This window comes from Dryas octopetala, chromosome 2 (genome assembly GCF_963921425.1).
Source record: "Dryas octopetala chromosome 2, drDryOcto1.1, whole genome shotgun sequence".
NCBI lineage: Eukaryota > Viridiplantae > Streptophyta > Magnoliopsida > Rosales > Rosaceae > Dryas > Dryas octopetala.
The window spans coordinates 13,218,922-13,356,350 of NC_141367.1; the positions used below are offsets into that span (position 1 = coordinate 13,218,922).

Here is a 137,429-nt window from a genome sequence, read left to right on the forward strand (position 1 = left end):
GATGCTTTGGATATTATCTACACATTTTCTTCAACATGACAGAAAGGATGACAACATATTTTGATTGATTCTGACTCTCTGCTAGCTCTTTCACATTTCCAAAATCCTAATGTCGTTCTTTGGTCTCTCAGATCAAAATGGAGGCATTTCTTGCACTTGGTTGGACAATGGATTTTTGTGATAGCCATACATATATCTATAAAGAAGGAAACTCTGCTGATGCACGAAGTCATGCACGAAGTCCAGTCCTTCTTCTTTGTCGCATAGCGAAAAAAACATAGATCGATAATGATTTTAATTAATGAGAAGTGCTCTCATATGAGTAATTATGTTAAGACCATATCCTACACGCTACCACATCTGACATTCACATTCACACACCCACACCTTAACCTAATAAAAAAATGAGCTTCATTTCACTCCCAAAATCAAAATTGCGCCTCCACCTCTCGGTCTCTCCTCTCTATCGATCGTCTCTCTCTTCTCCATTGTCTCTCCTCTGTATGGCCACTCTCGGTCGCACGTCTCTCCTCTCCATCGATCGTTTCTCTCTTCTTCTTTTGTTTAATGAAATCTTATTAAAGTAGTTATATTTTTGTTTAAAAAATATATTAGGCTTGTTTTGGGTGAAACGGATCTGGTTAATTATACCTGATAATTTTTTGGTCGTGTTCAGATTAAGGTTTTTACCACTTGAACATTATCGAGTCGTTACACGATTTGACCTGAACTCGTAAAACACGACCTGATTGTCGGGTTTACCCACCAACACCAGATCTGAGACTTGTATGCAAAAAATTATTTATTAAATCAATATTTCAGCAACATTAATTTATAGACAAATTTCACGCAAATATCTCAAGTATACACCTCATTTCAACTAAGTACCCTAACAAAAAAAAAGTTGCTCAGGTAACCCAATTACCGTTTTTTGACACTCGCATACTTCCGTCAACTATTCCATCAAGGATGCCGTTAATTGCCTACGTGGTACACTGACTTGGCTTTTAAAAAATGTCACGTAGACAAAAAAAATAAATAAATAAATAAACTTTAAAAAATAGAATTATTATAAAAAATTTAATAACCCAATAATTAAATTTAAAGAAACAAAAAAAAAAAATAAAACAACACAGAAGATCTGCAACTCTCTCCTTGTTCTTCTTGTTTGGTCTGCAATTCACCCAGAAGATCAACGCCCTTCTCCAAAATCAACGCCTCCAAGATCTGCAACTCTCTCCTTGTTCTTCTTGTTCGAAGACCTTAAACAATTAATTTGAAAACTAAAATGAAAGAAACACAGCACACAAACCCATCAATCCCATCAATGATATTATCTCAAGTTCTCAACTTTCTTCTTGTTCGAAGATACAAAGCGGGAAAAAATTGATCGGAAATGATTGAAAAAACAAAAAAAAATTGAAACCCAGCCAACCAAGCCCATCCCCTTACGCCCCCCAGCCAAGCCCGTAAACCCCAGCAGCCCCTCCCCCTCCTCCGTGGCGGAGAAAGGCGCTGCAGCGGCAGCGGTGACTGCTCCACTCTTCATTGTTGTTGGAGATGAAGATCAAGAACTGGTTGAGCGCCGTCAAAACTCTCTTCTGCGGCGAGAGGTTGCTCTGCGACCACGTCTTCACCTCCGATTCGATAAGAGAATCCTGCTTCAGCGAGATTTCGAAAGAGACCGCCGTTACTCTGTTTGGATTCCCGGAATTGGTGGCCAATTGCAAGAAACTATCTCCCGAGAAAATGTTCTGCGTTTTGGATTTGTACCAGGCCGTTTCGGATTTTTGGCCCAAGATCGAGACCATTTTCTTGTTCGAATCAACCTCGGCCGTCCGTACGATGCTCAAGGATTTCGAGTCGGCAATCTAGAAGGTGGCGAGATCTACGAGCCAGTCATTGAACCTGGCGACGAAGGGCTGTTGGGGTTTGAGGGTTTGGCTGGGGGCGTAACTGGGTAAGGGGGATGAACTTGGTTGGCTGGTTTCTAATTTTTTTTTTGTTTTTTTTGTTTTTAATTATTTCATATCAAACAGGAAAAGAAAGAATTAGAAAAAGAAGAAGAAGAAAAAAGAGGTAATCGATCTACACAATGTGGGGGCTGTTTTTTTTCTTTATTTTTTGTTTTGTTTTATATTTAAATATTGAGTATTTTAATTATTTTGTTTTTTATAATTATTTATTTTATTTTTAAAAATTTATTTTATTTTTTATTATTTTTTTGTCTATGTGACTATTTTAAAGTCACATCAGTCTACCACGTAAGTAGTTAACGACCTTCATGACGGAATAGTTGACAGAGGTATACGAGTGTCATAAAACGGTAGTTGAGGTATCTCTGAGCAACTTTTTTTTGCTGAGATACTTAGTTAAAATGAGGTGTATACTTGAGATATCTACATGTAATTTGTCCTTAATTTATTTAAATATCATTCCAAATTAAATGATCAATATTTCAAATTTATAAAATTTCATATCTTTGAATCTATTTATCCAAATCATTAATTAATGATTTGGATAAATATATTCAAAAATGTTCACTAGCTAGCTAGTATCCTTTTGAATAAATAATTAACTTGTATAACGTGTTTTAAAATTGAAATAGTTTCGCTTTTATTAATAGATACATTGCCATGCACATTAGTCTACGTACGTACATGACAATATCTAGAAATGTACATATATATATATATATATATATACACACACACGTAGTCCCTTCCAACATACCTGCCCACTGATGTAGTTCAAGCATGTACACCTTCTAGTATGTAGATCAAGCAAAGTTATGGATTAATTTTTTTTTTCTAAGTATGCTTAAATATATATATATATTCTTGTTACCTTATAGTTTATAATAGGTATTAATATGATTAGAAGATACATAAATAAATTTAACAATATTAAAAGTTCATCGTGGATCGTTGTCATGTAAGTATATGTTAGGATATGCTGCCAACCTTGTGATTATTGAACTTTACCAAGGCTAATGCACTTTTATATAATTAATTATAAATTAATTTATTTTATCATGTCTTGGGAATTAATATTTTCCCAAAAGATTTTGGGACAGAATCATAGACATCGCCACAAGGATGTCAAAATGTATTCTTGTTGCCTTATAATATTTATAATAAAATGAATGGAAGTGAAACTTATCAATAAGTTTGGTAGTGTTAATTAAAAGTTGATCATAATCATTTATTTATTACATGGTGAAATTAATTATTAGTAAAAGTGAAATCTATAAGCAGAACAATGAAAGATGAGTTTCATTAGATAAAACAACAAAGAAATGGGTTGACTATATCCAACCATTGCATTCCTAACTAAGAGAGTGAAACCATCAAAATTAAATTTAGAAACATTAAATGTGTTTGATTTTATTTAACGGTGTTAACTAGAATCAAATGAGTATTTACCGGCCAATTATCAAGTTTAGCTTGTGCATTTCTTCGTTGATGTATATATTTGGTTTAGGTTTCATTTCTCACTTCATAGATGCATGCTGATATCAGTTTTATCTTTATTAACTTATAACAATCATATTCATATTTCATGGAAGGCCATGTTGCAGAGCCACCTTATGTTTTAACAAATTCGTTACTTACAATATATCTAACAATTTATTTTTTTCTACGGGTAAAATTTTTGTAGATGTTGTCTATAGCTAAACTCTAAAAACAACAATAATCCCTAAACCCTTGCCATGAGGGAAGGTGCAGATGAGAATTGTTAGTACGTACGTAGTCGTTTACTTCATTAACAATGACTATGTACAGGATATGAATATGATTGTATGCAGTGGCGTAGCTAGAAATTAATCATAATGGTGGCATGATAACAATAAAAAAGTTTCTCATTCCCACTATAATCCAATAGAAAATTTTTCAGCTGTTGTATTTACTTATCTTAGTTTCTTGAAGATAATTGTTGTGAGAGCCAACTACAATTAATAAAAAGAAATTTGCAATTCTGTGTCATCTTCATTTATTTAGAAAGCATAAAATAAGAATTCAAATAATCATAATGGGGGCATGATAACAATAAAAAATTTTCTCATTCCCACTATAATCCAATAGAAAATTTTTCAGCTGTTGTATTTACTTATCTTAGTTTTTTAAAGATAATTGTTGTAAGAGCCAACTACAGTTAATAAAAAGATATTTGCAATTTTGTGCCATCTTCATTTATTTAAAAAACATAAAATAAATATTCAAATAAGAAACTAATTAAACTAATCCAAAAAAACAAACACAACAAGCCAATAGCCAAAAGCACACACAGAAATTAAAGTAACACACTATTTAATTATATTCAAATAAGAAACCCATCTTCTAATGTTCATAAAAAATAAGATCTAATTTTTTTTCTCTAAAAGAATAATGGGGTCAGACCCAAAATTGTAGGAGTGAAACAACCTGACTATTGGGGTCACATGACCCCAATGCCCCCATTGTGGCTCCATTACTGATTGTATGTTAAGATATATAAACATTAGGTATTTTAACTGGAAAACATAGTTTTAGGTATACCTTTTATAATTTAGTATAATTGTAGGTTGTTTTATATTTTTTTCTTTAATATATGTTTAAGTTTGTTTGTGCATAGTTGAGTTTACCTCTTTGGTTCCATGTAGTCTTTCATTTTCTTTGAATAGAATTTTATTCATAAAAAGTAGGCTTTCTATGGTCAAATTTATCACTGACATTAAAGTTTCAAACTATTTTGATGAACCCATAACCACCACGTTTGTAAGTAGTGGTACTATTAGCTACCATTATAATATACTAGCTCGGCCCTTGACATGCTCTCCGCATGTGTTAATTAGCTAATTTCTTACCATAAAATTAAAACACTTTTGTTTAATGTTAACTCACCATAACATTTTATTGTTTTAACTTAAATTATTTATTTAATATCTCTAACTTATGTATTTGTAATGGGAGACGATTTTCGCACTTCATTTTTATTCTCATGCACTCCTTCTTATTTTTTAATATTTTTTATATTTCATTATTTTTTATATTTCCAAATTTACCCTTTAAAATTTGACTAAAAAAACATTCAAATTTTATCTCATTTAAATTTAAACAGTCCGTAATTTATAATGTAAACTATTAAAAACACCCTATTTTGATATACATTAATCCAAAACCTCCAATCTTTATTAAACTATTTCAAAACCCCCTGTTAACACTTAATATCTCTGTAAACCCCCTAGTCAACTTCTAATAAGAAAAGTTTGACTTTAATTTTTTTAAATATACCAGGTTTACCCCTGTTTTGTTTTCCTACATCAACAACATTAATTACCGTACCGTTTTTTTAGTTACCCATGTTCTTGCGCTTGCGATGTTCATCGTGAGCTTGAATCTTCATCATGAGCTTGAATCTTCATCATCGTGAGCTTGAATCTTCATCGTGAGTTTCTTCATCTTCATATGCGATTCTCTTCGTGAGGAATTGAATATTCGTGAGCTTGAGATCGGATTCTGCGGGGTGTTTTCTGTGATCGGGGGAGGTCTTCATCGGATTTTGGAGTAATTGAATCTGCGCGAGCTTGTTATCGGATTGTTCGGGGTGTTGTGATCGGATTGTTCTGATTGTGATCGGGAGGTTTTCATCGGAGCTTAGTAGACCAAATTTGATTACTGTGAGTTCTTGAAAATTGAGTTTCAATTGACTAAGTGATTTTAATTTTGTGTGTTGATTATGTTGAATTTAGGATAAATTTCAATTGATTTACAATTTCTGTGTGTGATTTAGTTACAATTTGTTTGAGTGATTTAGTAACAATTTCTGGGAGTAATTTAGTTACAGCTTTAGTGGTTGAATTTAGGTTTGTTGATTTATTTAGATGTAATATCAACTTAGTCAATTGATATCAAAACCTTAAAGAGAATAATTCAGTTTCACTGTAGGAATTATGCTGAAATTCAGTTTCAGTGTACCAATTATGTTGAAATTCAGTTTCAGTGTAGCAATTTTGTGGAAATTCTGTTTCACTGTAAGAATTATGTTGAAATTCAGTTTCAGTGTAGCAATTCTGTGGAAATTCAGTTTCAGTTACACTTGTGTTTTTTCTTTGTTTGTTTTATTTTAAGTCAGAAATTGAAACTGATATTGCCTAAACTTATTAAGAAATTGAATTGCAATACTGATTATGTTGTTCTGTTTTAACAGTTTCAATTGATTTTATTTTGTTAGTCAGTGTTTACTTACTTTTTTGTTTTATGTTTTCTTATCATGTAGCTTAATGGATGTTGGTGTGATTTCAAGAGTTACTTGTGACAGTAAGTCAGTTCTTTTGTCATTGTTTTCCGGTGTTACCTATGAATGGATTTATAGTGAAGTAATAAAGAGATTCAATCATTTGAAGGCAGGGCAATTTAGGTTATCTTACTCTTTACCGGATCTTGAAAGTTGCAAATTGGAATGTGATATGGATGTTCACTTGATGTTAGCTTCTTTGCCTTTGTTTAAACTTTCATATGTTGATATACTTGTGAATCACGATGGTGTTCTTGTTGAGTATGTTGCTTGTAGTGCTCCTAGTACATCATCTAAAGATACAAGTGCTAGTGAAGTCTCTTATACAAGAAAGAAAGGTGCAAGTTGTTCTTCTTCTGAAGACTTTGAGAGTTTGATTGATCCGAATCAGTATTTAGGTGATTTTGGAACTGCTGAAACTAAAAGTTATCTATCGAAAGAGTGGGAAGGTTATATTGATCATATTGGACAAAAATTTGAGGGCGGTGTAGCTGAATTTCGTTTGAAATTGGTGAAATATGCTGTTCAGATGGGATTCAAATTTGTATATGCGAAGAATGACAAAGATCGGATTATAGCTGAATGTTTTGAGAAGAATTCACACGGTTGTAAATGGCGTGTGTATGCAGTGTTATGTAGAGCAAATAGATTTTGCTATATTCGTACTATGAATAATCAGCATACATGCCGTGGAGTTGTTCGTGAGACTAAAGGTAAGATGATGAGTTCACGAATTGTATCATCAATTGTGAAAGATGAGCTTCGTTTGAAGCCATCTTTGAGACCTATTGACATTGTGCAGGAACTGAAACTGAACTATGGTTTGGATATCAGTTATCAAAATGCATGGAAAGGTAAAGAGATGGCAAAGCTTCTTGTTCATGGTGATGAGGAGGCCTCTTTTCAAAAGTTAGCTTGGTACGTTGAAGCTGTGAAGATTTCAAATCCAGGCACACATTGTGTTTTACAGTTGGATGAGTCAAGTGGTCGGTTTCAGAGATTTTTCATTTCATATTCTGCATGTATTCAAGGATATAGATGGTGTCTTCCCATGGTTCATGTTGATGGAACTTTTTTGAAAGGGAAGTATTTGGGTCATTTGCTTGCTGCAAATGGAAGGGATGGTGATAAAGGTACGTCTTTTTTTTTTAGTTGCAGTTGTTTATTGATTTCGTTGCTTCCTTCCTCGATTTTTAAGGGTAAATCCCTATTTTTGATCCAATCTCCTCCTAGGGTATAGAATGGGCTTGGTGGAGGCATTATGTTAGGGTTTAGCTACGGGATTTTGGGCGGAGCCCAAAATCTCGTAGCTAAACCCTAACATAAATGCCGACAAACCAGGTATTTGTAATATTGAAACTTTTAATTGACTTAATTATATATGGCTCTAAAGAGATTAATTCAGTTCAGTGTAGGAATTTTTTGGTAGATCAGTTTCAGTGTACCAATTCTGTGGAAATTCAGTTTCAGTCTAATATGGCAGTGAAAGTTAAAAAATAAAAAGATTGAGTTTATTTGACTTGGTTACAGTTACAGTTCAGTAAATTATCATATTTTATTCTTTTGCTTTATTAGTTACACTTCGGCTTTTTCTTTGTTTGTTTTATTTATTTTTCTGTAGGTATATTTCCTCTTGCTTATGTTATTGTGGATTCTGAGTCTGAGACAATTGGACTTGGTTTTTTGAAAATTTGTATCAAGTTTTGGCACCCCAAGGTCGTACAGTTACATTCATTTCAGATCGTAATCCTGGCTTGTTAGAAGGTGTTAACCGTATTTTTCCTTCCTCACCTCATGCATATTGTTATTTTCATTTGGTAGGAAATTTGAAAAATAAGTTTCCTGTGAAAGTAGTTGGTAAATATTTGAGAGAACGTGTTCTGAATTTATTCATGAAATGTGCATATGCGCCAACGGTTGAGATTTTTTACAAACATTTGGCTGATTTGGAAAAAGAAGGGCATGACAATGCTAAGAAATTCTTAGAGAGCATTCCGTTTGAACTTTGGGCGTGTGCTTTTTTTAAAGGTAATCGGTATGGGGTTATGGCAAATGGCTTATCTGAGTCTTTTAATTTTTGGATCCTCAAGTTTCGTTCATTGCCCATATTTGAAATGGTTGATGGTATTAGAGTTCAAATAATGGAAACTATGGACAAAAGAAGGACTGAGGCTAGTAGTTGGCATAATGTTCTTTGTCCTAAAATGGATGAGATGTTGAGGAAGTATATGGAAGTGGGTAGGCATTGGAAGATTGCCCGATCATATGATTCTGTTTATGAGGTGTTCGGTCCACATTCTGTTTTAGTTGATTTGAACTCCAACTTTTGTACTTGTCGTAGATGGAAAATTGAAGGGTTCCCTTGTGCTCATGCTCTTGTTAAATTCAAAGAGAGGGTAAAAATGTCTATGATTAAATTGAAGACGAATTTAAATCTGGTTACTATAGGAATTCCTATGCAGCTGCAATTCTTCCCATTCCTGATATTGAGATATCTGCTTATGATGCTTCTGATTTTGTTATTCCTCCTTTTACAAAGAGGCCTCCTGGAAGACCAAGATCAACGAGGTATAAGTCTATTGGAGCCAGTTCAAGATCTATTAAATGTAATAGATGTGGTAAAGTTGATGGCCACAATAAGAAAACATGTACTGCTCCTTTGAGGAATTGATTTCTTTGTTTTTGTAGTTTAGTTTCAGTTTATGAAATTGAATTTAAGGATTTCTTGGAATTATTACATTGAATTAGATTGATGATTCTCGAAATTTTGATTATGTAGTCCTGTATTCTTGGATTTTAGAATTTTCAAATGGAATCTTTTTGGTTTTCTTGTTTTTAGTATTATTTTCGAAGGTGAAACTGTTTTGATATAGTTTCAGTTGAATATTTTGTATTATTAGGGATTTTGGTTTATGATTGTAGTTGAATGTTATTATCTGACTTATGATACAATTATTATATTTCAGTTGATAGCTTATTAACAATGAGACTGTTCATTCTCTTGAAACTGAAAAGACGTAACATCTTTCTCTGAACATGGCAACTGAAACTGTTGTTTAAGTGAAACTGTATTGTAAGTGAAACTGTTTTGCAAGTGAAATTGTTTTTCAAGAGAAACTGTTTTGTAAAAGTTGACAAGTGCGTTGGTGTTATTGCGAGTTTTTTTGGTCCTACAAGCAAAGTTGACAACATTTAAATACAGTTTCAGTTACTTTTAGTGTCCAATTTTAGTTATTGTTCAACAGTTACACTAACTTAATGACCAAGAAGTTTTTTTTTTTTTTAAGTGAAATTGTTTAGACATTACAAAAATTACAGAAATAAAAGAACTATTTATATACAAGTAATAAATTTAAGAAATTAGATCAATGTTTGAATTTAGCCAAAAATTACAGAAATAAACCAACTACTTATATACAAGTTATAAATATAAAAGTCTCGACATTTTATCAATGTTTGAATTTCGCCATGATATGATCAAACTTGTTGTTGGCTTCTGGTCTCTTAACTTTTTTGCCCAATATGTTCAACCAGCTAAGTGGATGATCCATGAACTTCTTCAGGACTTGTATTTTGAATTTCTGCACATCTGTCTTTGTGAAAGGGTTCTTAAATGGAGCTCCCCTTTGAATTTGCTCTGTGTAGTACATGACTAGGAATCCACAATCATTTCTGCAATAGACAAGTTACAATTACAGTCAAACTTACAGTTACAGTCATTCCTTTATTCTGAAATATATATTTGCACTTTTTAAAATATGTAATAATACTTACGTTCCCGATTTTTGCTGGGGACAGTTGTTGTCATCTTCAATTGGCATTTCAATGTTGTGTTCCAACAGCCAAGTCAATGTTACTTTCTCATCCTCATTCAGTTGCACTTGATATAAGTCATCTAGTTTCTGTTGATTTGCCTGGTTTAGGGAAATTGGACCTATTTGTTTCACTAGATTCTGCCTCCTTGTCCCTTTAGCTAAATCTTGTGCAGCATTCTTTTTGGATTCTGTGAGGAATTGATCCACGTAATCTTTCTGCATGTTTAAGACAACATATGTCAGTGTAACTGAATGAATCATATGTTAGTGTAATTTAATGTTAATATACATTTTGTTTGTTTCTTACCAAATACTTTGCATTTTCAAAGCATACATCACTTCCGTTCACATTACTTGATCTGAGGGAATTGAAATGCGTCCACTTTCTATTCTTCAAGTCAAGCATAAGTAGTGTGAAGTGGCTCTTTTTTGTAGATAGCATAGGAAACAGGAATTTGTCATATTTTGGCAAGCGTTGCAACAATTCTTTCAAAAAGAATCCAACGATGCCATTGTCGTTTTTCTCTTCCAAAAATCTCTGATGTTCTCAAGAAAAATAGATTTGAATTTGATAAAGCATACATATAAACATTTAGAATTAATAGTAGAAATAAATAATGCAGTTTCAGTTCTTACCCAGGCATAAGTACTGAAAATGAATGTACCACTTTCTTGTAGCTCTTCTTGCAATAAGTGATTATATGAGTCGACAACCTATGTTTTGTGATGAATTTCAATGTTAGAAATTAGTATTTTAAGGTATAAGAAGTATAGAAGAATGAAATTGAGCATGTGTTACTTTCATGCTTTTATCTTACAGTATTTGCCACATCATGCTCTTTGATCAACTGGTCCACATCCTCGCGTGATACTGTCCATCCAGGTTTACCACACCAAAAGAATTCACTGTTTGATAAAGAAAACAATTTCAGTTACAGTATAAATTCAATTGCAGTGTGAAGATTCAGTTTCAGTCTAGTATTGCAGTGAAACTTCATAGGTAAAAAGATGGAGTTTATTTGACTTACTCAAATTCAGCTTCTTTCCAGTAATATATGATTTGTGCTTTCAATTCAGGTTCCATCATCTTGTACACTGCACATCTGCCCCATGGGATTTTTCTCCTCTTTTGATCTACTACTGCTGAATCAACAGTTGCAGTGGTTTCAACAGTTTCAGTGGTTTGAGTGTTGTCGAGTTCCTCAACATCATCAGGACCCACTTGTGAAATTGGTATTGCAACTTCGGCAGTTTTGATGGTGGTCCTTGTCTTTTTCTTTCCACAGTCATAATCGAATTCAGGGTACTCCAACTTCTTCCTCTTTCTTTGTTTCATCCGTAATATTGCTGACAGGTTTTGGATGAAATGCTTATTTGATATCTTTAATGCCTGGCAGGGAGTTTCAGGAGTATTCTTTTCCTTCAAGAACTCTACCTCTTTGATGAGTTCGTTCTTGATGTGGATTATTTCACTTTGGATGTCTTCTAGGTTCTTGATCTGAAGCTCTAGGCTGCAGTTCTCAGTCGCTATTGCCAAAAGGTCATTACTCATTCCCTTCACTTGTTCATTCAATCCATTTACATGTTCATTTAGAGATGCATTTGTAGCATGCAACATTTGCATCTGAAATTCAACTTCAGAATTTTGTTGTTTTTCAATTTGCAACATGTGCTTCAGTTCTTCATTTTCTCTATTTTTTTCCTGTAACTGTTCACGAAGTTTGTCAGCTTCCTCTTTCAGCATGTTGAATTGATGTTTTAGATCATTCCTTTCTCGTGTAAGCTCCTCATTCTCAGTCATTTCTTCTGCCAGCATTTCTTGAGTCGATATTCTTTGATATTCGACTCTATGTGGAACTTTAATTTGCCTATAATTTTCTTCCCTTTCTCTCAGATAATGATCTTCCAATGAGCCAACAATGTCTCGAAAAACATCATTGCCGCCTGTCTGGTCTCCACCTTCGACATCTTCATTTTCAGTTGCAGCATCAGATTCAGTTTCAGTTGCACTGCTGTCAGACTCATTCCCTTCTTCTTCATTTTCATCTTCTTCTTCTACAGGTTCATCCTCATCTTTCTTTTCCTCTTGTTTTTTGTTGTCATTTTTCCCCTTTGCAGTGTCATCCACTTGTTCTTCATCTTCTTCCTCATCCTCACTTCCTTCCTCATCATTGCTTTTTCCCTCATCCTCCTCGTCAGATTCAGTTTCAGTGTGTCCACCCTGCTGTTCTTCCTCATCGTCACTTCCTTCCTCACCATCGCTTTTTCCCTCATCTTTCTCTGCAGCCTCATCCAGTACTTTGTGTTTCTTTTTTGGACCCTCTTGGTTTGTATTTCTTCGCTTGATCCTCAAGTTCTTTCTTGCCATCTGCATAGTTGCAATATAAGGTATTGCAATAATAGTTACAATACAATAATTTCAGATTCAGTATAGATAATGTTTTTTTCACTTACCATTTGTACTAATGACATGTCTTCTTCAAAATCATCATCATCATCATCCTCATTACTACTGTCAACATCTTCTTCTGCAAACTGCACATTTACATTAGTGTTAGTATCATTGAGAAAACAGTTTCAGTATATTAATAATACAATTACAGCTTAATTAGAATAGAAATTTTTACCTTTATATCTGCAAGTTTTGTCTTTCTCAAAGCTGCAATCAATTTCAACAAGTCCCACTTTACAATTGTTGGACTCATGTTTTCTCTTCCTTCTATTGGTTTTATAACTCTAGTTTTCTCACAAAACCAATACTGTGAAGATACAATAAATAAAGATATAGTTACAATCATATCAACATATTGTAAAATAATGTTAATAAAAAACAGAAAAATGTAATTACGTACCAAAATCATTATAACACATCCACTGACAGAACTGCCCTGTGGACTATTCCTCAAATTATTTCTCAAGAAATCTCTTATGGCTCTTGCCCATGCAAACAATTTCATTTTCTTGATGTTTTCTATCGGGGAGACTAAATTCCATGCAAGTGTGTACCCCGAATTTGCAAAGAAGATGATAGTTAACATCAAGATAACAATCAGCCTCACCACATCATCCGTTCTGTCTGCTTGAAGGGCTTTTGTAAGTGCATTTTCAGCTTCTTTTTTGGTCACTCTTATGTCTTCACTGAAATATCTCTTTACAAAACTTGAATCACATCTTGTGCAGCCATAGTTGTCGATTTGTACTTCCTTTCCATGACTTGGCAACCCAAACATCTGTGCAACATATTCAACTTCAATTGCTTCAAATCTTCCCCCAATTTTGAATTTGTGTGTTCTTGTGTCATACAAGCTGAGGATTTGGTGGATCTGCTGGTCTGATTTCCTGTGCTCTTTCTTTGTTATTAATCCTCTGTTGCAGGCATCAAAAAAAGTCCAAAAAGGAGTCTGTTTTAACTTGTCCAGATGCTTCTGCTGTAGACTAGGCTTGATGCTTTGGAGGATATTCAAAAAGCTCACCAGGTTAGATCGATATTGTATACCTGGATTCCTTTTAGCGTCCTTCGCTGGTGATTTTTTCTGACTCTATAAATGTTTAAACAGTTACACTTATTAGGATATGCTATGAATTGAAACATGTCAAGGTATACTCAAACATAAGAAACATGTCCAGGTACATTTCCTAGTCCCATATTCAGTTACATTGCATTTATAGTAAAGTAAAGTAAACATGTGCAAATGGATAATTATGGTGAAACTGTTTATGTGTAAATGGATAATTATAGTGAATTTATAGCAAGTGAATTTATATCAAGAACAATTATGTGCTTGAAATTAGCTCAGTCAAATGATGAAACCATATTACATTATGCAACTTAGTGAAACTGTTTTCTCCTACACTAAGTGAAACTGTTTCCTCCTACACTAAGTGAAACTGTTTCCTCCTACACTAAGTGAAACTGTTTTCTCCTACACTAAGTGAAACTGTTTTCTCCTACACTAAGTGAAACTGTTTCCTCCTAGACTAAGTGAAACTGTTTCCTCCTAGACTTGGTTATAGTTACATAAATTTGTGCAACTTGCATAAACTAGGTGAAACTACATCAGTCAAATCACGAAACCATATTACATTATGCAACTTAGTGAAACTGTTTCCTCCTAAACCAAGTGAAACTATTTCCTCCTACACTAAGTGAAACTGTTCTTATTTAGAAATTGAGTTGCAATTGTTTTTTGTCATTTTACCTTATGTTTCGGTGCTTTGTTTTGTTTTGTTTTGTTGCTTGCTTCCCCTTTGCCATTTTTTAAACCCTGCAATTTTGAAAGTAGTCACAGTTATTAGAATATACTAGTGACCTTGCTGAAAATAGTCACAGTTTTAGAACCCTACAAATTTGCATAAGAAACACAAATTCAATTCAAATATAGTTACATTAGTACACTTACCCAGAATATCCACAAATTTTTATGTCCCAGAATACCGAGAAGAAAATTATGTACACTTACCTTTTCTGCAAAAATTCTTTATGTTTGTTGTCAATTTTGGTTTCTTCAGCTAATATATGTGTTGGTTTGTAGGAGAAAGAGTAGATTTCAGAATGAGAAATCGTGAGGGGTGAGTGGCGGAAGTTGAAGAGTGAGTGGGTTCTGAAACTGTTTTCGGAGGGGGGAGTGGGTTCTGAAACTGCTTTCGTGATGGAATCAGAAATCGTGGGGGGGGGGAGTTGGGGGAAGTTCAGAGGGAGTGGATTCTGAAACTGATTTCGCAATGGAATGAGAAATCGTGGTGGGGAGAAGTGGGGAAGGTTGAAGGGGGATGGGTTCTGAAACTGTTTTCGTGGGGGGCAGTGGGTCTGAAACTCTTTCAGTGATGGAATGAGAAATCTTGGAGGGGGGAGTGGGAAAGTTGAAGGGGGATGGGTTCTGAAACTGTTTTCGTGGGGGGGGGGGGGGGGAGTCGGTTCCAAAATTTTTTCTAATGGAAGGAGAAATCTTGGAGGAGGGAGTATGGAAAATTGAAATGGGTTCTGAAACTGTTCGTGGGAAAGAGGGTCTGAAACTGTTTTCGTGAGAGATCGTGGGATATTTTCGTGAGGTGGGTTGGGCTGCTGGGGGGGGTTGGGCTTCCAGCTGTCCTGTGGACTTGCTTGGGTGCGGTTTGTTTGTGGGCTTGGTTGCAGTTTCTATGGGATTGGTTGCGGGTTGTGGGCTGTGGGCTTGGTTAATGGCATAGACGTAAATTCTAGTAATTATGAAGCCTAAACTATTGGTAGGCTGTGTTGAGGGTGCGGCTGGTTTGTTGGGTAATGGCTGGGTGCGGCAACAAATTTTTTGCTATAATTGGGTGGTATAAATTACGGACTGTATAATTTACTTACATCAAATGCTTATATATATATATATCTTTTTTTAATATTGTTTTTCATTTACATGAATTGCTCATAAATAATTTACTTGTAATAGAAATTATAATTTTAGATGCACAATAATGATGATTTAAGTATTTGACAATAAAAAAATGATGATTTAAATAATATGATAAAAAACTGCAATTTTAATTGAATGTTGTTGGGTATTAATTAATGTTTTGTGATAGTGGCAAATATTGTAAATATATAACAATATAATGTATAAAAATAGAGGGCTGCTATTTACACACTTTTTTTTTTTCTTTTTGCACACCCTCATCACTTAATTAGTGAAAAGACCCTAAAAGCCCCATTATGAAAGACCCTAAAGCCCTCTCCAACCCAGCCACACCACTCTCCTCTCCTCTCTCTTCTCTCTCCCCGACACCCTGCTAGAGGTATGTGCTTGGCTTTTACACCCTACCAAAGGTATGTGCAGATGCAGCTAATGACAGCAACATGCCGGCTTGATGTCTCTAAAAAAACCCTTTACCATCTTTGTCATAGATGCTTGAGCTCTCTTGTGCTATGCTTATCCAAAATGGGTGATGAGTTTGTGAAATTATGGGCGGATTGTTGATATTATGGTAGACAAAAAAATGGGTGATGAGTTGTAAAAGTGCAGTAATTCATTAATTAATCAAGAAAATCACAAAATCAGTTTTCTATCAAATTCTCTCATTTCTCTCTCTTTTTCTCTGGTTCTATACTTTCTTAGTAACTTTTTCTGAAACCAAACAGCTGCAACCTCTGCTCGGCGGCGATCGCCGGTGAACCAGGTGGTGAGACCACCACCGGTCACCTCATCTTTCTCTCTCCTCTCTCCCTGTCAGCTCCTCTTTCTCTCTCCTCCCTCACGTTCTTTTCTTAATTTTCCTCTTTGACATTAGATACCATTTATAACTTGTATCGCTTCCATTAGTCACCGTCGAGCTTCCAACCCGGAGAGGTGCCTAGCTGCCGACGTCGCCGAGCACAACATATCCAACCTCACCCATCTTCTCCGATCAGCTAGTTCGGCGGGTACTTGTCGAAAGGGTCCTGGATGTTCGGTGGGTACCTGTCAAACGAGATTCACATTTTCTGCGGATGCTAGCCGAACGAGTGTGATATTTTCAGTGGACCAGTGCCGAATGGGTGCTGTGTGCGGTGGTGCGGGGTGGCTCGGTTGATAAGCCAGAGAGAGAAGGAAAGAGAGATAGAGAGATAGAGATAAAGAAAGAGAGAGAGAGAGAGAGGTGGGATTGGGGGTGGAGCTCGGGTGCTGCGCATGGTGGTGCAGGGTGGCGCTCGGGTGTTGCGCATGGTGTGGGTGGGTTGGTGTGAGTAGAAGGGGAGAGGAGAGGAGAGGAGAGGAGGGTCGGGTGTCGCTGATTGGCTGGGTTGAAAAGCTAGAAAGAAAAAGGGAGGGTCGGGTGTGGGTGTGGCTGGTTTTGGGTGGGGTGGGTATGTTTTAGAAGAATGATATTTTGGTAATGAAAGGGGTGTGCAAAAAGAAATTCCAAATTTTAAAAGAGGGTAGAGGTGTGTTGGCAGAAAAATGGAGAAAAGAGTGTGCAAAAAGAAAAAAAAAAAAAAAAAAAAGGTGTGCAAACAGCAACACTCTAAAAATATCTTATGTGGCATCTGCAATTTAATAATGGGTCTAATCTATTAATCTATAGTCAATGGGTTAAGTCTTATAAAACATAAATTATAAGGGTCTTTATCTAAATAACCCATTATAATCTTAAAACAATATTACTCAGGAGAAATTATTCTCTATAACCGATATATTGACACGTGATATAACTAGTCTATGTGTTATAATATTAGTGGATATTATTAATACTATACCCTACTAATATATATAAACACATCGTCCAATAATACCCTTACACGTTGGATTGGTTATACCACATGGCGGTATATCGGTTATAGCCTATAATTTTTCCTTACTTAGGCCCTTAAATCTTAAAGCCCCTACATTAAAACCAAGCATGAGATTTGTTATTCAAAGAATAAAAACAGTTGCACCAATATTAATTAGTTGGTTTAAAAACCTTTTTGATCTAATCATATATAACAAATCTATTAAACTTTAAAGCTCAAAATCTTAAAAGAAAGTTCAGGAGCATCTTTATTCAACAACAAATTAACTTTAAGAAATTCAATCATGTTTAAAAATCTAAAAAATAAAAATAAAAATATTTCCATTTAATTAATATGTACATTGTCATGCACATAGCCCCGTCCTACATACACGGCCATGCACACATCTTGCGTACACGGCCATGCACACGTCTTGCGTACACGACCATACACAGTCTTGCTCATGCATCACGTACATATTTATATCACTCTTTATATATAGTCACTTTTCGTTTTCCCATATTAATTATATTCTTCTTTCCTTTTCTTTTATACAAAGGCACTAGGCCAAGAAACATCTAGATTAGCTTGATTGTTAGAAACTAATTAGCCTGCAGATAGAAAGTTGATTAGGTTGGGTGAGAAAAAAATTGTATGCTGGTTGAGGACCCCATGAACCTCTTTAACTCTCTGTTTGCTGCTCTCACAATAGAATAACCATAAAGCTTCTTTTGGAAGCCTTGTATTCTTGAGTGAAACAAGCTCAAGGCTGCCCATGTTAGTTTTTTATTTTCAAATTTTTTTCACAATTTTTTATATTTATAATTAATTTCCTAATTTCTAACTTGTATATAACATTTTGAAGGACAAGACGGTGGCCTAGAGAACGAGGTATTTGGGGGACTTGGCCAACCAACTCTCTCTTGACACTCCATTGGAGTCGATCCCAGTACCAAATCTCAATGTCAGACTTCGTATTTTGACGGAGTCACTGGATGTTAGGCTTGGTAGGGAGATACGCAACATGTGATATGGTCGAGTTCGTGACATCAGTGCCTCTTTGTCTTCTTCTCAGCCATCTTCAACTGTCGCTGACCTGTCTGCTCAAGTGCAGCTATTTAAGGAGGATCTACATGCCGAGAGAGCGGCTCATAAGGCAGAGAGTGCGACACACAAGGCACAGATGACTCAGATGCAGCAAATGTTCGGCAGCTGGCCCATTACATACCTGGGTTTGTGGTGTTACCAAACATTCAACAGCCGCCGCCAGACAAGGACGTCGATGACGCTACCAACTTAGGATAGATTGACAGCTAGGGTCATTACTTATCGTTTGTACAGACATTTAGATATAATTATGAAATTTTAATATTAAATTTTTTCTACGTTGTGTTCATATATATTTATTAATAAATTTTGTATTATATAGTTTTTGAATAAAAAGCGTTTAAAAAATAAAATAAAAAACCTTAGGCAACGAATATGATTCTTTTCCCAAGGTAGATTTAGAGTTTCGTCGCCTAAAGTTCCTTTAGGAACGAACCTAATTCGCCTCCCAATGTAGATTTAGGCGACAAAATTATGGTTTCATTGCCTAAAGCCTTGAGCGATGAGCTTTAGGCGATGAAATAATTTTGTGGCCCAAAACCTTAAGCAATGAAATCTAATTTTGGGCAACTAAATCCTTTTTCCTTGTAATGGTAGTTGTTGTACTTTTAATTTTTTTTTTCATCGTTTTTTTATAAAAGAAGCTTTATTAGTCAATAAACTTAGGGTTTCAATATCATCCACTTATTGCTAAGCTTTACGTGATACACTATTATTATAGTTGCAAACAATCTATGCTCACCACTACAACGATGACGACTAGTTAGAAACGTGGTTTTTTTAGGAGAAAGCCCAAAGTCTTTTTTTTTTGGCCAAGGAAAGCCGAAAGTCTTAACATTATTGAGTAGACAAATATCTAGAGGGGAAGCAGTAACAAGACCGTTATCACTGTTGTTGTCCACAACAATATTCCGACTAGTCTTGTGCCTTAATTTATACATTTCTATTATAAATGTATACAATTTTGTTGAATTTTAAATTCCCTATTTCATATTCACCAAAAAAATTCTCTATTTAATATTAATATTCATACTAAGCACCTACCACTTACCAGAATTGGTCCAATAATAAAAAAGAAAAAAACCAAGACTGGTAACAGGGTAACGCACTTTACAAAAAGATTCTCTAGAAAACCTAATCCCACCCTTCTAGAACCCTCTCTCTACAGATATAAAAATGAACTTATTAGGGCTTAGGTTACACAGAAAAGATGTTCAACCTTTGTGAGGCGGCTGAAGATGAAGATGGTGATAGTAACCTGATGGTTCTAGTGAAACTAATCATAGGAGCAATGATTTACCAGAATAGGTATATACATATATCGATCAGTAACCTTCTACAATTTCTCTCATGTCTTGTATGAGTTTATATGTTTTTGTAATTTATCTAATAATGATCTAATTTTACTCTTCTGGATTCTTCTTGGTGGGCGTGCATCTCTTCTCAATAGCCTTGAACAATCTGTTCCTTCTCTTTCGGTTCCTCTCTCTCTCTCTCTCTCTCTCTCTCTCTCTCTCTCTCTCTCTCACACACACACACACACACACACCTTCATTCGAATTTTTTGGACTTGATTCATGATCTATTTGTGTGTCTGTGTTGCAGACAAAAATGTTGATTTATAGGAACATATTGAATGGGCAACTGTGATATACGTCCACATAAGAGAAGCAAAAAAATTTGAAGAATCCCAAAACATAACAACCACATCATAAAATGGCGTCATCCCATTTATATCATACCTTTTTTTTTTTTTAAATCATATGCCATCTATTCGGATTTTGGTATGAAATCATATTCATTCGACCATTATTCATTTATTCCTGTGAGCAGTTTAGTTTGACCAATAGAAGTGAATGAACCCACGAATGCAGCCACAATTCAAGTCCCCAAAACCCCACAAAATTTACAACCAAACTGAACAAAATCAACCAATCAGAACCCAATTCTCTGAAAATTTCAATCACAAAAATTAACACAAATTTGTTCGAAGAAAATAGAAAACCTGTAAAGTTGGATTGGGTCGATCACAACAGAAAGACTCCACGGAGAGAATCGCATGCATTAGTCCCCTTGGCCCCAAACACAAACCCAACAAACCACCTGCAAAAAAAAAAACAACAGATTAAAAACCCAGCAGAAAGAGAGAGTGATTGGAAGAGAGAGAGAGAGAGAGAGAGGTGTACTGAGAGCGACATATATACTAATAACCAGTATTTCCCATACGGAGGTTGAAACAACATAAACAATGACGCAATAATGAACTTTTTCATTACTCCTGCCATTGTTACCTCCAACCTACAGAATAAATAGATAACTGAATCAATATCAATAGAAAACCAAATAAGGAATATTAGGGCCGTAAACAAACATGAGAGAGAGAGAGAGAGAGAGATAGAGATTCATTTCATAGTCAAGGGCTCAATGGACTTCTAAATGTTTACAAAAGGAACTGATGAATACGAATAACGTTTTGCAATGAAAGAATATCAATTAGTCTTGTATAACATTCACTAGGCCTCTGCCTTGAGGTTCAATTAGTGATACAACTAACAGGCTATAAACATAGTTCATTTCTAGCATTTAGCCATAGGCACACGAACTTCTTTAAAGTCAATATAACTCAAAATCAGTTCCTATATATGTACCTAAACAAAACATGATAAAGTAACAATTATTACTGTTAATGATCATAAGGTATTCATTCATTCAAACTTGGAACCCATAATTATATCAAACACCCATAAAAGAAAAATAAAAGATGTATCATAACAATTGTGTACATGAGCGAAAAGAAAAATTCAGAAGAATATGTCTCTTTATGATGGTTCTATGCAAATGCTTAAGAGAAGTATAAACTAACGTTTTTACTGGGTTATGAACATGAAACACAAATACAATCCAAGGTTTCAAACAAATATCTATTATTGCTCCAAGAGGTTTGGTTCTATTATTGCATTTAAAAAACAATTTGTACTAAAATAAAAACAGTTTGAATAATAATGTCTTGAAATTGCTTACCAAATGAATGTTCTTCATAATAGAACAAAACCTCTTGGAGCAAAACCCCATTTGTGTTATATATCTGCAGGGACAGAAAATAAGCAAAACCCAAGCATAACATATACACATATATATCGAATGTAAACCAGTTTTAACATAAAGTTAAAAAATACTATAACTCAGAAAATATCCTCCATGTGTGGATGAGATGCACTGACCTTCTTGGAGCTGACTGTTTTCTGAACTAAAGGAAAACCATAGGTAAACATTCAGACCCAAAAAATAAAAACACCATAGGTAAACGACTTTGTTTTTTTTTTTTTTTTTTTTAATCATATGTCTCTCTCTCTCCCACTAATTACAAACACTAAAAAATAACAGAAAACTACAATAAAAGAAACTGAAAGTAAATTGAAAGTAAAACACATGCATGCACTAAATTGAAAGTAATGCATACACATTTATTGTATTCAACCCAGAATTGTTGGGCCAATCGATACACCAAATAAAAACATATATATTCACCATTATCACTAGGCTATCAAAAGAGTGCAGCGACTCCCATCCCAATCAATTAAAATATTTAGAAAATGCAAACCTGAATACAAATGATGGATGATCTCTATGCCAACGAACAATCCAAAATCATCATGTGATTCCTGGCCAGCCAATATGCTCTGTAATCATTTTTACTTTTACTTTTACTTGGTTCTGCTTCCAACACCACAAAATTTAGAACAATGCAACAGGGATAAGATCAAATGAAAAAGAAAAAAAAAAAAAAGTCATCTAAGCAACGGATTAGGAGATGGTCTCAATGAAAACGAATTGATGTCAATTAATAATCACGTACTCTGATCACTATAGATAACTGTTAAACCCCATTGCATCAAATTATTACAGATCCATTTCCATTATTCAGCATCTAAAACTAAACCATGGTTCCAAAAAGCCCCAAAAACTAAAAAAATAAAATAAAATAAAACCCCAAGATATATATTCTATGATCAAATTTCACATAAATCCCACTAAATTAGAACGCCACCCACCAAAAAAAAAAAAAGGATTCACCAATTTAATACGTAGAAAGTATAAAGCATTTAGCATCAATAAGCGCTAGCAGTGAAACAATGTAAATCAGGTAAAACCAATCATGTCCAAAATGATAGATCAAATCTCGCCAAACCCAACACATCAGTGATTACATTTCATTTCAGAAATCCAAATTGAAAAAGATATAAGCGAATACAAATCTAATTAAATCCGATCGAACTCCAACCATTCACAAAGTTCCAAACTTTGTCCTCTCATTTCTCAGCAACTAAACAGAGCAACAAAGGGGAGATATAAACAAAACTGAAATCCAACTCCATAATCGACGATCAACGATCCAAAGAAATTTATAAGAAAACAGAAAAAGATTGGTGGCAAATTTAAATTATAAATTATAAAATTTGAAAATGAAAAGAACCTTTCTGTGCTTGGCGTTGAGCTCCTTGGTTACGTTGGCCTTCTCGTTCATGGTGGCCGTAGAACAAAAATAACCAGAAAAATGACATTCGTAAAATGAAAATATTTGGGTCACTCCGGGGGTATTCCAAGTCACCTCGTCCTTCCAAATTTCGATTTTGGCAATGCTAGTGTATAATCGAAACCGTTCACTTTTTAGATAACTAATTAAAGATCATTTTTGTAAAAAATTAAATTAATCGGAAATCGTTTGGTTATATAACTGTTGTCAATTAAGTAGAAAAAATTGATAGTTTTCAATTAAAGAGTGATTTTTTGACCAAACCGTTGATTTTTTCTATTTAATCAACAACAGTTAAATAACCAAACGATTTTTGATTGAGTTAATTTTTTACAGAGATGATCTATAATAGGTGATCTAAAAAGTGAACAATTCTGATTATGCACCGGCATTACCAAAATTATAATTTTGGGAGGAGGGGTGACTTTGGGGTACCCCCCAGGGGGTGACCCAATTAGTGTCCTTCGTAAAAACAAACTCACAGGCTACAGCCAATACCAAGACAAGGTGAATGACCAAAAAGGGCACACCAAACCCCACAATTTCAAGATGGCAAACAGATAAAAATAAAATAAAAATCATGTGAGGCAAAATCAAAGGGATGGCACAACCGTAAAAAAATGGAAAAGGCAATGGCAAAAAATAAAGAGTGAATGACCAAAATGGGCCCAACTTATCCCACAAATTATAATGCAAAACAACTGAAATAAAAAAATAAAGGGGCAAAAAAGTCTTTTCAGTGAACATAAGCACTGTTCTTAAGCTACAGTAACACCTTTGTTCAGTTTTAGTACATAGGTAATATAGGTAATTTTGTTACTTTGGTTGCGGTTGCCTAGTAAATTAGTACAATCAATCCAACATGTATATGGTGTTCAAAGTCAAATATTCATGTGAATGTGATCGATGTATTGAGCTCGTGATACAAATCAAAATCATTTCGATCATCTGGCGCGCAAATCTATTTTGTGTACGTTCTTCATTCTTTCTTACTTGTTATTAATTGGTTATTTGGCACCTTTTGACTTTTTTATGTCTGTCATTTCTGGACTAGTCACAAAATTGATAGTCATCTTCATATTATATTTAGGTACCATTGGCCCATTACATACAACTCCCAAATAGACACAAATGGATGGATGGCTACCTAGCTAACTAGCTTGTGCATATATGTAAGTGGTGCTCACATATAATGTACGTAATCAATGACTGCATGTATGCATATATCTACATATTATTATGTCATTTTAATTAATTAAGCACATAAACTTTTCATGATTAAGCTATTTGTCCCTTGTCAATGTTGAATATCTATCCAAATCAAATTAAGCATGTACGTAATTATGCACCCAAATACAAAATAAACCTTCACTCTCTTGTTTTTTTTTTGGCCAAAACCTTCACTCTCTTGTTAATGTACACATTACAGGCATCATTTTCTATCATGGACAATTCGACATTGACACCGCTACCACTAACATTGCCACGACCACATGACGACACTACCAGTAGTCCTACTAGCCGTCTACTACTATATTTAGTCTATTACTATTGGATTGAATAATATATATTGCTATCTTTCTTGTTTCTACTAATATATCAAGTTACAATTGGATTGAAATGAGCAGAGTCTCTTTCTCCAGATGGCCAATTCTGACTTCCCAATTAATTATTATCAAATTAAAACTCTCTTTCATTCTTCCTTGTCAAACTTAGCAGTGACGACACCGTTTAACGTTGGCTGTTGGGTTAATCGACACCGTATAATCACCACTCATGACTCACCGATGACCACATGCAAGGGCGGATCCAGGGTGGGGTTAATTGACTACATCAATGTAGAAATTATGGGCTTGAGGAAAATTTTTGACCCCATGAAACTTGGGTCTTGGTAGCAGTTGCAGGGGCAAGGTTGCATGCAAAATGTTTGTATTTATGTCTGTAAGAAAAAAGAAGACCAGAGAAAAGAAGAAGAAATTGTGACTCACGTGATATCTATATGAGTTTTTTTATTTTTAAAATTCTTAACTTGTCAAAACGACGTCATTTTGGCAAGTTAATTTTTAAAAAAAAAAATTGAGTCGAAAATAGACTCATAAGGCAGAAACGAAGCCTGAATCCTGAAAGCGACGTCCCTTGCTCGCTCGCAACATTCAGACTTATAATAAATATTCGTAAGCTTCTTAATCTTGATCCCATAATAATTGATTCATGTATCTACCACTGACCACATGTGCCAACTTCCTTCCTTTTTCATCTCATCTCTAGTTTTTGGAATTTATATATGTATGTATATATTATGTTATAAATGGTCCCTTTGCAGGGACGGACGCACATACAAGGTTGCGACCCCCCAGACGGCGGAGCAAGAAGGCTGCGACACGGGCGACCCCCCAAAGAGAAGAACGACGACCCCCCAGGTGTTCGATGAAAGTCCTAGCCGGCTTGGGGCTGCAGCGCAGCAGTGGGCTGTTTTTTTTTCTTTTTTTTTTTTTATTTGTTTGTGTGTGTGTCTCACACTCCTGCTGCTAACTAAACTAACCCGAGTGTGTCTTACTCTCACTCTCACTTGACATTTCCACTTCCACAACCCAACCCACCAGCCCCTCCACATGTTCATGAAGTAAATCAGTGTGTATACACTCCTGCTGCCAACTAAACTTACAATGCGTTAATATTGTTTCATGAAGTAAGTAACTAATTACTCTCATTTGGACCAAGACCAACCCCCAGCATTTCGCCGGCTGCCCTCCCTCCACCTGTCGTCGCCCCTGCTGCCCAGTGCCACTAACCCAGCCCCTACCACCGGTGCCGGTCACCTGTCCGGTCCCTAAAAAATTTTGCCACCGCTTCGCGGCACCAGACTCTACCTAACCATGACCCCCCAGGTTGGGGATCCTGGATCCGCCCCTGTCCCTTTGGATCAAGAGCCAAGACATGCCTTCATCCTCCTTACTTTTTTCAAACAGCAGCTATATATCTAACTAGCTGTATTTTGTTCTTATTTATTGAGACGACGTTGAACGAATTAAAAAAAATTAATTAATAATTTTTATTAAATATTTATTAAAACTTAAAAATTTAAAAATAAATAATCGGATTAGTCTAGCCTTATACGAGTTCAGGATGACCCATTATAAACCGGGTTATGATTGAACTGGATTTAAAATTTAAGATAATTGAGTTGGACTAGCCTGAACACAAAATGAAGTAGGAATATTAGTTTAAATGATTCAAGCTGGGCCGGTCTGAACATTAAACACCTCTATACGCATGTACACACAAACAACATGATTTAAACTTGTTATTAACTTGCCAATATTGATTAAGCACCCGCAGCTAGTACACATAATGAACTCATATGCAATAGTACTGAGTAGTGATCGAGTACATAGAGCCATAGAGGTGATGAAACTAATGATGAAGCAGTACGTTATTAAATAGAAGCAGTAGTGACAGTGGATGAGGTGAACATAAGAAATTAATTAGAATGATTGATTGATTCGGGAGCAACTGCAACGACTCCTTTTCCAGCATTGCGGCCAGTGAAAAGAGCGACAAGAGATGCAGGACCATTGTGGAGGCCTTGAGTTATGTCTTCCACATATGTGATCTTCCCTTGTTTGATGTAGGGCACCACAAGGTCCAAGAAGTTGTCATACAAGTGATAGTAATCGAAAACGAAGAAGCCTTCCATACGAATACGCTTGTAAACCAGATGCATCAAGTTGGTGATGCCTTGATGCTGCTCCAAATTGTATTGGGATATCATCCCACATACAGCAATGCGGCCGTGAAGTCTCATGTTGAGGAGCACTGCATCCAGCATTTTCCCCCCAACATTCTCAAAGTAAATGTCTATGCCTTGTGGGAAATACCTTTTCAAAGCGGCATCCAAGTCATGCTCTTCCTTGTAGTTGAAGGCCTCATCAAACCCAAACTTATTCTTCAGTATATCAACCTAATTAGTAATTAATACCACAACGTACAAAATCAATTCGCTATTCATTTATTAAAAAAGATTAATTGTATTCATTAGATATGATTATTGTTATATATGTACCTTTTCTTGACTTCCGGCACTTCCAACAACATAACAACCCATGAGTTTGGCAAATTGGCCAACAACCTGACCCACAGCCCCAAATGCTGATGATACATAAACATATTCTCCTTTCTTGGGAGAACACACTTGATAGAAACCAGCATAAGCAGTCATACCAGGCATTCCTGTAACACATATGTAAGTGTATAAATGGGAATTATTTAATTAATTAGTTAAAGAGAGATATATATGTAATTAGACAGATAGGTACCGAGAAGTCCAGTGTAGTAGGAAAGGGGTACATCCGTGTGGTGGATTTTAAACAAGCTCTGTGTGTTGTGGATGAGAGAGTACTCCTCCCATTTAGTGATGCCCCAAACTAAATCCCCTGCCTTGAACTCTGGATGCTGAGAATCCACAACTTTACTCACTCCATAACCAACTACTGGCTGCAAAGTGCAAATTCATGTTAAATTCAATTAATTAAAAAAGATATATTAATCGTTGTTTCTGAGTACTGACAATGAAATGTAAGTAGTAAGTAGTATGTAGCTTAATTACAGAGTGAGGGGCAAAGAAGACATTGCGATCTATGCCTGTGAACACATCGATGTCCTTAACACCTCGCATGTAGGGATCACAGGACAAGTAGAGGTTCTTGAGCAACAGAGAGCCTTTGGAATCCTCTGGCACTTTGAGTTTGATGGTAGCAGTGTTGAAGTACATGTCGGACTCCTCAGGATTGGCACTGATGTAGTCTCTAGCTAGCACCTGCTGGTTCCTCACTTCCCCTCCCATTCCTGTCTCTATATCAATCCCTTTCATCTCAATTCTCAGCTAGTCTCGACCAGACACCCCAAATTAAAACAACTTTCTTAATTATCACTTGACATGAGATAATAAGAAATGAAGTGATGGGCTGTATATATAGGGCGCGCACAGATGAACTGATGGGCTCAAATTAATATCGGTCAGCGGTTTGCAGTGTCATCCCTGGCGTCACCACCCATTATTTATTGCCTCGTATATGGTCCGTGGTCAAAGCCGCCTATATTCGGAATACCACCATAGTGGATAAATAATATGTATCATAAAAATGTGTTCACGTGATACGTATTACCTATCCACTATGATGGTAATGCTCATCATAATGAGAGCAAAAATAAATCCTACAACAATCCTCTAGAGAGTAACTTCATATCAGGATCAAAGCTTTCTATTTTGCCCCCCTATATTCACTGTAACTAATTAATAAGAAAACAATTTTCTCTCTTAATAAATTCCCTCTAAGGCAAACAACAAACTAGCATATATACATGAGATTTTATTTTAGAGCCTCCTCTCGAACATATATAAAAAGTGACATCGGTCATTATATCAGAAGACAATTAAAATTGAAGAAGAGATACCACGCCAAACTACAAGGCCATCATCACATAAGTCAGCATATTAAATTTTTTCTTTTTTGTAAGACTTGTTAATTTTAGTGGAGCGACCTAACCACTTTTTATTTTTTATAACTAAAAAGTCTAAAATACTTCAAAAATGTATCTGTCACGCGTAGTAATATGCTGGGTTTGTCTCTTTGCTACCCGACGGAATTAATATATCGCTCATTAATATTTTTGGCTGGAAAAATTATCTGAGGCGGCTCCATGACTATTGGTCTATAGCCCAAGTGCCCAACCAACATTTGTATTTAGTCTTAGCCCATTAGTCCTCTCAGCCCGTCACCCATCCAATAGCCCAGCCCACCTATAAGCCCATAACCCATAATTCCCAGTCCCCTTGAGTTCAAAACCCATATTGAAATTCAGATATTGTGTTGCAAACCCCAACTTTCACTCTTTCACTCGTAGTTGATTGTGACTGTTTCTCTCAATTGGGAATTTGGGATTCTGTTTGATATATTATAATCTCATAGATGAAGATGATCATGATTGGGTAGTTTAGGTTAAATATGTGTCCATAATGTGGATGAATAAAGGGATTCAAATTAACATTTAGCAGGTAAGGATTCATCATGATCGAGCTCATATAAGGAGGAAACAAGGCTCCTATATGTTGTGTTACTCAATGATAGTCCCAAACAATAATATTAGTTCATCGAATGTTTCCTCTTATTGACAACTACTTGTATATATATATATACAAAAATACTCTAAAACTAACTAGTTAGTAAGTTAATATAAAACTAACCACTCTATTGGGCCCACCGCACAATTTAATCTCAAAATCTGAACCGTCTATTTTTTAGGTCATACTTCAAAGATTATCTTTGTAAAAAATCTCTAAAATTGGAAGTTATTTAGTCATTTGATTATAACAACTATTTATATCCTTTTATTAAAAACACTGATTGTATATTTATTTGATCTCAATTAGATGACCAAATGATTTCCAATTTAGTTGATTTTTTGCAACGATGATTTTTGAAGTATAGCCTAAATAATTGACGGTTCGGATTATGAGATTAGTTATGTGGTGGTCATAAAGGCATAGTTAGTTTCGTATTAATTTACTAATTAGTTAGTTTTAGAGTACTCCTTATATATATATTAGATATATAGCGTTTCTTTTATGTATTCTACGTATATTGTGCTATATATACTTCATTCAAAACCAAATTCCCTTCAACATTGAAGGATTTCATGGATTCAATCATCTATCAATAAAGATGTATGTATTTGAGGTTCGAGAAGGACTTGCCTATCACGGAAATAAGAGATGTGGCATCCCTCCCTCTCATCTATGTCTTTGTCTCTCTCTCCCCCTCTCCTTCTCTCCAGCCTCTAGCTTTCTCTTTCTCTCAGTTCTGTCTTTGTCTCTCTCTTGGGAGGGATGCCACGTCCCCTATCATAGGGACATGCAAGTTTTATTCTTGAAGTTGTATTGAAGGATTACGGTCTAAAAATCTCTAGGTGCAAATTGGCCACCAGATTGCCCACCCGCAACTTTCAAAATTCAAATTGGAAAAGAAAAAAAAAATCAAAGAGTTTCAATTCAACTTTGAAAGTATTAATTCATCCACAAATTTCTCACGTGCCCAATCGTTCTAATTAACCCACAACCTCTTCTCCAGTCTTCTTCTATCCTTCACTAACACCACAAGTTCTAAGGTTTGCCAAAATAAAGAAGACATATTAGTACGTATTGTTCTTTACTTATTTTCTCTTGTTCTCTCTCTATAATTACAATACAATTTCATAATTAATCTATACATATTTATGAGTTGAGATGACACCTTATGGAGATGGATCAAAGAGCTGATTGTTGAATGTTTGAGATGAAAAACCTAAAGAAACCCCGATGAAAAGAATTAACTTATTTATCCCCCTATGTGATATCACATGGCATCCTCTCCCTCTCTCTCATTGGCTTAATTTCTCTCTTCTCTTACTCTCTTTCTCTCTCTCTCTCTCTCTCTCTCTCTTAATTTCTCTCATCTCTTGTCTATATCTCTCTCTTCAAGGGTGTCACATCATTACAATATGGGGATAGGTAAGTTTTTTCCAGCCCTCATTTACAAAAAAAAAAAAAAAACAATCCTAGAGAAAAAGAATGTGCACGTACGTATTGAAGATGGGAATAAACAATCCAATACTATGAATTACAACTATTGGATTAGTAATGGGTAAGATGCATGGTCTTTCAATAAAAGTAATTTTAATTTAATATTGTAAAGTGTATAGTCATTAACAAATTAAATAGTGATGTGCACCAATTAATTTTGACACATAGCATTGAGGCACAAATTAAGCCACATCATTGAGGTACCAAATCTTTTCCATTTTGTATTCCAAATATTTAATACTCTGTTCAAGATTTTCTGATTATCTTATGATCATAGAAAGAGGTAATAATATATGTCGACACTCGACAGTGATAAGTATTATTACAAAATTAGGCTAATATATAGCCTATTTAGATTGTGCAATGATTGAAGTTTTCCTTCAAAATATTTTACATTAAACTTAAATTAAGTGTCAAAAGATTTGAAGGCAACGGAATATCTAATCTTCTAATTAAAAGAAAAAAATTTTGGCATTATTTGAGAAGAGATAAGAACAAATCGCCACACTTTTGGACAAAATTCATTAACACTTTGCTTTCGTTTGATTTGTAGTCACCAATTTAATTACATAGAAGCTAGAAATTACAAATCTTCAAATTAAGGTTGTTATATGTGAATCTTTGACTCTCATTAACAAACAAGCAAAGAAACAAACAAAACCCACTAAAAATAGAAACACATACTGCATGCGAAATGAAATTCAACTCATAAGTAATTGTTGAACTGTGAAATCTAAAAGATATACACACATATATGTAACAATTGGTTGAGTATATAACTGTGCCTCATCGATCACCTTGATCTTCTTCTGTTAATTCTTGATCGATCTTTTATTCGTCTTGCGCTTTACTATATCAGTATTGATGACTTGATGTTGGGTGAAACTAGAGTCTCCAGGTATAAAGCCACATGGGAAGAGTCTATGTCCCCATTCAATATAGTTCGAAAATTTCTGTGTAACGGATTGTATATCACTAGCTTCCTTTGATGCAAGAGCATGAGAATTTCACCATTGTTTAAACTGCACAAAAGTGACATTAAGCCCATGTATTCAGAATCCATCTTCTGGGGAATGGTTGTGAATATGGTCCAAGATGCCTTCAAGCCGTACTCCTTCATAACCCAAACTTGATAATCCGAGCCATGGGGACTGTGAAGCATACTCAGGCATCCTCCCAAAACCCCCAATCCATAGAATGAGAAGTTCTTGTCACCATCACCTGGCAGTTCCACTTCTCGGTATGTCTCCTCCGTCAGATCAAAAGAAACGACTACGAAAGGCCTCTGATCATCATGATCAACAGAACTAGTACTTGTCCTTCCACGACGGACTGCCCAGTGGAGAGCCCCATTCAAAAGGGTACCCACCACGTTAAACAGGAAATAAAAAGGGAGGCTTTTGCTTCTTCTCCATGTATTGGTCTTCAAAGTAAAGATGTCAATTTCGGTGAGGAAATTGCCATTTTTACTGGAAGAAGTGGCCCTTACTATTTTACAGTCATCGATGCATGAATCGTAACCAAAACCATAGAAGTAGTCCTTGCCCTGAGTGAAGCTGAGGCTGGGTACTTGATGGACGTGCCTGGTAGATGGATTGTATGTGATTATTCGCTCCGAGTCAAGCACCAAACATAAGAGGCCATTGCAAGAACCAACAATCTTGATGTCTTTAACTGGCGGGCTCACCGCCACAGGGTAGTCAAGCGCCTCCACAACTGTTGTGCCTTGTGCTTCTGCATCTGCCACCACCGTTGCATTCATAGTATTGACTTGTACGTGTACGGACTGCAGGAGGGGTACAGATGAGATGAGCACATGATGGTGATGATGATGAGGATCTTGTTTGGTGATGGATCGGTTGAGGTGTGACTTAACGAACTTTGAGTCGGAAATGAGAGCAAGCCATGACTTGGATACGCATCTGAAACGGAGCAGCGACTTCACTGGCAGTTGCAACAGAATTTCCTCTACGATCTCCAAAGGAAGGAGTCGATGATGGTGATTGGGAAATGAGCTTTCCATTCTACGTAATAGTAAATATTTGTGTATGTACGTAATTGCACTGCACTCCGTAAATATGTTGTATATAGTGGTTTAGATGGATGGATCGATCAGGATGGGCTAGCTACAAATAATATTAGAGATTAGAGATTGGCTCTCGATCAAAACAAATCATACCAATTAAACATGGAACTGAAGAGGGTGGGTACGGAATCCAAAGGACGAATACGTGCATATTTATAGTGGCGAATTATAAACAAAGGTAACATATGCCAACCGTTTTCTTGGTCTGATAAAATATGCCAACTAGGCAACTACCTATTACTTGTCAAATAAATAAATAAAAAGACAACTAGCTAGACACTACTAGTTGTCCACTTGTGCTACGTCTATCCACACCAAACAAAGTTATAACTTGTCTCCATCCATTGCATCGCATGACTCACTCATGCATAACAGCCTTGAGAGTTGAGAGTGATCAGGATAAATTAATTACCTATAATATAAATAATTAAGTTAACTAGATCATATAATATTAATATATATATATATATATATACAGATCGAGAGTCTAGAATAAATAGTATAAAAAGACTAATATGCATAGATATATGGAAATTATTAATGATACTTAACATCAAGTATGATAACTTCCTGACAGCCATGCATGCACCAGCAAACTCATGAGTGTCTAATATACATCGATATTCATGGGATTAAGTAATCTAACGATCACATGCTCTGGGCCAGTGGGCCTGACCCCCTGATCAGTGGAGATGGAAATGGGTTAACCGCAAAGCAAATAGCAAACAGCAAATTAATTGATGAGACTTGAGAGCGAGATATAATTAATCATGCATCGGTATCTAAATTACTGTAGTAGCTAGACACATGCAATATTTGATGGAATGAATATAATAATATTCATTCCAAGAAAAAATATAATTACTACTTAATGATACATAGCGTAGCACGCTTTCACTTTATATACCTCGACACGTACACTTAGATTAAGAATTTAAGAGCAGCTTCAATTATCAAAGTGGCGAAGAAGACCTCTTCAATTTTCAACCGATCAACATACCGAAATTGTTTTTGTATTGTCAAGGTGGGCATGACCGGGTCCTCCTCGATGCATCACCGACGCCAGCTAGTGTAGTCTTAGTCTGTCATATGTCACCTATTTAATACCACTCTACGACTTTACGTTCACGGATGTATGTGACACAGTGACAAGAAAGTCTTCTACCTTTTTTGAAACAAAAAGTTTTTAACCTTTTTTGGGTATAAAAAGTCCTCTACATTTTCCCTCCATAATTAAAAAATAAATGTTATTCATCTTTTTTAATCTATTTTTTTTATCAATTTTTTACTATTATTTTCATTCTTTATAAATTTATGATCAAAATCATTCATTTTTAAAATTTAACTATAAAAAGCATCTTTACAAAAAATCAATCAAATCGAAAATCGTTTGGTTATGTAACTGTGATCAAATAAATAAGTAATTTTAATAACAATTTGAATTCACCGTTTGTTTCTTTTATAATAATTTTATAATTAAACGATTTTTTATTTAGTTGATTTTTTGCAAAGATGATTTTCAAATAATTATCTAAAAAATGAACGATTTTTATCATGAAAATACATTATGAAATGAGAGTAATAAAAGAGGAGAGCAGTTTTGCTCACCTCCCTTCTTAAATCATGACATCTGTTTTAAAAATTAACTATGAATTAACATAATATATTATATATATATTTTTACACAAATTTCTCTCTCTCTCTCTCTCTCCGGCTCACCTCTCTCCTCTCGCCTCTCTCATCTCTCTCGATCTCCCTTGCCGCCGCCACCCTCCAAAACCCAGCCCCTCACCTCTCTGCATTTCTCTTTCTGCCTCCAGCAACCACCTCTAGCATCTGTCATTTCGTCTATGGGCCCAAAGCAAATGAATGGCCCAGACAAGACTCATTGCATTCAGGCAATCTATGCCACATTATTCTAATTTCTTTAATTTAGCAAAATGGGAAAGAAAATTAAATTTGTACATAGTCATCTTTACGCAGGACCACAACAATCAGAGATATTCGCTTGTCCAATTTTATAAATAAAAAAAATATTATCTTTGCCTATCAAATCTCATGGATCAAGAATCACAGACAAAGTGGGATGGCAAAGTTTGTGTAAGGCTTACAAAGGCCATATCAGACTAAATATGGCCTCTATTCAAAGACTTCTTCAACTTCCACAAGTGGTTTCCAACCTTGCCACGTGTTACGGCATCCACGGAATTAACCAACGGTGAGCCGGCTGCATCAGATACTGCTCTGAGTCCTCAATCCTATCTAGGGGTCGGCAATGGGCCGGGCCGGGCTAGCCCGGCCCAAATTTTTTGGGTTCGGGCCGGACTCGGGCTTGAATTATAGAAGCCCAATAGGGCTTTCGGGCCGGGCCGGGCCGGGCTTGGGCTTTAATACACAAGCCCAAGGCCCGCTCATCGGGCTTTGGCTTGCGGGCTTGGAGGGCCGGGCCGGGCTAGGCCCGAACGGGCGGCCCAAAATGGGCCCAAAGCCTATTTAGACACATATATATCTTTAAAAAAAAAAAAAAAAAGGATTTTGGCTATATTGTGATTTGAACATGAGACCTCAAATAACAAGCTTCAACTCTCAACCAACTGAGCTGACTAGTTTATTTGTCAAATTTGTGAATCATAACATATTTAATAGCTCTTTCGTTTATTTACTTCAATAAATTATTAATATGCTTATTAAGTTATTATATAATACTATTATGTTAGTAATAGTGTAATACCATAAATAATAAACTTTTAAAATTATATACAATATTACAACTATAATAAAACATAAATGTACATATGTATTATTATATATTTTATTACATATTTTTATAAACAAACGATGCAATTGTGTTGTCAACGATCCAAACCGTTCAAATTTTAGTTCCTCACTCAAAGATAATTTGTGCAAAAAATTAGCTCAATCGGAGATGTAAAAGTGACATAATGGTGGTCAAATTAATGAACGATCGTGGTTTTTCTAATGATCATCGAATGGATAGATGAATTTCGCTTTAGCCGATTTTTTGTACGGATGATCTTTGACTATGAACATAGAAAATGAACAGGTCAGATTGTTGAAATCACGTTGTGGTCTTCATAATTATGGAAACAATAAGGTTTCAACGGGAAAGTTATTAGAATTATACTCTTCAAGTGTATTTATATGTAGAAGCTCACATATCGATCTTGTTTTCAACGATCCGAACCGTTCAAGTTTTAGTTCTCCACTCAAAGAGAATTCTTGCAAAAAATTAGCTTAATCGAAGATGTAAAAGTGATTTTTCTAAATGTAACGGTGGTCGAATTAATGAACGATCGTGGTTTTTCTAATGATAATCGAATGGGTAGATGAATTCCGATTTAGCCGATTTTTTGTAAGGATGATCTTTGACTATGAAAATAGAAAATGAACGGTTCAAATCGTTGAATTAATGAAATGACGATTGTGGTTTAATAACTTTAATTATACATGTATTATAAAAGTTGTATATACACATATACATTTATACTTTATTATACTTGTAATGTTGTATATAATTTTAAAAGTTTATTACTTTATTATTTATGGTATTACATAATTTACACTATTACTATTTACTAACATTATAGTATTATATAATAACTTAATAAGCATATTAATAATTTATTATAGTAAACAAATAAAAAACCTATTAAATATGTTATGATTTCCAAATTGGGCTTTGGGTCGGGCTTTGGGCCGGGCTTTGGGCGGGCCTAAACGGGCCGGGCTTCGGGCGGCCCATGGGCTTCAAGGGGATGGCCCAAGCCCAACCCAAGAGACTTTCGGGCCGGGCCGGGCCGGCCCAATTTTCGGGCCAAATCGGGCTTCGGGCCTAATGGGCCGGGCGGGCTTCGGGTGGGCTTCGGGCCTTGGGCTTTTTGGTGAGGCCTAATCCTATCCAATGGTGACGCAGCGTAACACGCAATTAAGATATATTAGAGAAAACCAGCGTTAATCCCTAAGAAAGAATCTGGAATCCACCAGAGAAATGAGAGAAATCTCAAGATTTTCTGATTGAAAATAATAAAACTGAAAAATACAAACAGCCAAAAGGTTGTTTAAATAGGTTCAGAACCCTAGACGTTCAAAATTCAAAACGGAAATAAAAATGGAAATAAAGTGCAATTTAGGAAACTTATTCAAAAACACTAAACTGCTTATTTGAAGCCCTAAACGAAGGAATTTGGCCAAAATAGGCCCTCGATCATCGCCTTAGGCGATGACTTGAATTTGTTTCGTTGTTCCCTTTGAATCGGTATATCATGGGCCCATTTCTGACACTGGGCCGGGCTGAAGCTTGTTTCTTTTCTTGGGCTTCTGGCGGTCGAGTTGTTGCATGAACCGTTCTGCCATTTGTTCTACATCAAATGGTGATGACACCCTCACCAGCTGGTGCAAGGAAAGATTAATAGCCATTAATGATGGTGAACGTAGTTTGAGCTATGAGATCGTGGACAGTAACATTGGATTCAAGTCATAGAGGTGAGAGGGGCTGGGTTTTGGGAGGTGGTGGCGGCAGGGGAGATCGAGAGCTAGAGATGAGAAAGACGAGAGGAGAGAGGTGAGTTGGGGAGAGAGAGAGAGAGAGAGAGAGAGAGAGAGAGAGAGAATGCAGAGGAGAGAGGGACAGTTTTGTGTAAAAAAAGAATTAAAAAAATAATAAGTTAACTCAGGTTAATTTTGTAAATAGATGTCATAATTTGAGAAGGGAGGTGAGCATACACCCTAGTTAAAGGGGGTGAGCAAAACTTCTCTCATAAAAGAGAAGGTGGATAGCATTCTCCAATATTTTCCCCCAAAAGCGAGCAACTAATTCTTATATACAACATTTACAAATTTATTTACGAGGAGCTTCCATTAAGGGATTTTTGAATAAATTTATTACGGGATTTTTTGTGGGTTTTATTCTAAATTATATTTTAATAATATAAAATATTAACATTTTAAGTCATTATTCAAAGATTATACATACAAAAATTAGATTTCGATAACCATTTAATTGTTTGATTAAATTGTCATTATTTTTAAATATTTGTTGAAAGCAATATATTTGTTTAATTATTTCAACAAAATCAAACTTTTTAATGGTTTATGATTTGTTTAATTTTTTATAGAAATGATATTCGAATAGAAATTTAAAATATCAACAATTCAGTTAGTTAAAATACAATATAAAATTAGTGGCAAAATATATATATATATAATTAGATTTACGAGAGATCTCTCGTCCCTCTTAATTACTTATACATGCATATCAACTTATCGGCTTTGTTGTTCCATATATAATACATTCGCTTGACAAAAAGAAAAGGACACTAAAGTCAACTCTCTCTTGCGGTCTTGCCTGTTGGTTATACAATAAATACAATTGGCTTAAATTTTGTTCCCATGCATCCTACATTCATTAATTTTAAAACCTTGCTGCCTTTTTAAAAATAAATAAATAATAAACAATTAAATAATAATTGCGATAGGAAAATTTCGCATCCTATATATCCCTACTACATGTCATCGACTCATCCGGGTATACTTTAAAACTAATTGTCCTTTCATCCGTTTATAATCACATTATGATGTTTTTTTTTTTTTTTCTTAAAAGGGTATATAATCTTATTTTTAATAAAAAGTCAACGTGATTATAGGTAGAAAAGTGTGTTTGAAAGTCTACTTTATACGGCTTAACATAAAAAAGGTCTAGTTTGTACGAAACGGAATCCACTTTCTTTGTTTACGACATAATTAACGTCCATATTCACATTTGTTTATATTATCACTGCGGTGATAAATACAATTTTAATCAACAACAAATGGGATGTTTACACATGCATATGCATGCTATATATGATGCAGAATGGAGTCTGTGTCAAAACTCAAAAGTGTACGTACTACTTTACTGGGGGGCTGGTGCATGTACGTACGAAATCAAATTATTGGTCCAAGCTGCAGTGCCTTCGTTTGTTAAAATAATTACCATATATATGTCGGTTCACGAGAATTAGTCTCAACTAGAATTAACAAAAAGATCGAGTTAAAAGCCAGCCATATGTAGCTTATTGTAGTAGTTATAAAGGAGGAGGAGATGGAAACAAAGTGTAAAAGTGTTTGAATATAACCGCAAACATTGAATGAATATGAATTAGATTTAGATTGATTGACTTTTACTTATTGACTTGGGTATTTTCCTCTAAAAACAAAGTGGATGATGATCGAGCTAGGTTAGTTTTTTGGTTGAAAGTTGACAAATCCCGGCCGTACATCGGAAATAGTCTCCATGAATTAAATGGGTCAGCGGCCAGCAATTCATCCGTATATTGCAACTTGCAAGTAACTAAATAAATAAAAGATGATGATATGTACGTTTGCTTCGGTCAAACAAGATGGTATGTACGTGAGTACAAAATAGTACAAGATAAGTGTTATTGAATGCTTCGAGTCTTCCACACTCAAATAAATAAATATACATTATGAATAATTGAGTACTTCAACTTAATACTTGTATATTTTGTTTTTTGACTTATAGTTGCATCTATATTATTAATTAAGTAAACTCCAACTAATTCTTATTTAAATATGAACAAGAGGGCAGATAATCTACAATAATTTATCATACCAAATTTACTTACTATTTTTATTTAGCATTAAATATCAATGGATACCGTAATTGTTTTTTTTTTTTTTTTGTCTAAACAACTTGTTTAAATTTGAATTGGTTCTTCAGATGGAGTTTGGGGATGATTGATTGATTGGGAGTTAAGATCAAGCAGATTATTTGAAGTGTCACATAAATCAATGAAAAATTGTACAATGTAAGCATCACATAATTTACACATACTTTTTTCCTTCTTCTTTGTTATGAAATACTTCTCAACAAGCCCAAAGGGAGAACAACATGGGCCAGAGCAGAACGACCAAGGCCATAAGCCAAGAAAAAGCCCAAAGAAGAAAGCCCTAATCAATCATTCATACTAATGTGGAGAGCTCTTGTAAGATGGTATGAAATTATGGTATAAAAATGTGGTAAGTGTAGCATTACTGTTTTACATATCATAAAAAATGCAACCTCAGCTTCACTTTCTCTTTGTAGCTCCAAGTCCTCCAACAATAAAAGAAAGAAATTAAAAATAAGAGATATAAAGAGAAACATCCAATGTGATATAAACTTTCTTGCATAACATATATTACGATGTAAAATTCACTAATGCAGACAACAGATAGTTTATTTGCTGTCTTATGTACCTGGAGTAAGCACGAATTCCCCACAAGTAAAATCACAGTCTGTTTAAAACCCCCACAAACCAACCTAAATTACATCATTGACCAACACAAGACACTGAAAATTTAGTACCAGACAGCAAAACGGACATATAACACAGGCACAACAAGATATACAAGTAAAGGCCAACTCATTGCTAGGATTCTAGGAAACTACAACTACTTGTTTTCCAACATTGCGACCACTAAAAAGTCCTACCAGTGCTGCTGGTCCATTCTCAAGGCCTTTAGCAACGTCTTCCAAATATACCACTCTTCCCTCTCTTATGTGAGGCAGAATATAGTCCAAGTAATTGGGATAGAGGTGAATGTAATCACGAACTGTAAATCCTTGCATATGGATCCTCTTATATATGAGACACATCAAATTTGTCACACCTTCAGGATGATCAAGATTATACTGTGAAATCATTCCACATACTGCAATGCGGCCATGGACCCTCATGTTAAGGAGGACTGCATCAAGCATTGTGCCCCCAACATTAAGCGGCCATGGACCCTCATGTTAAGGAGGACCCTCATGTTAAGGAGGACTGCATCAAGCATCAAGCATTTTTTTTTGTTTTTTGTTTTTTTGTTTTTATAATTTTAAACATATAAAGAAAATAATTAAAATATATTTTTTTTAGTGACTATATTGCCCCCTTTTGTTGACAATTTTAACACAAATTCATTTTGGTACCTATTAGACACAAAATAAAAGTTTAGGTACTCAATTGGGACAAATAAAAGTTTAGGTACCATATTAAGACAATGGTCAAACTTTAGGTACTAAATATGAAAAAAAACCCTTAAAAAATAAAATGTTTTAAGAAATAAAATATTTTATAAGAGGAATGACTTGAGACAAAGAATTTGATTAAGATTTGAAAAGAAAATGATTTGAAAGGAAATTTGTCCACTCGCTTATTGAGATTTTCCTTCACGTTTTGTTTTGAATGTTTCCCCCCAAGTAGTGGAGTTTGTTGAGGTTGACTTGTATCATATTGAGGCATCCCTTCGACTCTCACCTGTACATTGACATTGTAGGTGTTAGAAAATGATCATATTAACACAGTGGAAAATAAATTGTATATGATCATGCTTCGAATTGAGATATGATACAATAATTTCTATGATTTACAAAATATGATTCATACCTTGTTAATTCTCTTGATTAGAAGCCTACTAAGGAGCAAATTCACAAGCTCTCCGCCAGTTGGTTCTTTTAGTCACATAAAGATGTATTACCTCTAATTAGTCCACGCTAAGAAGTTAGTGACCAAGTTAGTTGGTCCATTTGACTTGGTAATTAACAATTTAATTAATTAATAAGCCCAAAAGCCCATCATTTTAATATTATTTCTATTATTATTTAGGCCCAATTAATTAACCCATTAATTAATTATATCCAAGCCAATTTCTAATATCATCTCATACCTATTGGCGTGTGACCTCTTAGGTTCCAATTGAATATGGCAGTGGATTGAGACATGATCTCAAAATAACCTAATCTGGATAAAATACCATTTTACCCTTAGGTCTCCACAAGTCAAGATTGACACCTAACAGAGTTTCATGACTACCCGGATTAACCGAAAAAAGAGAAGAATCTATTTCGTCTTCGATTGCAATATAATACAGTCTCTCTATCATCCTATGTTCCTGAATTATGGTTGGGTATGGAATTCCGTCAACCTTAACATAATCCTTGAGACCTAACACTTATGTATAGATTATATTCGATCGTGAAACTTTGTTTCCATGATCTATTACTTTGGCCAAAGATTCCTGAATCTAAACATCTATTGTCTCTTGAAACATCTCTCATATTATCAGGAATGATAGATCTTGTGTTGAAAACACACATGCCCCTATACGTCAGTAACTATACCCAATCAACATCTTGAACTAAACTCTAGAAATCTAGCCTTATGATACAGTCAAAGCATAGCGACTGAACGCACATGACAACTATGACATCTCAAGTCTAGAGACCTGTTATATTATCATGACTTAACGAATTCCTGCTGACATATGTGTAATACTCAATAGATCATATTGGCTTCATTGGATTGATATTGTCTAGTTATCAATCTTGTAACTAAGAACTGTTTAGACTTTAAGTAGAAGAGATATAAGTCTCATTGTCCTAGCTTCTTTAGGACATTATTCTCTTAACATGAAATCATGGACCTCTTTTATGCATATATATACACATATATAAGGGTATAATATGTATATGAATGATGAAACATAAAAGACAAGTTTGCCCATTGATATTAAAAATATATACAATATGCTTATTAAAACGATTTGCATAAAGTGCATATTCCAACAGTAGACACAATGTCTACTTGTTCATTTAGCTTATGTACGTTATACTTTATATAATTTTAAACTTTATTTTGTTTGCTCTGATTTACCCAATGTTAAGGGTGACTGAGTCTAGACTATTGGAAATTGATCATATAAACGCAACAGAATTTAAAATGCATATATATGATCATGCTTCGGATTGAAATATGATACAATAAAACATAATTTATCCAAGAAGGATTTGTACTTGTTCTCTTGATTAATTGGAAGCCCATCAAAGTGTGAATCCCCAAGCTCTCCACCAATTGATCCTTCTAGTCACACAAGTGTATGATCTCTAATAAGTCCACGCTAGGAGGAGATGGAGGGATGAACTTGTTGGAGAATGAGAGTGCTAGCTCTCTTCTCACAAGTATGGCTTTTGAGAAGTAGAAAGAACATAGAGTGATTTCTTCTGGGGCTTCTCATGTAATGACTTAAGTGTCTTTAAGTTCATATTTATAGACTTGAGTGGAAACCAAATTTCCACTCAAGGGGGGCCGGCCACCTAGTCTCATGGATCAAGTTTGTTGGTCCATTTGACTAGGCAATTAATTATTTAATTAATTAAATTATCATTCAACTAATTAACAAGCCCACTTAGCCCATCACTTTATTTAATTTCTATAGTCATAGGCCCAATTAATTAATCCATTAATTAATTCAGTTCAAGCCCATTTCTAATATCATCTCACACCTATTAGCGTACGTGCAACCTCTTAGGGTCCAATTGAATTCGACAATGATTTTAGGACATTCCTAAAGCAACCTAATCCGGGTAAAATTACCATTTTACCCTTAGGTCGATCTCCACAAGCCATGATTGACACCTAGTAGCGTGTCATAGCTACACAGATTAACCGAAAGAGAGAAGAACCTATTTCATCTCAATTGCAACACAATATAGTCTCTCTATCATCCTATGTTCTTGATTAATCATGGTCGGATATGGAATTCTGTCATTCTAACATGGCCCTTGAGGTCCAACACTTATGTATAGATTCCATTTGATCAAAGGAAGCTTATTTCCATGATCTAGTACTCTGACCAGAGATTCCTGATTCTAGATATCTGTTGCCTCTTGGAACATTTCTCCTATTACCAGGAGTGATAGATCCTGTGTTGAACACACACATGTCCCTATACGTCAGTAACTATACTCAATCTGCACTTTTAACTAAACTTAGGAGCCTACAGTTAAAGCATAGCGACTGAGCGCATAAGACAACTGTAGTGTCTCAATTCTAAGGACTAGTTGTATTATCAAGACATAACGAATTCCTATTGATGGGTGAGTAATACTGTATGACAGGTATTCGTTCTGTCGATCACGTTAAGTGAACCATTTATTGGCACTCATGATTTTGTCCTAGTGTCTCTCAATTGATAATCTGAGACCAATTATCCTAAACGTTAAGTAGAGATATATCATACTGGTCTTACTGGATTGATATTGTCCAAATATCAATTATGCGACTAGGAACAATTTTGACCTTAAGTATTGAGGGATATAAGTCTCATCATCCTAACTTCTTTAGGATATTATTCTCTCAACTTAAAATCATGGACCTCTTTTATGCATACACACATATATAAGGATATATGAATGATGATACATAAAAGACAAGTTTGCTTGTGTTGTTAGAAATATATACAATATGTTTATCAAAACGATTTGTATTAGGGCATATTCCAACATAGACTAGGTTTCATTTTGGGTAGGGGAGGATGTGAGACCCAAAATTTTCCAAATTTATTTTGGAATTTTTCTTTAATTTCTAGAATTTTTCTAGAAATTTGTTTGGCGGAAAATCGTATTTTTCACCTTAAGCTTTAATTGTTTGACCAACTTTGACTAGAGTTTTGACCCAAGTTAGACCTTTTAAAGGTGGTACTTTTACCCATGAACCCAACGGAGCAAGTCTCGTATTATTCCGAGTCCGGGAGATTATTTTATGAATTTCCCAAAATTTTATTTTTAAAAGCATTTTATCTTAGTTGTGGAGCTTGAAATTTTCGAAATTTTTCTAAAGGGAAAATTGGTAATTTGACCTTATAGTTAATTAGTACTAGTCGATACGAGTCCGTAGTATTTTTCGGGGTATTTTTCTGAGTCCCGAGCTATTTTTAATTTATTTTTGAAGTTGAGAAATATAGGAAAAAGAAAATAAAATAGGAAATCACCAGATCGCGCCACGTGGCACGATCTGGAGCGTCCAACGATGCATGGCAGCAAGATCTGATGGCTGCATGTGCAGCCAAGTGTCAGGGCCTTCGCCACGTGTCAATCTCTCATTGGTCAAAGTTATGACGGTTGACTTGAGTCAACCGCGTTGACTCACTCACCCTCCCTATAAATAGTGGCGTGAACCCCAGCTGATCCTCACAAATTCAGCCGCACGCTTCCCAAGAGAGAGCTTCTCTCTCCTCTCTCTTCCTTTCTCTCTCTTTTTCAATCTTGTTTTGAGTTTATCTTGAGTTTTAGAGCTCCGATCGACGATCCGATTTCGCCTACGCGATCGTAGTGACGAGCTCTTCAATTCTAGTAGTGTGAAGGCTATGTTTTGGTGAAGTTTTAAAAAAATCATTTATGAGCTCCATAGGTAATTTCTTGATCCCTGTCGAATTTCTGCTAAAATTTTGTTAAATAAATCTCTTGTTAATTAGGCTATTTTAATCTTATTATTTAGCAAGTCTAGTAGTACCGAGACTCTGCTCGTGCGAAGTCTTCAACAGGTATACCCTTAACCCAGCTTATTTAATTTGCTGTTGTTTAAGTGGTGGTTATAGACGAAATACCGTTTAACTGTTGTTATTAAATGAACTTAATAAATATTGAGGCCATATCAGTGGTAACCAAATAACGTGATGACTAAGGTCAGTCCATGAGCATACAAGCGTTGGGTACTGAGCCAGAGCTCCCTCAGTTTCCCCATGCACTGACCTGGTCACGTTGTAAGGTTCATATCTGATCAACCTCCTCGACAATAAATTAAAATAAACTTAGAAACCACACGGTTTGACATGACTGTCTGCCTCGGGGAGCAGGGTCATGCCGGATCAAGAATTTAGAGAAGCCTAGCAAAGTTACGCTAGTGCCAAACCTCTAAATTTTACCTGGTCTTAACAGACAAGGCCGAGAGTACGTTTAGTACGTTCCTAATAGCTGTCGTCGGATTCGGATCTCCAGTTTCCCAACAGGTACAAGTGGGACCCAGACACAGGAAAGGGATCAGGCAAGGGACACACTTTGGTAAAGCAGGTAGGGGGAAGGTACCATATCCCGGTTATTGGATTTCCTGCCTATTTTCGTACTATATGTATATGAAAATGTCTTTCACAGAGAATGTGCATGATTTTTGTATGGCATAATTGTGTGATTTTCTGTGTGATACCTTGGACGACCTGAGAGTAACGGGCACGTGTTGTGACCTTGGGTTTCGATCCCCTAAACCTCCGGAGGGGTAAGTACGGACTGGTTAGTCGAATGTCCTTCTGGGGAGGCTAACCAATGTGGTATTACCAGGTAAATGGATACTCTCACCACAGTATCGAGGTGGTGGTTGAATTTCCGATACTGGCGGTTGGCCTGTATGTGATCGGTCGCAGGTATGTTTCTGAACTATGTCACGTGACAGGAAGGATTTTCACTGAAAAAGATGTATGAGCATGCAAAGGCTTTACTCACTGATTATTGGCATAATTATCTTTATCATTACTGGCTTTGGTTACAATATCATTGATATTGATACCCTGTTTTTGGGTGTGCATTGCTTTTAAACTGTTTTCCTTGAAATCCTATATTTTCGAGTATTGCTTTCAAACCTAACCAGGATTTTCCCTCGAGGGGAAGCGATGAACGTATGTGACGCTTACCCCCTACTGTACTCTTGTGAGTGCAGATAATCCAGTTGTTGGAGACCAAGATTGAGGTCGTGGGTGTGGCACTTGCAGCTTGTCAGTTTCAGTCTTGCTATCTGGTTTAGATCCTTTCTTTGGATCTGTGGTGGTGTTACTCTTTCATCCTCGTAGGTGGCATGTCCCAATGGCTATCCATGAGTCCAATTTGTTGCACCACTTTGTTGAAAACTGAATCACTCTGGCGTGGGTTGGACTATCCTGACATATCTGTTTATCTACTGTTTTATTATGTAGCATTAGGGTTAGTGTATTTGAAACATATAACCCTCACGGGTTGGTACTCTTTACTGTTATTTATAATATGAGGCATTTTCAGTAATTTCTTCCGTTGTATTTTTACTACTCTGATCCAACCCGGGTTCTTCAATAAAAAGGGCTTAACTCGTTTTAGAGAGCTTGGGAATATAATACTCGGGGTAAGGGGTATTATAGTCTCAAGATCTTTAAGACGGGTGCCGCTGTGGTGTTCCCAGTTTCGGGGCGTCACAGAAAAAGTGGTATCAGAGCGGTACGACCTAAAATAATAATAATAATAAATAAATAAATAAATAACTTTGTAAGATTGTTAGTAGATTATTTTTACTAATATGCAAGATATGCCAACCCAGAGCCGATTCAGCAGATTCCTTCGAAGTTTCCAACCAAACACATCCTTCGATAAGTCTTTCCCTTGAAACACTTTTGTTCCTTGTATTACTTGTGTCAATCATTCCCTTATTTGTTTTCAGTCTTGCTGACAAGATGCCGCCCCGTTTCGATCGAACTAACAGTAATGCCAATAATCGGTTCGACCCACAGCAAATGGCTGAATTTATGCAGGCTTTCTTTGCTCAACAAGCTGGTAACCGTCTCACTCCCGCTGAACGTGAAGATAAGCGACGAGGCGAGTACTTAGATCGTTTCCTTAGGACTAAGCCGATGAAGTTTCACGGAAGTTCTGAACCCGATTTAGCTGAGAATTGGGTTACGCACATCGAGAAGAAGCTCGAGTCGATTAACGCACCAGATGAGTACAAGATCTGGCTAGCTACACATGTGTTTGAAGGCGAAGCTGACGGATGGTGGAGATGCATTAGGCACCGAGAAAATATTAACACTATGACTTGGGAAGGATTTAGGGAATTGTTCTACGACAGATATTTTCCCGAGCCACTGCAGATGACAAAGATGAAGGAATTCATGGATCTAGAGCAGGGAAACATGACTGTTTCTGAATACGTGGGAAAGTTTACTGAACTTGGACGTTTCGTCCTATCTACCATGAATGATGAGAAGGCAAAGACTGTCAGATTTCTGCAAGGTCTGAAGAACGGGATTCGCCAATACTTGGCAAGTCAAAGGTTTACAGTTTTCAAAGATGTGGTCAATGCTGCTTATGCTTAGGAGCAGGATTTCCTTGCAACTAGACAGAAAGGGGAAATTGCGAGGTCTGAGGGAACAAGACTAGGAAAAAGAAGAAATTTTCAGAGGGGAGGACCCTCCCGAAACCAAAGAAACTGGAAGAAGACTAGACTTCAAATTTGTTTCCAGTGTGGAGGTGAAGGTCACTACAGAAATGATTGTCCTACTAGAACACAGCAGAATGCCCCCAGGCCACAACCACAGATACAGGCTGTACCACAACAATTTAGAGCTCAACCATTGCAACATGCACCACCATAACCCAACAATCGTGGAGGACAAGGAAGAGGTGGCGGAGGAAGACCACAACCAGCTAGAGGAGGACGAGTTTTTGCAGTAAGAGCTAACCAGGAAGAAGCCCCACTTGACGGTACTATACTGCTCTTTAATACTGAAGTTAGAATTTTGTTCGATACGGGTGCTTCACATTCATTTGTCTCTGTTAGCTTTACTGAGAAATTAGGATTGCATGCTGAACCTTTAGCTGAAACCATCCACATGAGTACACCCATTGGCACAACAACCGAGGTAGATAGAATTTACCAATCTTGCCAACTAGTAGTCCAAGACCGAGTCTTGACAGCAAACCTATACCCTTTGAACATGGATTACTACGACCTTATTCTAGGAATGGATTGGTTACAAGAAAATCAGGCACAGATCGATTGTGAGAAAAGAAAAGTGAAGGTAGTCACGAGTAACAGAGAAGAGGTGATCATCCGATTGCACAAACCGCTACAACCCATCAACCCATTGCTGAGAGTCTGTTTCAAAAGCAAGAGAGTTATGCTATGCTATTCACTCATCATTTCCACACAAGCCAAGCAGAAGGAAGATAAACCAATACCAGTGGTAGACGAATACCCAGACGTTTTTCCAGAAGATCTGCCCGGAATCCCACCAACAAGAGAAGTAGAATTCAAGATTGAACTTGTACCAGGCACTCAACCTATTTCAATCCCGCCCTACCGCATGGCACCAGCCGAGATGGTGGAGCTGAAGAAGCAATTAGACGACTTGAAGGAGAAGGGCTTTATCAGAGAAAGTATATCACCATGGGGAGCCCCTGTTCTATTTGCCAAAAAGCATGATGGAACATTGCGACTCTGCATAGACTACCGGAAGCTGAACCAAGTCACAATCAAGAACAAGTATTCATTGCTTAGAATTGACGAGCTATTTGATCAACTTAGTGGAGCGAAGTACTTCTCAAAGATTGATCTCAGATCCGGCTACCATCAACTCAGAGTTCGAGACGAAGACATCCCAAAGACTGCTTTTCGTACCAGATACGGACATTATGAGTTCGTTGTGATGCCGTTTGGATTGACAAATGCACCTGCCGCATTCATGGACCTGATGAACCGAGCATTCCGTCCATACTTGGACAAATTTGTTATTGTCTTTATCGACGACATCCTGATTTACTCCAAGAGTAAGGAAGAGCATGAAGAGCATCTGAGAATTGTCCTACAGACATTACTTCAAAAGCAACTTTACGCCAAGAAGTCAAAATGTGAATTTTGGCTGAAAGAGGTACAGTTCCTTGGCCACATCATCTCAGAAAAAGGATTATCTCCTGATCCCAAGAAGATCGAAGCAGTTCTGAATTGGGAACAACCGAAGAGCATGACAGAAGTCCGTAGTTTTCTTGGATTAGCAGGTTATTACAGAAGGTTCGTAGAAGGTTTTTCCAAGATTGCTACCCCGATGACTCGATTACTCAGAAAAGGATTCAAGTTTGAATGGAACGAGAAGTGTGAAGAAGCATTAATTCCAAGAGCTCAAGAAACGACTGACAACTGCCCCAGTGTTAGTCTTACCCAACAATGAAGATCCTTATGAAGTCTACACCGACGCGTCCATAATAGGAGTCGGATGTGTACTGATGCAGAATGGGCGAGTGATAGCCTATGCCTCAAGACAGTTGAAGGAATATGAAAAGAATTATCCAACTCATGATTTGGAGTTAGCCGCTGTTGTACACGCTCTAAAAATCTGGAGATGCTACTTGTATGGAGGTCGATTCATTGTTTTCTCAGATCACAAGAGCCTCAAGCATATATTCACTCAGAGAGATCTGAATTTGCGACAACGACGCTGGATGGAGTATCTTAAAGATTATGATTTTGAATTACAATATCATCCAGGAAAAGCCAACAAAGTAGCTGATGCACTGAGCAGAAAGAAAAACACTCTAGCCAGTTTAATGATGGCTGAACGGGAGATCCTACAGACTTTGGATCAGTACAAAGTCAACGTACTCCATGATGGAAGGATTGCAAGTATGCAGATTGAGCCCCAATTGGAGCAAGAATTAGTTCAAGAACAAGAAGGGGATCTAGAGATACAACAGAAGAAGAAGGAGGTATACTCAGGAGATGCACCTGGGGAATGGAAGGTACATTCTGATGGAAGTTTGAGATACAGAGGCCGAATAGTTGTGCCAAACAGGAAAGAAACAAGACAACGGATTCTGAACGAAGCTCATTCTACCAGTTTTGCTATGCACCCTGGAGGAACGAAAATGTATCAAGATTTGAAACGAAGATACTGGTGGAAAGGTATGAAAAGAGACGTGGCTGATTTTGTTAATCACTGTGTGACCTGCCAACAAGTGAAAGCCGAACACCAGAAGCCGTCTGGATTGTTACAACCGTTACCTACTCCAGAGTGGAAGTGGGATTGTGTTACTATGGATTTCATCACCGATCTGCCGAGAAATACAAAAGGGCACAATGGTATTTGGGTTATCGTGGACAGACTCACGAAGTCAGCTCATTTCTTGCCGGTCAAGATGAACTCAGCCGTTGATTATTTTGCTGATCTCTATGTTGAATGGATTGTTCGATTGCATGGTATTCCGAAGACGATTGTTTCCGATCGAGATCCCCGATTTACGTCTCGATTATGGCGGAAGTTACAATCTGAATTAGGCACTCAGTTGAATCTTAGCAGTGCCTATCATCCGCAGACGGATGGGCAATCTGAAAGAGTTATTCAGATACTGGAAGATATGTTGCGAGCTTGTGTTCTAGATTTCAGAGGTAAGTGGAGTGAGTACTTACCGCTCGCCGAGTTCGTATATAACAATAGTTATCAAAGCAGTATCAAGATGGCACCGTACGAAGCACTTTACGGAAGGCCGTGTCGTTCGCCACTCTGTTGGGCCGATGTTGAGGACCGAGTTGTTCTGGGTCCTGAAGTGATTAAAGAAACGACCGAAAAGGTCAAGATAGTCAAGAAACGACTAGAAACCGCCCAGAGTAGGCAGAAATCGTACGCTGATCGAAGGAGGAAGCCTTTGGAATTTCAAGTTGAGGACTTGGTGTTTCTGAAAGTTAGCCCTTTGAAGGGTACATTTCGGTTTGGTATGCGAGGCAAGTTGGCACCCAGGTATATTGGACCGTTCAAGGTTTTGGAACGTGTCGGGAAAGTTGCTTACAGGTTGGAGTTGCCGCCTCAGTTATCATACATACATAACGTATTCCATGTGTCCCAGTTGAAAAAGAGTGTGCCTGACATCCCTCAAGTGATGCCTTGGATTGGTTTACCGCTCGAACCAAACGTGTCTTATGTGGAAGGACCTGTTTCTATTTTAGCTTACGAGACGAAACAACTCAGGAATAGGAAGGTACCACTTGTAAAAGTTCAGTGGCAGCGCCATGGAGTCGAGGAAGCGACATGGGAACTGGAATCCGACATGAGGAAGAGATACCCGCATCTCTTCAGTGAACCCAGGTAATCTCGAGGACGAGATTTTTTCTAAGTAGGGGAGGATGTGAGACCCAAAATTTTCCAAATTTATTTTGGAATTTTTCTTTAATTTCTAGAATTTTTCTAGAAATTTGTTTGGCGGAAAATCGTATTTTTCACCTTAAGCTTTAATTGTTTGACCAACTTTGACTAGAGTTTTGACCCAAGTTAGACCTTTTAAAGGTGGTACTTTTACCCACGAACCCAACGGAGCAAGTCTCGTATTATTCCGAGTCCGGGAGATTATTTTATGAATTTTCCAAAATTTTATTTTTAAAAGCATTTTATCTTAGTTGTGGAGCTTGAAATTTTCGAAATTTTTCTAAAGGGCAAATTGGTAATTTGACCTCATAGTTAATTAGTACTAGTCGATACGAGTCCGTAGTATTTTTCGGGGTATTTTTCTGAGTCCCGAGCTAATTTTAATTAATTTTTGAAGTTGAGAAATATAGGAAAAATAAAATAAAATAGGAAATCACCAGATCGCGCCACGTGGCACGATCTGGAGCGTCCAACGATGCATGGCAGCAAGATCTGATGGCTGCATGTGCAGCCAAGTGTCAGGGCCTTCGCCACGTGTCAATCTCTCATTGGTCAAAGTTATGACAGTTGACTTGAGTCAACCGAGTTGACTCACTCACCCTCCCTATAAATAGTGGCGTGAACCCCAGCTGATCCTCACAAATTCAGCCGCACGCTTCCCAAGAGAGAGCTTCTCTCTCCTCTCTCCTCATTTCTCTCTCTTTTTCAATCTTGTTTTGAGTTTATCTTGAGTTTTAGAGCTCCGATCGACGATCCGATTTCGCCTACGCGATCGTGGCGACGAGCTCTTCAATTCTAGTAGTGTGAAGGCTATGTTTTGGTGAAGTTTTAAAAAAATCATTTCTGAGCTCCATAGGTAATTTCTTGATCCCTGTCGAATTTCTGCTAAAATTTTGTTAAATAAATCTCTTGTTAATTAGGCTATTTTAATCTTATTATTTAGCAAGTCTAGTAGTACCGAGACTCTGCTCGTGGGAAGTCTTCAACAGGTATACCCTTAACCCAGCTTATTTAATTTGCTGTTGTTTAAGTGGTGGTTATAGACGAAATACCGTTTAACTGTTGTTATTAAATGAACTTAATAAATATTGAGGCCATATCAGTGGTAACCAAATAACGTGATGACTAAGGTCAGTCCATGAGCATACAAGCGTTGGGTACTGAGCCAGAGCTCCCTCAGTTTCCCCATGCACTGACCTGATCACGTTGTAAGGTTCATATCTGATCAACCTCCTCGACAATAAATTAAAATAAACTTAGAAACCACACGGTCTGACATGACTGTCTGCCTCGGGGAGCAGGGTCATGCCGGATCAAGAATTTAGAGAAGCCTAGCAAAGTTACGCTAGTGCCAAACCTCTAAATTTTACCTGGTCTTAACAGACAAGGCCGAGAGTACGTTTAGTACGTTCCTAATAGCTGTCGTCGGATTCGGATCTCCAGTTTCCCAACAGGTACAAGTGGGACCCAGACACAGGAAAGGGATCAGACAAGGGACACACTTTGGTAAAGCAGGTAGGGGGAAGGTACCATATCCCGGTTATTGGATTTCCTGCCTATTTTCGTACTATATGTATATGAAAATGTCTTTCACAGAGAATGTGCATGATTTTTGTATGGCATAATTGTGTGATTTTCTGTGTGATACCTTGGACGACCTGAGAGTAACGGGCACGTGTTGTGACCTTGGGTTTCGATCCCCTAAACCTCCGGAGGGGTAAGTACGGACTGGTTAGTCGAATGTCCTTCTGGGGAGGCTAACCAATGTGGTATTACCAGGTAAATGGATACTCTCACCACAGTATCGAGGTGGTGGTTGAATTTCCGATACTGGCGGTTGGCCTGTATGTGATCGGTCGCAGGTATGTTTCTGAACTATGTTACGTGACAGGAAGGATTTTCACTGAAAAAGATGTATGAGCATGCAAAGGCTTTACTCACTGATTATTGGCATAATTATCTTTATCATTACTGGCTTTGGTTACAATATCATTGATATTGATACCCTGTTTTTGGGTGTGCATTGCTTTTAAACTGTTTTCCTTGAAATCCTATATTTTCGAGTATTGCTTTCAAACCTAACCAGGATTTTCCCTCGAGGGGAAGCGATGAACGTATGTGACGCTTACCCCCTACTGTACTTTTGTGAGTGCAGATAATCCAGTTGTTGGAGACCAAGATTGAGGTCGTGGGTGTGGCACTTGCAGCTTGTCAGTTTCAGTCTTGCTATCTGGTTTAGATCCTTTCTTTGGATCTGTGGTGGTGTTACTCTTTCATCCTCGTAGGTGGCATGTCCCAATGGCTATCCATGAGTCCAATTTGTTGCACCACTTTGTTGAAAACTGAATCACTCTGGCGTGGGTTGGACTATCCTGACATATCTGTTTATCTACTGTTTTATTATGTAGCATTAGGGTTAGTGTATTTGAAACATATAACCCTCACGGGTTGGTACTCTTTACTGTTATTTATAATATGAGGCATTTTCAGTAATTTCTTCCGTTGTATTTTTACTACTCTGATCCAACCCGGGTTCTTCAATAAAAAGGGCTTAACTCGTTTTAGAGAGCTTGGAAATATAATACTCGGGGTAAGGGGTATTATAGTCTCAAGATCTTTAAGACGGGTGCCGCTGTGGTGTTCCCAGTTTCGGGGCGTCACAAAAACCTTTTGAAAAATGCTAATTATCCCAACACTTTTTCCAAGCTTTTTTGCTTCCCAACTTAAAGTGGCATCAATTCATTCGACATAGTTTATCTTTATCTTTTTTAGTTTTTTTATATGTTTTTTATTGAGTCCATGAACTTGGGAAAGAGTACTTGTTTTGGGAAAAAGTGTTGGGGCAAAAACATCTCCCAAACCGTTTTTGAATTTCAAATTTTTTTATTGTTTTTGGTATGATATTTCATAGTTAGACCGAAAATATTGTACGTGATATTAATTGGTTTGGTGTAAGTATGAGTTGGGTTGATTTCTTAAGGGCATTGTTTGTAAATAATGAGATTGTTGAAGGTATATTAATTTGACGTGGCATAGAGTTAAATTTTTGACCTAGCTATATTAGAATTAGAATATAGTAAATTAGGGAAACCCCTTTCAAACTCATATTTCTTCTATTAAATTCAGGCCAATTGTTTTTCAAGTATTAACCCCTTTGACTGAATGCTAATTAAGTTAATTTCCATTATAGCGATGATGAGTCAGCCTAACAATTTTTAGATGCCCAAATGCCCTTAAGCCTTTGTAACTAACATTAAACGCACGTTGACTTTTTATAGGCTTTTTTATCCAAATACCACCTGAGAAAGGGGGTTGGGTTACGCTAACCATGGTTGGGTTTAGAGAGGGCCCATGTGGGAGGAGAGGAGACATGCATTCAACCTCCACAATGTTTAAACGATCAGCTTGATCGTTAGCAACTAATTAGCTTGATCCTTAATTTGTGCAATATTCAAACATATATATAAAGAAAAAAAAAAAACAGAATTCAGTGGAAATGGTTTTATTGCAAAATTGTAGCCACTGAGCAGGCTTGGTTTCCCTCTTTATAATGATTCAATGATATATATATATATTGCTTGTTTACTGATTTATTGTTTTCTCTATTTCCATGGATGAAAGAGCTAGCTTTTCAAATCTTTTCCTATGTAAGTACCTTTTCTTTACGTCAATATAGATACTGGCCTTTTTTTTTCTTTCCTAAAATGGTTTTGTCTCAAAATATAAAAGTTAATTAGTTGAATAACAGTTCAATTCCCTCCAATGTATAACCGGAAATTCTCCAAACACGTACGTGCATCATGAGGTTGACTTAGTCCGAACCCAAATACTATACGATGATACATGACGCTCATCCTATATATATGAGAATGCATGTCTTCATGTATGAAAGGTATAGGGTATAGGATGGGCACCATGTATCAACGTATATGGGACATTCGATTTGATACAAGATGGGCATCATATAACGCCGTATAGTATTCGGATCCGAACCAGGTCCTCACGACACTAATTTGCATGAGAAAAGGACTCTTATCTCACATACAGTTGTAGTTGTGACAAAATTCAACTCTAGATCTTTGATGTACATCACAGGTTTCGAAAATACAATTTTATGGGTTATAACTCTTCAGCTGCAACTTTATTAATTGATGAGTGATGTACGTACAATGAAAAGAAAATGAATAAGCTTACATACATAGCATAAGCCAAAACTTGATTACAACCTAGAAACAAGGGGTTAAATCTAAGATGAATTCTCTCATTGGCTACAAAGTTAGCGACAAGGAAATGGGTTGAATGCCACCATTCCTAAGCTAGAGTAGGGAAACACCATGAATCTGGTCTGCATTTGCGTTACTGTGAGTGACAATAGTACTACAGCTAGCAATAAGATGTACATGTCATAAAAATGTCTATGGAAATTTGTTGAGCAGTAGATGAGTCAAAGGGGACACATGCATTAGTATGTAAAACATAAAAACCAAAAAGGAGAATTGTTATGCAAATAAGAAACTGTTATTGTAAATTCCAAAAACAAAATTTGGTACTTGTTATGTAAAGAATAATATATATATATATATATATCAATCCAATATTTCAAGAACATTAATTAGCATAAATTAACTTTTTGATCTAATCATTACAAATCTATTGAACTTTAAAGCTTAAGTTCTTATAAGAAAGGTCACTGGCATCTTTTCAATAACAAATTAATTTGTATGGCATGTATTAATTAAAACCAAAAAAAAAAAATATTGGTACGTACGTACATGGTCCATACACATAGTCACGTCTTGTGTACATCGCCATGCACGTCGTCTCACTCTCGATCATGCAGTTTCTCGTAAATTTATATAACATAAATTAATAAATTGGTTTAAACTTTTGGTAATAAATATTTTTTTATTAAATTAAGTTTAGGCAACTTCATTGATGAGAATATATAAGTGAAGTACAATGAAAAGAAACTATATATTGATGAACTTAATTACATAGTAGAAGTACAAAATCGAGTACATAACACTTTCTACCTACCATCACCAGTACTTTTATATGTAATTGTTACCACCATGTTGCTCCTACGTTATATATAATATATAATTAATATATAATAGTATGTAAAAAAATCCCAATCAATCACCAACATCATTTAATCACTCTCACTAGTCACTTTTCATTTCTATATATTAATTAATATTGTTGAAAATAGTTCCTAATATATAATAGTATGTTTTCTTCTTTTCTAATTAATGTAAATAATTATAAACCCCCTAGTTCTATTCTAATTAATTCATAGCCTACAACTATTCTTGTAATTAATTCATAACCCTCTGTTTTACTTAAATCTTTGCCTAAACCCCCTGGTCAGTGGGTATACAGCTGATATTGACTTTTATTTTTATTGTAAATCCGGTTATGCCCCTTTCCATTTGAAAATCAGATTATCAGAACATGAGATTCATTAATCTCATTCTCACTCTTTCTCTCTCTCTCTCTCTCTCTCTCTCTCATCTATGTGCGTGTCTCTCTTTCCCCGCGGCTGTTTCCGGCGCGTGCTCCGTCGTACGGCGACGGTTGCCTGTGATACCGGTCTCGATCTTCTCGTCTCTCCTTCTTCTTCTTCCCCCTGTATTCCACTCGCCATGAAAGCTAGTATTGATGCCAGATCGGGTCTAGGCAGACCCGAGCTCCCTTGCCGGCAATCCGCCGATTCCGGCTACAAGGAGGTGCCGGACCGCCATGGATGGCTTCTTCCGTCGTTCCGAGTTCGCTGGTGCTCTCGGACATCACTACGCTCCGATTTCTCTAGAGATCAGCGACCTGAGATGGCGATCGGAGGTGGCGACCTAAGATGCATGTCTAGCTATTCATTTAATTTGGAGTTACTATTATTACTCAATGTTTGAGATTGATTGCTATTTGGGGATTTCATTTGGCTATATATATATATATATAGATTGAGGCTGTTTATTGCTGGATTTGTGGGTTTTTGACACGTATCAGTGAGGTTGAATGGGTACAAGATATATATTACATTGCAGAGGTTTTGTAGTTTCCCTCATTTCTTTCTTTGCTTTTTTTTTTTAATCTCTGATTATATGCTTTAATTTAGATGGATTAGGCTTAAGAATTGTATTAAGATTAAATAGTTTCAGTTCGTGAAATACGTTGCAGCATTGTGAGTTTTAGATAAATTTTGAATGAAATTGTTATCTTGAAATATGATGAATCAAATTTGCAGGTGGAAACAGATCTAGGCAGCCACCAGAGGCAGCGGCGACTGTAGTGTACTCGACACGTGTGAGGTGGTCAGAGATTCAAGATCTAGAGGGTGACGACGTTGTTTAGGATTTAAGTTTAAGATCAGAGATCTTGACGACGACATAGCCTAGGGTATGAGTTTAAGTGAATTCAGTTTTGCTAAATTCAGTTTCAGTGCATTCAGTGAACTGAATTTGAATTTACTGAAATTTAATTTAATTTCAATGAATTTACTAAAACTGAATTCAATTTTATGGTTTCAGGTTATTGAATTAAGTATCAGTGATTTAGTTTTTAGTGAAACTGAATTCAGACTGAAACTGAATTGATGTAATTGTTTTTTCTATCAAGTAAAAGTGTAATTATTAATTTTTTCATTTAAAATAATGGTGTAATTATTATTATTTTTCATTGAAAATAATAGTGTAATTATTTTTTGATTCTAGTTAATAATAATGTAAATTTAAATTTTTTTAGTATAACTGAATTTTTGAAATTCAATTTCAATGAAATTTAGTTACACTAATTCTTGTCAGAACGCGCCAGAGCATGTCAGAGCGCGTCAGAGTGTGTCAGTGAGCACGTCAGAACGTGTCGGCGCACGTCAGAAGGATAAAAAAGACATTATAAGTTTTAGGGGGTTTTAGGAGAGTTTTTAGATAAGTAGAGGTTTAAGGAGAGTTTTTAGGTGGTTAGGGGGTTTAAAATTACGGACTATTCTAATTATATATATAATATATCCGAAAATAAGCACATGTGTTTTTTGAAAAATTACTAGAAAAGACAGTAGAAGTTGAAGTTTATTTCAAAACATGTCGATAATAAAGAAATTCCTTATTTCACAACATTAGTAATATTTTTTTCTCTCTCTTGGTTTTTTGTTTCGGATCTACATCAGATGGAAGGATATATAGGAAGTTAGGAACTAGCTAAGAAGGCTCCTCCTCCAGTGTTATCATTATAGTTATATCATTATATAATACTTCTAGATTGCAGTGTCATAATATATGGGCAAAGCCAACAGTTTGGTCGTCACTCTCTAGCAACATTTCATAAATATTAACATTATGAAAATAAAAAGAAAAATCCTAGCCTAGAGTACGTACTAATCTCACACTTATATTTTTAGTGTAATTAATATAATAATATCTTGTTTTTTTAGATGTATACATTTTACCAGAAAATATAAAATATAAAAAATAAAAAATGAAATTCCCCTTTCTTATATAGATCCTATTTTTGTTTTTTATGAATACCAAAATTTTATAAAACTACATCCTAGTCCATTGTTTTCTACAAACCACTTTAACCTACTGTTTTCTGCAAACCACTTTAACCCATTGTTTTCTACCAACCACCTTTCTGGAACTCTCTAATGCGTACTTTAAATTGACCTAAAGAATTGAGAATTGCTATATCATCTGCCCAAATATGTTCCCCATTTTCTTCCCTTATTACTTAAAATTGGGTTTTCATGGATTTATAGAGAGAATGGTAATCGTCTCTGCTACGGTTTCTGAAGGTCAAGACGAAGAAGAAGGTGATGCTACTGGAGAGCCTGACCACAGATACAAAAAAAAAAAAAAAAACAAAATCGGTACAATGATTAACAGAGGTATATCTCTATACCTATAACCCTTCAAATCTTCTTCAATTTCTTAAACCATGCTTATTAATTAGGGCTCAAATCTTCTTGAATTTCTTAAACCATGCTATATTAATTGGGGCTCAAATCTTTTTGAATTTGTTTTGGGGTCTGATTCTATTATGATGCTTTTCTGATGGTGAATTTTCATATTCACCTGCATCCTATGTGGATTCAAATCTTGGAAAATCAGTAGCTCCTTAATAAATCTATATTATACATCTCCTTTTAATTTCTTTTCATTTAATATTCAACTTATAGAATGTGAGTCTTAGTAATAGAACAGAAAAAAAAAAAAAAGCAATTCATTTGCTAACCAATTGTGCGAAGTTCCCCTTTGGGAATTTGGATACGAATATATATATATATATCAATTTCAGCTTTTCGTATAGGTCTTGTAAGTATAAATTTCATGTTTTGGAAGATATACACAATGTTCTTGTTACATGTTATGGTTTATTTAGTCACCGTTGGTTTTTAATTTTGCTGTTTGCTCATAGCCTCATTGTATCTGCTAAAATTTTGACATTCTTTTGTCAATTAACTCTAATATATATATATATATATATATAGGCTGTATAGCTTGGTGTCATTTTCTTTTTTTTTAATCATGAGGTGGTATTTCTTGATAGATTTATGCAGCAAAGCAATAAGACTGAGCATTTTGCAATTTTCTGATGACTTTGAATCTAAGAAAAGGGGAAAATACCTAGGGGTTCATGATGCCTTTTGTCTGATCTGATCTGGTCAGAAAGTCCCATCTGTTTTGTTGGTCTAATATATAGGAAATATATATATATATATATATATATATATAACTGGGATTTGTTCCAATACTGGGATTTGTTGGTTATTAATAAATATGTTTATAAATCTTTCACTCTTTTGTTTCCTTTTTATTGGATTTCCTGATGCTTTCATGACAGTTTGATTAGAAATATGGGTATAATTAATTTAGAAAACATTGCTATAATTAACTCATCTGATGACCCCATCTCTTCTCTATCTTTCGGATATAGCATTAATTAGTTATATATAGGATATTTACATTCCTGATTACACTTTCAATTTAAGCAAGTAATAATATATATAAATACAACTAATATTTTTATGGATTTAGATCCTTTCCTAAGCACTCTAATCTTCTAACCTTGCTAACTTTTTAATTTGGTAATTATAGTTCTAAATGAGTGTGAACCATAGAATGTTATAAAAGACACGTATCACTCCATAATTAAAAGATTAACAAAGTTAGGATTTTAGAGTGCTTAGGAAATGATCCAAATTCATAAAAATATTAGTTGTATGTATATATATTATTACTTGCTTAAATTGAAAGTGTAATCAGGAATGTAAATATCCTATATATAACTAATGTTATATCCGAAAGATAGAGAAGAGTTGGGGTCATCAGATGAGTTAATTATAGCAATGTTTTCTAAATTAATTATACATCCATTCTTATTTTGGTTCTTCAATTTGTTATATTTCACATTTATTAATATATTCATTTATGTTACTTATGTTAGAAATTGTCTCAAATGCACACACGAAAATTGTGGGTCTAACTTTTTCATAATTACATGGATGCAGATATGCAGTTGTGGTTGGAGACCAGAAATTTCTCAAGAGGCCCTTTCCTAATGGTCTTAACTCTAAGGAGTATATGAGGTGGAGCTTAGTCATTGTAAGGCTACAAATGCCTTAAAGCATCCATGCATCATCAAATCTCCTTTCTTGAGAAATCCCTTGACTTGTTTCCTATCAATCCAACTGTTGGTGCATCTTTCCTTCATTCTAGAGGTTTTGAAAGGGCAACAGAGTTTATGGGTCAAGTTTCCTTGAGCTCTAGAAAGAAAGAAAAGATGCAAAGCTCAAATTCACCTAAATAGTTTAGAGGTCCTTGATCAGATAAATCTTATGGTCAGGTCCGATTTGGGTGATAACCATGGAACTATCCGTGTTAATAGTATGCAGAAAGGGGTCGTTACTGTGTCTGGTATCCCATTGTTGTTGTTCCCTGAATGCAGTGGTGGTGGTGGTGGTGGAAAAGGTTCCCTGAATAGTTGGGATCAACGATTTACCAAAATAGATGTTTATGGAATACTTTCAACTCTCCTGTTCTTCTGAGTACTCCATCATGTTACTCTTCACAACACCATGTATTTAAAAGCCTTGTAGATGTATTTATCATTCTTGTTATATCTATTATGTTAAATTTCAACACCACAAACAAGAATGTATACTTCAAGCTAGTGTTTAATATTCATACAGTAAAATCGTGGTATCATATTGTGTGGCCAAGTTTGTTTTTAATGATATCAAATGTTATGAGTTACTAAAAAGGATGATCAGAAAATAAATATACAAATGCATATATAATTAACAGTTGCACCAATATTAATTGGTTTAAAATAACCTTTTTCTAATATATCATATATAACAAATTTATTAAACTTTAAAGCTCGAAATGTTTTAAGAAATTTCAGGAGCATCTTAATTTCTTTTGTTTATGTTGTTTGGTTAAGTGGCGACCTTAACAAACCCAGAAAATGAGAAATTTAGACATTTATTTCAAAACTAATTGACAAGAGTATTTTTATTCCACAACAAATTAAATTTTAATACATGTTTAAAAATGGGGAAAAAAAATCAATTTTATTAATACGTACACAACTACATGCTCGTAGTCACATCCTGCATACACGGCCATGCACACGTCTTGCGTATACCACCGTACGCACAGTCTTGCTCATGCATTACATATAAATTAATGGATACATTAATTCAGATTTTTCGTAATAAATATATTTTTTAATTTAAGCTTGAAAGCAACACTTCCTTAATGAGCAAAAGTGAAGTACTATGAAAAGAAAATAACTAATATGCTTACATATTATAAGCCAAAACTTGAATACATATTACTTTTCATCCACCATCACTGCTTTAATATATAAATGCATGTTACCACCATGGTACTCGTACAATTATATATAATAGCATGTAAAAGACAGGGAAAATTTTAGTAAAAAGATTCCAACTATATCCCTATTTTCAATTGAGGATCCCATTTTCACTTTACTTCAATCAAGAACTATTATTTTTCAAGTATTTCAATCAAGGATTTCCGTTAATTCTGTTACAATTTCTGTCAAAAATTGGTCATCTGCAAAGCATGTGACAAATTTTTAGGGCTAAAATCGTCTTTTCAACTAAAAATGAATTACAAAAAATAAAACTAAAATAATTATAAAAAAACAAAAGTAAAATAATTATAAAAAGTAAAACTAAAATAATTATAATAAATAACTAATTGAAAAAAAGGCTAGGAGTGGAAACCCAGTCACCACCACCGACCCTCACCCCCCAGTCACCACCGGCGCTGCCTCTCTCTCTATCTCTCTCTCTCTACCCAAAAATCATCAATCCTCAAAATTTTTTGAAATTTCTAGTTAGAATCAATAATTGGACGTTCATAGGGTGGAAATTATCCAAAAATCATCCAAGAACACTTTGCATGGCTACCATTCAAAGGGAACCCGAAATAGGTTCAACCCCCCAAATTTCAATTTCTCAAATACTCAAAATTAAACTACAATTTCATGAGAAGTAGCGGTACGTGGGACTGGGCTTTTCGGCGGGTTTTCGTAGCTATGGGAGACTGGGAGGAGGCACACATGTGGCCTTTGGGTTGAGGCCCCAAACGCCCCTGTCAATACCACTGCAATCGTAACCAGCATTAATTTATGCTATTGATCCTTTGGGATTATATCAAGGCAACACCTGTTGTAGTACAACTATATATATCATTATCCCAGCCATATATCCTCAAGGACCTCAAGTATTCACTGATCATAGGTTGCTGTCCTCAGAAGAGAGTGGCACTCCTAGAACCAATTTTCCATTTAAGACCATAAGGGAGAAGTTACCTGTACCCCCTATCTATTACACATTTTTCTTTTTAATTTCTTTCTTGTTACATCGATCCTTTCTGCAATATTCAAACATATATATTAACAAAAGCAGAATTTAGTGGAAATGGTTTTATTGCAAAATTGTAGCCTCTGAGCAGGCTTGGTTCCCCTCTTTATAATGATTCAATGATATATATATATATAGCTTGTTTACTGATTTATCGTTTCTCTATTTCCCTGATTTATTTTTTTCTCTATTTTCATGATATATATATATATAGCTTTTCAAATCTTTTCCTATGTAAGTACCTTTTCTTTACATCAATATAGATACCAGCCGTTTTTTTCTTTCCTAAAATGGTTTTGTCTCAAAATATAAAAGTTAATTAGTTGAATAATAGTTCGATTCCCTCCAATGTATCACCGGAAATTCTCCCATAAACACGTACATGCGTCATGAGATTGACCTAGTCCGGACCCAAATACTATACGATGATACATGACGCTCATCCTATATATATATATATATATATATGAGAATGCATTTGTCTTCGATTATGCATGAAAGGTATAGGGTATAGGATGGGCACCATGTATCAACGTACGTATATAGGACGCTCTAACACAAGATGGGCATCATATAACACTGTATAGTATCTAGATCCGAACCAAGTCCTCACGACCCTAATTTGCAGGAGAAAAGGACTCTTATCTCACATACTGTTGTAGTTGTGACAAAATTCAACTCTAGATTTTTAATGTACATCACAAGTTTCGATAAACACAATTTTATGGGTTAACTTCAGCTGCAACTTTATTAATTGATGAGTGATGTATGTATGATGGAAAGAAAATGAATAAGCTTACATACATATATAGCACAAGCCAAAACTTGATTACAACCTAGAAACAAGGGGTTAAATCTAAGATGAATTCTCTCATTGGCTACAAAGTGAGCGACAAGGAAATGGGTTGAATGCCATGCACCATTCCTAAAAGGTCTGCAGTTGGGTTATTCTAAGTAGACATATGAGAACCCTTGAACTATTTTTTTTTTTTTTTGACCAATTAGAAACCATTGCATTAAGAAGCCACAAAGGCAGAAAATCCAAACCAAATACATAAAAGCACCAAATTAAACCAAACAGCACCAAAACAATGAAATAGAGCAACATAATGCAAAAAAACGTATACAGAAACTAATCTAATGGTAGTCCATCTTCTAATAACACACCAAGCAGGGAGAATGGGGGTTTAGAAACCCAGTCCTCAGGACACATTCCCCTTCGAGCTAGCTGATCGAGCTAACTCATGAGCAGCCAGATTGGCTATTCTAGAGATCCATGACCATCTAACATATGAGAACCCTTGACCTTTGTTGAGCTAAAAGAGTGCTAATTTTTAACCGTATCAAGCTCTAGTCAACATCATGACTGTTATTCTCACTAATACATGACAATAGTATTACAGCTAGCAATAAGACATGTCATAAAAATGTCTATGGAAATTTGTTGAGCTGTAGATGAGTCAAAGGGGACACACATTAGTACGTAAAACATAAAAACCAATAAGGGGAATTTTTATGCAAATAATAGGAACTGTTATTGTAAATTTCAAAAACAAAATTTGGTAATTATTGTTATGCAAAGAATAATATATTGATCAAATATTTCAAGAACATTAATTAGCATAAATTAACTTGTTGATCTAATCATTACAAATCTATATATTAACTTTTTTGGCCACTCAAATCTATTGAACTTTAAAACTTAAGTTCTTATAAGAAAGGTCACTAGCATTTTTGTCAATAAAAAATTAATTTGTATAGCATGTATTAATTAAAACCGAAAAAAATATATATTGATACATACATGGTCCATACACATATATAGTCACATCTAGCATGTGTACATCGCCATGCATGTAGTCTTACTCTCGATCATGCAGTTTCTTGTATATTTATATGACATAAATTAGGGGTGGGCATTAAGACCGAAAATACCGAAACCATACCGTTCCGTGCCATTCCGTATCGTTTGATCCCATCCCTTTTTTTTTTTCCAATCCCGTACCGATCTCGTACCGTACCAATCTCAAACGGGATGGGATCGGTCTTGAAGGTTCAATACATAGATGGTCCCATCCCGTACCGATTAATTAAAATTTAATTAAAAATTTATTTATTTAATTTAATAGGCCTAAATATCACTAAGCCCAATTCATTTTTTAACTTGGATTTAGAAGATGAATTTTTTCTTGAAGAACTTAAATTTTATGAAAGTGTTGAAGCATGTAATGTTTTGTTTATTATCTTAAACTTCACTTGATTTGCTTTGTAAGTTTGTATTTGTTTTGTAAGTTTTATGGACTAAGTTTACAAGGTCATTTAAAATGTCATTTGTTATGTTTACAGGTTATTATTTGAGGATAAATCTTGAATAAAAATTGAATAATTGAATTTTTTTTATTTTTTAGTTTGGGATCGGGATGATACTGAACCTATAACGAACCAGCTAGTTTGGTACGGGATGAGATGGTACCATAATCTCAAAACCCTCATCTCGTCTCGTACCAATCCCGAACTCAAATCATGAGATGGGAATGAGATGAGGTAAGTCTCGTCCCCCCCCCCCCCCCCCATCTCGTGCCCACCCCTAACATAAATTAATAAATTGGTTTAGACTTTTTGTAATAAATATTTTTATAAGCTCAAAGGCAACTTCATTGATGAAAATATATAAATGAAGTACAATGAAAAGAAACTATTGATGAACTTACATAATAGAAGCAAAAAATCAAAACATAACACTTTCCACCTACCATCATCACTTTTATATGTAATTGTTACCACCATGTTGCTCCTACCATTTATATATCATATATAATATAGCATGTAAAAAAATCCCGATCACCAATATCATTTAATCACTCTCACTAGTTACTTTTCATTTTTATATATTAATATTGTTGAAAATAGTTCCTAATAATAGTATGTTTTCTTCTTTTCTATACCTATCAATTATATATCCGAAAATAAGCAAATGTGCTTTTTGAAAAATTACCAGAAAAGACAGTAGAATTAGCTGAAGTTTATTTCAAAACATGTCGATAATAAAAGAAATTCCTTATTTCACAACATTAGTAATATTTTTTTCTCTCTCTTAATTTTTTTCTTTCTGATCTACATCAGATGGAAGGATATATAGGAACTAGCTAAGAAGCTGGCTCCTCCTCCAACCAAATAGAAAGTTGATCACATCTGGTCTAGCTAAGGCTGCCAAGAGATCCCTATGGCTGTTACGCACGAGAGCTCCAAGACCGAACATGATGAGATTAGTCGTATTAATCTCACACTTATAATTGTAGTGTAATTAATATAATAATATTTTTTTTTCTAGATGTATACATTTTACCAGAAAATATAAAATATAAAAAATGAAATTCCCCTTTCTTATATCGATCATATTTTTGTTTCTTAAAAATACTAAAATTTCATAAAATTACATCCTAGCCCATTGTTTATGCAAGCCACTTGAACCCACTGTTTTCAGCAAACCACTTGAACCCACTGTTTTCTGCAAACACTTTAACCCATTGTTTTCAGCAAACCACTTTAACCCACTGTTTTCTGCAAACACTTTAACCCATTGTTTTCAGCAAACCACTTTAACCCACTGTTTTCTGCAAACACTTTAACCCACTGTTTTCTACCAACCACCCTTCTGGAACTCTCCAATACGTCCTTTAAATTGACCTAAAGAATTGAGAATTGCTATATGCCCAGATCTGTTCCCCATTTTCTTCCCTAATTACTTAAAATTGGGTTTTCATAGATCTGTAGAGAGAATGGTAATCTCTGTTGAGGTTTCTGAAGGTCAAGACGAAGAGGAAGGTGATGCTGTAGGAGAACCTGACCACATATAAAAAAACAAAATCGGTACAATGATTTACCAGAGGTATATCTCTATACATATAACCCTTCAAATCTTCTTGAATTTCTTAAACCATGCTTAAAATTAATTAGGGCTCAAATCTTCTTGAATTTGTTTTGGTGTCTGATTATATTATGATGCTTTTCTGATGGTGAATCTCATATTCACCTGCATCCTATGTGGATTCAGATCTTGGAAAATCAATAACTCCGTAATAAATCTATGTTATACATTTGTTTTTTATTTTTTTTTCTTTTAATAATCAACTATAGAATGTGAGTCTTAGTAACAGAAAAGAAAAAAAAAAAAAAAAGCAATTCATTTGCTAATTAACGAACTGTGCGAAGTTCCCCTTTGGGAATTTGGATACGAATATTATCAATTTCAGCTTTTCGTATAGGTCTTCGCAGTATAAATTTCATGTTTCAGAAGATATACACAATGTTCTTGTTACATGTTATGGTTTATTTAGTCACCGTTGGCTTTTAATTTTACAGTTTGCTCATAGCTTCGTGGTATCTGCTAACATTTTGACATTCTTTTGTCAATTAATATATATATATATATATGTATAGCTTGGTGTCATTTTCTTTTTGTTTAATCATGAGGTGGTATTTCTTGATAGATTTATGCAGCAAAGCAATAAGACTGAGCATTTTGCAATTTTCTGATGACTTTGAATCTAAGAAAAGGGGAAAATACCTAGGGGTTCATGATGCCTTTTGTCTGATCTGATCTGGTCAGAAGGTCCCATCTGCCTGTTTTGTTGGTCTAATATATAGGAAATATATATATATATATATATATATATAACTGGGATTTCTTCCAATACCGGGATTTGTTGGTTATTAATAAATATGTTTATAAATCTTTCACTCTTTTGTTTCCTTTTTATTGGATTTCCTGATGCTTTCATGACAGTTTGATTAGAAATATGGTATAAAAATATTAGTTGTATTTATATATATTATTACTTGCTTAAATTGGAAGTGTAATCAGGAATGTAAATATCCTATATATAACTAATGTTATATCCGAAAGATAGAGAAGAGATGGGGTCATCAGATGAGTTAATTAGAGCAATGTTTTCTAAATTATACACCCATTCTTATTTTGGTTCTCCAATTTGTTATATTTCACGTTTCTTATTAGAAATTGTCTAAAATGTACATGCGAAAATTGTGGATCTAACTTTTTCATAGTTATATGGATGCAGGTATGCAGTTGTGTTTGGAGACCAGCAATTTCTCAGGATGCCCTTTCCTAATGGTCTTAACTCTAAGGAGTATATGAGGTGGAGCTTAGTCCTTGTAAGGCTACTGATGCCTTAAAGCATCCATGCATCATCAAATCTCCTTTCTTGAGAAATCCCTTGACTTGTTTCCTATCAATCCAACTGTTGGTGCATCTTTCCTTCATTCTAGAGGTTTTGAAAGGGCAACTGAGTTTATGGGTCAAGTTTCCTTGAGTTCTAGAAAGAAAGAAAAGATGCAAAGCTCAAATTCACCTAAATAGTTTAGAGGTCCTTGATCAGATAAATCTTATGGTCAGGTCCGATTTGGGTGATAATCATGGAACTATCCCTGTTAATAGTATGCAGAAAGGGGTCCTTATTGTGTCTGGTATCCCATTGTTGTTGTTCCCTGAATGCAGTGGTGGTGGTGGTGGAAAAGGTTCAATAGTTGGGATCAGCAATTTACTAAAATAGATGTTTATGGAATACTTTCAACTCTCCTGTTCTTATCAGTACTCCATCATGTTACTCTTCGATCACAACACCATGTATTTAAAAGCCCTGTAGATGTATTTATCATTCTTGTTATATCTATTATGTTAAATTTCAACACCACAAACAAGAATGTACGTATACTTGAAGCTAGTGTTTAATATTCATACAGTAAAATCTTGGTATCATATTATCTGGTCAAATTTGTTTTTAATGATATCAAATATTATGAGTTGCAAAAAAGGATGATCAGAAAATAAATATACAAATGCATATATAATTAACTGCTGCACCAACATTAATTGGTTTAAAATAAACTTTTTGATCTAATTATATATAACAAATTTATTAAACTTTAAAGCTCGAAATGTTTAAAGAAATTTCAGGAGCATTTTAATTTTTTTTTTTTTTTAATGTTTTTTGGTTAAGTGGAGACCTTAACAAACCCAGAAAATGAGAAATTTAAACATCTATTTCAAAACCAATTGACAAGAGTATCTTATTCCACAACAAATTAAATTTTAATATATGTTTAAAAACGGAAAAATAAATGAATTTTATTAATACGTACACAACCACATGCTCGTAGTCACATCATGCATACACGACCATGCACACGCACTACAAGAAAAGTAACTTTTTGCAACATTAAATTTACAACGTACAATACATAAATGCTGTTAATCATAAATATTTATAACATTTACTTGATAAAATGTTGCATAAGATGTTAAGTTTGTCTAATTGAAACAAAACACCTGATTTTATTTATTTGCAACGTTACCTTTACGCCTTAAAATCCCTAACCTTTACCACGCAAGAGAAATGTTGTTAACTCCAGATTTTTTATGAGTTTTCATTCTTCCGCCAATTTCATTCTTCGCGCGCAAAAATTTCATCATTATAATGGGTTATCATCTCTCAAATCATGATCGTACAAAAGTGACTTAGAATTCAACCCTAAACCTTAGAGGTATGAGGTTCTTCAAAAATACCCAAAATCCAGTGGTGCTTTCTGTTTCTCTTACCCAGTGATCTTGGTACGACGTCAGTGGCATGTGTTAAGAAGTAAAAAATCTGTACGTTTCTCTTCTTCTTCTTACTTTTCATTTTTTGTTTCTTTGTTTGGAAATAGCTCACACTAGTCGATCCAGTTGTTTCAGTAGCTCACACTGTTCCAGTGGTTAGAGCTTTGGACAATCGCGCTTGAGTAGTGGGTACTATGGATCAGACGAAATTGGATGTGGGTATCATCATTCATGATAGTAATTTTTATGGGTGTGGGTATCATCATTCATGATAGCAATTTTATTTTTTTTCCTTTTTGTTGCTCCCTCTTTTGTTTCTTTCTTTTTTCTGTTGATGAATCCCTCACACACTCTGTTTGTATGTCTCTGTATCATAGAACCAAAAAAGATTTAATTGGAAATTTGGTGAGAACCAAATCTATGGGAACTTGAAATTCATACGAATTTTTGTATTGTACCTGAGTTTTAGAAGATATTCAAGGATGTGTAAGGCTTTTGATTTGCAGTCTAACATTAAAGGAGATGGAGTCTAATGTATTCATGGCGATTCTTTTCAAGGAGATGGATTATAATGATGCTATAATCCAATATTATCATGAAAAAATTAGACTCATTATATTGATATATTGCAAAGTGTTTCTGTGATAAGCAGGAAAAAATTTCCTTTCCTCCCATTTGCCAGCGTTTGCCTGAGAACAGGGCAAATAAATGCAATATGTTTACCTTTTGTGTACTGTACCATCTCTTTTTCTTTTTTCTTTTTTTCCTGTTTTTTTTTTTCAATAAAATCTCTTGTAAAGAAAAGAATAAATAGATAAATTAATTAAAACACATGCTTATCATTTGAAGATCGTCTAGGCTAGACACTTACACCTTGTTGGTCTGTGTCACTGCTTGTGAAACTTGTAAAATTTTAACCGTTTATTGCTTTTGGTGAAACTATGTTGCTCAACACTATCTCATCTTATCTGCAATAAATATTTGATATGCACATAATAATGCTATTGTGTTTGTATTTTCAGAGTCGAGGCTGTGCACTCTTGGGCATACATGATACACCAACATTAGAGGCAAGGAAAAACTATTTCTTGACCAAGGATGGCAGGTAGATTTTATAAGATACTATTTTTCAGCAATAAACTATTACCTCCTGGATTCATTGCCTTAGATGTATATGATGATACACCATAAACTTTTCTTTTGGGTATGGCTACATCACACAATTTACAACAGTGAATTACTCTTTTAAATGAATTATGCAATTAATCTAGCCTCGATTGAAGCCTGGGAGGAATGAAATTAGATGTGTACAAATAAAAATGTGACATTTTTAATGTTCTCTTGAGATATTTTTCCCTGAAGGCATTCAAGTTTTTGATCATAGTAATTTTCTGTTTCTTATTTGATAGTCAAATAGTGAATATTAGTGAACCTACAGACTCAAGTTAATTATAGTAATTTTATGACCAAGTTCTTAGACTCAAGTTCACTCTCACAGGCTAAGATGGAGCTTGAAACTTTGTCAATATGGCTCTAACAAGCGCAAAGATATTGATGGTCATAGTAATAGTACCAAGATGGTCAAGTTCACTCAAGTTCATAGTAATTTTACGAGACTTGAGTCTAAGAATCATAATAATGATGGTCATAGTAATTTTATATTTCTTATTTGATGGTCAAGTTGTAGGTCATAGTAATTTTATGTTTCTTATGTTTTTTCACACATTAGACTCCATCTCTTTGAATACAAATGGATTATAATGAGTCTAATCTTAAACTAAGTTCTTGGAATTTCTTAGACCACCACACTCAAGTAAAGATTATAAGATGATCAAACTTTGCAATCTGTATGTAGCTGTAACCCAAATATACAAAATAAAGATAGATTAATTAAGGAGCTAGCTAGATATAATTAATAGGCACTTAATTTTAGATTTCGTTGAGAAAAATTCATGCTTAATTGGCAATCCCTAGATGGTAAATTACCTGATCTGTAATGTATTGTTGCATTGTAAATGTCCAAAGAATCCTCGACCCTCAAACTGAGAAGTACTACTACTGTGGTGGCTTGTGGGTTATAGCAATTTTCTTGTGATTGGAGTGTTATTACTATTCTATCTCATGCACCTTCATTACTAATCATAGAGTGACTTTTGATAGACCCTCGTAAATCTTGTATCACAATGTTTGTTATTCATAGAGTAATCTATATATACTGATTAAAACCATAACAAATAATTTTTTGTACTTGTGGCTGTTTTATCAAATTGACTATATATGTTTATAAAGAGGCTACTTTTGTCTTGATCAAGCATTCTCTTGTACTTTTTTTATTAAACATGTGTGAATATTGAATGTATACTTGTCTGCATCAAATAGATTTTGGTTGCTGTCTTTTTTATCTGATATCTTAGAAATAAGTCAATTGGGAATTGCCTTTCTGTTACAGGTTTTTGAAGGAAAAAAACAGAGGGCACAAAATCAGCTAATAAAACTCATTATTGCTAATTCCATTCTCAGGTAACATTTGAAAGCCCTTAATTGAATTGTTGAATATAACAATGGCATTGCAACATTATACTCACTATTTTATTTAAACTAGACTTGCTTCTTTATAATTGCTTCAACCACAAAATTGCATATTAGCAACCCAATAGTTAGAAAGTATAAATTGCATATTCTCTCATCCTTTTCTTCATTAGTACATGGATATCTATGTTAAGCTAACTGGTACATGGTATAATATGATCCAATATATTATTCAAATCAGGATATATGTGCACACGTGAGAGCAGGCTTTATATATGATGGACAAGACATGGGTGTATCTTGAAAGGTCTTTCCAATTACTTTGTTATAGAAAATACTAAAACATAGTATAGTCAATTTTAAACAATAATAATGATTAGTTTTATGTGTAGACGTTCTAAAGAATACCAAGATGCAGCTAGAAACTTTGTCAATATGGCTCAGACAAGCGCAGGGAATTTTGGTAATATCATATGCCCTTGCACTAAATGTCGAAACCTTCGCTCTCACCATGCTGATGTTGTTTATAAACACTTGGTTATCAAAGGAATGGATCCTAGATATACTACATGGGTCCTTCATGGGGAAAGTCCACACATGAATGTAGAATGTGAAGATGTTGATATATCAGACACATATAGAATGTATAAAGATGTGTATGATCAAGATTTACGTCATGGAGAACCATTTGGTGAAAGAGCAGAGGAAGATTTCACGCAAAAGTTGGAAGATGCTGAGTCTCCCCTTTATACAGGATGTAAAAAGTACACTAGGCTGTCTGCAGTTGTACTTTTGTACAAGCTTAAAGCTGTACATGGTTTGTCTGATATTGGTTTTACAGAATATCTTCAGATATTTCGAGATATGCTGCCTGATGGAAACAGTCTTCCTGATTCGATTTACTCAACAAAAAGGTTATTGAAAGCATTTGATCTAGGGTATGAGAAGATAGATGCATGCTCCAACGATTGTTATTTATTTTGGAAAGAAAAAAAAGATATGGAGACATGCCCAAAATGCAGCACTTCAAGATGGAAGTTAAACCAACGCACTAAAAAGGTTCAAAAGGGAGTTCCAGTGAAAATTTTACGCTACTTTCCTATAATACCAAGATTTAAGAGGATGTTCAAGTCAGTGGAAAAAGCACAGCAGTTAACTTGGCATTCTAATAATCAAAGTCAAGACGGAAAGATGCGTCATCCAGTTGATTCACCAGCATGGAATACAATTAATAGGAAATGGCCTGAATTTGGTTTGGAAGCACGCAATCTTAGACTTGGACTAGCAACTGATGGATTTAACCCTTTCGGTGACCTTAGTTCTAGATATAGTTGCTGGCCAGTGATACTAGTGATTTATAACCTTCCCCCAGGGTTAAGCATGTTGAAGGAAAACTTAATGTTGAGTCTATTAATTCCAGGTCCAAAACAGCCAGGGAATGATATAGATGTTTATTTAGAGCCCCTTATAGAGGACTTGAAGGAACTATGGAACAACGGGGTGGACATGTATGATTCATACAATAAGGCAATGTTCAAATTGAAAGCTATTTTAATGTGGACAATAAATGATTTTCCAGCATATGGAAACTTAGCTGGATGTACAACAAAAGGGAAAGCAGCTTGTCCTATATGTGGTCTTGGTACATGCTCAAAATATTTACTCCACAGTAAGAAGGTGGTGTATATGGATCACCGACGGTTTCTTGCAGCAACTCATCCTTTTCGAAAAAAGAAAAGTTGGTTTGATGGACATGAAGAAACTAAAAGAAGGCCTAAACCATTAACCAGTCAACAAGTCTTACAAGAAGTGAAAGATATTGTGAATGATTGGGGAAAGAAAACAAAGAAGAAAAGGAAGAGAGACCCAAAAGAGGTACAAATGTGGAAAAAAAAGTCAATTTTTTTTGACTTGCCATATTGGGAGGTATATGTTTAACACTATATTACTTGTTTAATATTTTAGACCATCAGTTTTTATTTTGGGTGTTAATTTAAACCATGATGCAATTATTTTCTTTTGATAATTTTGTAGGGATTACTCTTGCGTCATAACTTGGATGTTATGCATGTGGAAAAAAATGTTTGTGATAGCATTGTTAGCACATTGTTGAATATAAAAGGAAAATCAAAAGATGGGTTGAAATCTCGTAGAGATTTGCAAGTGATGAACATTAGGCATGCTTTGCATCCAGTAGAAAGAGGCAGCAGGATGTATTTGCCAGCAGCAATGCACATGCTTTCCAAGAATGAGAAAGAAACATTTCTTAAGAGGTTATATACTTTAAAGTTACCAGACGGATATGGATCCAATATTGGGAATTGCATCTCATTAGAGGAATGCAAAATAATGGGCCTTAAATCTCATGATCATCATGTTCTAATGCAGCAACTATTGTCAGTAGCAATAAGAGGCCTCTTACCAAATGGGACAAGGAATGCAATCTTCAGGCTGTCTGCATTTTTTAATGAATTGTGCCAGAGGGTGATTGATGGTAATAAATTAGAAGAAATGGAAACAGAAGTTGTAGAGACTTTGTGCATGTTTGAAAGGTTTTTTCCTCCTTCTTTTTTCGACATTATGATTCACTTGACGATTCACTTAGCACGGGAAGCTCAACGGTGTGGTCCAGTACAATATCGTTGGATGTACCCATTTGAAAGGTACTATCATTATTGAATTTTATTTTTATTTATAATTCACTTATCTCAAATCTAACTAACATAATTTTTATCCCATACACCATTTCTCTAGATATATGAAAGTATTGAAGGGGTATGTAAAAAATCGTGCACGTACGACCCGAAGGGTGCATAGCTGAGCGTTATCTAGCTGAAGAATGTATGAGGTTTTGTAGTGGATACATGGAACAAGCAAGTATAATTGGTACTCGACATGATCGCAATGAAGATTGGGATGATGAAAGAATATTATTTGGAGGACATACATTCACTACTGGGGTACCAATTATTTTGGATGATGATATGAGAGAAATTGCTCATTGTTATGTGTTACGTAATAGTGCAGAAGTTGAGCCGTATTTTGAGTAAGTTAGATGACTATAACCCTTATTTTAGGAACAATTATCTTAAGTTTTTTTTTTTTAATTTTGTTTCTATTTGGTTTGATATATTAGAATGCACAAAGAGGAGTTGAAACAAGAAGATGCCAGACTTAGAAATCCAAAGTATGAAAGCCTATTAGAAAAGAGGCACACAGACCAATTTAGGGAATGGTTGTCAAATAAGGTGGTTGAGTATTTTTTTAATTTGCTGCCAATCTGCCTTTTGCATTTACATTTAGTTAGTGATCTCTAACTAAATTTTTACTTAAACAGATTAAGGTCCAAGAAGATGGGATCAGTGACACACTTTATTGGCTTGCATATGGACCTAGAAGTTATGCTATGTCTTATTCTGGATATATTATTAACAGACTCCGTTTTCGTACAAAGGATACTGAGAAGTCAACACAAAATAGCGGTGTATCCATTGAAGCTGACACTCTTTGTAGATCTAGTGCAAAAGATCCCAATCAAGTTATGGGAAACATCTCTTACTATGGGATTCTAAAGGATATCATTTTACTAGATTACCACAAATTTAGTGTTCCTGTGTTTAAGTGTGATTGGGCTAATATTTCAAATGGTGTCAAGGTAGAAGATGGTTTTATATTAGTTAACCTCCCTGATGGAAAATCAGCCTTTGAAAAAGATCCTTTTATTTTGGCACCACAAGCGAAGCAAGTCTTTTATTCTAGGGAAAGTGATACATCATCATGGTATGTTGTACTAAAAGCACCACCTAGAGGCATTCATGATGTAGAGATGTCCAATGAGAGTGATTTTTCTCCATACGCAACTCTAGATAAAGAAACAATTGAGTCTACTTATATTAGTGAAGATGTCCAGTATGTAAGGGAGGATTGTGATGGAATCTTAGTGTAACTTCTAATGTTAGTGTAATAACCTAGATTTTTATTAAAAAAATTATATTTAGGGTACTATTTCATCTATTGATTAAGCACTTTTTGTTGTTAATTATTGGTTGCTTTTGCTTTGAAATGTCATATTATCTTTTTCCCTATTGTTTTTCATTAATAAACTTCATCTATTGAGGTTCATTGGAAAAAAAAAAAGGTATATCTCTATTTAAATTGGCATGTATGCAGGATCTTGTAATTGAAACCAGATTTTCAGAGATGTCCAAAACCAACCCAGAGGTAAACTCCACTGTACAGTTAATTTGCACATATTATCAGTATTGGAATTTTGATAATATAAAAGTCTCTAAATTTCATTATCTATGATTACACAGTCGTCTAAACAGGGGAACAAAAGAGCAAGGAAAGAACAAGATGCTAGTGTTGCAGCTCTTAGAAATAATACTGAAAATCGTGGAATTAGAATCCGTGATGATTCTGATAATTCAGCGCCTAATGTAGATGAGATACCTGATTCCTCTCCACTGAAAAAAAAGACCAGGGGCCCTGCAACGATTGATATTATCGGTCCTCCCAAAGATGGAAGACTTGTCAATGTTGAATTTAATCCTTTGGGTCAACCTGTGAAGAAAAGTTCTAATAAGCTATCTTCTTATATTGGTTGTTTGGCACGACAAGTGGTGCCCATAACATTAGATAATTGGCATGGTCTTGATGGTGAAACAGAAGAACGACTTTGGATTTGTGTTAAGGTAAGTATTGTAACGCATACTGTTGCTTTTTACTATTATTAAGTTTATTACATTATAACTTGTTCATAAATCATTTTCTTTTATAATGTAGCAACAATTCAAGTTAGAGGAATGCCATAAAAAAATTGTTTTAATGTCAATGGGAAGGAGCTGGAGGACTCACAAATCTGTTCTAACACGAAAAATACGAGAATTAGCTGAAAGTGAGGATGTTTCCGGACATATTGGTGCATTCAAGGACTTGAAACCCAAAAGCACTACCGAAAAACATTGGGCGAAGTTTGTCAAAGAGAGACTGTCTGATACCTTCAAGGTTAGCATGTTCTTCTATATATAATAATGCAAATGTTGACATTTTTTATTAAGTAAAACAAAGATTGATGCCTTCTTAATTACATGTTTACTATTTTTTTTTTATTTTAGGAAAAGAGTAAAAAGTTTCAAGACATGAAGGCAAACCAGACTCTCATTCACACCACAGGTCGGAAAGGCTTTGCTCGTTTAGAAGATGAAATGGTAAAACTTGTATTGTCTATCAATCTTTAGTTCTTCTAAAATTGAAATTAATGAGTTATCCACTAATTATTTCTATGTTTCTTAAGAGAGAAGAGAATGGATCAGTGTCTAGAGTTGATGTGTGGCTTCGTGGATATTCAAAGAAAACAGGAAAGCCAATTAGTGAGGCAATTGCTGATGCAACGGTAATATACATTAATTAATAGACCGAAAGGGGTTGGAATCCCTTATGGGAATGGTTTATTTCAATCTCTTAACAGTTATACATTGTCTATTCTTTTATTTAATGTTAGTTTGCTTTTTTTTTTTTTAATTATAAAGTTTTTCGAATCTGCAATGTTCTTTATTTGTTTGGATATGAGGTGTTGATTTTTGCAACTCCTATCCACTCCATCTAAGTGTTGATTTGTTTGTCCCTTTTGAGTTAGCAATATAAATACAAGCAGTAAATTTGTTAATTTTTAGCCTTACACTATTAACCAAAATATTTGCTTACATTCAGCAAAAAGTGAGTGAATATAACAAAAAACATGCAAGTGAAGCTGCTCAATCTCTCAAGGACGATGCTCTAACCCATGTATTTGGAGCTGAACGACCAGGGCGGGTTCGAGCACTCGGGTTTGGAGCGACATCAACAAGATTCACTTTACAAGCACATAATAGGTCCAATGTTGCATGTCTTGAGGGTAAGATTAAAGATCTTCAATCACAATTTGATGAGCTGAAAGCCTTGTTTATTAAACAAGGCAGCAGACAAAAGGTAATTTTATTTTTTTTCTTTATTTAAAAGCAATGAACTCTATTAATCTAATTATAGAAATACACTAGCATGAAAAATGTTAAATTCATGTACAACCAAGGCCCTTACATGTTTGCTGTGATGTGAGCTGTGGTTCAATTTTAATTGACACCAAATGATGAACAAAATATATGATTACTTCATGTTCAATTAGCATATATATGACATTTTATTAATTTTTTTTAGGATCAAACTACTACAGAGGACACATTGGAGCATTCTGAAGATATTCTACAGGTGTTGTATGTGTGTGTGTGTCTATTTGGTGTGTAAAAGATTCCAATTGTCTTATGATTTGAAGAACAACTATCTGTATTACTGTGATTTTAATTTGATACACAAATGCTAAAATCTTTATAGGATCAAACTACTACTCCTAAGGATAGCATGCAACATTCTAAGGAAACTTCACAGGTTTGCATTATATATATGCTTATTCAATTTGGTCACATCTTCTTCTTGGAGAAAATTGACCGCATTCTATTTTTCTTTGTAATTACTCTATTTGCAGCACATGAATCCAACTATATCAGATGCAAGGAATGTGGAAAATGGTCGATGTAAATTACTATCATGGATGGGAACTGGAGAAGTTGTAGCTGAAGGAACAGTTGCATCAAAAGATCCTCTTTCAAAGGTACACCATGTTTGTCTTGGACCAGATTGTTGGAAGGTTTGGGTGACACTTATAGTATTAGAAGATGCTCCATTATATCGTCCAACGTCAGAGTTTAATGTGGTTGATGATGCAATTGGAAGTACTATTGCTTGGCCCAAAAACTACATTGTTCTAAATTAAGTACTTAATTTAGAACAATGTAGTTTTTGGCTATTATGCAGAGGGGTGATCTCTAGGTCCAAAGTCTAACTAAAGTGTTTTTGGTTCTACACATGGTCTAGCTATACCAATGCAGGATATGTTTTTTGAGTTTGTGCATATTTGGTCTTTTGCAACTCCATTTTGACCATTATTTTGACTCTAGTTGATAATGTATATATTGACCTTTTTGTGGTCTACACATGCATTTGGTATATGTTAGAAGTAGGTGACCTTATTTTGTTCTACATAGTTGGTCTGATGTAGAATATATTTAACTTCTAGTTGAATGTATTTAAGTTCTTCTGTAATTTCCACTAAAAACTAAGGTGGCGAAATGATGTAATTATTTTACTATGTGATATTTTATAATTAATTGTAAGAATGTGATCTATTATTCACTTGATTTTATTTAATTTTTTCAATGTCTATTTTGATTCATGGATGACTTTGAGAGGAACATTTTAGAAGTTAGTGGGTGTATTAAAATATTTCTAATTGAACAATAATGGTTAATCAAGAGAATAAGGATGTAAAAAAAAAAAAACCAATATTCGCAGCATTTAAACAATGTTGCAAGCTGAGTAATACATAACAACATTTGCAATCTAATATCTTTAGCAACGTTAAAAATATGTTATGAATAATATTTGTGGGGGATGTAAGACCTCTTTTGCAACGTTAAAAATATGTTGTAAATGGAACTTTTGCAACGTTATCCAACTGTTATAAAAGTCAATATCCAACGATGAAAAAATGTTATAAAATATCATTTGCAGCATTTCGTAGTAACATGAAATAAACGTTGCAAAAACAAGGTGTCTTTTGCAACGTCTTAATATACAGCGTTTAATAAAATGCTGCAAATGATAATTTGCAGCGTTTATGGAATGCTGCAAATGAGTACTTTTCTTGTAGTGACGTCTTGCGTACACCACCGTACGCACAGGCTTGCTCATGCATTACATATAAATTAATGGATACATTAATTCAGATTTTCCGTAATAAATATATTTTTAATTTAAGCTTGAAAGCATCACTTCATTAATGAGCAAAAGTGAAGTACGATGAAAAGAAAATAACTAATATGCTTACATAATATAAGCCAAAACTTGAATACATATTACTTTCCATCCACCATCAATGCTTTAATATATAAATGCATGTTACCACCATGGTACTCATACAATTATATATAATAGCATGTAAAAGATAGGGAAAATTTTAGTAAAAAGATTCAAACTATACCCCTATTTTCAATTGAGGATCCCATTTTCCCTTTACTTCAATAAAAACTATTATTTTTTAAGTATTTCAATCAAGGATTTCCATTAATATTGTTACAATTTCTGTCAAAAATTGGTCATCGATCTGCAAAGCATGTGACCAATTTTTAGGGCTAAAATCGTCTTTTCAACTAAAAATGAATTACAAAAAATAAAACTAAAATAATTATAAAAAATAAAACTAAAATAATTATAATAAATAACTAATTTAAAAAAAAAAGGCTAAGAATTGAAACCCAGTCACAACAAATTATATTTTAGTACATGTTTAAAAACAGGAAAAAAAAAATCCATTTTATTAATACGTACACAACCACATGCTCGTAGTCACATCCTGCATATATACACGGCCATGCACGTCTTGCGTACACCACCGTACGCACAGTCTTGCTCATGCATTACATATAAATTAATGGATACCTTAATTCAGATTTTCCATAATAAATATATTTTTTAATTTAAGCTTGAAAGCATCACTTCGTTAATGAGCAAAAGTGAAGTACGATGAAAAGAAAATAACTAATACGCTTACATAATATAAGCCAAAACTTGAATACATATTACTTTCCATCCACCATCAATGCTTTAATATATAAATGCATGTTACCACCATGGTACTCATACAATTATATATAATAGCATGTAAAAGATAGGGAAAATTTTAGTAAAAAGATTCCAACTATACCCCTATTTTCAATTGAGAATCCCATTTTCCCTTTACTTCAATAAAAAACAATTATTTTTTAAGTATTTCAATCAAGGATTTCCATTAATTATGTTCCAATTTTTGTCAAAAATTGGTCATCTGCAAAGCATGTGACCAATTTTTAGGGCTAAAATCGTCTTTTCAACTAAAAATGAATTACAAAAAATAAAACTAAAATAATTATAAAAAGACAAAAGTAAAATAATTATAAAAAATAAAACTAAAATAATTATAATAAATAACTAATTAAAAAAAAAGCTAAGAGTTGAAACCTAGTCACAACAAATTAAATTTTAATCCACAACAAATTATATTTTAGTACATGTTTAAAAACGGGAAAAAAAAATCCATTTTATTAATACGTACACAACCACATGCTCGTAGTCACATCCTGCATACAAGGCCATGCACACGTCTTGCGGACACCACCGTACGCACAGTCTTGCTCATGCATTACATATAAATTAATGGATACCTTAATTCAGATTTTCCGTAATAAATATATTTTTTAATTTAAGCTTGAAAGCAACACTTCATTAATGAGCAAAAGTGAAGTACGATGAAAAGAAAATAACTAATATGCTTACATAATATAAGCCAAAACTTGAATACATATTACTTTCCATCTACCATCACTGCTTTAATATATAAATGCATGTTACCACCATGGTACTCATACAATTATATATAATAGCATGTAAAAGATAGGTAAAATTTTAGTAAAAAGATTCCAACTATACCCCTATTTTCAATTGAGGATCCTATTTTTAATTTTCTTAAATCAAGAACTATTATTTTTCAAGCATTTCAATCAAGGATATCCGTTAATTCTATTACAATTTCTGTCAAAAATTGGTCATCTGCAAAGCATGTGACCAATTTTTAGGGCTAAAATCGTCTTTCAACTAAAATTGAATTACAAAAATTAAAACTAAAATAATTATAAAAAATAAAACTAAAATAATTATAATAAATAACTAATTAAAAAAAAAAAAAGGCTAGGAGTTGAAACCCAGTCACCACCGACCCTCAGCCCCCAGCCACCACAGACACTGCCTCTCTCTGTCTCTCTCTCTCTTTCTCTCTCTTGATACCCAAAAATCATCAATCCTCAAAATTTCTTGAAATTTCTAGTTAGAATCAACAATTGGACGTTCATAGGGTGGAAATTATCCAAAAATCATCCAAGAACACTTCTCATAGCAACCATTCAAAGGGAACCCGAAATGGGTTCCAACCCCCCAAATTTCAATTTCTCAAATACTCAAAATTAAACTACAATTTCATGAGAAGCAGCGGTACGTGGGGCTGGGCTTTTCGGCGGGTTTTCGTAGCTATGGGAGACTGGGAGGAGCACACATGTGGCCCTTGGGTTGAGGCCCCAAATGCCCCTGTCAATACCACTGCAATCGTAACCAGCATTAATTTATGCTATTGATCCTTTGGGATTATATCAAGGCAACACCTGTTGTAGTACAACTATATATATCATTATCCCAGCCATATATCCTCAAGGACCTCAAGTAATAGGTTGCTGTCCTCAGAAGAGAGTGGCACTCCTAGAACCAATTTTCCATTTAAGACCATAAGGGAGAAGTTACATGTACCCCCTATCTGTTACACATTTTTCTTTTTAATTTCTTTCTTGTTACATTGATCCTTTCTGCAATATTCAAACATATATATTAACAAAAGCATAATTTAGTTGAAATGGTTTTATTGCAAAATTGTAGCCTCTGAGCAGGCTTGGTTCCCCTCTTTATAATAATTCAATGATATTAGCTTGTTTACTGATTTATTGTTTTCAATTCTCTATTTCCATGGATGGAAGAGCTAGCTTTTCAACTCTTTTCCTATGTAATTAAGTACCTTTTCTTTACATCAATATAGATACAGGCCCTTTTTTTTCTTTCCTAAAATGGTTTTGTCTCAAAATATAAAAGTTAATTAGTTGAATAACAGTTCGATTCCCTCCAATGTATCACCAGAAATTCTTCCATAAACACGTGCGTGTGTCATGAGGTTGACCTAGTCCAGACCCAAATATCATACGATGATACATGACGCTCATCCTATATATATGAGAATGCATATGTCTTCGATCATGCTTGAAAGTTATAAGGTATATGATGGGCACCATGTATGTATATGAGACTTTCTAACACAAGATGGGCATCATATACCACTGTATAGTATCCGGATCTGAACCAGGTCTTCACGACCCTAATTTACATGAGAAAAGGACTCTTATGTCACATATAGTTGTAGTTGTGACAAAATTCAACTCTAGATCTTTGATGTACATCATAGGTTTCGATAAACACAATTTTATGGGTTAACTTCAGCTGTAACTTTATTAATTGTTGAGTGAAGTACGTACGATGAAAAGAAAATGAATAAGCTTATCCATAGCACAAGCCAAAACTTGATTACAACCTAGAAACAAGGGGTTAAATCTAAGATGAATTCTCTCATTGGCTACAAAGTTAGCGACAAGGAAATGGGTTGAATGCCACCATTCCTAAGAGTAGGGAAACACCATGAATCCGATCTGCAGTTGCGTTATTGTGAGTAAACATATGAGAACCCTTGAACTTTGTTGAGCTAAAAGAGTGCTAATTTTTAACCGTGTCAAGCTCTAGTCAACATCATGACTGTTATTCTCACTACCATACATGACAATAGTATTACAGCTAGCAATAAGACATGTCATAAAAATGTCTATGGAAATTTGTTGAACTGTAGATGAGTCAAAGGGGACACACATTAGTATGTAAAACATAAAAACCAATAAGGATTTTTTATGCAAATAATAGAAACAGTTATTGTAAATTTCAAAAACAAAATTTGGTACTTATTGTTATGCAAAAAATAATATATCGATCCAATATTTCAAGAACATTAATTAGCATAAATTAACTTTTTGATCTAATCATTACAAATCTATTGAACTTTTTTGGCCACTCAAATCTATTGAACTTTAAAGCTTAATTAAGTTCTTATAAGAAAGGTCACTAGCATCTTTTTTAATAAAAAATTAATTTGTATGGCATGTATTAATTAAAACCGAAAAAAATATATATTGATACGTACGTACATAGTCCATACACATATATAGTCACGTCTTGTGTACATCGCCATGCACGTAGTCTCACTCTTGATCATGCAGTTTCTTGTATATTTATATGACATAAATTAATAAATTGGTTTAAACTTTTTGTAATAAATATTTTTGTATTAATTAAATTAAGCTCAAAGGCAACTTCATTGATGAAAATATATAAGTGAAGTACAATGAAAAGAAACTATTGATGAACTTACATAGTAGAAGCTAAAAATCAAAACATAACACTTTCCACCTACCATCACCACTTTTATATGTAATTGTTACTACCATGTTGCTCCTACGGTTATATATAATATATAATATTTAATAGCATGTAAAAAATCCCGATCACCAACATCATTTAATCACTCTCACTAATCACTTTTCATTTTTATATATTAATATTGTTGAAAATAGTTCCTAATAATAGTATGTTTTCTTCTTTTCTATACCTATCAATTATATATGTATATATATATATCCGAAAATAAGCAAATGTGCTTTTTGAAAAATTAACAGAAAAGTCAGTACGTAGAATTAGCTGAAGTTTATTTCAAAACATGTCGATAATATAGAAATTCCTTATTTCACAACATTAGTAATATTTTTTTCTCTCTCTTAATTTTTTCTTTCTAATCTACATCAGATGGAAGGATATATAGGAACTAGCTAAGAAGGCTCCTCCTCCAACCAAATAGAAAGCTGATCACCTTGGGAAAGAAATAAGAGTCCATTAATATATAGGTATTTGCATCTAATTTTATTAATCAAAACCACCTAAAACCTCATTTTTCCTTTGCGAACCAACTACCACAAACTCATTCTTCATTTGCGGACACCACACCACCATTAGATCCCAAAATACCATGCAGACACCATACCACGTACCACCACTAGATCCCAAAATATCATCCGAAAATAGACATAACAAAAACATAACATGCAGACATCTTCCAAAATACCAGCATCAACGCATCACCAAAAAACGAAAACTGAAAGTACAAGTCCGCAACTCCAATAAATTACAGTTTCACTTGCAGTTAGTAACTGCAACTACAAGTCTGCAACTCCAATAAATTGCAGTTTCAGTTCATTTGCAGTTCCAGAAATTACAGTTTCTGCAGTTTCAGTTCACTTGCAGTTCCAGAAACTGAACAAAACAAAAAAAATCAAGAACCTACTACTGATAAAGAAGTTGCAGTTTCAGTTCATTTGGAGTTTTGTAGTTTCAGTTCACTTGCAGTTCCAGAAACTGCAGTTTCTACAGTTTCAATTCACTTGCAGTTCCAGAAACTAAACTAAACAAAAAAAATCAAGAACCTACTACTGATAAGGAAGGCACAAGAGTGGAGTTGGCTTCCCTAATAACTTTCTAGGCGTTGTTATAGTGAGGAACTTGGCTTGTTCTTTGGCAACGTTGCGACAAGGCCGAGATCAGAGTCAACATCGGGGCTCCGATCAAGTCTGGGGGTTGATGGGTGTTCCGAGCTCACAGAGATGAAGAGGGAAGAGAGAGGAACTCATGAGTGGTTCTCTCGTCACCATCCATGGCCGGATGCACACGCACGCCGTCGAGGAAAGTTACAGTGATGGAGAGCAAGAGAGAACAGAGAGAGAGTGCTTGAGGAAAGAGAAAACGTAAAACTAACATTCTAACCAACCCAACTGGCAAGCGCATCACATGTTGCCTGAAGTGGAGTCACATGCTCAATTACCTGATTCTTAATAGACTAACCTAATTCTTGCATTATATAAATAATGGTAGTAGAGGTTACAAACAATAACTAATATGTAGTTTATAGTAATTAATTCAAGAAATAACTCACATCTGGTCTTAGCTAAGGCTGCCAAGAGATCCCTATGGTTGTTACGCACGAGAGCTCCAAGACCGAACATGATGAGATTAGTCGTCCTTGGAATTTCAGAAATTCATGAGGAGGCTTTTTTAGTTCTGGTACCAAGCTAGAGATCCCTATGGTTGTTATATCATTATGTAATACTTCTAGATCGCAGTGTCATAATATATGGGCAATGCCAACAGTATGGTCGTCACTCTCTAGCAACATTTCATAAATATATTAACATTATGAAAATAAAAAGAAAAAACCTAGCCTAGAGTACGTACTAATCTCACACTTATATTTTTAGTGTAATTAATATAATAATTTTTTTTTCTTTTCTAGATGAATACATTTTACCAGAAAATATAAAATATAAAAAATAAAAAATGAAATTCCCCTTTCTTATATTGATCATATTTTTGTTTCTTAAGAATACTAAAATTTCATAAAACTACATCCTAGCCCATTGTTTATGCAAACCACTCTAACCCACTGTTTCCTACAAACCACTTTAACTCACTGTTTTCTACAAACCACTTTAACCCACTGTTTTCTACCAACCACCTTTCTGGAACTTTCTAATGCGTCCTTTAAATTGACCTAAAGAATTGAGAATTGCTATATCATCTGCCCAGATCTGTCCCCATCTTCTTCCCTTATTTCTTAAAATTGGGTTTTCATAGATCTGTAAAGAGAATGGTAATCGTCTCTGTTGAGATTTCTGAAGGTCAAGATGAAGAGGAATGTGATGCTACTGGAGAGCCTGACCACAGATTAAAAAAAAAACAAAATCGGTACAATGATTTACCAGAGGTATATCTCTATACCTATAACCCATCAAATCTTCTTGAATTTCTTAAACCATGCTATTAATTAGGGCTCAAATCTTCTTGAATTTCTTAAACCATGCTATTAATTGGGGTTCAAATCTTCTTGAATTTGTTTTGGGGTCTGATCATATTATGATGCTTTTTTTGATGGTGAATTGTCATATTCACCTGCATGTTGTGTGGATTCAGATCTTGGAAAATCAGTAGCTCCATAATAAATCTATATTATACATCTCTTTTTAATTTCTTTTCATTTAATAGTCAACTTTTAGAATGTGACTCTTAGTAACAGGAAAGAAAGAACAAAAAAAAAAAAAAAAGCAACTCATTTGCTAATTAACCAATTGTGCGAAGTTCCCTAGCCTTTTGGGAATTTGGATACGAATATATATCAATTTCGGCTTTTCATATAGGTCTTGTAAGTATAAATTTCATGTTTTGGAAGATACACACAATGTTCTTGTTTCATGTTATGGTTTATTTAGTCACCGTTGGTTTTTAATTTTGCTGTTTGCTCATAGCCTCGTTGTATCTGCTAACATTTTGACATTCTTTTGTCAATTAACTCTAATATATATATATGTATAGCTTGGTGTCATTTTCGTTTTGTTTAATCATGAGGTGGTATTTCTTGATAGATTTATGCAGCAAAGCAATAAGACTGAGCATATTGCAATTTTCTGATGACTTTGAAATTTGAATCTAAGAAAAGGGGAAAAGACCTAGGGGTTGATGATGCCTTTTGTCTGATCTGATCTGGTCAGAAGGTCCCATCTGCATGTTTTGTTGGTCTAATATATATATATATATATATATATATATATATATATATATATATAACTGGGATTTGTTTCAATACCGGGATTTGTTGGTTATTAATACATATGTTTATAAATCTTTCACTCTTTTGTTTCCTTTTTATTGGATTTTCTGATGCCTTCATGACAGTTTGATTAGAAATATGGGTATAAAAATATTAGTTGTATTTATATATATTATTACTTGCTTAAATTGGAAATTTGGAAGTGTAATCAGGAATGCAAATATCCTATATATAACTAATGTTATATCCGAAAGATAGAGAAGAGATGTGGTCATCATATGAGTTAATCATAGCAATGTTTACTAAATTATACATCCATTCTTATTTTTGGTTCTCCAATTTGTTATATTTCACGTTTCTTAATATATTCTTTTTTGTTACTTATGTTAGAAATTGTCTAAAATGCACACGCGAAAATTGTGGGTCTCACTTTTTCATGATTACATGGATGCAGGTATGCAGTTGTGGTTGGAGACCAGCAATTTCTCAAGAGGCCCTTTCCTAATGGTCTTAACTCTAAGGAGTATATGAGGTGGAGCTTAGTCATTGTAAGGCTACTAATGCCTTAAAGCATCCATGCATCATCAAATCTCCTTTCTTGAGAAATCCCTTGACTTGTTTCCTATCAATCCAACTGTTGGTGCATCTTTCCTTCATTCTAGAGGTTTTGAAAGGGCAACAGAGTTTATGGGTCAAGTTTCCTTGAGCTCTAGAAAGAAAGAAAAGATGCAAAGCTCAAATTCACCTAAATAGTTTAGAGGTCCTTGATCAGATAAATCTTATGGTCAGGTCCGATTTGGGTGATAACCATGGAACTATCCGTGTTAATAGTATGCAGAAAGGGGTCGTTACTGTGTCTGGTATCCCATTGTTGTTGTTCCCTGAATGCAGTGGTGGTGGTGGTGGTGGAAAAGGTTCCCTGAATAGTTGGGATCAACGATTTACCAAAATAGATGTTTATGGAATACTTTCAACTCTCCTGTTCTTCTGAGTACTCCATCATGTTACTCTTCACAACACCATGTATTTAAAAGCCTTGTAGATGTATTTATCATTCTTGTTGTATCTATTATGTTAAATTTCAACACCACAAAGAAGAATGTAATTATCATTCTTGTTGTATACAGTAAAATCGTGGTATCATATTGTGTGGTTAAGTTTGTTTTTAATGATATCAAATGTTATGAGTTGCAAAAAAGGATGATCAGAAAATAAATATACAAATGCATATATAATTAACTGTTGCACCAACATTAATTGGTTTATAATAACATTTTTGATCTAATCATATATAACAAATTTATTAAAATTTAAAGCTCGAAATGTTTTAAGAAATTTCAGGAGCATCTTTTTTTTTTTTTTTTTTTTGGTTAAGTGGAGACCATAACAAACCCAGAAAATGAGAAATTTAGACATCTATTTCAAAATCAATTGGCAAAATATCTTTATTCCACAACAAATTAAATTTTATTAATACGTACACAACCACATGCTCGTAGTCACATCCTGCATACACGGCCATGCACACGTCTTGCGTACACCACTGTACGCACAGTCTTGCTCATGCATTACATATTTATACATCAAATAAATTAATGGAAACATTAATTCAGATTTTCCGTAATAAATATATTTTTTAATTTAAGCTTGAAAGCAACACTTCATTAATGAGCAAAAGTGAAGTATAAAAGAAAATAACTAATATGTTTGCATAGTATAAACCAAAACTTGAATACATATTATAACTTTCCATCCACCATCACTACTTTAATATATAAATGCATGTTATCACCATAGTACTCATACACTTATATATAATAGCATGTAAAAGATAGGGAAAATTTTAGTATAAGATAGAGAAAATTTTAGCAAAAGGACTCTAACAATATCCCTATTTTTAATTGAGGATCTCATTTTCACTTTGCTTCAATTTAGGATTATTATTTTTCAAGTATTTCAATCAAAGATTTTCGTTAATTCTGTTACAATTTCTGTCAAAAATTGGTCATGTGCAAAGCATGTGACCAATTTTTTGGGCTAAAATCGTCATTTCAACTAAAAATTAATTACAAAAAAAAAAAACTAAAATAATTATAATTATAATAAATAAATAATTTTTAAAAAACAAGCTAGTAGTTGAAACCCAGTCACCACCGACCCTTACCCCCCCACCGCCGGCGACTTCCCCCCCCCCCCCCCCACCTGCGCTGCCCATCTCTTCTTCTTCTTCTTCTTCTTCTTCTTCTTCTTCTTCTCTCTCTCTCTCTCTCTCTCTCTCTCTCTCTCTCTCTCTATACCCAAAAATCATCAATCCTCAAAATTTCTTGAAATTTCTAATTGGAATCAACAATTGGACGTTCCTAGAGTGAAAATTATCCAAAAATCATCCAAGAACATTTCTCATAGCTACCATTCAAAGGGAACCCAAAATGGGGGTTCCAATGCCCCAAATTTCAATTTCTCAAATACTCAAAATTAGACTACAATTTCATAAAAGGAATAAATTAATACTCAAATTTAAACTACAATTTCTCAAATACTCAAAAGTAAACTACAATTTCATAGGGGGAATTAAAGCTCAAGATGAGGGGAAAAAAAACCCACCAAAATTTGGGTCGATCGGAGGCCGGAGGTGGCTGGAATTGGCGAAAGAAGCAATGGTGGGGCTAGGCTTTTCGGCGGGTTTTCATGGCTTTAGGTGACTATGTTGCACGGAGGTGGGATGGAGGTGGTCAGCCGGCTAGGCTGAGAGGAGCACGCCGGTGGCCTTTGGGTCGCCGGACAACTGCCTGGAGGGCTGGGCCGGTGGTGAAGGGGTCGACATGGGTGTTTGCGGGAGAGAAGAGAAAGAGTGCGGGAGAGAAAAGAGAGAAAAAGCAGAAAGAGAAAAAGTCATAAATGCCCCTGCCTTTTTTTTAGCCTTGTTTTTAATTGTTTAATTATTTTTTAAATGCATGAAAAGACATAAATGCCCTTGCAAACTAATCATGTGCAGGTCACGTGATCATTTTTTAACAAAAAATTTGACGGAGTTGATAGAATATTCTTGATTGAAACACTTAAAAAATAATAATTCTTAATTGAAGTAAAGTGAAAATGGAATCCTCAACTGAAAATAGGGGTATAGTTGGAGTCATTTTGCTAAAATTTTCTTTAAAAGATATTACAATCACCAATATCATTTTTATCACTGTTTCTAGTCACTTTTGGTTTTTATATATTATAGTTGTTAAAAAGAGTTCATGATAATAGTATTTTATTTTGTTCTATACATATCAATTTCATTGGAAAATAAGCAAATTAATGTTCATTTTAAAAGTTTATTTTGGATCATGTACAATTTTCTAAATATCTATAATAAAGAAATTCCTTATTTTCCAAAATTAATAATATTAATTTCTTTTTCTTTTATAGAAAGGCACCGGGCCAAGAAACATCCAGATCAGCTTGATTGTTAGGAACTAATTAGCCACAAGGCCCCTCCTCCAACCAAATTGAAATTAAGTTGATCAGCTTGGGAATTAAATCTGTCAGGACTCAGGAGAACCCCATATATGGTTCTTAAGCACAACTCGATTGAAGACCAGCTTTCTAGTCGCATATGGCAAGACTAGCCACCCTTGGAATTTCAAAAATTTATAAGGCACAAAATGTATATAACCACAGTACTGGTACCTAATTGTTATATCATCATGCAATACTTCTAGCTCCTAGTATTATGATAAAAGGTTGAAACACAATCGACAATGGTTGTCACTGGAGGTGTCAAAAGGGTTGTGTTGTGTCGGCTCGGTCTATTTGATTTTGGCCCATTCGTCCTTCTCGTACCATGCCATGCCACGGCCAAGCTCACAACTCTTCAAGTCTTTTTTAATTTCTTAAACTGTGTTGTCTATCAATATCTCATCCATCCTCAAGTATTCACTAATACGTTGCTATCCTCAGAAGACTGTGGCACTCCCAAAACCAATCTTCCATTTAAGACCGTAAGGGAGAAGCTAAGCAACAAACACAATGCCTCTCCAAGTGATGTCATGATTCTCCATTTTGAATATTTATTTTATATTTGTCTTGATTATTCTACTTACACATACCTATACCCCCTATGTTGTGCGCAAGCCTAACAAATTAATATAGCAATCACTAATGCCAAAGGCAATATCCAATAAGACAGTATGATATGAATCCAATAAAACCAAGGCACAAGATGAAGAAAGCAATATCAACCAACAAGAGATACCAAGATTTATAGCAGTTCACTCAGTCAATATAACTGAGCCACATCCACTTTGGGAGACGATATATGAAATTCCACTATAAATAGAGAGTTTACAAAAAGTGTTTGAATCTCACACACCATAAGCCGCAAATACACCCAATGATCTCACTCACTTACAAACAACAAGAGAAAGATAAGAGAATTAATCTCTTTGTAATAGTACGTTGCAGATTACACCTCACAAGCCAAGGAAATATGGCTTTTCTCCTTTATCTCTTTGTGCACGCGGTTGCAACTACCCAACCCTCTCTAACTCTCTGTTTGCTGCTCTCACAATAGAATAACCATAAAGCTTCTTTTGGAAGCCTTGTATTCTCAACTGAAACAAGCTTAAGGCTGCCTATTCACTCCAAAGGGTGATGTGGCATAATTGAAGTCACTCCAAACAATTATGGCCTGAACAACTTTAGGGCAAACCAACAAGTGGGTCTAATTAGAAGCCAAAAACATCAAATCTCTACCTTGGCGATAATTGTACCCGACGTACTTTAAAAAGTAGAATTTCCATCAATCAACTGTCGTCTCCCCAAAACCCCGTAGGGCAACTCAAATGCTACAAACACTAATCAAGTCCAATAAATGCTTGAACTTGTGCCTCGGAATAGGCTTGGTCACTTATAAGCAGGATTGTCAGCCATTCCAATCTTCTGAAGAAGTATCTCCCCTTTATTAATGATTTCACAAATGAAATAAAACCTCACATCAATGTGTTTTGTACGTGCATGATGAACTTGATTCTTTACTAAATAAATAGAACTCTGACTATCATAATGGACATCCACATGATCTTGTGGAACTCCCAAGTCATCAGGCAACCAATGAAGCCAATTAGCTTCCTTTATGGCCTATGTTACTGCCATGTACTCTGCTTCAGTTCTAAATAAAGCAACTGTAGATTGCAAAGTCTATCTCCAACTCATCGGTCCACAAGCAAGAGTAAACACAAATCCTGTAGTGGACCTATACTTATCCAAAACACCTGCGTAATCAGAGTCCACATATCCAACAACACATTGACCAATAGAATTATCCTGCTGAAACAATAAACCAACATCCACAGTACCCAAAATATACCCCATAATCCATTTCACAGCATTCCAATGCCCTTTACCTAGGTTATGCATTTACCTGCTAACAATACTCATAGCTTGTGAAATGTCAGGCCTAGTACACACCATGGCACACATCAAACTACCAACTGCATTAGCATAAGAAACTTTTGCCATGTAGTCATACTCATCATCTGTGCTTGAAGACAAAGAAGCACTAAGTTTGAAATAAGAGGCAACAGGTGTACTTACAGATTTTGATTCATCATTTATGCCAAAACATTGTAGTACCTTCTTCAAATACTGCTTTTGTGAAATCCAAACTTTGCCTTTACTTCTATCTCTTTCAATTTTCATACCGAATATCTTCTTAGCTTCTCCCAAATCCTTCATCTCAAATTCTCTACTCAACTGAGTCTTCAAGTTTTCAATCTCCACCTTGCTCTTAGAAGCTATAGCCATGTCATCAACATATAAGAGCAAGTAGATGAAGGTTCCATCTTGTAGCTTGCAAAAATAGACACAATGGTCATAGTGACTTCTTTTGTACTTCTGACCTTTCATAAACCCATCAAACCACTTATACCACTGCCTTGGAGATTGTTTCAAACCATACAATGATTTTCACAGTTTACATTCCCAATTTTCCTTCTTAGCAATTCTAAATCCCTTTGGTTAAGGCATATAAATTTCTTCCTTCAAATTACTATGTAAGAATGCAATCTTGACATGAAGTTGAGCCAACCCAAGATCAAACTGTGCAACCAAGACTAACAAAATGCGAATCGAAAATGCTTCACAACAGGAGAAAATACCTTATTGTAGTCAATACCTTCTTTATGTGCATAGCCCTTTGCTACTAATCTAGCCTTGTATCTCACATTCCCAAACAAGAGAATTGTTATGCAAATAATAGAAACTGTTATTGTAAATTCCAAAAACAAAATTTGATACTTGTTATGCAAAGAATAAAATATCAATCCAATATTTCAAGAACATTAATTAGCTATCATAAATTAAATTTTTGATCTAATCATTAAAAATCTATTGAACTTTTTTGGCCACTCAAATCCATTGAAATTTAAAGCTTAAGTTCTTATAAGAAAGTTTACTAGCATTTTTTTCAATAGAAAATTAATTTGTATGGCATGTATTATAACCGAAAAAATATATATATTGATGCGTATGTACATGGTCTATACACATAGTCACGTCTTGTGTAAATTGCCATGCACATAGTCTGACTCGATCATGCAGTTTCTCGTATATTTATAAGGCGTAAATTAATAGATTGGTTTAAAATTTTGGTAATAAATATTTTTTGACTAAAGCTCGAAGACTACTTCATTGATGAGAAAAGTGAAGTACAATGATATGTAATTGTTACTACCATGTTGCTCCTAATTAAGGTTATATATAATATATTATAGCATGTAAAAAATATCTCGATCACAAACATCATTTTATCTAGGACTGGGAATGGGTCGAGTCGGTTGCATATCGACTAAATAACCGACCAAATAATATGGGTCGGTTGCTAGTCCGACATCCGACTTTTTCGGTTGAGATACGGGTCAGTTATGGTTTGCCCGACTAAGTTGACTTTAATTTGTTTGGGGCTAGAATTCAACAACACTCTTATGCCTCACTCTCCCCCTGCCTCTAAGCCATTGGGGCAAGAATTCCCACACCCATTTCTCGACACTTTGCTTTCATCCTCCCACAAAAACACAATGAACCCTAAAAAATCAGAAGGAGACCCATCTGCAAGGAGACTCATCCGCCGCTCTCAGTTTGAGCTCGCTCTCTCTCTCTCTCTCTCTCTCTCTCTCTCTCTCTCTCACCCTTATGCATTATTATATGCATCTGTTGTGTGTTGTCACTGAGCTTCAGTTTAATCAATTCTGCATGATAAGGTCGTACGTCTCTACTGAGCGGTTGGTGCTCACCTCCTCTTAGACCTTGCAGGTATAGAGACGCAAAGTACTATGAAACCGACTGAGAGTAGTTATTGTGAGTAGGCATAAACCAAGTTGGAGTTCATTTTGTATATTAAGCTTGAATTCAGTTTGTGGTATAATAATAGTATGAAGTTCTTTTCTTTTTATTTTATTTTCCTTAGTTACATTCTTGTTATAAAAGTTAATTCTATAATTAGAATATGATTCACTTCTTAATTCGAAATTTACTTTTAATCTGGATTGAGGTATGACAAAAATAGCCAAATTGTAAAGCCAAAGGGGCTCGACCCAATGGCGCGGCCATAGGCCCGAAGATTTTGAGGCCTTAGTGGAAGGCCTGGGCGTAGTCTATATGTAATAGGGTCGGCCCGGCCCTTCCAACCATTAGAACCAAAAAAGCCCAGGGCCGACAACGGCCTGGCCTTGCTTTCCTAGGGCTGGGCCAGCTCTGCACATTTTACAGGCATACATCAATGCATTCAAGAAAGTAGAAGGCATTAGGGGTAAATTTTAAAAAAATAATATAAAATAATATAAAAAATATATAAAAATGAAAGGAGTGTAAATGGAGATTTGTGGAGTGTGAAAATCGTCTCCTTTGAAAAATAGTTGTAGTTTCTTCCCCTTAAATGTCACGTTCTTGTCTTGAATGCACAATAAAAGAAGTCTATTTGCATGCACCGAGCGTATGCTAAGAGAGCATAATATACCTTAACAGCACATAATCCAAAACTAACAACATCATTATAGAGCCTTAACAAAACACAAACGTACATTATTTTGGAGATAAGGGTAAGCAATGCACACTGGCTAAAAAAAATAAAAGATGGAGCAATGCTGAATTAGGATGTTTCCAAAGGGAAAATTTTTTAAAAATGACACGTACTTTGGAGGCAATCTATTTTAGAACACCTATTTGGGTTTGTATTAGTGTAGGACACATATTTAGAGTTTGTGTTATTAGGGGATAATTCGTCAACTCCGTTACATTTTCCGTCCAAATGAGACATAATTTGGATCATATTAAATAAAATTTTAATTCAATTTCTAACTTAATAAATATTAAAACTAAAAAAGTAAAAAGATTAATACTAAAAATTAAATCAAAATATTTAAAACTAATTTTTTTGGAATTATAAAAGATTAAAACTAAACAACATTAAAATTAAACAACATTAAAACTGAAAAATATTAATTCTAAAAAAAAAAACTAAAAATATTAAACATAAAAGATTAAATTGAAAACAAAAACAAAAAGAATTTAAAAAAAAAAAAAAGATGTCGCAGCCACCAGCCCCAACCTACCTCCAGCGACGGCTCACCCTCCCCTCTCTCTCCATCTCTTCCTTTCTTCCTCTATCTCTCTATCTCTTTCTTTCTCTCTCTATCTCTCTGTCACTTTCTCTCTCTATCTTCACTGTACCCACCCCTGGAGCGGTGAGGGAGCTCGCTGGTCTCCAAGAAGTGGTGGAGTAGGCTAGGTGGGACAGGGCTGTGTGGTGGGGTAGGAAACACCCAATTTCTCAAGCTTCCCAGAAGGGTTACTCACTACACCAGCGTTGTGGAAGCTATACTTGAGCACGTCGGCAAGAACTGCAAGAATTTTCTCAGGCTCCACGTGTCAAATGGGTGGATTGGGAACAACCAGGCGGTGACGATTGTGAACTTCATGCCGAAGGTGAAGTACTTGTGCTTAAGGAAGGCGAAGATCGCGAGGGCTGATCTGGTGATGATTTTGCAGGGCTGTGAAAAGCTTGAGGTTCTCGATGTGAAGGAGTGTCGTTGTTTCGATGAGGGCGATGAGGATATTCTGAGGCTTGTTCGTCGTATTCCCAAGTTTCAGTGTGGGGGTTCGAGAGGCTGCACCAGTGGTTGTTTTGAGGCAGCGGTGGTGGTTGAGTAGGACTGGGCTGGCCGGGTGTGGGAGGGGGAGGGGGAGGTGGTGGGGCGGACTGAGTGGGGAAGGGGGAGGTGGTGGAGCGGGTTAGGTGGAGGGGAATGGTGGGGCGGGCTGGGTGGGGGGAGAGGCTTGGTGGGGAAGAGGAGCTGGGTTTTTTTTTTTTTTTTTTTTTAGTTTTTCAGTATTTTTTTTTTAAATATATAGGTGAATTGTCAATTTTGCCCCTTAAAAATAGGTACTTGTGTGACATGTGGTTTATTTTTAACAGAAAATGTAACGGAGTTAACGGATTGTTTCAAAATAACACAAATCCTAAATATGTTTTCTAGACTAATACAAACCCAAATGGGTATCCTAAAATAGGATCGATCCCAAAGTACGTGTCCTTTTAAAAAAAAAAAAATTTGTTTCCAAATAGTGATCCATAGTGAAAGAAAAGATACACCAGACAAAGTATACCAAAACCTAATCTTATACACAAATTCAAGCCCTTTGGTTTTCCAAAACTAATTAACCTTATGAAACCTTCCATTTTATCTATAAACATAATCATTATGATTAGTTGGTAGATCTTCCTTCTCTAATTGCTTATGATCCCTTAACAAAAAGGGTTAGACAACATATTTTGTTACCTAAAATGACATGTTTTGTTTTTTTACATCTTTCAGGACATAAAGTAGCCTTAATTGATGACTCTAGCTTCATGTTGATCTAACGATTCACACTAATCCCAATTGCAACTACAATTACAATATATATATCCTCAATAAAATATACTAACGTTTATTTTAAATAATAAATAAATCCTTTAAAACATCTTAAACACACTAAAAGAAATCCTAATCAACCCTAAAAATATTAAGATTCAAATGAAAAATAAGGTAGAAGAATTGGTCGGTACCTATGTCGATTGATTCACGATCTAATGACCATTTGCACGAGCCTAAAACATGCGAAAATTATTATTATTATTACGAAATTTAGTTGTCCATGTCGTTGAAGGTAACAAACTAAACTTACGTCATTTTAATTAATTTCAGAAGCTATCAAGCCTTGGAAAGTAATAAACTACAAGTAAAAAGTGTACGAGTAATAAACTAAAAGTAAGAGGGGCCAAAGGGAATAAGCTCAAACTTCAGGGTCCACATAAAATTGTCCCATAAATAAATGTCTTTCTATATGGTGCATTGGTGCCTGTGCAAACAATTCGGGTCAAGTTTAACCCGGATTAAAAACCCCGGTTCCGGGTCAAATGGTTAGATTCGGAAATGGCAAAGTTAGACTACTGTCGTCCAGTGGCCGAAAAAAAAAAGTCTACTGTCGTCCACTTCATCCACCCCCCAATTTCAGCGGTAAATAAAACACTGTCGGAGACACCCACCATTTCAGACTTTTCAGTTCAGCTCAGCTCAGCTCAGCTCAGCTCTTCTCCGCTCCCTCTTAGGTTTCCTTATCGACTCGTTTTTGCACCCCGATCGACCCGAAAACCATGCAAGCTTGCTAGGGTTGCCGATCCCTAACCAGAAAAACCTTTTAATCTTTCACTAGAATTATGTTCTATGGGTTCAACATCTTCAGGTACTAGAAGAAAAAAAAAAAATGCCAACTTTTGGGTGTAGTATTTTTTTTTCTTCAATTTTTTTGTTTTCTAAATAAGATAGATGTGAAGCTTATGTTTTGTTTCTGAATTTTGTTCCTTTCCTGTACTTTTCTTTCCCTTTCTAGCTACCAAAATGAGGGTTAAAAAAAGTAAATTTGGATGGGATTTCTGAGCTACATTTGTTCTCTATTTCACTCTGTGAGTGATATCTCAGATACATCCTCTCTGGGTATCTTCAGTTTTAATCTTTTTTCAAAAAATAAAAAAATTCATCTCATGATCTGTCATCAGCTTCTTTGCCGAGACCTGAAAATTTAGGTGGTTTATCTTCGTATGCTTTGGTTTCTGAAGAGTGAAAGAATTCACCTTGAATTGCTACAGTAGACACAGCAATATTAGGCTCACTTGTAAAGTTGCAAGTGCAAATTGGGTTTTATGTGATCTGGGTTTGTGGTTGTGTATTCTAGAACAGGTAGATTTGTATAATATTTCTGATAATTCTGAGCTTAGCACCCAAAGGATAAAGGAAAAGCCTCGGTCAGTACTTGTATATGCTCTAGTTTTCGTGCAGATAACCTAATCGCAAAGATTGATTTTAGCACTCAAGTGGCAGATTCTATTTTTCTTTTGGGTCTCACAGATTTAATTTTGTTTTGATACTTAAGTGTTTCTTTTATAGGTGCCATCTCTTTACTAATTAATGCATGTTATCTGTTTTTATCTGTATTCTATAGGAGTTAATGATGTTCCCTTATGCATCTGCTGATGCTTGGAGGTGGCACAGATGTTGCTACATTGACGTGAGCTATTTTTGGGCATATCACCAACTACTTTACCATTTACTTATGTGAATCTCAATGGTACCAGGGGGCTAAGGGAGATATGGACTGCTTTCAGACTGTTAGCCATCTCAAAGGTATGTTTGTCATTCATTCTACCTAGCTTGCTAGGAATTCTAAAGTAGGATGGAGCAAAAAGATGGGAAATGCCAGTGCTTCTACAAGTATAAGTTTGGTTCTTTTATTGTATTAATTGCTTATTTTGTGGTGATATATATTGTACTCCCATTCACTAGTGTAGTGCTGATACGACAATTAAATAAGAATCACACATATCCCTTAAATTAATTCTTTACTTTATCTTTTAAGTAATTCTAAAACTTGCAATGTAGGTTTCTGTAGTTATTATTAGCATCTTGGCCAACAAGAACATGCAATGGTTTAACAATTATTTTTTCATGGTTAAATATTCCAAATTTGGAGTGAACTTATCCAGTTTTAAAGGAATTAACTACTTGGATACCTACTGCATGTCCCCCTAGAATCTAATCATAATCACTACGTTCTGTGATAGTCCTGGTGCATATATCTCAGAATGTCCCTTGTTTCTGCTTCTTCTTTTTTGTTTTCTTTTGGTGGCAAAGGGTATATATGTGAACACAAAAGGCACAGTAACCTTACATGGTTTATTAGTTAAAAAATAAGTGATGGAGATGCTTCTGCACATGTATTCCATATTTAGGTAAAGGGGCATAATTTAGCTTGGTTGGCCGGCATGATATAATAATATATTGCTCGCTAAGGTTGATTCATGCGGTATTCTCCCTTAGGGTGAATGGGTGCTGATGTGTACTAAATAAGCTAATGGATGTAGTCCCGATTTGACCAAAAATCTGTCTCTCCTTCTCTCCCTCTCATACACACAAATGCATGTATTTCAGTTCAAGATACATGTTCATTGTCTATTATTGTCATTGCATTACTTTCTTTAGGCAAGAAGTAATATGTCCTTTCTACTCATTTGGTTAAGGCGGGCTTATATGTGGTTGCAGGTTCTTTGTGCTGTCAGTTATTATTATTCTTTATCTGGTTATCCCGTTTTCAAGATGCTGTGGCATTGCAGACGGTCTTTGAGGGAAGTCATGTTTCTAAAATTCCAGAGCTAGCTAAAGCACCTACGAGTGGACTCTTTGGTCCCATAGAAATATCACCTGCTGTTATTCCACATTACCCAGATCCTGATGAAGCTTTTCCACCAATGTACCCAACGTTTCCGACCAGATATGAGCCTGTTTTAACTGGGAAATGTCCTGTAAATTTCTCTGCCATATCGAGTATCATGGAAAAAACAGCATCTGATTGTTCTCAACCTTTGGCAGCAATTGTAGGAAATGTAATATGTTGTCCACAGTTTAGTAGTTTGATCCACATCATCCAGGGTCTCCACAGCTTCAACTCTGATAAGTTGGTTTTGCAAAATTCGTCTGCGACTGATTGTTTTACAGATATTATCTCTATCTTAGCCAGTAGGGGTGCAAACAGTACAATACCTACACTTTGCTCCATAAATTCATCAAATCTTACAGGTGGGTCCTGTCCAGTGAAGGACATCGATGCGTTCGAAAAAACAGTAAATACAAGCAGATTACTGGAGGCCTGCACAACTGTTGATCCTCTTAAAGAGTGCTGCAGACCAATCTGCCAGCCTGCAATTATGAATGCTGCACTTCAGATTTCAGGAAAACAATTGACGATGAATGAGAATAAAAATTTGGTGGGTGAGCTTAATCATATTGATACTCTAAGTGACTGTAAAGGAGTGGTTTTTACATATCTTTCAAGGAAACTCTCGTCAGATGCTGCTAATACTGCATTTCGAATATTATCTGCCTGCAAAGTAAACAAAGGTACAGTGTTAAAGTATGCTATGAGCAATTTTTTATTTTAGACTTTATGCACTTTGGCTTTAACATCTAATTTCTTGTGAAGTTAATTTTTTTTTTTTTCTCTCTGGCATATTGTTGTTGAGCATTTTTTGATCATGCAAAAATTATGATGTTGATGGATATGATAGCAACATGTAATAACTTGTTTGCATTTCCCTCACTATTATTATGTGACATCAGCTTCAATAATTTTATTTCTGATTTTTTTTAACCCAATGTTTGGTGGTGGGAAATGAAGAAATGAGGAACACACAAAAACTACAGATGCAGTAAGTGGGGTTCCTCCATTTATTGCAATCTGAAATTTAAAAGCAAAAAGAAAGAAAAGGATATATTCTCTGTAAATCGAATAATTGAAGGAAAAGGAAAAAAAAAAAATCAGTATTTGGTACTGTTTTTTTTTTTTTTTTTCCTTTTATGAATCATAGTATTGATTTCCTGTCTTACCTTTTATGGTCCGTGCGGGACTCCCATCCCTAATATTTACCATTTTCATTTGGTCCTTTGCTGGATAATGGTTTTAAGTTCTGTTAATTTTCACCAGTTCTTAGTGGTAACCTATCATTAGTTTGCTTCCTAACACTTATTGTTCCTAATTTTATTCCTATTTAATCATATGTTTATATTTAACAGTGAAATGTGATTAGTGTTCGGTCTTGAGAAATAGCTTGAGATACATGTGCTGTATTATGCCATATTTGTATGAAAAATCTAGAAGTTGGTTGTATTTTGAATGGCAGTTCCACTAACTGGACTAGGCTAACATAAAGACAAGTGGACCTGGAAAGAAGTTATATTGATTCTCTGATTACCAAATTCATGAAGCATCCAAATTATGGGCTGGGTTTTAGTGAATTATTGTTTTTTTTTTTTTGTCAAGAATTTTAGTGAATTAGTGTGGGAGCATTTATTTTTTATTTTTTGATTTTTGTAAATATGGTGGTTAGTATTATGGGTGCTAATTGTAAACAAGGAACTAGCAATTGTGGGATGTGAAACTCCACATCCATTCTGGAGTATAGAGAAATCGTGGTGACCCAGCTTCACAAACAGAAAATGATGAAACTTTTTATGTGTTTACCCACTTTTCTGGAGTTTCAAGTTTTATTAATTATTCTATTTCTTTAACTTGTCAGTGAACTATGTGCATCTTATTTCCTCCTGATCAATTTTATACGTTTAACAGTGTGATTATTACTTTTTAAATGTTTTTGACTTGCGCCGTCTCTCATGAAATTAACTCTCGCATGTGCAGTTTGTCCTTTGGATTTTAAGCAGCCTTCAGAAGTAATTAAAGCATGTCGCAATGTTGCTGCCCCCAGTCCTTCCTGCTGTAGCTCATTGAACACTTACATTGCGGGAATACAAAAGCAAATGTTAATTACAAATAGACAAGCTATAATATGTGCTACAGTGTTTGGGTCCATGTTGAGGAAAGGCGGGGTAATGACAAATATTTATGATCTTTGTGATGTTGACTTGAAAGACTTTAGCATTCAAGGTACATTTCCTGCTATATGTCCTTTACTTTCTGCCTCTTTTGTTACTTTAATAATATCTGATCTATTTTTTTCTTTTCTGGATCTATGTGGGCACTGGAGCAGCATATGGCCAAGGTATTCTATTGTTTTTTACCCTGTTTGCTTCTATTTATTTATTATATTCATCTTTGATGTTTGATATTCAGTGTCATGCTTTAGCATTGTGAATAGTTTCATAATTTCCAGTAGTTATTTTCCACAGAGCACTGCATCTGGGAATTTGCATGCTTTGTGTTTAAGCAAAAAGTTATTCTGAGCATTTTTGTGGGCCACTTTGTTCTAGAGTGTGAGGTTCACTTTTGTGTTCCCTTATATGTACTTGACAGGCAATTAAAAAATAATTCCCTTGAGTGTGAAAGGAGTTGATAATATTGTTTTTATGAAGCTGTTAATTTTTGTTTTTGCTCAAATGCAGGGTGCCTACTTCGAAGCTTACCTGCAGATATGATGTTTGACAATTTAACAGGCTACAGCTTTACATGTGATTTAAGTGACAACATTGCAGCACCATGGCCTTCATCATCCTCAATTTCATCGGTGTCCCTTTGTGGGCCTGGTAACTGATTGGTTAAGAATAATTTTGGTTTCTTTTTTCCTTCATGGTCCTACTATGCAATAAATTCTACTGAGAAAATAGTGCATTTTCCTTTTTATATGAAATCCATGTCCTCATGGCTGCTACTCTATTTTGCAGAGATGTCATTGCCTGCATTACCAACGTCGGAGACTTTTAAAAATCCTGGTATGTTATTGCATAGTGCGATTGCTGGCTATTGTGAATTTCCTGTTTTGGGTTTAAATTATAATGTGCGTAACAGTCATAAAGTGAAATGGAGAAACATAATGACATTGAAAAAGAAAAAGCAAATGAAAGTAAAGTGTGTCAAGAAGCCGTTTGTTATGTGAAAATGAAATTAGTGGAAGGTGCTTAACATACTTGTATTCGACTTTACCATGGTCTTCTATCCAATGTGCAGTGTTACATTTCAATTTTAAGAAATAACATTGTTGATGCTGGAATTTTTATACTCTGTTTTTCTGGCACATTTTTTTCCTTTTAATATTCAGTATGTCTATTTGAAATGATGCATTTGAGAATACACCTACCGATTGTGGAAGAATTTTTGCTCCCATTCTCTCCGGATTTATTTCCACAAAATGTCTTAAACATTTTAAATGAATGTTTTGATGCAGGCTGTCGTGGTGGTGGGCTGGAATTTCTGGTACCCATTTTTTCATTTTTTGTTTTCAGTACGTTATTGTACTGAAGAGAATTTAGCTGAGGGTTGAGCAGAGATGGTTTGAATTAGGGACTTTTGGAAATTGATGGTGTGGATTTTACTGTAAATTTTCAGTAGCCTTCATGTATAGCAATCTCTCTCTCTCTCTCTCTCTCTCTCTCTCTCTCTCTCTCTCTCTCTCTCTCTCTCTCTCATGGTGATGCATGAAAATTGATGGGGCCTCTCTCTCATGGCGAAGCATGAAAAATGGTGGGGCCTAAGTTTCAGAAACTATGTATCTCATTACAGCATGATATTGTCGAATGAAAATTACATGTGATAGATGAAAATAGAGCGATTCATGTTGATAATGCATCATTGTTGTGTACCACCTTACAAATGACTTACACGTGATGAGAGCGATTCATAAATTGATGCATTTTATATGTCTATCTCTTTGATCACTTGACCCACTAGATCACATGTTGAGGGAGCTAGACAATGAGTATATATACTCGTTAGTTACATAGAAGTTTTACTTAGGCCTCACCAAAAAGCCCAAGGCCCGAAGCCCACCTGAAGCCCGCCCGGCCCATTAGGCCCGAAGCCTGATTTGGCTCGAAAATTGGGCCGGCCCGGCCCGGCCCGAAAGTCTCTTGGGTTGGGCTTGGGCCATCCCCTTGAAGCCCATGGGCCGCCCGAAGCCCGGCCCGTTTAGGCCCGCCCAAAGCTCGGCCCAAAGCCCAATTTGGAAATCATAACATATTTAATAGGTTTTTTGTTTGTTTACTATAATAAATTATTAATATGCTTATTAAGTTATTATATAATACTATAATGTTAGTAAATAGTAATAGTGTAAACTATGTAATACCATAAATAATAAAGTAATAAACTTTTAAAATTATATACAACATTACAAGTATAATAAAATATAAATGTATATGTGTATATACAACTTTTATAATACAAATATAATTAAAGTTATTAAACTACAATCGTCATTTCATTAATTCAACGATCTGAATCGTTCATTTTCTATTTTCATAGTCAAAGATCATCCTTACAAAAAATCGGCTAAATCGGAATTCATCTACCCATTCGATTATCATTAGAAAAACCACGATCGTTCATTAATTCGACCACCGTTACATTTAGAAAAATCACTTTTATATCTTCGATTAAGCTAATTTTTTGCAAGAATTCTCTTTGAGTGGAGAACTAAAACTTAAACGGTTCGGATCGTTGAAAACAAGATCGATATGTGAGCTTCTACATATAAATACACTTGAAGAGTATAATTCTAATAACTTTCCCGTTGAAACATTATTGTTTCCATAATTATGAAGACCACAACGTGATTTCAACAATCTGACCTGTTCATTTTCTATGTTCATAGTCAAAGATCATCCGTACAAAAAATCGGCTAAATCGAAATTCATCTACCCATTTGATGATCATTAGAAAAACCACGATCGTTCATTAATTTGACCACCATTATGTCACTTTTACATCTCCGATTAAGCTAATTTTTTGCACAAATTATCTTTGAGTGAGGAACTAAAATTTGAACGGTTTGGATCGTTGACAACACAATTGCATCGTTTGTTTATAAAAATATGTAATAAAATATATAATAATACATATGTACATTTATGTTTTATTATAGTTGTAATGTTGTATATAATTTTAAAAGTTTATTATTTATAGTATTACACTATTACTAACATAATAGTATTATATAATAACTTAATAAGCATATTAATAATTTATTGAATTAAATAAACGAAAGAGCTATTAAATATGTTATAATTCACAAACTTGACAAATAAACTAGTCAGCTTAGTTGGTTGAGAATTAAAGCTTGTTATGTGAGGTCTCATGTTCAAATCACAATATAGCCAAAATCTTTTTTTTTTTTTTTTGAAGATATATATGTGTTTAAATAGGCTTTGGGCCCATTTTGGGCCGCCCGTTCGGGCCTAGCCCGGCCCGGCCCTCCAAGCCCGCAAGCCAAAGCCCGATGGGCGGGCCTTGGGCTTGTGTATTAAAGCCCAAGCCCGGCCCGGCCCATTGCCGACCCCTAGTTTTACTCCACATTGGGAATCAGGCCATCTCCCGTACGCAAAACTCATATTGGTCCGCTATTAGAAAAGCACTTCTCCAATGGGTCTGAGGAGTAATACCAAAGCCTACTTGACGACATAGGAATGTGGATTTCACTTTTCACTCCGGTTCAATGTTGGTGGGGCCTGCACCCATGGAGAGAGAAACCATAAAAATTGCCTTGCAATAAAAATTGAGTGCTGTTATATGCACTCTCCATTTCCTCTCCTTTACACACCCCTTTTTCATTGCATACCCTTCTAATTTTTTAAAATTTGTAATTTCTCGTAACACACTCTTTATTTTACTAAAATACCTTTATTTCATTCATGTCACCAAACTTTTTTACTACACACCCATCCAATACTTCCAAATACTACACACTCTCTCAACACATCCAAACCACAACTAGCAAAGCTGTGACACATGGCTTACTTCGCCGCCTGTGACCTTTCTTCGCCATCGAGGTGACCGGACCCTACACAAATGCGTGGACTTGCTGCAACCTCTTCTCTCCTCCAAACCATAGCCATTACTACAACTTGGAGATATGCCCTAACCTAACCTAAAGTTTTGGATTCAAATGTAAATCTAAGGTTTTTTTTTATCTAATTTCAATTGTTTAATCTATCCCAACACTTTTTTTTGTTTGTTTGAGAGGATTTGGAGTGCAGGTGTTTAGGGTTTAAGAATGAAATTTCCGGTTGAGCGTTACCATTTTCGCGGTTCGTTTAGGGTTTAAGATTGAAATATAAGGCCACTAATGCATTTGCCTCTGCATGAGATGCATCTGCCTCTGCAATAGATGCATTTGTCTTTGCGGGATATGCATATTCCATTTTGTCCTTTACACCAACTTATTAGGATATTGTTTTTCTCACCAAGTTTATTAGTGGTTTGATACTAGTATCTAATTTACTATATATAAGTTTAGTAGAAGTAGTGAGTAGTGCGTATTATAAGTTTAGTAGTAGAAGTATCTAATTTTTGGCGGACGGAGCTAATCTGCCAGCAATGTCCGCCAAAAATAGCCAGTTTTGTTGTAGTGGGTTGAATAATAGTAGGGATTAGTTCTTAACATGTGTCTATACTATGTAGGGATAAGATGGGTTGTTTGGCGTGTGCTTCTAATTTTGTGGTTTTATTGCTGTATGTAATCCCTATTTAAAAAATTGTTACAAATAATAAATCAGGAGATTATTAACGTAAAGTTATTGTAAGCAATTAGAAGGTTTGAATTTGATCGACGTAAACATCTTTCACTTTATTCTTCGTAATTCCTTGAGAAACCAAAATAGGTCAGACAAAAGGAGAATTGTCTGTACCACATTTCCCATATGATTTGTTCATGCATGACACACTGGATTTGATGCAAAGCTTGATTGCACTTTGATTGTCACCAAACAGAATACTTGGCTTGTGAATAGGTAGATAGACATTCTTGATGAGTCTTCGAAGCCAATTAAACACACTCTTGTGCAGCAAGTGTATTATATAGCTAGCCTTGTATTATGCTTCAATTGTACAGAGAGAGAGAGAGAGAGAGAGAGAGAGAGAGAGAGAGACATTGAGCCTTGTTTCTTGTTTCTTGTTGCACCAAGAAATACTTGTCGAGTTGCATAAAAAAACAAACCAGATGTGGATCTTCATTGGTCTAAATCTCCGCGTTAGTAAAAGTTTTAAGCAAGAACTCACCACCTCTTTTGTAGAAGATTTCCAGATCAAGTGTAGAATTAATAAACTTTCAGAATCTTCTTTGCCTTCACAAGTGGTTTTCGAGGTTCTGCAAAACTGATTCACAAGACCAATTGAATATACAAAGTGGTTACAACCATATATAAAATGTTAGAGCAAATTACAATTTAGTACCTCAACTTTATATGTTGTTTCAATTTAGTACCTCAATTTTGAAAATTTACAAAAAAGTACCTCAACTTTCATTTTATGTCAAAATAGTACCTCCGTTAGTTTTTCTGTCAAATAAATCGTTATTTGTTGACGTGGTAGATATATTTTTGTCTTTTTTTCTATATTTAAAAATAATAATATTTTTAAAAACTTTTGAATAAAAAAATTATTAAAAAAATTAAAACTTTAAAAAATAAAAAAAAATTTGAGGGGAGTCGATGGCAGGGAGGGTCGGGGTTGGGTAAGGGGGGTGAAGGGGGTGGGTCGGGGAGGGGAGGGGTTGGGTTGGGTTGGGGGGAGAGGCATGGGGTGCGGCGGGGGGGAGAGGGGGAAGGATGGGTGGGGGCGAGCTGTCGGGGCTAAGGGAGATGGGGCGAGGCTAGGTGAGGGGGAGGGACGCAAGGCAGAGAGTGGCATGGGAAGTCGGCTTTGGGCAGTGTCGCCGGAGGTGGAGGTGGGGGTAGGGACAATCTGTGTTGGGACTGGGTTTGGGGGGGAGGGAGTGGCTGCGGGAGGGAGGGGGTGGGTCGGGCAGGGAGAGGGGAAGGGAAGGGATGGGTGCGGGCTGGGAGGGGAAGGGCGAGAAGGGGAGAGGATGGGTGGGGGAGGGCTCGGTAGAGGCTAGGAGGGGAGGGGAGAGGAGGGGGACGGGGTTGAGATTGGGTGGCAGAGGCTGGGTGGGGTGGGGGGACGGGGCTGAGAATGGGGATAGGCTGTGTAGGGCATGGCTGGGAAGGGGGAGGGGGAAAAAAAATTTTAAGAAATTTTTTTATTTTAATTATTTTAAGAAATTTTTTTAGGTAATTTTTTTATTTAAAAGTTTTAAAAATATTATTATTTTTTAAATGTGAGTAAAAAAACGAAAATACCTCTGCCACATTAGCAGATAACGGTTTATTTGACATAAAAATTAACGGAGGTACTATTTTAACACAAAATGAAAGTTGATGTATTTTTTTGCAAGTTTTCAAAATTGAGGTACTAAGTTGAAACAACATGTAAAGTTAAGGTACTAAATTGTAATTTACTCAAAATGTTATCATCCAAAAGAGGTGATGGGCTCCTCTTATAATAGATAGGAGGCCCTTCCCTTTTTGAATTTCCAAAAACGAGCTCCTTTTATAATAGATCAATGTAGCTCACAAAAAGGACTTTAACATGATGGACAACTCATTTGATAATTAGATTTACTTTAATAAATTATATTAATTTTACAATCGTGTTAAATCCAATCATTAAATAAGTCGTAGTTCAATTATTTGTCTCTCATGTTAAGTCCCTTAAAATAGGTCTCTTATCTCACTTTTACAAGTTGCAAACATAGGCTATTACACAACTTAGGCCCAATATAGCCCAATGGACATGAAGGCCCACAAGACCCTAAACACAAGTCTTTCTTAATCAACAAAACTCATAATTGTTTTTTTTTTTGTGCTTTTAGAGTTTTCTTGCTAAGTCTATATTTTATGAGTGTTACTAATGTAGCACGCATTGCGCATGATTATATATTGGCTCCGAAGTGATAGGCGCAAATCTATCCATTAGGCTCTCGGTGTCCGATTTTTGTGCACAATACCTTTTCGGAAAGAGAACGACAAATGAATTTTGGCCAAATAAGGCCGTTTGTTAGACCCAAATTGCATTCAAGGGCGGATCTACAATGGGGTCAATGGGATCACTTGACCCCATGAACTCAGAAAGGTTGGGCTTGATGAAAAATCTTGATCCCATGAATGAGGCTTGGGTCTTGGTTGTAGCCATGGCTAGCAGGGGCAAGATTGCAGAGCAGGGACAAGAACCAGAACAGAGGAAGGGGATGAAACATGAAAGGCTGAATTGCTGAAACTTGAAAGCACGTGAGATGCATATGATTTTTTTTTTTTAATTCTAAACTTGCCAAAACGACGTCTTTTTGACAAGTTAATTAAACAAACAAAGAGACTCACAACTCTTATCCAGACCAGACCCCCAAGTCCCCAACTTGCCTCAACTGCTAAAGGCTGCGAGCCTGTTGCCTTCGCCTGTCGCCCGTCGCCCCCTGTTGGCTGCTGCCTCTGCTTGCAAGTCGCAAGTCTCGCTTCCGCCCCTGTTGGGTTAATCTTGCCCCCATAACAATAGATTTCTGGATCCGCCACTGATCGCATTTACAGTGCGTTTGGATGGAGAAATTGAACTCGGTATTTCATTAAAAGTCAAAATTTGAGAAATAAAAATTTTCAATTCCCTTGTTTGGCCTTATTAACAAGAAAATTTTAGAATTTTACGTGGAAAAAATTATAGAATTTGAGAGTCATAAATTCTAACTTTAAATTCCATCTAAATAAGTGTTATTTCCAAATTCTAAGACATTTGAGATTTTAAGAAAAAAGACTCACCCACCACAACCAACACCGCCACCATTCGGACTTGGATCATCTGCCAGTTTTCTTCCTATCAGACTATACCTGACTTTTGATCTCAGCCACATCTACAAACTTTTTTTTTTTTTTCCCACAAATAGTATTAAGAAATTAAAAGGATAGAAAAACAAAAAATCATAAAGTCCACTGCCCACCCACGCCACCTCCTTCCCCTCCCTCCAACTACCCTCGTCACCTCCTCCCCTTTCTTTTTCTCTCTTATTTCTCTCTCTAAACTCTCTCTCACTTCCCTCCAGATCAGCAGATCAGAGTCCCAATTTATGATGGTTACACATTGTTACACTTTATTAAATCGGGATATCAAGATGGGTCCATTTGTTTTTGAATGAGTAATCTAGGCATGAGATCAGAAGTTCTTATGTGGGTGTAAAAGAAGTCAGACTAAGACCTTCAAATTATGTCAAATAATTCCATGGAACTGCTTTTCAATTTCTTAACTATCCACCACTCAGTCTAGTAAACAATGCAGAGGGAACAATTATAATGATTTTATATAACTGATGACTATGTAATAAATTTTCGTATTGTTCTTTTTTAAGGCTCGGCTGCGATAAGTAGGTCAACCATCACGTATTCATGTGCTTCTATATCTTTACATCTGTATTATTTTTTTGTTTTTTCCCTTTTTATTTGTCCCTGATTGCTTTTTGAATGGCATGTGCTTTCAGAAACCTCTGGTACAGTAAGGAAGACTGGGGGAAACTTAATCTGCAGAGAAGAGATGAGGAGTATATAGAGAGAAGAGAAGAGAGAAAAAGTAAGAGAGAAAAAGAAAGGGGAGGAGGTGACGAGTGTGATCGGAGACTCGGAGGGAGGGGAAGGAGGTTGGCATGGGTGGGCGCGCAGTCGATGGGGCTATATTAATTAAAATTTGTAATTCATGTCATTTACAAAATTTTATGTACATATATCCAAACAATAAAAATACAATTGATAGAAATTTAAATAACGGAGTTTTAAATTCTATCATTTATGAATTTCTGTGAAAATTAAAATTATTTCATCCAAACACACTGTTAAAGTTTTTTTGAATTTTTGAACATTTTGATTGTCTTTTATTGCTTTAAGTATTTAATTTGGCCGTTGAACTTACCGTTTATGTCCTTTCGGGAGTTATTTAGGATTTGGTAGTATTTAAACATCTTTTACCAAATGTAATCTCAGTTTTTTGAAAGATATATTAATGAAAATAGAGACTTTTTTCTAAACCCTCTATCAACTTTTGGTAATCTTCAGATCAACAAGTTATAAATCTCCTTGTTCTTGGTATTCCCAATCTAGATAATCAACAAGTCTAAGATTTGTGTGTGTGTTGTGATCCATCACCTTAGCTGCATCAGCTACTATTTCTACCAATATATATGTTCTATTTTCCAACCCATTTTCACCCCTAATTAAACTTTAAAAAATAAAAATCATCTCTTCCCACCGTCATTATTCCTAAAATACCCTTACTAATAATTAAACATTGTTCTCACCCCTAGCTCTCTCTCTCTTTCTCTTTCTCCTATAGATTGGTACTCTATCTGTTCCCTCATCAAAATTAAGGTCATCCTATAAACTCATGCTCCTTTGTGATTTTGAGCACAAATTTCTCACCCACCACAAACTTGATCTAACATAAACACATTATATGTAAACATAAACACATTGTATGTTGTCGGGATTAACCCACCGAGATCAAAGACAAGACTATTGTATTACCATTAAAGCCAATAAATCTTCCATTGCCCATTCCCATCTTTTATTTTTCAACCAACACTTGTTCTTTCCAAAATCAATATATGTTGACTTCGCATCAGCGTATTAATGAAAGGCCACATACAGAAGCTAAGGGTTCTACTTCAATAATTAAAACCAATCAAGATACCTTTTTAGAACAATAAAAATAATGAAAGTATATATGATATAGGTTTTACTATTCTTTCGTCTCTCCAAGAAACTCCAGATGAAATAGTAAGAGAGAGAGAGGTAGAAGAGGGTAAATTAATCCTTAGATTTAAAAAACTGGATAGAACAGACTTATTTCATTCTTTTCTTTTTTTTCCCAAGTCCTAAGGTGTCATTTAATTTTACAGAAAAATATATTATTATTATTAACATCTTCATTAAATAGTGGGTAGGAAAATAAAAGATGAGAATGGGAATATGAGTAGTCTATCTTATTAGTTCTTCTATTCAATTAATTTTACTTACTAAAGAATTTGTTAGATACTTAGATGACCATAAAAAGTTCATTAGAAGGTAATATATGAATGCTCTCCGTATATAAAAAGATTAGTTTTGTTTATTGATCCAAGACAACACAGATTAATTATCACCCAATTTACAACACAGATTAATTATCACCCAATTTAACGAAGGTATAACATTACAACAAATTGAAAATATGAAATATGACATTACAGAATTTTATACTTGAAGTACTAAATTAAAATTTGAAACAAACTTAAAATACTGAACGAAAATTAACCCAATAAATTTCAAATTTACTTCACAAGAAGACAATACAACAGAAAGTACAGCAAGCTTTCAACAATAGTGAAGACTACTTGCATGTGCTACATAATAATAATTGATTTATAATTTGAGCAAGATCGAAAATCAGTACTATCTGATGATCATCATACATTCTCACTCAATCATAACAAGAAATAAACATGCAGGCTAATCAGAAAACTTAAATTATTTATTCCTAGCTAGCTAGCTAGAGGTACACATAAAATACGTACTACTTAATACGAAAATGGTAGCAGCTGCATGCAATATGCAATGCAGAGGAAGTGATCGATCAGCAGAGGCGAGTGCAAAAGCAGCGGCGACGGAAGCCTCGGCAGTTGCCACCGGAGAAACCTTCGTTCCTGCAGACCAGAGCACAGTTGTGGTCACGAATGCATGTGCCCTTGAACCCATGACTCTGTGACTCACAAACCCTTGCCTCCGTTGCCACCATCATCTCTTCTGCATTAATTCCCAAAAATCAAATAATTAATTAAAATGCATATATATTCATGACAATTTTGAAACATTAGCTAAAATTAATTTACGAGAGAGAGAGAGAGAGAGAGAGAGAGAGTCTTACGGGAAGCCAAGACAATGATGAGCAAAAACAAAAGCCCAAAGCATGATTTCCTCTCCATGACTATGATCAATACTATTCTATATACTCGCTGCAATATAATGGGTTATGTGTTCCGAGTGGGGTTTTATAGAGACGACGAGATGATGATGATGATGATCAATCACCATGACACGTACTGCTTTCAATGTCTTTGTGTCAGAGAGAGATGAGAACGCATGCATGCGCAAAAGCACAGAGCATCTCGTGTTCACGTGCTATTCCTTTCTGCACTCGTCAGAGTCGCTCACGAGGACTGTGCACTGGTCACGCATGCACACAAAGGCTACTCACCGCTGGGCTCCACATCAATTTCGTTGGAGTTTTCTGTGTCGGTGGTAAATTTTCAAAAAGGTTAAAAACAAAGGTGATTTACGAGGTGAAAAAGTTGAAAATAGTACATTTTTCTTTTAAGTGCTGTTGGGTGAAAATGGTCTGTTGGGGACACGGACACCTCTCCTAAATGACAAGAGGAGTCTGTCTAGAGAACTGTGCACTCGGTGTGTGGTAATTATCACACATTTTGGTTTGGAGTTTTCTGCATGTGGGCCGGTGTGGGTAATTAATGCGTGAAAATTTGATTATGAAAATATTTGTGTGCGAGTTCGAAACCATCCACGATCGGTGCCAAGTGCCAACTGCCACGTTTGTCAAGAAGTCATGGAGGCAGTCAAATAATGAAAGAGTGTTGCTATTGAGACCGTTACTACGGTTTTCGAAAAATTTATCAATAATTGAGATAAGAGTTAATTTGACATTCTAAAAAATAGATTATATCTTAAAATTAAAAATGTATTATGTAATGAAATATAAAAATATAAGTGACATCATGTTATTATTGAATTGAGATACCAAATCAACCATATTAATAATTCAAATGTAAAAATTTAGCTAAACATACGTATACTTCATATGATATTTGAATTATCAGTAATCCGTACGTGTGCGTTGTAAACTTTGTTCATATTCATGACTACATCTATGGTTTCCTTGGTTCAACTTGATCACCTTGTGACTTTTCTTAGTTTTCTATGACTTGATTTGTGAAATACTAAACTTCTTAGTCTATGGTCTCTACTCTTTGATGCCTAAAAGGCTTTCCACTTGCCGAGTCAATGAATAACAATTATCCTTTAAGACGTGTGATGACCTTATCGGGAAGAAGGATTTGAGATGAATAGGGTTGTAGTCAAGGTGTTAAATTTCAAAATTTTGTCGAAAATTTTGATTTTTAGGGGTATGAAAAAATTTTTTTTTGCCAAAAGGGATATGAAAATTTTAACACTATATTAAACATATTTTGAAAAATTTCAAAAATTTCCCGAAATTACGACAAAATTTTCGTCTTGAGCCAGGGAGGCAGCGACCAGAGGGAGAGATGGGAGGAAAAGAAGAGTCGACCTCGTCACTTGTCGCCGGGCAGAGAGAAGATAGGAGGAAGAGATCAGTGCGGGGATAGGAGATCGGCTCGCGGAGAGAAGAAATGGAGATCGGGGAGGGAGAGGGAGGAGAGAGAAGAGATAAGAGAGGGAAGGATATATCTCCAGGGAGTCTGACTGAGGGAGAGAGAAAAAGAAGGTGACTAATGAAGTAATGAGAGATTGAGAGGGAAGATGACTGGAGAAGTGGAGAGTTACGGGGAAAAGGAAGGAAACAGGAAAAGGAAGGAAAGAAAGAAGAAAGAAAAGAAACGAAGGAAAGAAAGAAAAAAGAAAAGAAAGGAAGGAAAGAAAAAAAAAAAAAAAAAAAAGGAAGGAAAGAAAGAAAAAAAAAAAAAAAAGATTTAAGATTGATTGGAGTTTGGGGCCTTTGGGCAATTAGAAAGAAAAAAAAAATGTTTGGGATTTTGTTTGGCCGTTTTGAGATTTTGTTTAGTTATTTTTAAATCCAACACATTTTTATATAAAAATAATAATTAAAAATATCCTAAAAGGCCTAAACTCTAATATCTTATACCATATCCTAAACAATATAGAGTATAAATTATAGATTATATAATATAAAATATATAGGGTTTAGTGTATAAATTATAGAGTATAAAGAGTATTAGGGTATATAAAGTATATAGAGTTTAATATTAGGATTTAGTGTATAGATTATAGATTTATAGAGTATAAAGAATATACTAATTTCATTTATTAATTATACTAATTTTATTTAACAATATTTGCCTCCAGCGCGCATTATATTCATCTTATATCACATGAAATCTACTATATAATTTAGTTTCTTCAATGTTTTTTATTAATGTAGTAGATAATATGTTAAATAAACATATGATAAAATTTCATTCAAAATTTTTATATTTTGATAGTAATTTCTATTGTTTCTGTCTAATTTTTGTTGAAATTTTAAATTCTTCAAAATTTTCTTCGAAATTTCCATCAATGGAAATTTCTGCGAAATCCGAAATTTTACTCCTTGTTGTAGCTAGTGTCACTACTTACTATAAGGATAAATTCTATTAAAGTAAAATAGAATTTACTTTAAAATTTCGATATTAGCTGTTGTTCACATATTAGCTTGTAAAATTTTTCAATTCAATTTATCACATTTCTCACACTTATGGATGTTCACATTTTCATACTTACAAGACATTAATTCCTCCTACTGTACGTAACAAACAAAATTGAGATTCTTTTTTTTAAATGCATGTAATGTTAGTTTAATTTTTTATGCCTTATATATAGCCAATCCTTATTTGTAATATTTGGACAACACTATGTTATATGTGATCATTTAGATATTTTTATAATGGATATCTATGGCTACAGTACGAGTTTTGTTTGTGTCTATGTATGAATAAGAGTCCTAGGATCTAATGAAATCAAGGAGAAGCTGATCTATCTAAATAAGTTAGCACTTCAAGACTTACTGCTTTTAATATATATATATAACTTTTTCGTTAATGTATACTTCATTTTAAGCATAATAAGGTATCACTATCTTGTAGAATCTGCTTTGCATTGTAGTTTGGTAGTCGAAGCTGTCTATTTTTTAAGTATCTATACAAGGGTCACCTCTGCAAAAAATTAGATATCGGAAACTATTAATTAAGACATCTAATTGTGATCGAATAAATAGACGAATATAGTGATTTCAATAAACATTTGAAATGATGATCATTTGATTAAATGGTTTTCAATTTTTCAATTTTTATTTGAAATGATCATTGAATTGAGACTTAGAAAGAATATACAGTTTCGATCATTAAACTAAAATGCAGAGTGAATCCCACAAAAGATAGCTCATTATGCCTAAAATGAAGTATACCAACAGAAGAGCTATATACATATATATTAAAATCATAAATATGGTTTCAAACATTGGTTCTTCAATTGTTCAATTGGGCATTAATGAAAGTATGAAACCATGAAAATTTTAGCACACTCTAGGCTCAATCTTGTTAAGGCTGATGTTGATGTACACTAAGAAATGAGTGTGGGTGCTGAATGCTGATTCACACATGAGTTCACTGAACATGACCCGATACCAAATTCCCTGTATGGAGACTGAATGTTTGAAAGGGAGATCTAGGTTACAGTAGTAAGCTAGACTGGTTCGTATACCTGAGGCGCCACGATATTCCCTCATGTGTAACAAGAAACAGAAACACATTGATGGAGGGATTGGAGTAGACAATAAGGAATCTATCACTCTTCATCATTAAAGGGAAATGCATGTCCTATGAAAATTAACGATTAAAGGTGACTCAGAAACTCTATGGCCAGAGTAGAAGATCATGATTAATATAGTCTCAATGTAGCTTCTCTTAATGACTTGCATTTAATTGGTTACCAGCATATTATCATTGGGATCTTGACAACAAATGTTTCTCCATACCTTATTGAAATGATTGGAACATATATAGTTGGATAGGACTTATATATGTATATATATTATATAACGAAAAATAGGTTCTATCTAGCTAAGACATTAATTCTGTTAATTTGATCTTGTCGATCTCTAAGTATATTGAGCAACTCCAAGCCCACCTCCTCCTTCCACTGGGAGCTCATATTAATTTATGGTATTGCTAGGTTTAATACTGTAGAATTAGTTTCTAGTTATGTATATATATATATAATATTAAAGATTTTCGTGTACTCCTAATTCTTAACTTAATATCAAAGTTGCCTAATCTTCTGAGGATATGGGAAACCGCTTTTTGAGTTACCTAGGCGCGCTTTGTACTTATGAATAAAGGATAAGAAAGTAAAGTCTGAAAGTGAATTTGTGACACTCGAGAAATGTTTTTGGATTTATCCTAGAGTTATTTGAATTTTTGGGTGACTTATAGAATTTTCTATAATTATTGGGAATTTTTGGTGAATTATTAAAAATTATTGGATGACATTGAGTGAAAATGCAAACTGATATTAAAACATTTTAGATATCAAATGGTTTTTTCGACGATATCTTTATCTATTAATATATCACTTAATAATTTTTGCGATATCTTAATTTTTTCATTTTGATTAAAAATTGATATCTAAACCCTTAACTGATATCTTTGTTTTATTTGAAAAAAAGAGGCGCAAAATTTTCGCCCCAACTTAAATTTTACCCAAGACTTAGACACGAACGTACTCCCTCTCACACTTAGACACATTCACTCACGCCCATACCCATTCTCTCATACCTGGCCTCACAGATCAATCGACTCACTCACATATACCCGCAACCACACTCACCTAGACCAGCATCGATCCATCTCCTTCATCGATCTACGGCCTTCTCCTTCATGGATCTTCGTCAATCTCTCCATTCGTGAAGTGTGTGGAGTACGATCTCAACATTCTCACTCAACCACACTTAGACACTCACCCAACCACACCCAGACCAGCCTCTATCTCCTTCATCGATATACTTCTTGTACTCTTGATCTCGCCATTGTTGGTCTTACACGAAGTGCCATCGTTGTCGGGGATCAGAGATTTTGAGTTGCAGCGTTAATTGTGGGCATTGAGTGAAAGGTAAGGGTTGGGGTTGCTCAAATTAAGGTTTGGGTTAGGGTTCCTCTTTCTCTTCCTCTCCGTCTCCCTTTCTCTGTGTCTCAATTTTCATGAATTTAGGGTTTGGGTGCTTCCTCAAATTTAGGGTTTTCTTTATATTTGAGAGATGGAAGTTCATATAGCTGGTTCACTTTCAGGTGCTTTTAGGGTCCGATATATTCCTCTGGAGTTCGATTTGCAAGTTAATTTTTGCTTTATAGGTTATTGATTTTCTGCTTTTCTTCTCTTTCCATAATTGATTTGGTGTTCTATATGTGTTTGGGTTGATTGTTGATTAATTGTTTTTATTTTTGTTGAAGTGCTTGGCTATAGTTGTGAATCTGTTAAGTGTGTGTTTAGTTGCAGGTTTTTTGGGTACTTCTATGCGCTCTCTCTCTCTCTCTCTCTCTCTCTCTCTCTCTCTCTCTCTCTCTCTCTCTTTCTTTTCTTGATACACCTCTCTTTCTCAATTTGTTTGGATATGGGAGGGTGTGATTTCGGGTTATTGTTGATGTGGAGGATGGGTTGGGATTACTGTGAAGGGTGGGTTTGGGTTTTTATGAATAAATTTATAACTAGTAAGTAGGCTCAGAAAATGTATGGAATTGGCCGAGTTTTGTGTGCAGGGAGAGACTTACCAAAAGCCTTTTGCTTTGGCTGCAGGTGAAGTATGGAATTGATCGAGTCTTGTGTACTCTACCACTTTGGTGTATGATAACATTGCCGGATTGTTTGAATCCAACTCTGTCTCATCACTTTTGTCTTTAGATTTGATCAATTTATGCTTATATTCAGAAGCTTTTTCTCTCCTTCAGGTCCCCAAGGGCCACAGCTACAGAAGGTATGAGAGAGGCTTACAGGACAAAATACTGTCCCGAATGTTTTTATTGGTAAGCAATACTCTTTGTAACCATTATCCAAAAGCATCTCACATATGCCTTGTTTTTCTCAAATGACGAGTCCCTACCCACACCAATTTCAAATATGATGGGTCCAAAGCGGATCCATGCTTAAGCTACCCTAGGCTGTAGCTCTGTGTAGCCTAGCAAATATATTACCTTTATATAGTCTCTCAACAAGATGTTTAGGAAAAACATTAGTTTTTAACTGATAAATGTTACAATAAATATGTGTACTTGCCCAATATTGAGGAAAAACATAATCTTTGATCAGCAAATTGTTTATCTTCCCCACCAAAACTAAAATCATAGTCTTATATAATGTATATATTACACGTATGTAGTTTGGGGTAGATCCTTGCTTTATTTAAACTTTGAAAATTAACCATAAGGGTAACTTGCTAAATCGTTTTTCCATTCGATCTCTTCTCAAAAACTCAATCTTTCCTTTTTTTTTCCTTCATTTTTTTCTTCGAACTCAGTCTCAAGATTATATTCCTTGTTTTGTTCTCTTTTCAAACACTCAATCTCATTCTCCAAGGCTACACACAAAAGTAAGCAAAGAAACCTCATTGAACTCTTGTCTTGTTTTTTTTTTTTTTTTCTCTCTCTCTCTTCGTTTGGTTACTGAGAAAATGTCGGAATAGATATGAAACTTCTAGAGTTTTCTTAACAGGTTGGTGATCTCTTGGAATCGATCATTACTTGAAAAATGTGTTACCCATGCCCCCCTTGTTAATAGTCAACAGTGTAAGGGTGTGAATCATATGACTAACAGATTTACTTAATTTCTTTAGATGCTGTTACATGTAAATCTAAAAATTGTTATAAATGTTAAGATTAGGCAATATAGTAAATGTTTATTAGGAAAAAAAAAAGTTTGTTGTTTGTTAGATTTTGACTTCATACTAATCTCAGCCTCCCTCAGTACAATTTCTCAATAGTGGCTAATTGGATGGTCAGACTTCTATCTTCCTCTAATTAAATTCTTTATAAACATTATAACAACTATTTGAAGAAAAATATTGCCTACTAATGTTGTCGAAGCACATTAAAGTTTTGTCATGTTGCATTTCTATTATTGATCTTGTTGGGTGTTTGAGGATGATAGAAACTCAAACTTTTGTTCCTTTCCATGGGCGGGGGGGAAAACACATTGGTGGTTGTACATGTATGATGCCCTTACATATCATATTGTTGTCCTTACTACCAAAAAAATGAAAAATTATCTTGTATAGCATTGGGCTTTTAAATAATCTTGCAATGTTTTAGATAAATTGGAGTGGGAGGTTTAGGGTTCAACTCCATGTAGGGTACAAGATCTGATTATATACTTGCAAAAACATACATGACCAGTGTCCATGCAAACACAGACAAACATGCATAGTATAGTTTGTTTGTTTATTGTGGTTTTCCTTTTGTTTTTTTTTTTGTTTTTTTTTTCTTGTTTTTTTTTTTTTTGTTTCTAAGGGTGCAGAGAAGGAGTGTTAATTTGAAAAGGATGAGATTGGTTTTGGCGGCTGTTAATTTTCAATCTGAGTATCTTCGATGAATATATCTTTCAGTAATTTCTTTGAAAATGATTTTCTAACATTAGCATGTAGGCTTATAACTTTATGCGACTCTGCCTTCATTATTTGAATAGCTATATTGTATATATGTCTTGGTGATACTATATGCAGCCTTATAGCATGGCCAAGCTTATTTTGAACCCTTTACTAGCTGCCTTTGAACTTGACTGGGCTTAATTATAGCATGACCCGGCCTTATAAGTATTGCCTCATATTTATATATGTTAGGTTGCATTTACTGTTTGTAATTGACTTGGTGTCTTATGTTTTGAATGTTTCCAGTGGACTAATCCAAATAAAAAAGCAAAGTAGTTACACACAAGAGCAACTTGATGAGATCTGGATTGTATGGGGTAACTTTGTTAATGCCAATTATATTTAGTAGAAGACAGATCGAGTTGGTATGTGAGGTTTGGACATTTTGTGGATAATTTTTTGAAGCTAGCTAGTAGTGCTGCTATATTTGCCAATTTTTTGTCAAGGAAGCTTAGAACAGGTGTTAGACATTGGCTTTTTTTTTGTGAATATCAAATCTGAATTATATATAACAGGTGTTGGCAATTTTTTTGTGAAAGAAGGTAACAAGTGCTGCCAATTAATATTTTGTAAATGAATGCAGCCTTTAGAAGTGGTGAATCATGCACCTATTTTTGTGCAAGTGCATGGGTTGATTATTGGTTTTTGTAAAGGGAGGCTAGCTTAATTTAGATACTAGGATGAGATGAGGTAATTAATTATGGATATATACTCCATACTTTTGTTGCAATGTGTAATCCTTTTGTCGAAGGTCTTGAAATACTTGTATTGGATGTTGGAATTAATGGTAATGGAATGGATTGAGACATCACTAATTTTAGGCTTGAATGTCAATTTATATCTTTTATATCAGAATTGTAGTACAAATTGGATAATAACAGTGATATTATAGTACAAATTTCATATCAATTTATGTTAAAACACAGAAATATGAAATGGCATGCACATCAGTTTATCAAAAACAATCAATATCTAAGTAACATTACAATATCAATAAATATAAAAAACCTGATGTCCAAAACAGTAAATAAAGATGTCATGCAAATACAAAATACAACCTATTTAAATTATGACGTACGCTTTTTCAAAGCATAGAAATCATCAATAATTGTCTCTAAATCAATATTATGTAAAAATTCCTTCTCAATGTGAATAGTCATATAATCTGCAAGAAAGTCATCATCTATCTTGTTTCGAAGAGTAATAGAAATATGGAAGAGAAGTATGGAGTTGATGAAGAAAATTAGATGAGTAATAGAAAGGTCAATGGAGCAGCCTAAAGTGAAAGAGAGGAGCAGCCTGTAGTCCCGTAGATCATGAAAAACAAGTTCGATGGGTTTTTGTTGTTGTCTAATATGATATGTGTGTAATAGAAAGAAAAAATAAAATAAAATAATAGGCTGAAAATGGGTGGGCTGGATATTATATATATGGGTGAGCTAAAAAAAATTTAGGCCCAAAATTATATAGTCAAAGTGGAAAATTAGTTGGGCTTGCCCGGGTTACAGCCCAGGCTAGCCAACTAATGGCTCTGTCCCTTGCCATTAACTGCCCCTCTAAGCTCTCTTGCTTTGGCGGCAGCAACGCCACATGCTCGGTTTAATTCCTCACCTAGAATTGCTTACTCTAAATTCGATTAAAAAGGTAGCCCGCTTCATTTTTCTCACCCAATTCTCTGAACCACTTTGCCATAATTAATGCCAATTCATGGCCCAAAAAAATTGAAAACTTAAATTTCGGGGTGGGTACAGTCTCAAGGAATAAAATTTCGAGTTTCGAGGAAATTTCGACGGAAATTTCGATGGAAATTTCGACGGAAATTTCGATGAAAATTTCGACGGAAATTTCGATGAAAATTTCGACGGAAATTTCGATGAAAATTTCGACGGAAATTTCGAAGATTTTTAAATTTCGACAGAAATTAGATGGAAATGACGGAAATTACTATCAACGGAAATTTTGAATGAAACTTTACCATATGTTTATTTAATATATTATCTACTTAATTGATAAAAAACATTGAAGAAATCAAATTATATAGTAGGTTTCATGTAATATAAGGTGAATATAATGCGCGCTGGAGCAAATACTGTTAAATAAAATTAGTATAATGAATAAACAAAATTAGTATATTCTTAATTTATACTGTATAATTTAATTATACACTAAAATCTAAACCATAATACTCTATATATTCTATATACCCTAATACTCTTTATACTCTATAATCTATACATTAAACCCTATATACTCTATATTTTTTAGGATCTTAGGTTTTAAGCCCTTTAGGATACTTTAATTATTTTTTTTATATAGAAATGTATTAAAGTTTAAGATTTAAAATAACTAAAAGAAATCTCAAACCTTTTTTTCTTCTTTCCAATTGCCCAAAGGCCCCAAACCCCCCCCCCCTTTTTTTTTCCTTACTTTTTTTCCCCATGCCTCTCTCTTCAGTCTTTTTTTTATTTTTTATCTTTCCTTTCTTTTTTCCCGTGTCTCTTACTTTGCCAAGCTTTGTCTTTACTAAGTGTAACAACTCAAATTTTGGCTTATGGTAATTTTGTTACTTAAATTTTTCAAATTTGTTTTAAGGTTTGTTTAAAGGAATTAGAAATTTCTTTAAATTTATTTTAATTAACCTAGACCTTTGGTTGTGGTTCTAGAGCTTAGTTGTGTGGAAATGAATTTTAGAAAATGAAAATTCAAGAATTTGACGATTATTATTTTTTTCAGAATTAAATTATAAGAGTAGGATTTTTCATAATTTTTTTGAAAGCAATTTGACTATTTTGAGGTTATAGGAAATTAGTACTCATCAATACGAGTTCGTAGAATTTTTCGGTGAATTATTTGGAGTCTCGAGCTATTTTTGGTGAATTTTTGAAGTTGGAGAAAATAGAAGATATGAAAATTTCGATAATTTCAATAAATTTCGGTAAATTTCAATAAATTTCGGCGAAATTTTCCCGAAAAATTATTAAACATGTGTTTTGATTTCGACACCCTAAAAAAACGAAATTTTCGGCGAAATTTCGTTGAAAATTTCGAAATTTAATTCCTTGGGTACAGACAGTGTCAAGGAATAAAATTTCGGGTTTCGAGGAAATTTCGACGGAAATTTTGATGAAATTTCTGAAGATTTTTAAATTTCGATAGAAATTAGACGGAAACGACGAAAATTGCTATCAAAATACGAAAATTTTGAATAAAACTTTACCATATGTTTATTTAACATATTATCTACTATATTGATAAAAAACATTAAAGAAACCAAATTATATAGTAGGGTTCATGTGATATAAGATGAATATAATGCGCGCTGAAGACAAATACTGTTAAAAAAATAGTTCACTAATTAATAATTACATAAATTTGATTGAACAAACACCTCAGAGTTTGTGTAATTTATTTTACAGTTTTTCATAAATGAAAAGAACTTTTCAGAGCTTTGGATTGTTGTTATTTGTGCTTGTTTGAAGTTGTTCCATTATTACTTTCATTAGAAATTTTAAGGACGAAATTCTTTGAAGGGAGATAGATTGTGAGACCCCTTTGAAGGGAGGTAGATTGTGAGACCCCGTATTTTTTCAAGTTTTATTTTGAAAAATATTTGAAAAATTTTAAAAATTTATTTGAGAAATAAAATATTTTAGATTAATTTTATAATTTTTGTTTTAAATTAGTTTGACTCGTTTTTTGACTTTTTGAATTATTGGGCTTTTGACTTCGATTTGTGGCTTGTTGGAAAGGTCTCGAACACACAAACATGTGAGCGCAAACTGTACATCAATCAGAACTACGATTTGAGAGATATGAGTATTTAAAATGATAGACATTTTTATAAATTTATAAACATAAATTTCAAAAACCCAAAATCAAATTTTTTATATTAATTTCTATCTCCACATTATTATTCACCCATCCCATTAGTCACACCTGATCTCATTCTCTCTTCTCTCTCCTCCCTTTCTTTTTCTTTTTTTTTTTCCTTCTCCTTTTTTCTTTTTTCTCTTCTTCCTTTCTGGCTTTCACTCATTTACTCCTTCAGTAACTCCATCTTCTCTGCGCCGACCACCAGCCCACCAGCCCACCAGCCCACCAGCCCACTCTCTCTCTCTCTCTCTCTCTCTCTCTCTCTCTCTCTCAGTATCGCCATCCCCTCACCTGCGCCGACCACCAGCCCACCCTCATCTCTTTCTCCCTGCTCTCGCCCCCTGCCGTCGCCCCCTGCCGCCGAAACCCACCAAAACCCAGCCCCTCCTCTCTTCCTCCACATCTTCAGCTCTTCCCAAATCGCAGCCTCCCCAAAACCCAGAAATCCCACCCAACCGAAAACTTCGCCGAAATTTCGAGAATTTCGGCGAAATCATCGAAATCCAGACGAAATTTTGTTGGTTTAGTGTTGAAATTTCCATACCTCAAAAAATCGAAAATTTCGGCGAAATTCGAAATTTAAATCCTTATCGTATGTACTACAGAGTGAAAAGTTGAGTCTCAATAAACCCACCCGTTACAAATGTACCACTTGAACTAATTGATTGGCCAAAGGCGAGTAGGCTAGACTCTCAGCTCATTATTCGGCTTCTTAAACCCTCTCCTTCTCTCTCTCTCTCTCCGACCTCAATCACGAAATCGTCGTTTATGGAAAACGTTGAGTTTTACAGAACGGATTGCTACTCCGTTTGGTCACAAATTAAACACCAAGAGAAGCAGATTCAACTCAAAAGGAGGTCATTCACTTGTATTTGTTTACTTCTTTCGTTGCTAATTTTCTTTTGACTGAGTTCCTGTGTGTGACTTGGGAAATTGCGTTTTTTTTTTTTTTGCTACGAAGCATATTATTTATGATGTTCATGTTGTTTACCGTCGAAATTAATTAGTGATGATGCTCGATTGATTTGTTGTTGAAAATCGGTGCAGGTGGTTGTTGGGGCTTCCTACGTCCAAATCAGAGCTGAACAAGTTTGAATTTTTGGAGAATAGGTGCGGTGGAGGAGAATTTTTTTTGTATTTTTTTTTTTTTGCCGATTTATTCACCATTTTAATAAATGCTTTTTGGTTTTATTTCCCAGTTCTTTGCCCGAATCGTTTCTCAGGGAAGACGATGTGAGTTATTATTTCCTTCTCCGTATTTATAGTTTTTACTAAAAAATGTTTAATTTGAAAAAAGATGATGTGAAACATGTTTAATTTGAAAGAAGATGATGTAAAACATGTTGAGTTTGATAGAAGATGTAAAACATATTGAATTTGATAGAAGATGATGTAAAACATGTTTGTTATATTTAAACAGTCTGATGCGTAAATATTACTGATAATTCTAACATAATAAAATGGCTTACTAGAGAATTCAATATGCATCAATATTCTATCCTCTTACTCTTTCAAAAATAACCATGCATGTTTAATAGGATTTCCATTCTTCCTGTATCAATATGGTTTTGAAATAGTCAACTGATTGTGTTAAGGTGCAGCTACAATTTAGTTATTGAAAGAAAAAGGTTCTCTTTAAAAGGGCATATGTGTATGTGTATGCATACACACATACACTGTTGTATTTACATTTGCATACATATATGCCCTATATCTCATACTCTGTGTTTATGAATGCTTTTGGTAGTGTTTTGCATAACCAAAAGTGCATTTGTTAGTGTTTTGCTGAAATAGACAAATGTCTTTCTTGGTGTTAAAGTACTTTTAGGGGTTTCTTGGGAGTGCGTTTTGAAGTGCTAAAAACAGTTTCACAAATCAAAAGAGATTTCGGTATTGTTTGGTAGAAATAGCTAAATGTGTATTGAGACTTGTTTTTTTTCTTTATGGCCGAGGAGGGGGGGGGGGGGGGGGGTTTATAGAAGCATGTTTTAGTGCTTTTTGGAGAGCACTTGATAGTGCTTCCAAATGCATTTACAGAAAGCACTTTGATTCATATTAAATAAATTTTATGTGCTTTTAACAAAATCACTACTGAGAAAAAGTGCTTCTTATAGAAAGCACATCCAAACAGATCCTTAGTGCTTCTTGGAGGAGTTGGGAAGCGCTTCTAGGTGAATATGTAAGAAACACTTGGTTATTAATAAAATTTCTTATGTTGAAACAAAGCTTTAATTGGAAAATGATTAGGAGGTTTAATTAGGAGAGAGAAACTCTTTGCATGCTTTCATTAGAAGTAAATAGGGCTTGAATGAAAATGGGTGGGATTCCAATATTGGGATTAGAGGTTCAAGTTGTTGTCCTTAGAAAGATATCTCCTCAAGGTCCTCAAGGTCTTCATTCTTTTGCTTCCTTTTGTTGGTTTGGGGTGGGTAATGGAAAAAGGGTGATGTTCTAGGAAGAGTGTTGGGTGGGGGAAACAGCATTCTGTAGGTTTTTTTTTCACATTTATACAGATTATCTTGTTTCCATAATCCTTCCATTACAAGTTTGTGTGCCAATTCTTCTTCTTTCATTTGGCTTGGGATTTTGGGTTTCGAAGGAACCTAAATGATCAGGAAATGGGGAGTTAATGTAGTTATTTTCTGTCTTAGAAAATGATGTGATGGTTCCATCTAAATCAGATAGAAGAATATGGAAGATGGAGTTTTCGGAAGTATTCTCATGTAAATCCTATTCAAAGCAATTGATGGACAACTCTTCTCTTTGCTTTTTGGTGCTTCTCATGCAATTTGGAAGGCCTAAAGTACCTCATAAGGGTTACCTTGGATTATAGCTCATGGGAGGATACATACTTGTGATATGCTTCAACGGAGACGGCCTTCTTGGTGCCTCTCTCCCCATTGTTGCATGATAAGATTGATGCTGAAAGTTTGAATCATTTGCTGCTTCACTGTCCTATTGTACTATCCTTGGGGCAGACATTTTTTAGAGAGACTAAAGTGAGGCTGGGACATTCCAGCTTCATGTGCGGGCTTATTGTGTGAGAGGTGTAAGTTCTTTGGAAGAAGAAAGAGGGGCATGGCGTTGCGAAGATGTGCTGCGCTAGCAGTTTTGGGGGTGATGGCGATGAAGAGAAATAGGAGAATCTTTGAGAGAGCAAGGGGTCAGGAGGTGGATCAATTATGGGAGTGGGTTCTATTCTTTAGATCCCTTTGGGTGTTGGTATCTTCTGAGTTTAGGGATGCTGCTGTGAGTTTAGGGTCCGTACTTAATATTTTTTGTGATTGGAATGCTGCTGTGATTTAGTCTATTTTGCTTTACTGTTTTATTTTAACTTTGATGAGGTTTTTCTGTTATTAGTTTAGACTAGTTTTGAGACTGTCCAGTGGAAGTATGTTTCTCATAAAAAATAATTAATTTTTGTGTTTGTAACAAAAGTGCTACTGAGTAAACTTCATACATAAGCATTTCCAAGCAGGCTTTAGTTCTGTTTTGTGTTTCTTCTGCCTTGCTTGTGTTGCTTGTGCTGTAACTTTCATCTTTAATTAATGGAAGTATGTTTCTCATAAAAAAGAAATAAATTTGGCTCAATTACAAAATGCACCCACCAACTATAGGTGGTATTTCAAATGGGCCCATGAACAAAAAAATATTTCAGATTGGTTCACTAACTAATAGAAAGTTACAAAATAGCACATACATTATGAATTCCGTAAAAAAAGATAGTTAAATATTACTTTGGACAACGATAACGTGGATTTTTGGAATGGTGTTGCACCAAATTTGGTCTACATGGATTAATAATGTCATATTGATTAAAAAAATTAAAAACAAAACTAACAAAACTTTTAAATCCTCTAAAAATAAAATTAAATATGACATCATTAATCCATATGGTTTAAATTTAGTGTCCACATCATTCAAAAAATTCACGTCAGCACTGTCTACACTAGCATTTAACGTCCTTATTAACGAAATTTGTAACGGATATGCTATTTTGTAAATTTCTATTAGTTAGTGTACTAATCTGAAATATTTTTTTGTTCATGGACCAATTTGCAATACCACCTATAGTTGGTGGGTGTATTTGTAATTGAGTCAATAAATTTTTATGTGTTTCTAACTAAAGTGCTACCTAGTAAACTTCATACATAAGCATTTCCAAGCAGGCCTTAGTTCTGTTTTGTGTTTCTTCTGCTTTGCTTGTGTTGCTCATGCATTATTTGACACTGTGTGATTTGCATATCTGCCTATGATTTACGTAATATCTGTCTGCCAGATGTTCTATGAGACTGTAAAATCTTGTGTTCAAGCAGCCTTTGGAGCACGTGCTATGGAAGGAGGGAATCAAGTATTTCAAGATGATATGCAATTGCTTAACACATCCAAAATATTCAGTTCCCTGTCATCATGCCTTGATGATTTGACTAACAAGGGGCTTTACCTTTTTGCTATTACACTTACAAAAGGCTCAGTCAAGTTTGAGAAAACTCGATGGAAGATGAAAAAGGTTATCAGAGAATCTCTTCGAAAAGTTTTTGGAAACCAAAATAATCATGATGATCAGATGGAAATTTCTCAACAGCTATCTCAACTTCTCAATGACCCACAAAATTTCCGAGATAATTTTATTACATTTTTGTCTTCCAGATCACAATCTCATCGTGCTGCCGGTAGAAAGGTACTGGATGGACTTCAGGATTTGCCTCATCAGACCCTAATTGCAATGAACAGAAGGCTTAGAGGAAAACAAAGTATACCTCAATTACAGCCTCGCAAAAGTGGATGGAACCGAGACATTCTAATTAATCAAGTGAGGAAAACAAGTGAGAAGATGCTTTCAGAACTTGGTATAAGTGATGAACTGCAGGAGCCATTAGCCAAAGCCATGGCAGTAGTAGGCTTATCACTAAAGTTAACACCAGGTTTTCATAATTCCACCGTAACAGAGTTTTACCAATTCTCACCAGAAATAAAGATATTGCAGGATGAGATAACAAGGGCTATTTGGTTAGTTAAAACAAAGTTTAGAATACCAGAGCTGAAAAACTTGAAGATTCTGTTAGACCCAAATGCTAAAGTACCAAACAGGAGGTTACGAACAGCAATTAGGAAAATACTAACTGAATATCTTTTTGAGTGTGGTGATATGGATACCATTCCGAAGTCATTACTAGAAACTCTTGCTATTATCAGCCGGAATTCACAGAGTAAACAACATTTGTCCATGCCAAAGGATGAAATGGAAAAAGAGTTAGAATGCATATTGAATGTGAGTGCCCAGACAAAGCAGATTGTTTGGGATATGTTCCCTCACCATGACTTAGATCTAGATTTTGATGATGCATATATGGAGGAAATGGAAGAAAGTGATGATGATGATAGGTCTAATGATGATGACAACACCAATAATGGTTGGCTACAGAAAGATAGAATATCTGGAAGTGATGGATCACACTCTAATGATTCGAATTGTGAAGTTGAAAGTACTGGGGAGTCAATGCTATTTTTTTGCAAACCACCTGATGCTACAACTACCAGAGAAGACTGTTATCCCCTCCTTACACCTAAGAACAATGTCTTTGTCAAGGGGCTTGAACCCATGTTCTCCACTCAAGGAGATTCTGTTGACTCCAATGGTATCGAAAGAGGGTTTGATGGGAATTCGGTTGAGAGACATGAACCTGAATGTAACACTGGAATGGATACAGCAAACCTGCTGCAAGTTGAGCCAGAAGATCTGCATAAGAAAGAAACCACATGGAAGAACCAATACCTTGCATTCCAAGAAGTTTGTGATGAGACAAGCATTATTGCCTATAATCTCATTGGTCATACCTTGGAGGAATTCGCACAGACAGAAGGCTTGGATTTAGACTGGGATGATAGTTTATATCTCAGAGGTGATTGCACAACTCAAGAAGATTCTCAAGGTATCTGAACCATCTATTCTTTTTCTTGTTTCTTTTTCTCTCCTTTTTTTTTTTTTTTTTTTCCCCCCTCTTATGTCATATGGAGCTTTATAAACTAAAGAAAAACAATTCCTGTCATTGGAACAAATTTCCTCTATTACTTCTTTACTACCTTAAGTGCTTTCTGATCATAATCACATAATTTTTTTTTTTTTTTTGGGTTTAAATTACCCCTGAATCGATGTGGGAAGTTACCAGTGCCAAATTGTTTTTCCTTCTCATGTCATAAGGAGCTTTATAAACTAAAGAAAAAAAAAATTCTATCTTTGGACAAATTTCCTCCATAACTTCTTTACTACCTTAAGTGCTTTCTGATCATAATCAAATATTTGTTTTATTTTTTATTTTTGGTTTAAATTCCCTCTGAATCGAAGTGGAAAGTTACCAGTCCCAAATTATTGGGATTTAACCTGTTGTGACTTAATTCCTAAGATTTCCACAAGTGAATTTGGAGTTTTCTATTTCAACTTGATGTTAATTCTACTAATTGGATTTCACATGATGGGCATTCAGTATATGCAGTTCTGTTTGCATGGAACATGTATCACCAATTTTAAAAGTTTAAAGATGGCTTCCTCAGTTAAGTGGAGTCATCTCTGTGGTGTAGGATCACTATGGACATGGTAATTAAATTATTGAAAATTTCACACAATTCTTTTGGTAAAATGTTTGTATTTTCCTAGGTTTTGAATTATAAAGTAACTGTCTTTTAATGTCAAGTAAATATGTGCTTATGCTTTTGTTTTCTCTTATGTAAATCATGTTTGTCTAAGGCACAGTCTGAACTTAGATGGTATCCAATGTTGTCAACTAACATAGAGATGGAACAACCACTAACAGAAGATGGTAAACTGAATATCATTTCAAGAGAATTGACTGCATATAAGTAATAAATTAATAATTTAGAAGATTTGTTTGCTGATCATTCTCTGCATGACTGCAAATAAGTAGCACCATCCATTCATGTTAGCACCATTCATCTTGCTTTTTAGCATTCACTCTTATTTTTCTTTATTAGTAAAAATGGCTTAGATGGCCTTTTTCCATTATTTTAATTCTTTTTTCATTTTGTGTGTGCTAGAAATATTGGATGGGCACTTGATTTTATTAAATTTTTTCCTTAGTCCGCCATATGTTTAACTTTTTTTTTTCTCTCCACCTTATTCCCCCATCTTTTTGATTGGAAGTGAAGACTTAAAGACTTCTTTTTTCACCCATGACAGTGGAAGAGGAAAAGCAGACATTGTCTCAGGAAAACGATGGTGGTTCTATAATTGTTCGAGTAATTGAGGATCTAATACCTACTTTTCCAAAGAGGTATCATTGCTCCCGTTATTTGGATGCTCTTAACTTATTGTTGCTTCCCTTCTTGTCCTATCTTGATTTTGCCAGAGATGATATAGAGAATCTTAAAACAAAAATTTGTTAAAAACAGTTGAAATCTGTGCGTTGATAGCAGAACTATTACTCTGTATGCAGTGGCATAGAAGCATTAAGGAAGTTGGTGGACCTATGATAGCATCTATTCAGGCTTTGGTTGTCGATTTTCAGAGGATTCCAGAAGAATTTTCTAAAATTCTTTCATATCCATAGTCAAGTTTGTACTGCAGGGGGAGGGGGGGTCTGTTCTTTTCCTGTCCTCTTCTTCTTTCCTTTCTGGCAGGATTGAAGACATGTGAGTTGAAGGAGCTTACCTTTACAATGAGGTCAGGAAAATATGGACTTGCTCACTTTCATTCGGCATTGGTCGCGAGGAGCTCTTGTGTGGGGAGTCCATGCTTACTGATGAAGTTGCTCAATGGTTAGTCCTGTGACTCCTGTCCACATATAATTTCTTGTAGCTTTCCAAATGAGGAAATCATCAATGCATAACTGAAGACATGTGAGTTGAAGGTGAGTTGAAGACATGTCTGTTCTTTTCCTTTCCTCTTCTTCTTTCCATTCTGGCAGGATTGAAGACATGTGAGTTGAAGGAGCTTACCTTTACAATGAGGTCAGGAAAATATGGACTTGCTCACTTTCATTCGGCATTGGTCGCGAGGAGATCTTGTGTGGGGAGTCCATGCTTACTGATGAAGTTGCTCAATGGTTAGTCCTGTGACTCCTGTCCACATATAATTTCTTGTAGCTTTCCAAATGAGGAAATCATCAATGCATAACTTTAATGCATTGTTAGTTCTTTCATGCTCTGTTTTCTTATGCTTTGTATGCAAACTATCATGTGATCACCTGCAAATCATGCGCTTTAAACAGGTAATCTCTGATAGACTGTACCAAGTAACTGTTTCTATTGTCTACTGCAGTGGAAAACAAAGATGGAGGATGTTAGTGGGCTTATAATACCATTTCTTGAGGTTTTGGCGATCAATCTCACCGTGCCTAATAAAGCTTTCCCTACTCTATAGCTTTACCCTTACAAGCGTGATATGGAGATGTGCAAGGTGTTGCACAAGGAGCTTGTTTTTGTGGCCGGGGGTTTGAGATATGGTTAACCGATTTTCATTGATCATTCTTTACTATTATTGAAAAAATACTAAAGGAGCAAGGACAATTTGTGGAGGTCCAATGGCCATCGATTAATGAAGAAAGTCAGTCGTCTACATCTTGTCACTTTGAGCCTCTAGCCTTTACCGGATGGAGAAGAGAATTTATCTATTATGGGTGTATACACTCTTTGCATCTCCCTTATCACCCGACCTAGTACGTGATAAAAGAGATTGACACATGAAGTTTATATACCCGTTACATAAAAATTTAACTCCCGGATAGATGACTGAATGTCCACGTGAGTGCACATATTTTAATGTGTAGTGTTAATGTGTACCAGTAGCTGGTAGCTGTTTAGAGACATTTCCAACAATGTGAGTTGAATTTTAACCAAACTGTCTACTAATTTTGGCTACTTATTTTGAAAATTTTATTCTAATAATATTTCTTTAATCTTAGTTGAGTTTGAAAATTTTAGTTTAATTCTTTGTTACATTGAAGGGAATCCAACGGACCTGTCATATTTTTATTTCATTGCCTTCATCCTTGCTCATCACTTGAGCTAGTTTCAAGGGATTTTTGAATGTTTTATTTTTTCTTCAACCAATAGCATTAATTGAATGCTCAACAAAAATAAAATCACAAAGCAAATACCGATAGTATTTTCTCTCTCCTTTGGCCACATTTACTAATGGCAAAGCAAACCCTATAATGACTAAGGTATCGTAAATTGGTTGGAGCAAGTTTTTGGGATAAAATGGCTAGAGGTGAGGATTTGGGTAACTCTTAAGAGATGTTCTAATAGTAATATAGAAACCCATTCATGTATTATATGCCATGAGAACCTTGTGGACGTAACATTATGTATTTTTTTTATTTTTTCGTTTTTATGAAAATATTCATGTAATTACCTGCAAATTATGTGCATAATAAAATGTTTAATTAATTGTTCTAAAGGGCGAGGTATATGCATACCTTGATTTGCGAGTTAGAATGACGCAACATTGTGCTAATGTTTTAGAGGTGCTTAGTGAAGGCCTATGCAAAGTTGCAAGGACACACATTCGAAGAAGACGAGGTTGTGCAAAAAAGACGAAGTGTACATGAAGATGATGATTTGAAAACTAATTTAAAGTTGAATTTTGATTTTGGTCCTTGACTTATTTGATATGAAGACAATTTTGGATGGGGTTCTAATTTTCCAATGGTACCCCAAAGTTTGTTTTGTTTACAATTTGAGAACAAAGTTAAGTTCAATCAGTTTTTAAAAATTTGAAGGAAGCTATAACCTGTGTTGGCACTCTCGGATTTTCAAAAAAATTCATGCATATGAACGCAACAATTAATGTTTAGTTAGATCCTATTCTTCGCCTTAAAATTATTTTTTAACTTTAAATTCCTTTTTTATGTATAGGTTAGGATGGAAGCAAAGACTAGGCCCCAAGATTGATGCTTGTTTTTAAGACAAGGCCCCAAGACTGATGTTGGATGGTGTCATAGAAATGGAATGAATGATGTGGATATTTTCCTTTGGGATTAATTGTATGAAAAATTGAATTTTATATGTTTTGGGGTTGATTATAATGCCTAAATGCAAATTAATACTTTTTTTATATATGTTTTCAGAGAGACGATTTCTAATTATAAGAATCTTGAAATGTATATGCATGCATCAAGACTTACACTTTATTTTGTGAGACATAAAATACCTCGCCTTGTGAGACATTAAACGCTTTATCTTCTAAATAACACTTTTTGGAAATTTTGTAGGTACTAAAATTTGAAGTCTTGCTTGTAGTTGATGCCTGCAGGTAGTTTTCTACTTAACTTCTTAGCCTGACTAAACTCAGAGCAAAGAGACAAAAAATATCCTTCATTATGTTTATAATCGGATGCGGTTCAGGCCATACCATAGTCAATGAATCTATCTAGGAAACCAAGTATTTATTGTCGGGGACAGTTTCGGGTCTGATTGCCATTCAATTGGTGGATAATAATAAGAGCAAATGATGTATTAGCCCTCTGAAGTGATCGAGCTGACGAGCACAAATCAGCCCTATGCAAAGCTGACACATACAAATCGTGAAAATCAATTAATGGAATCACTTTTTTTTTTTTTTTGGTTGAATTGGAGGAAGGAGAATTGAAATTGGGTGCATTATGGTTAGTTCTACAGCCCAATTAGAAGGGCTGCCCAACAACTGCAGTTAATAAAATCACTTTAGAAAAAATATATTCCCTTCTCTAATAATTGTTGTGCCTATTTTATTTCCTACTTTTACCCACGTCGGTAGAATATTTGTAAAGGTAGTATTGTAATCATACCTTTCATTTTTGTAGGCACAATGAGAAGAACAACTCTCAGTGCACTCAAGCAAGCAATAAACTCTACAAGTTTTTCCCACATCTGGCATGAGGGTTTTCGTCAAGTTATGGTGGAATGTGACTCCCAGCTTCTTGTTCAATTGGTCTCTACCTTAGTTGATATGAATCACCCCCTTTTCAGCCTTATTTCTTGCTGTCAAAGTCTCATCAAGAAGAATTGGGTTTGCTCTGTTAGCCATGTTTATCAAGAGGCCAATTACTGCTGACTGTATGGCGAAGTTGAGTCATGATCTTGAGTTGGGTCTCCATGTTTTTGACTCTCATCCCCCTTCCCTTGCTCCCCTCTTAGATGCTGACCTTTTGGGTCTTGGCAGGGCCATAGCCTTGGCCAGCTAGGTTCTTCTTTGTCTTTGGGCTTTTGCCTGCCATGTAACCCAAAAAAAAAAAAAAACTCTACAAGTTTTCATCAACTCTCTTCCAAGTTTTCTTTAGTTCAGCTTCAATTCCAAAACAAGGACACACCAGCCTAGGATTACAATTATCCTAACAAACTTGATCCTTGCAACTCAGCAAATGCAAGCATACAAGGACAACAAGTATTTTTGGAATAATCTTACAGAAGAAGGACATGCACTTGACAACATGTTAGAAATTAGAAGGATGACCCACTAAAGCAAAAATTTTATCCTTAGCAATAATGAAGCATCTATTTTTCAGAAAGAAAAATTTTAGCTAAAGGACTTCAACTATACTCCATGTCTTTATTCCTAACATGAATTTCACTTTGCGTCACTAAAATTTTCATTTTGTGTCAATTAAAGACCCAATTTTTTTTATTTTTTTTTTCAGTTTTTATCTTAACTTTGGCTCAATGTTAGATCTATTAAATCTCCAACAAATTCAGAAAAATTATACTGGGTTTAAAGATATGCATCTCCTCTTTACAACTATATAAAGATTATCCAAATCAGACCTCTACAACTCCAAAAAATTGGCCTCAAATTAGGGAACCCAAAACTGTCCAATTTTTCAGATATTTTCTCAAAGGTCCGATTGGACAGTTTCGGATATCCTACTTTAGGGTCGATTATCTGGAGTTGTAGATGTCCAATTTGAGTGATCTTTATATGATTGTAAAGAGGAAATGCATAGCTTTAAACCCAGTATAATTTTGTTGAATTTGGTGGAGGTTTGATGGGTTCAACGTCGGACCAAAATTGAGATAAAAAATGAAAAAGTACAGGGTCCTTAATTGACACAATAAAAGTTTTAGTTCTTAGTTAACACAAAGTGAAATGTCCTGAATAAAGATTTAGGGTATAATTGGAGTCCTTTAGCTAAATTTTTTTATTTTTTTTTAAAAACTATCAACTTTGGACAAAAATCCAGCATCTACTAATTTTTTTTTTTTTTTTCTTTTAGCATGGACTTATCTAACATTTCAATTTCCGTGTGGACAGGATTATCACATTGCGTGGGTTTGGGTGCCACTTACTACACTTTGAGAATGGATAGATACATGTTGCATGGGCAGCCACTCATTTTCATATTTTTATAAAGACTTGTAGTGAAGCAGCAACTTCTGATGTA

At 35.0% G+C, this 137,429-nt stretch overlaps 8 protein-coding genes, 1 long non-coding RNA gene and 2 pseudogenes across 12 annotated transcripts; 7 read left to right on the plus strand and 4 right to left on the minus strand.

Moving 5' to 3' along the window:
* The first annotated feature begins 6,262 nt into the window (after positions 1-6,262).
* On the plus strand, positions 6,263-8,947 carry LOC147293225 (uncharacterized; annotated as a pseudogene).
* Positions 8,948-26,408: 17,461 nt separating this feature from the next.
* On the minus strand, positions 26,409-27,855 carry LOC147293226 (2-alkenal reductase (NADP(+)-dependent)-like). Its single transcript, XM_086230325.1, has 4 exons — positions 27,552-27,855; positions 27,262-27,439; positions 27,009-27,175; positions 26,409-26,906 (listed from the first exon to the last, which is right to left on the minus strand). The coding sequence occupies exons 1-4, from the start codon at positions 27,813-27,815 to the stop codon at positions 26,427-26,429; spliced, it is 1,089 nt and encodes a 362-aa protein (XP_086086451.1). The 5' UTR covers positions 27,816-27,855; the 3' UTR covers positions 26,409-26,426.
* A 3,225-nt stretch (positions 27,856-31,080) lies between these two features.
* On the minus strand, positions 31,081-32,808 carry LOC147293227 (F-box protein CPR1-like). Its single transcript, XM_086232365.1, has one exon. It carries the CDS (start codon positions 32,584-32,586, stop codon positions 31,414-31,416), a length of 1,173 nt encoding a protein of 390 aa, XP_086088491.1. The 5' UTR covers positions 32,587-32,808; the 3' UTR covers positions 31,081-31,413.
* Positions 32,809-34,788: 1,980 nt separating this feature from the next.
* LOC147293228 (lachrymatory-factor synthase-like) lies at positions 34,789-37,150 on the plus strand (annotated as a pseudogene).
* A 2,937-nt stretch (positions 37,151-40,087) lies between these two features.
* On the minus strand, positions 40,088-40,411 carry LOC147293229 (2-alkenal reductase (NADP(+)-dependent)-like). Its single transcript, XM_086231034.1, has one exon. The coding sequence runs from the start codon at positions 40,409-40,411 to the stop codon at positions 40,088-40,090; it is 324 nt and encodes a 107-aa protein (XP_086087160.1).
* A 6,530-nt stretch (positions 40,412-46,941) lies between these two features.
* Positions 46,942-47,583, plus strand: LOC147293230 (uncharacterized). Its single transcript, XM_086231035.1, has one exon. It carries the CDS (start codon positions 46,942-46,944, stop codon positions 47,581-47,583), a length of 642 nt encoding a protein of 213 aa, XP_086087161.1.
* Positions 47,584-52,143: 4,560 nt separating this feature from the next.
* LOC147293231 (uncharacterized) lies at positions 52,144-52,885 on the plus strand. The gene is made up of 3 exons (XR_015120180.1): positions 52,144-52,255; positions 52,343-52,388; positions 52,843-52,885. It is a non-coding gene; the product is annotated as an uncharacterized LOC147293231 (long non-coding RNA).
* Positions 52,886-57,044: 4,159 nt separating this feature from the next.
* Positions 57,045-78,533, plus strand: LOC147293232 (uncharacterized). The gene is given in 21 exon segments (XM_086231036.1): positions 57,045-57,240; positions 57,644-57,707; positions 60,902-60,979; positions 61,237-61,428; positions 68,371-68,464; positions 70,931-71,013; positions 71,407-71,503; positions 72,358-72,428; positions 72,830-74,363; positions 74,472-75,100; positions 75,192-75,231; positions 75,233-75,483; positions 75,574-75,685; positions 75,775-76,350; positions 76,608-76,658; positions 76,754-77,131; positions 77,223-77,444; positions 77,555-77,647; positions 77,734-77,832; positions 78,150-78,407; positions 78,465-78,533. Coding segments are annotated over 21 exon segments (5,187 nt in total).
* Positions 78,534-98,361: 19,828 nt separating this feature from the next.
* Positions 98,362-104,594, plus strand: LOC147293233 (putative GPI-anchored protein At1g61900). 2 transcript variants are annotated; one of them, XR_015120401.1, is made up of 8 exons: positions 98,362-98,622; positions 99,379-99,560; positions 100,476-101,330; positions 102,625-102,870; positions 102,974-102,985; positions 103,326-103,477; positions 103,605-103,652; positions 104,105-104,196. XR_015120401.1 is itself a non-coding variant. In XM_086232500.1 (8 exons), exons 2-8 carry the CDS (start codon positions 99,527-99,529, stop codon positions 104,176-104,178), a joined length of 1,410 nt encoding a protein of 469 aa, XP_086088626.1. In that variant the 5' UTR covers positions 98,362-98,622; positions 99,379-99,526; the 3' UTR covers positions 104,179-104,594. The 2 variants fall into 2 exon arrangements, 1 of the variants encoding a protein (XP_086088626.1); XM_086232500.1 differs by having other exon boundaries at positions 103,326-103,466; positions 104,105-104,594.
* An 8,506-nt stretch (positions 104,595-113,100) lies between these two features.
* Positions 113,101-113,728, minus strand: LOC147293234 (defensin-like protein 1). Its single transcript, XM_086231332.1, has 2 exons — positions 113,647-113,728; positions 113,101-113,525 (listed from the first exon to the last, which is right to left on the minus strand). Exons 1-2 carry the CDS (start codon positions 113,702-113,704, stop codon positions 113,356-113,358), a joined length of 228 nt encoding a protein of 75 aa, XP_086087458.1. The 5' UTR covers positions 113,705-113,728; the 3' UTR covers positions 113,101-113,355.
* Positions 113,729-125,206: 11,478 nt separating this feature from the next.
* Positions 125,207-133,972, plus strand: LOC147293235 (DNA double-strand break repair protein). 3 transcript variants are annotated; one of them, XM_086233610.1, is made up of 8 exons: positions 125,207-125,912; positions 126,103-126,165; positions 126,255-126,288; positions 129,335-130,988; positions 132,251-132,344; positions 132,507-132,828; positions 132,978-133,115; positions 133,331-133,972. In XM_086233610.1, exons 1-6 carry the CDS (start codon positions 125,824-125,826, stop codon positions 132,541-132,543), a joined length of 1,971 nt encoding a protein of 656 aa, XP_086089736.1. In that variant the 5' UTR covers positions 125,207-125,823; the 3' UTR covers positions 132,544-132,828; positions 132,978-133,115; positions 133,331-133,972. The 3 variants fall into 3 exon arrangements, with proteins under 3 accessions (XP_086089736.1, XP_086089735.1, XP_086089737.1); XM_086233609.1 differs by having other exon boundaries at positions 132,507-133,115; XM_086233611.1 differs by having other exon boundaries at positions 125,869-125,912; positions 129,372-130,988; positions 132,507-133,115.
* Positions 133,973-137,429: the final 3,457 nt, after the last annotated feature.

Coding starts and splice junctions, on each gene's coding strand:
- LOC147293234 (XM_086231332.1), bottom strand. CDS start 113,704: ATGGAGAGGAAATCATGCTTTGGGCTTTTGTTTTTGCTCATCATTGTC. Junction 113,526..113,646: donor CATCATTGTCTTGGCTTCCC/GTAAGACTCTCT, acceptor GAATTAATGCAG/AAGAGATGATGGTGGCAACG.
- LOC147293229 (XM_086231034.1), bottom strand. CDS start 40,411: ATGCTTGATGCAGTCCTCCTTAACATGAGGGTCCATGGCCGCATTGCA.
- LOC147293227 (XM_086232365.1), bottom strand. CDS start 32,586: ATGGAAAGCTCATTTCCCAATCACCATCATCGACTCCTTCCTTTGGAG.
- LOC147293235 (XM_086233609.1), top strand. CDS start 125,824: ATGGAAAACGTTGAGTTTTACAGAACGGATTGCTACTCCGTTTGGTCA. Junction 125,913..126,102: donor CAGATTCAACTCAAAAGGAG/GTCATTCACTTG, acceptor AAATCGGTGCAG/GTGGTTGTTGGGGCTTCCTA. Junction 126,166..126,254: donor TTTGAATTTTTGGAGAATAG/GTGCGGTGGAGG, acceptor TTTATTTCCCAG/TTCTTTGCCCGAATCGTTTC.
- LOC147293230 (XM_086231035.1), top strand. CDS start 46,942: ATGCCGCCCCGTTTCGATCGAACTAACAGTAATGCCAATAATCGGTTC.
- LOC147293233 (XM_086232500.1), top strand. CDS start 99,527: ATGGACTGCTTTCAGACTGTTAGCCATCTCAAAG. Junction 101,331..102,624: donor TGCCTGCAAAGTAAACAAAG/GTACAGTGTTAA, acceptor TCGCATGTGCAG/TTTGTCCTTTGGATTTTAAG. Junction 103,653..104,104: donor GGAGACTTTTAAAAATCCTG/GTATGTTATTGC, acceptor GTTTTGATGCAG/GCTGTCGTGGTGGTGGGCTG.
- LOC147293226 (XM_086230325.1), bottom strand. CDS start 27,815: ATGAAAGGGATTGATATAGAGACAGGAATGGGAGGGGAAGTGAGGAAC. Junction 27,440..27,551: donor TCTTCTTTGCCCCTCACTCT/GTAATTAAGCTA, acceptor TGCACTTTGCAG/CCAGTAGTTGGTTATGGAGT. Junction 27,176..27,261: donor CTACTACACTGGACTTCTCG/GTACCTATCTGT, acceptor TATGTGTTACAG/GAATGCCTGGTATGACTGCT.